Here is a 144179-nt window from a genome sequence, read left to right as displayed (position 1 = left end):
GCTTTCCCGGATGCTGGCCGCTGACTGCCTCGGTGGAGTGTCCGCTGTGGGGGATGGGACTGTACCGCTTCCTTCCCCTTCTGAGAACCCGTGCTCGGCCCAAGGGTCCGTGTGGGCTTGGCTGGTGGGATTCCACCTAATGGCCTTCCCTAACCTCCCTGCTTGCCAATTAATGGCTTCACTGAGGCGCCACGCCTTCTGTAGCCGCAGGGTAGGCCACGCGAATCAGTTGGCCTGGCTCTCCGGGCCCTGCTGCAGGCTGCTGGGATCCCTGGCACTCTATCACTTTGATTTTTTCTGCTTGCCCCTCCCCCAGCGCTGGCTAGCCAGGTTTCCTTTTGGCTGCTACTGGGAGGAGGGGTTGGAGGTCAGGTGTCTCTGGTTTCCCCCTAGACTGTATGGAGGTTCAGCTTGATACTCCCTCTCCCGGCAAGCCTAGGAGAGATTTTATGCGAATTCCCGCTGTCTGGGGGGTGAGCTGAATGACACCGACCTGTTTTGATGTCGCACTCTGAAGGAGAGTGGCGGTGTATCCTTCAGCTTTCCCGGATGCTGGCCGCTGACTGCCTCGGCGGGGTGTCCGCTGTGGGGGATGGGACTGTACCGCTTCCTTCCCCTTCTGAGAACCCGTGCTCGGCCCAAGGGTCCATGTGGGCTTGGCTGGTGGGATTCCACCTAATGGCCTTCCCTAACCTCCCTGCTTGCCAATTAATGGCTTCACTGAGGCGCCACGCCTTCTGTAGCCGCAGGGCAGGCCACGCGAATCAGTTGGCCTGGATCTCCGGGGCCCTGCTGCAGGCTGCTGGGATCCCTGGCACTCTATCACTTTGATTTTTTCTGCTTGCCCCTCCCCCAGCGCTGGCTAGCCAGGTTTCCTTTGGCTGCTACTGGGAGGAGGGGTTGGAGGTCAGGTGTCTCTGGTTTCCCCCTGGCCTGTATGGAGGCTCAGCTTGATACTCCCTCTCCCGGCAAGCCTAGGAGAGATTTTATGCGAATTCCCGCTGTCTGGGGGGTGAGCTGAATGACACGGACCTGTTTTGATGTCGCACTCTGAAGGAGAGTGGCGGTGTATCCTTCAGCTTTCCCGGATGCTGGCCGCTGACTGCCTCGGCGGGGTGTCCGCTGTGGGGGATGGGACTGTACCGCTTCCTTCCCCTTCTGAGAACCCGTGCTCGGCCCAAGGGTCCGTGTGGGCTTGGCTGGTGGGATTCCACCTAATGGCCTTCCCTAACCTCCCTGCTTGCCAATTAATGGCTTCACTGAGGCGCCACGCCTTCTGTAGCCGCAGGGCAGGCCACGCGAATCAGTTGGCCTGGCTCTCCGGGCCCTGCTGCAGGCTGCTGGGATCCCTGGCACTCTATCACTTTGATTTTTTCTGCTTGCCCCTCCCCCAGCGCTGGCTAGCCAGGTTTCCTTTTGGCTGCTACTGGGAGGAGGGGTTGGAGGTCAGGTGTCTCTGGTTTCCCCCTAGACTGTATGGAGGTTCAGCTTGATACTCCCTCTCCCGGCAAGCCTAGGAGAGATTTTATGCGAATTCCCGCTGTCTGGGGGGTGAGCTGAATGACACCGACCTGTTTTGATGTCGCACTCTGAAGGAGAGTGGCGGTGTATCCTTCAGCTTTCCCGGATGCTGGCCGCTGACTGCCTCGGCGGGGTGTCCGCTGTGGGGGATGGGACTGTACCGCTTCCTTCCCCTTCTGAGAACCCGTGCTCGGCCCAAGGGTCCGTGTGGGCTTGGCTGGTGGGATTCCACCTAATGGCCTTCCCTAACCTCCCTGCTTGCCAATTAATGGCTTCACTGAGGCGCCACGCCTTCTGTAGCCGCAGGGCAGGCCACGCGAATCAGTTGGCCTGGATCTCCGGGGCCCTGCTGCAGGCTGCTGGGATCCCTGGCACTCTATCACTTTGATTTTTTCTGCTTGCCCCTCCCCCAGCGCTGGCTAGCCAGGTTTCCTTTTGGCTGCTACTGGGAGGAGGGGTTGGAGGTCAGGTGTCTCTGGTTTCCCCCTGGCCTGTATGGAGGCTCAGCTTGATACTCCCTCTCCCGGCAAGCCTAGGAGAGATTTTATGCGAATTCCCGCTGTCTGGGGGGTGAGCTGAATGACACCGACCTGTTTTGATGTCGCACTCTGAAGGAGAGTGGCGGTGTATCCTTCAGCTTTCCCGGATGCTGGCCGCTGACTGCCTCGGCGGGGTGTCCGCTGTGGGGGATGGGACTGTACCGCTTCCTTCCCCTTCTGAGAACCCGTGCTCGGCCCAAGGGTCCGTGTGGGCTTGGCTGGTGGGATTCCACCTAATGGCCTTCCCTAACCTCCCTGCTTGCCAATTAATGGCTTCACTGAGGCGCCACGCCTTCTGTAGCCGCAGGGCAGGCCACGCGAATCAGTTGGCCTGGCTCTCCGGGCCCTGCTGCAGGCTGCTGGGATCCCTGGCACTCTATCACTTTGATTTTTTCTGCTTGCCCCTCCCCCAGCGCTGGCTAGCCAGGTTTCCTTTTGGCTGCTACTGGGAGGAGGGGTTGGAGGTCAGGTGTCTCTGGTTTCCCCCTAGACTGTATGGAGGTTCAGCTTGATACTCCCTCTCCCGGCAAGCCTAGGAGAGATTTTATGCGAATTCCCTCTGTCTGGGGGGTGAGCTGAATGACACCGACCTGTTTTGATGTCGCACTCTGAAGGAGAGTGGCGGTGTATCCTTCAGCTTTCCCGGATGCTGGCCGCTGACTGCCTCGGCGGGGTGTCCGCTGTGGGGGATGGGACTGTACCGCTTCCTTCCCCTTCTGAGAACCCGTGCTCGGCCCAAGGGTCCGTGTGGGCTTGGCTGGTGGGATTCCACCTAATGGCCTTCCCTAACCTCCCTGCTTGCCAATTAATGGCTTCACTGAGGCGCCACGCCTTCTGTAGCCGCAGGGCAGGCCACGCGAATCAGTTGGCCTGGATCTCCGGGGCCCTGCTGCAGGCTGCTGGGATCCCTGGCACTCTATCACTTTGATTTTTTCTGCTTGCCCCTCCCCCAGCGCTGGCTAGCCAGGTTTCCTTTTGGCTGCTACTGGGAGGAGGGGTTGGAGGTCAGGTGTCTCTGGTTTCCCCCTGGCCTGTATGGAGGCTCAGCTTGATACTCCCTCTCCCGGCAAGCCTAGGAGAGATTTTATGCGAATTCCCGCTGTCTGGGGGGTGAGCTGAATGACACCGACCTGTTTTGATGTCGCACTCTGAAGGAGAGTGGCGGTGTATCCTTCAGCTTTCCCGGATGCTGGCCGCTGACTGCCTCGGCGGGGTGTCCGCTGTGGGGGATGAAAGCAATTTTAATTGTCAAATTATCCTGATATTTTAATATGTCCAGATCTTGAATTGTAACAGGCATAATATTTCTGATTTATCTTACTTAGGAAAGGGAATTCTTGAAGAATTATGTCCAGCGAATAGTTGATGTTCGACCTACATTAGTTCTGGTTGAGAAAACTGTGTCTCGGATTGCCCAGGACATGTTATTGGAACATGGCATTACTTTGGTCATTAACGTAAAGTCAGTGAGTTCTTATTTTTTAATTTTTATGTCACTTAAATCCATAGCTTTTCACTTTATATTTGTGCATGGTAGGTCTACAGTTATCTTTATTTCTTTGCTGCACCATAGAAGACATGGTAGGTATTTCATTATTAAGACTGAAGAATCTCAGATTAGAAGAAAATCTGCTTGATTATATGACACTTACTAAAAGTTTAATTAGCAAGTATTTGTTGGTCCTTTATTTTGTTTGGGGGAATTGTACAGCAGTAAAAATGTTCTCTCCTTTGAGAAGATTACCCTCTGCAGAATAGAGGCCAATTCTAGGGAGTTTTTCTTTCTTCTCCTCCACAGTAGCTTGTGATAATGCATGATACTCAAATGCATTTTGATAATATTATTAGTATGGGTATTGTATTTTAGTGGGCATGTTTTAATTACTTAGCAACCCAGTGTAGACTTAACTCTGACTATTGTTTATAATGTTCATTTGCTTTGAATTCTAGAATAAAAAACTGATTTTAATTATTAAAATTAAGGAAATTCACTATGAGGTTCACATCCCCATTACTTTTCCAGGTTAAATTCACTAAGGTTTTTATTTTTTTCTAATTTTGTAATACAATGTTTTTCTCTTGTAGCAAGTTTTAGAATGAATCAGTTGGATGACCCAGGGTGATTTAGTGATGTCAATGGACCAGCTACTCACAAAACCACACTTGGGCACTTGTCACAAATTTTATATGCAGATATTTCAGTTGCCTAATGGTGAGTGATCTTTGGCATAGATTCACTTGAGATTGGGGATTTCAGATAATGACCTCCTTAGTACTGCAGCATTTAGTTAGTAGGAAATATCAAGCAGCAGTGGTTAAGTGAGTGTAGGCAACTGTAGTCTTATTCTTGGAAGGGTGTTTTTTGTTTTTAAGACATTAAGGTAGTGAATTAATTCTGTTGGGACTTCTGGATTATCACCTAAACCTTCTTAACTTTTTGTTTGTTTATTTGTAGAACAAACCAAAACACTGATGTTTTTTGAAGGCTGCCCGCAGCACTTAGGCTGTACAATCAAGCTCAGAGGAGGCTCTGATTATGAGCTGGCTCCAGTCAAGGAGATCCTAATTTTTATGATCTGTGTAGCCTATCATTCTCAACTAGAAATCTCCTTCCTCATGGATGAATTTGCTATGCCTCCCACATTAATGCAAAGTCCTTCATTCCATTCTCTGATTGAGGGACAGGAGGAAGATGGGGCTGTGCAGGAGCAGTATAGCAGAACCTCCCTTCCCCGGGATCCTGACTACCCTCCTGAGTTTCTGCCCTCTGATGATAACACTTTGCTGGAATCCAGGATTATGTTTGAGAAGGGTGAGCAGGAAAATAAAAGTATTCCACAGACTGTTGCCTCTTTGAAGCATCAAGAGTATGCCACCTCTGCTTGCCCAGCTGGTGTCCCCTGTGCTCTTTTCCATTTGGTACCAGAATCATTGTTGCCACTTCATGTGGATGAATAGGATGCTGTCAGCAATCAACAGCCAGAGATTTTGCAGCAAATAGAGGAGCAAGATCCCAAAAGCCAGATGAGAACCTTTAGAGACCCTCTACAGGATGACACTGGATTATATGTTACTGAGGAAGTTACCCCCTCTGAAGATAAACGAAAGACTTATTCTTTGGCCTTTAAACAGGAGTTAAAAGATATGATCCTTTGTATCTCCCCAGTAATCACATTCCGGGAACCTTTCCTTTTAACTGAGAAGGGCATGAGATGCTCTACTCGAGATTATTTTCCAGAGCAGATTTACTGGTCTCCTCTTCTCAATAAAGAATTCAAAGAAATGGAGAGCAGGATGAAGAAACAGCTGCTCAGGGATCTCTCTGGGTTTCAGGGCATAAATGGAAGTATTCAGGCCAAGTCGATTCAAGTCTTGCTCTCACATGAGCTAGTGAGCACTAGGATTGCTGAGCATCTGGGTGATAGCCAGAGCTTGGGTAGAATGCTGGCTGATTATCGAGCCAGAGGAGGAAGAATTCAGTCAAAACATTCAGACCCTTTTGCTCACTCAAAGGATGCTTCTGGTACTGCCAGTGGCAAATCAGGAAGCAAAACTGAGAGTGATGAAGAGAGAGGGCTGATTCCAGGTGATGCATTGTGGTCCACAAAGGTAAGCCACGGCACTGGCTTTACACTTTGCATTGTTATCTAGCTATGAAAGTGATCTTTTTCTTTTGTTTTCTATAAAGAAAGATTTGTTTATGGGCACATTACTAATAATGGTAGTAATTAATGAAGAAATCTACTTTAAGATGAGAAAATGCAATTGCTTAATAAAAAAGACATTCAGATTCATTCCTTATCAAGGAAATGCTAAATAGTAATGGTGTTAAACAATTTTTTATTTGTGAGACTGGCAAAAAGATTCACAATTAATGAGGATATGGAAAAAACAACTTGCATAAATTTCTATACACTTCTGTAAATTTCTTGAAAGTGATAGGGAGGTATCTTAATATATGGGTACATTTATATGCCTTTGACCCAGTCTTCCTCCTTTTTATAATCTATTGCTGAAGAACCAATTAAATCTGTTTGTATAAGGATGCTTGCATTTGCTAAGAATATATGTACTAGGATATTTATTGAAGCAATGTGTTTAGTTGTTTGTAGTGAAAACAATGATTTGGATTGCATTTAATGACATGGATAGAATCAATGATACATTTTTGGTTTTTTTTGGTGTGTGTGTTTGTGGTAATGGTGACTGTACCTAGAAATGTTCTATCACCAAGCTAATCCTCAGCCCCCCACCTTTAATTTTTTTTTGCAACATAATCTAGCTAAATTGTTAAGACTGATTTTGAATTTGACAATTTTCCTGACTCAGCTTCTTGAGTTGCCAAGACTATAGGCAGACACTATGACATCTGGCTTTGTGATATATTGTTGTGTGTTAACAAGGAAGTTGTATTTTAATATATGTAGCCCCATTTTATAATTTTTATAAAACAAAATCATCTGTGTGTTCATACTTATGAGGGTATTTGTGTGTGTGGATGTTTTAGAGAGCTAGCAAAGAGGATGGACATATGTTTTTAAACTACAAACCACTGAGCTTGGGAGGTGGGGTGGAAGGCTTCTCCTCAGATGCACAGAGGCTTCGTGTATTTTAAGAACTTCTTTTTGGATTTCTGTAGCATAAATTTGAATTTCAACAGATAGCAGTTGCTACCTCATAGAGATCAAAAACAGGCATAAAATATAGGTGAGGAAATACCTTAGAATTTAAAATTCTGGGCATCTCTGATTAATGTTATATTCAGTTATCAGATCAGACTTTCATATGGACATTTTAGTTTCATTTTTCTCCCCAAATAATACAGTTTTGAAAGAGTATTTAAGAAAACAAACTATTTAGTATTTTTTTTATATTTTAATTTAGACTTTTTAGATTGTCTTTCTTCAAATATCAACTTTTCTTCTTCCTTAAATATAGTTTCTTGTAGTATTAAATTCTCAGCAGAACTACTGCAGTGATGACAGGAGACTTTACCAATAGAGTGGAATATATTGTATGTTAGAAGCAGGTAGAATTAGATGTATTCTGACTTCCAGTGGCTCATGTGTTCCTTCTCCTTCAGGTGGACTGTCTGAATCCTGCTAACCATCAAAGACTGTGTGTGCTTTTCAGCAGCTCATCTGCCCAGTCCAGCAATGCTCCCAGTGCCTGTGTCAGTCCTTGGTAGGATTCTTCTCCCTGTAAACTATTGCACTTAAGAACAGAATTCTAACAACTGACAAAAATGTAGACATTCATACTTGTTTTTAGGTATATGGCACATTGCTGGTCATAGCTAAATTGACAAAACTCTGAAATTTGTAAATATGTAATTTGTTTATTGGAAGAAATAAATGAGAATAACCTGAGAGTGAAAAAAAAATGTGAGGGATAGAAGAGAAATTTGTACTTACAGAAAGAAAGTTGACACACACAAGTTGAATTTTGATGATAACTGTTAGGCAAATTTTTCTTCAGATACCATTTTTATAAAAGCAATCAGCCTTTTGCTATATTGTTTTTATTTTTGGTGCTGGGGATTGAACCCAAGGGCTTTGCACATATTAAACATGTGCTCTACCATTGAGCATACCCACAGCCCAGTCTTTTGCCTTATTAATGGGTTTTATTCTAAAACTTAATTCTCTGTTGAAAATATAAAACGCATTTTATAATGTTATAAATTATTGTTTCAAACCACAGGCACATGATCCTCACATAGACTATATAGTTTTACATGACATAGCTTACCTTTAGTTTAACATGTACCTTGTAGCTCAGTGGTAGAGTGTGTGTTTATATTTGTGAGTCTCTGGGTTCCATCCCCAGTACCACACACAAAACAAGACAAAGTACTATAAGAATGTAATTATACTTTCTGCAGTATTGTTTCCATGACAAAACACTTACTTCCAGAAGTGATATTCTGGAAGTGGTATAGCAGTGGTATAGGTCCAGTAGGCAGATGGGGGTTGGGGAAGCCCACAGAGATTTTCTCTGGGAGAAAAGGGACTCCTTAGGTCAAAATTTGAATAAGAAGTGGGTTTTTAAAGGCATATAACCTAACTCTTGTTTGTGAGCATTTGTAGATTAGATAAAAAGTTAGCAGTTGGATGCTTAGTAAGAAGAGCTGCTGTTCTCCATGTTCAGTAAAGGTGTGGACTAGAGAGCAGACGACAGAGTCCTCTTTTTATGTTTAGGAGGCATAAGGTTTTGTAAAGGAAACTTTTACCTCTTTCTAACTCAGATCAGTTTTACTTAATTAATATTATAGTTTATGCATCCTCATTAAATAATTTCATAAGGTACTAATGGACTGGGAGTGGAAAAGATGGTATGGTGTTGCTAGTCCAAACTTGTTTTACAAGATGATGTAAAACCTGTTCTATAATGACAAATATTACCTCCTTTAATACTTCATCATAAGCCAATTTTATAATCAGAATGTGTGGTCTCATGAAGTGTATTTGCTGTGTGGTCCTTATGTTTCTAAGAAGTGATCTCTTCTTTTAGGATTGTAACAATGGAATTTTATGGGAAGAATGATCTTACATTAGGAATATTTTTAGAGAGATACTGTTTCAGGTAAGAGCTAATTTCCTTGTGTTCCATTATGGCTTTTTGAAGACCAGAATTTCAACCTAAAACATAAGTATGAGTTTGATGTCAAGTGTTATATGGTCCTCACTTTAACACCACATTAAACCATGCCATGCAAAGAAGTAATCTACTTCATATTCAAATTGGGATGTCTTATATGGCACTTTTCTCATATATTTATCAATCTAATAACCTTGCCACCCCTAGGGATTTTTCAAATGTCTTGTCCAATAGTGATTCAAATGACAGGCAAGGGAAGTGTTAGAGGCAGCTAGCTAGACCTCATTTTAAATCTTAGTGCTATCATTCCTCACTTGACAAAAGGCAAGTAATTTAATCTCTATCATTCCCCCTTTAAAGGGAATACCAGTCCCCCAAAATGTCTAGGTTTTAATGGATAAAATGAATCATCTTGAAATTGTTAGACAAATAGAAATGACTTAACACACAGTAGTTGATGACAGGGGTTCAGCTGCAGCTCAGAGCAGCAGGAGTGCTGTACACTTTGCTCACTGGTCATCAATACTCTAGCAAGAATGCTGCTCTTTATTGACAGTGGTTCTGAGTAACCAGTATTCATTATTCTTGGCTTCTATGTTTTATGCTTAATATGAGAAGGGCTCTTTTGTTTGTCAAAGGCCTTCTTATCAGTGCCCTAGCATGTTCTGCGATACTCCTATGGTGCATCACATTCGGTGCTTTGTCCATGGGCAAGGTTGTGTGTGGATAATCCTTAAGGAGTTGGATTCTCCAGTAACTGGATATCAACATACAATTCTCACGTATTCCTGGTTCAGAATCTGCAAACAGGTAAATATACCTTGGTACTATAATATATGACATTTATTTCTTTATTTGTATAGTTTTTTGGGGAGGTAGTAATCTATAATATTTTGAAACTGGTTGTAATTGGGCTCTTATTTTATCTTCCTTTGCTATATGTTCAAAATAATGTTCATTTTTTTGACAATTTCACTACTGAAATATATCAGTCATTAAGTAAAATTCAGGTGCTTTGTTCAGTAAATATATTGAGACCGTATCTTGACAGTTATTAATTATTTTATTTATTCATTCAGCAATCACTCATTTTGCACCATCTGTGTGTCAGGAGGTACTGTGCTAGGTCCTAGGAATGAAAAAAGAATACAGATTTTTCATCTAGGGGATAAGACAGATTTGTAAAGTTAATTATTGCAGTATATCAGGATGTTTGCACAATAAATCTGAGCTTATATCAGTATTTCTCTCTGAAGAGGTATGAATGAGACAGTGTTGAAAGTGAACCCTACTGATTTTCATGTACAATCTTGAAAAAGATATGAGTTTTATTTCTTTCATGTGCCTTTCTTTACTTTTCTAACTCTGGGGCAAATAGTTGACAGCATGATCATGTTTTTCATACATAATTTTTTTATCCAAATTACGGTGAGTATATATCCAGTTTAACTTCATTGTTACCATGGCTTTTTTTTTTAGTTTATTTTTGGAAGGAATATATGACAATTAGAAAATAATAGTATGACTTACAATAATATCTGCTGTCAAATCTAGTTCCTCCTGCATTAGCAAATATACCAGCCTAAAATCATTCTACCATTTATCAGTCTTACTTTCATATTTATCTTATAGGCCTTTAGTTCTCATTAGATAGTTGGTAATATTTTTTGTGAACTCTGTAGATTGATAATTGCATTAAAGGAATAACTTGAATTTGAACTTTATATCTTGCATACTTCAGTATATGCACTTTATTTTAAAGACAAAACTTTCTGCTTTGGGGATTCTGATAGAAAAGAGTTTTGTTATACAAAAATGAAGAACTTCTAGTGTAAGAAAAGTTACAACTTAAAAAAACCAAACATAAATATACTTAATATTAAATATATTAAATTTCTAGAAACCATGGTTATAGAAACAATAGGCAAAGAGCATAACATAGCAACTTAATACAAATGGACAGTAAATGTGCAAATAAATTTCACATTAGTAATCAAAGCAATGAAATCAAGTAGAAATTAAATAAAATGACTTTTTTTTTTAAGAAATGGCATTTCAAATATAATTCCTAGGATTGGTAAGAAAGTAGAGATTGATATTCTGAAATACTGTTGGTACTGGAGGTTTTATAAACTAGTACACCTGTTTTGGAAGACAGTGTGTCAAAAAGTATGAAAGCCCATAAGAATGTTCATGCCCTTTGATATTTTATTAATTTATTTCAAGGATGTAACTATGAATGTTTTTTTATGTATGTACAAGGATGTTTAACACAGCATCATCCAAATAAGGTGGAAATTATAATGTCTTACATGCACATAAGTAGGGATTGGGTTTAATATTCTAATGTAATAGGATAATCCTACAGCCATTTAAAAAGTTGTAAAGATTATCTTATGATAAAAATATTCATGATTTCTTGCTCAGTAAAGAATAAAAACTTATAAAATTGTAGGAAAAAAGTTTGTACAAGTAACATTTACTGTGTAAATATATATTCATATATAGAAAGTAAACACACAGGTGTATTGTTGTTGGTGATGTGATTATCAGTGATATTTCTCTCCCTCACAACCCTCAGCTCCATTCACCTATAAACTTTTTTCTCCCTGTTTTCTGCATTCAGAATATATTGTTTGTATTAGAAAAAACATTTTAAAAAAATGAAGTTCTCATTATTATTAGATAACTTAAATTATTTTTGTCGAATTCCAGGTAACACCAGTTGTTGCTCTTTCCAATGAATCCTGGTCTATGTCATTTGCAAAGTACCTTGAACTTAGATTTTATGGGCACCAGTACTCACGTAGAGCCAGTGCTGAGCCTTGTGGTCACTCTATTCATCATGATTATCACCAGTATTTTTCTTATAACCAGATGGTGGCATCTTTCAGGTAAGGAATCAAAGGGATCTTGTACATTGTCATATTTCCTGAAGGTTTTGCAACATTTCTACTGTTACTGGATTGAATTAAATTGTATGTGTCATCTCCCACCTCCACCCTTGCAAAAGCACAGAATCAGACACTGCTAAGAGCTATCAGTGTTAACTTAATCTACCTAAAAAATGTATTATTATCCTTACTTATAGACTTTATAGACCTTACAAGTGAGGATAATAATATTGTATATTCATTATAGAGCTAACAAGTTTTGGGGTCTTGATTTGAACCCTGGTTGACCTATCGGTTTCACTTTTTAAAAAAAAAAAAACTTTTTTGTAGTTATAGATGGACAGAATGCCTTTGTTTTATTTGTTTATGTGGTGCTAAGAATTGAACCCAGTGCCTCATCTATGCTAGGCAAGCGCTCTGCCACTGAGCTACAGCCCCAGCCCCTCGGTTTTACTCTTTGTTTTGGCATTCAAGAAACTCTGTCAGAATTTTTGCTAATGTATTAACTACCATAAAGATAATCAAATACTTGTAATAAAGCTAAAATTTCAAGTTTAATAAGTAAATAATCACCACTGTGGTATTAAATAATTTGAGGAAGGGTTCAGGCTCTGGCTTCAGAATATATCCAGGATCTGAACACTTTTCACTTCCCTCAACATTTAGTAGTCTCAGACAGTTTCCTTTTGGCCTTGTCCCACAGCCTGTGCTCAGTATGATCTTATTAAAGGAAAAATCAACCAAGGTCATTTCTCTGCTCTAGATGCTGCACAGAGTCCCCATTTCACCCTGAGTGAAGACCAGAGTCCATTTACTGGCCTATAAGTCCTTACAGGCTCTGTCTGTTTGCCTAGGGCCTATCACTGTCCCCTCACACACGTGCTAGCCCCTTGGCTCAGCCTCACCTGTGTCAGGTAGGTTCCTGCCTGGGAGCCCTGTGCTGGTTCTTCTTTCTCTAAGCTCTTCATTCACAGGTATCTGCCTGCTGTTTACTTACTTTGCATAAGTGTCTGTTCCAGTTTTCCCTACTCTGATCCCCTCTCATGACTAGTATTCCCCTGCTTCTCTTTCTTGTTTTGTATTTCTCTGACACTTAGCACTTGATGTATGTGTTTTAAATATTTATTTGTTTTTTTTTAAGAGAGAATTTTTAAAAATATTTATTTATTTTTTTTAGTTTTCGGTGGACACAACATCTTTATTTTATATTTATGTGGTGCTGAGGATTGAACCCAGCGCCTCTTGCATGCCAGGCAAGCACGCTACCACTTGAGCCACATCCCCAGCCCCAATTTATTTGTTTTATTTTAAATATTTACTTGTTTTTCCTGAATCATGAGGAAATATCTTCAGTATCTAAAATAGCATCTGGGACATTTTAGACTCTGAGGGAACATTTGCTAATTAGAACTTATTTCTTTTCTTAAGCAAGAGCTTTAAACGTGAAAGTACTGTGTAGGTGGGGCATAGAATTGACTAGGCAGTACCTCAGGCGGAAAGGAAATATTCTCATGAAGATTCCTCAGGAGTGGAAAGGTAAAGAATATCTATACATATACCTATTATAGGAAGGAGTCTCTTCCTTACTCATAGAGAAGGTTTATATCAAAATCAGTTTTGTTTTTATAACAAATGAGGATAACTTCAAAAGGATACTGATGGCATCACAGTGTAGTGATGAAACAAAACAAAATCTAAAATTGGGGAAAATATTTATGATTGAAATTTGTCTTCAATAACTTTGATTTTTAAAAAATACAATTTTATAGAAACTTTATTTTTCTTTATGCCTTCTTAGGATTTAATTGACCATCTGGATATATCTCTGCTCAAGGTATTAAAATAGTTTTCATTTTTCTGCTGTTACTTGTATTTCTTCTCTCAGTTATTCTCCCATTCGGCTCCTTGAAGTATGTGTTCCACTCCCTAAAATATTCATTAAGTGCCAGGCCCCATTAAAGGTGTCCCTTCTTCAAGACCTTAAGGACTTCTTTCAGAAGTAAGTTTCAGTTTCTTTGGTGATCCTCTTTTTTTAAAAAAGTCTGTGATGTACAGGTATCAAGTATCAAGTATCAAGATTTGTTCATTTAACCGTCTTTGAAAATGTCGATAACTTTTTTGAATTGTATGTTATATGTGCTTTATGGAAAAAACAGTAGACAATACAGAAAAGCATTTTTTAAAAAGTTGAACTCTGACAATGCAAACAACTGTTAAAATTTTGAAGTATATCCTTCAGGTCTTTTTTGGTGTGCACAATTATATGATTTTTAATTACATAGGACTTTTTTCAGTTATGGTTTTGTGTCTAGTGTCTGCTTTTTTCCCTGTTTATGTGGAGTGGAAAATTTGATCTCACCTTCTTTAAAGTATGTAATGTTCTCTGGTTTTAGAGTTTCACAGGTATATCTAGCTGTTGACGAAAGACTTGCATCTTTGAAAACTGATACATTTAGCAAAACAAGAGAGGATAAAATGGAAGATATCTTTGCACAAAAAGAGGTAGTTCATTTCTTTAATAGAAAATCAAAAAGTCAATTGTCTACTTACTAGAAATTGTTTTTTGTGGGGAAGGGTTATCTATATAGTGCCTATTTACTGAAATTTTATCTTGTTACCTCCTAGATGGAAGAAGGTGAGTTCAAGAACTGGATTGAAAAGATGCAAGTAAGGCTCATGTCTTCCTCTTTAGACACTCCTCAGCAACTGCAGTCAGTCTTTGAGTCACTTATTGCCAAGAAACAAGTCTTTGTGAAGTTCTACAAGTTTGGAATAACAGGTATATGATTTTGCAATTTAATTAATATTATTGCCAAATTGGCTGTGCCGTGACATTTGATAAATTTAAATAATTTATTAATTATAGACATTTCATCATATTTTTTAGTTATAAAGAAACTTCACCTACCCCCTACTTTCCCTTTTTTTTAAATCCTTTAAAATGTATGGTCTAACCTTTAGATTGTGAAGATATAAAAACCAAAGAAGGGAACAACCTTCAATATTGTTTCAAATGTGTATGCTGCTGAATGGAATTTGACAGAATTAGTGTGCAATGAGTAATAATTGGAATAATTAGTGTGCAATGAGTAATAATTGATATGAGAGTATTTTAGTTAGCTTTTTTGCTGCTGTGAACAATTAGAGAAGGAAAAATTTATTTGTGGCTCATGGTTTCAGAGGTTCTTAGCCATGGATGGCTGACTCTATTGCTCTGGGATGGAGGTAGAACATCATGGCAAAAGAGTATGACAGAGGGAAACACCTCAGGAAGTAGATCCAGAAAGCAGAGACAGAGACTTCTCTCACCAAGTACAAAATATATATCCCAAAGGCATACCGTCAGTGATCCACCTCCTCCAGCCACACCCTACCTGTCTATATGCCACCCAATTAATCCCTTCAGGAAATTAATGCTCTTATTAGGTTAAGGCTCTTATAATTCAATCATTTTCCTGAACTTTCTTGCATTGTTTAATACATGAGCTTTTGGGAGATAACCCATATATAAACCATAACAGGGGTGAGAATTCCAAATATATTACTGTATTTATCTTATGTCATTATTTAAATATTTATTTTTAGAAATATTTTTCTTTATACTAATTTGCTATTCTTTTATAATTGTAGTCATATCAACAAGAGCTCTTGATTTGTTGGTTAGATATGATAAGAATTTTGTCCTAGATAGGTAGAACTTTAAAGTCTGTTGTAATCCAAATAGGAAACAATTGTGATTTCAGAGTGTAAAAAGAAAATTTATAAATATTCAAAGTGCTAAAGAACAAACCATATTCTTTGACTGCAGGTTGCAGGACCTTTTTTCAGCAGGAAAAAGGTAGAAAGAGACCTTCAGTTCCTCCAAGTCCTGGAAGACTGAGACAAGGAGAAGAAAGCAAGGTAGGAAAATAAACGTTTGTCTTTGGTCCTTCACTATAATTGATTCCATTCATAACACTTAGAAGTGGTAGTTTAATACATAATTGATTAATATCTAATAGATTTTCCATCTTGAAGTTGTGAGGTTTCAAGGAGATATAGGACTTGGAATACTTTTGTGTACTAGCCTGAAATAAATGATCTGTTCTGTTTCATTTATTTGAAATATTTATCATAAATCTGTTCTCCACTGGAGTCACTGAGATACTCTCATGGTGATAGCAAGTGCTACAAAGGAAGAGATGTGGGTACTCAAGAGTGTGTAATATAGTCCTCGTTTGTTTTACTATGAGTATTTATCTCTGTGCTTAAAATGAGAAGTTCTTAAGGTGTCTGAACTGGGTAAGTTCTACATCTTAATTTAACTGAATTAGTTTTATTTTGCTGGGGAACAAATTGCCATAGATTAGTGTCTATAAATATAAATCTATAATTTCATAGTTTCTGTGGGCCAGAGATCTGGCAAGCATGGCTAGGTTCTCTGGATAGAATTTCACATAACTGAAATGAAGATTTTGGCCAGTGCTTCTGTCTTACTTGAGGCTCAGGGTCTTCTTCCAAGCTCATTCAGATTACTGGCAGAGTTCATTTTCTGGTGGTGATAAGAAGCAGATTATGCTAAGTGAAGTTTAGCCAATCCCTAAAAAACATAGGCTGAATGTCTTCTCTGATATAAGGTGGGTGACTCAAAATGGGGTAGGGAGGAAGAGCATGAGAAGATTACCACTAAATAGGGAAGAGAGGTGGGAGAGAAAAGGAGGGAGAAGGGGAATTGCACGGAAGATGGAAGGACACCCTCATCATTACAGAATACATGTATAATGATGTGAGAAAAAAAAGAAGTGTGTCACATCAGATTGGGTAGAGAGAAGTAATGGGAGGGGAGGGGAGGGGAAGGGAAGGGGGGTTAGGAAGCACAGCAGAATAAAATAGACATTATTATTGCTATATGTATATGTGTGACTGTATGACCAATGTGATTCTGTAACCTGTACACTCAGAAAAATGAGAAATTATACCCCATCTGATTCAAATATATGATATGTCAAGATCATTGTACTGTCATGTGTAACTAATTAAACAAATAAAAAAAAGATTATGTCTGGCTGTGGAAATTCCCCATTAAAAAAAAAAAAAGAATGAGCTTCCCTTCTGTTGGTGGCTATTGATTTGGAGGCCATTCCTAACTCCTCCAGGCTATCTGCATTCATTGACCTGTTCAAAGCCTGCAACAATAGTCAAATCCCTCTTGTGTTTCAGATCACTTACTTCCTCTGTCTCTTATTTATAGACTCGGTTTTGGTTTTAATGACTCATGAGATTACATCAGGCCCACCTGGAATTTGAGGTTTGAGGTCAACTGACTTGGGACTTTAATTACAGCTGCAAAATTCCTTCATAGCAGTAACTAAGACAGTGTTTGAGTAGTTGGAAGAAGGTATATACACACCAGGGGCTGGTGACCATCTTAGAATTCTCATCATGCTGCCCAAATTTCACATGAGTTGGTACCAGTATTTTTCAGGTCCTCATGCTTTGATATCACAACAGCTTTGAGTGAGTGTCTTCTTTTTATGTAGTGTTTTGTATTTGTAAAGGAATATTTTCATGCACTGATGGATCCAGGAAACTTTTGCTTTTTAGTAATATATAATGATTTTTCCTTTTGTCTCTTAAACAAATGTGTAGGAATCCTGTTCCCTTACAGTTTAGGTGAGAGTAAGAAAAAGATTATTAACGATCATTTAAATTTTAGTATTTTCCAACTAGTTCAGGGCTATTAATAAGCACAAACCCCTGGTGACCTTTCCATTTGCCCACTGAACGCACTGCAAAGGTAATGGTGTAAGAGGTTGATACAGAATTGAAAAGATACCATCATTCAACAGAAAGTTATCTTTTTGAAAGATTAAAGATTGATTTGAAATTCTGTTGCACTGCCTTTATATTTAATTATTTGATAAATAGTTCTCAAGTGCTTATGATGTGCTGGGAACTTTTCTAGGTTATAGTGGATGCAATTAGGAATAAAGGTCATATAGTTACTGTCCTCATGAAATATTTTTCTAGTAAGTAAGAGACTGATAGTACACATGTGAACCTATAATTATAAAAAGGCTCTGAAGGAAGAAATAACCGGAGATAGTTTTGCTGAAAGAGTAGGTAGTGGTGGTGGGTTATTTTATGTAGGGTGCCCAAGGAGGTCTCTCTGATGTGATGATATTTAATCAGTGAACTTAGAAATGACTTTATTGAAATCATGTGGCACTGATAGTCATTCTAAATATATTTTATCCACAGATAATTAGGACTTGAGAAGGTTCAATGGATAATAAAAGTTTACCAGCTTAATGATAATCTTACGTATTTCTAGATGCCATAATGCCAAGAAGTAAGCTTCTGTTTAGAACAATATTCTCAAAGTGTGGTTCAAGGACTGTTGAGGGTTTATGACCTTTTCAGGGCTTCTGTAAGTTTCTCTTTATTAACCACATATCTGTATGGAGCCAGAACTTTAATCATAACAGTGTATTCATCAGATTAAATGCAGAAGCCAAATAGGAATCTAGCTAGCTAGACACTAAAGATAATTGAAAAATGCAAAACAGTGCCACTTTTTCACCAATTGTTTTTAATTTTGGAAAATAAGTATTTTTTATTTACTCAATGTTTTTATACTTGTGCTAATATTATAATGGACTTATTACTATATTATTATTTTAGGGTACTGAAGATTGAATCCAGGCGTGCTTAACCACTGAGCCACATCCTCCAGCCCTTTTACTTTTTTATTTTGAGACAGGGTCTTACTAAGTTGCTTACGGCCTCTCTAAGTTGCTGAGGCTGGCCTTGAATTTGCAATCCTCCTGTCTCAACCTTCTGAGCCGCTGGGATTATAGGCCTGTGCCACCAAGCCCATCTTTGGCTTATTATTTTTAAATGAATAAATGAATACTATAAAATGTTCTCAGGTTTAGTTTCTAATAAAAAGTAGATTGATTAATTTCTAATTAAAAGCTACATTAAATTATAAAGGTGGTTCTTTGTTATTTTTAGTATAACAGGTCTTGACATGAAAAAGTTCAAGATTCATTTGGTTAGACAGTTTTAAAAATGTGATTTTAGTATTCCCTTAAGAATACAGTATTTATTTCTTTACAGATAAATGCAATGGATGCATCTCCACGGAATATTTCTCCAGGACTTCAAAATGGGGAGAAAGGTTGGTCCTTGAGTCTAGTGACCACTTGCCATTGGAAAGTTTGCATAAGTTGTTGTTTTATAACTGAATGAATTGTTTTTAACTGCCAATTTTAGCATTTTTTCTCCAATACAATTACTCAGAAACTTTTAACCCCCTACTTATAGATCATTTGTAACTCTATCATCTTAAGCTTATCATATAATATATTGTAAGAAGATAAGTTAGGAGAGAGAAACACATGAAATATAGAGAGGACTGCTATTGAAGGAAGAAGGAATAGAGAACAGGAAGTTGAATTTCTATTTTGCTCATTCCTGAATCCTTAGGTTTCACTAAAAAAATCTTCTAACATTTAATTTATATTTTTAATGTCACTAAAATATTTCCTAGGCTTAAAATATCTTTTCTAGTATCTTATTAGATAATTTGGTGTTATTGTAGAAACCTTGTGGGAGAATTTACATAGACTATTTTTGTTGGGCAAGAGCTCAACTCAATTTTTTTGGTATTTTTCTATAATAATTATGATCTAGTATCTTTTCTCCCCCAGAATGAGCATCTGATTTTTTCCCATAGTGTCCTAAGACATTGTGTTATAGTGGAAAGAGTATTGTGTTAAATAGGAGTCAGATTTGATTGATATAGTCCCCTGAGATTTGATTGTGGTCAAGTCATATATGGAATTTTGTTTCCATTTCTGTGACATGAGCTACCTGACATTGATAATTTTTAAAAAGCTAAAATTCTGTGTTTTAGCAATTAAAAATATGAATTGGCATTTAAAAACATTAATGTTAAGTTGAAATAGACTTAATATTTTTAAATGACTCTTAGGATTGTATTTTTTTTTTAGAGGATCGTTTCTTGACAACACTGTCCAGCCAAAGTTCTACCAGTTCTACCCATCTCCAGTTGCCTACTTCACCTGAAGTCATGACTGAGCAGTCAGTGGGAGGCCCACCTGAACTAGATACAGCCAGTGGTTCTGAAGGTACAGTTTAAGTCACTTTTTCTATATTTCATTGACTCTAAGGCTGTTAGTTGTCTCTTTGGCTTATATAGGTCTCTGAGAAAGAAAAAAAATCACTGCTAATTCTTTGACATAATGCTTTCTTAACTCTTAGAATATTTATTTTATACTTACCAAAAGTGCTTTTTAAGATAGAGCTTTTCATTCTATCACTTCTTTATTTAGTTGCACTACTTGACATGTAAGTATTACAATAACAAAATGTGATTCAGCTTTATCTACCTTCTGGCGCTCTTACTTCTGTAAGTTCCATGAAGTATAGGGTTGCTGCTTTGAAAAAAGAAAAAGAAATAAGAGAAATCACTTCCATTTCTTCCAAAAAAAATATTTACTTCCTAACAGTAAATTAGTGCCTTGTCCTTTCTTTCCTTGCTTTCGGTTTAAGTAATAAATTGCTCAATATAAAATTTGGAATTACTTTACAATTGCTACTAATCTCAGGTATAATAGCCACAGTGCTCATTACTTAGTTGGACCTGAACTTCATCACATGAATAGTTGTAATGAAGTTCATGCATATTTTGGCAGTTATACCCTTATGGCTACTCACTGTCTCCTGCAGCAGAAACCATTGATGGTAGAATAATCTGTTTCAGAGGTGCTAAAATGTAAAGAAGAAAACCTGTCTCTAGAGTCAATGATATATGTTTCACTGTGCTTTCTCTTTCATTCCATAAGAGTCATTTTTCCTAGATTAGAAATTTTGAATCACATCTGATAATTATGATATTGATATGTCTGCCAGTATTCCCCAAGGGGAAATAAAGTTGACACTTTAATTTTTTTATTCTTCCTGAATGTTAGTGTACAAGTGGAATATTTTTTTATTCTAGATGTGTTTGATGGATATTTGCTGGGATCCACAGACAGCCAGGTGAAAGAGAAGTCAACCATGAAAGCCATCTTTGCAAATTTGCTTCCAGGAAATAGCTATAATCCTATTCCATTTCCTTTGTGAGTATTATACAAACTTTGTGTTTTTTTTCCACTCCAAACTCTACCATGTCTGTTTTTTCACCATTATTAATTTCTTAATTATGTAAAATGCTTTGTTTTCCTTAATGTCGTAACCTTGCCCATTAGGGGCTGAGTAAATAGCACCTAAATAAAATGAATGAATGTGCCTTAACAGTACCTAGAAGAGTTAGAGTGGAAGTCAGGGGAGCAAAATTTACATTGAGAGGGAGTAGCCATTGAGTTTTCATGTAATAACAGTAGAGTGGCTGGGTTATTCTTGTTGGACTAGTAGTATGTCTTCTTCACAGTTTCTAGAAGACTTTTCTCTCAAGCTTATACTGGAACAAAGTATTTTAGACTTCTCTGGTTCTTTGGAAATTCTTTTTGAGATTAATATGGCCAAAATTTTGGTGCTATAGAAAGTTTTCTGGAGTCAATATTCTATAGTCCTGTGATTTGAAACCTAATTCTGACAATTTTCCGGTTGCCTTCAAATTTTTTTCTTGATTGTTGTTTGTTTCCTTTTGATTCAAGTTGTCATAATTTGCATACATTTTTGCTTAATTAATTATAATTCTGTAGTATTTAGGTAAAATTGTCCTGAAATTTACTTACAGAGTGTTAATGGATTTTGTATTTGATTTTCTGCTAATTTTATTTTTATTTATTTAATGCATTTTAAAAATTTAAACAGTGATCCAGATAAACACTACTTAATGTATGAACATGAATGGGTGCCCATTGCAGTCTGTGAGAAAGAACCCAGCTCCATCATTGCTTTTGCTCTCAGGTATTGTTCTTGGGACTTTTTCCCCAATGGTTATATCTGTGTATTTTATGTATGTCTATAATTCTTTTTTGGGAGATTGTTCACATAAAGCATAACAAAATGATTAATAAAAATACTTTTTGTTTCAGCATGGTGGTCTGTTCTCTTTGTACCTGAGAACCTTCTCTTTATTCAAATAATGGGGTATAGCATGAGTCTTAAGCAAGTTCCTAATAACTGAACTGACTAGAGAGTTTATTTACTGCCCCTTGAATCCGTAACTGTTTAATTTGTACCCCTGTATCCCTTACTTTGATTTACTTATTAACATAATACGTGGGACATATTTTCCTAATAACAGGTGAATATCTTGTTTTTGTATTCTGTTCTCATTTCCTTTCGGCTTCCTATACACACTAGGTAAATTTTCCTACCTTGAGAATGCTATTTCTATTCCTTAAGTCGTAGGTATATTTGACTTTCTGACATGTGTCTTAAAGAAGTGACCCACTGGGCTGAGGTCCTGGCTCAGAGGTAGAGTACTCGCCTACCACCTGTGAGGAACTGAGTTCGATCCTCAGCACCACATAAAAATAAAGCAAAGATATTGTCTCTACCTATAACTAAAAAATAAATATTAAAAAAGAAGCAACCCACTTTAAAAATATTGATATGTCTAAAAAACCTCAGCTTTTTGATCATAAAAATATCTTGACAGTGGTTCAACCGTTTAAATAGAATCCAAGGTGTTGAATCAAATTTTTTTTTTCTATTGTAAGGCGTTAAATTTTTCCTTTTGGATATTTGTTACAAGGTGTATATTTATTCTCAAATATTTGGCGTTGTAACTACAGGGGTAAACAAACTATTTTTTTTTTTGTACCAGGGATTGAACCCAGGAGTCCTTAACTGTTGTGCTACTCCCCAGGCCTTTCTTTTTTATTTAGATACAGGGCCTTGCTAAGTTGCTTAAGTTGTATTCAGAAGTATATTTTTTCAAATGAAAACAACACTGAAAGCTTTATATTTAAAAGTACCACAGGTTTTATGTGTACTTGATGTCCATGTGTCATTGAAATAGTAGATCCAAGGCTGTTTGTAAAACAGAATGACTGTACTTTTTATATAGGAATAGCCCTAACTTAATGATGTTGATTTTAATGAAATTCAGTGGGAGTGGCTTTTTTGCCCTTCATTTTTACTATGCTACTGAAATACTCTCCCCCTACCCAATTCAGAGAACCAACTGTTCTAAAAAACAGGAAGTGAAAAGAGGACATACAATCTGTGGAATCTGTGGGGGATTATTTCCAGAAACACTCCCCTCACCCCACAGATACTAAAATCTGGAGATATAAATCTCCTCTATGTAAAATGGCAGTGCATTTGCATATCCTCTATATACATCATCCTGCATCACCTGTAGCTTACTTATAATACAGTGGAAATGCTGCATAAATAGTTGTTTAGGGAATAATGACAAGAAAAAAATCTGTACATATTCAACCCAATTTTCTAAAATGTATTTTTGATCTGTGGTTGGTTGAGTCTGTTAAATATGAACCCTGCAGGTACAGAGGGCCTATTGTGCTGCTGTTTCTGGTGGTTCTTTCCCTGGTTTGGGGTAGTTTTCTCACTTATGTGATCAGTATTCTGCTAGACACTTGAGTTGAGCCCTTAGCAAATCTTTGGGGTTCTCTTTCTCTTCAATTCTTACCAGGCTGGTACTCTCTCATATGAATTTGAGCTGCCTTGATTTCCCCAAATCTCAGTCCTGTCTTAGCCCAGGAAGTGGAACAAGTTTTTCTTAATTGCTCCCCTCTGTGCTTCACCTAGAACCTTCCCAGGTGTAATCTGGGACAAACAGGGCTCACCTTATTTCCCATCTCTAAAGGATTATTGTCCTTTATAGGATGATATATAACTGCTTTTATTAATTTTGTTTGGTTTTCTTGGCTTTTTTTGGAGGGAGGTTAAACCTCCTGAGCTTTGTCTTGCTCAGAAGTAGAGGCCTTCTTGGTAATAGAATTTTAGAAAGATTGGGTAAATGTTGTATTGAATATTTGATGTATTTGATACATTTTATCTGTTGGAGAGATAATTCTTTATTTGTAACTATTTTAAAAAATCATTTAAAAATCCAGTCTCCTCTAATTGAAGTCCTTATTTTATGCAACAAATCAGAATTGACAATAACAAGAGAGGGATAATTTAGTCAATATACAAAAAAATATGCCTGAGGTACCATCAGATAGTCAGTACTGTGGACATGAATGCATGTCATTGCCTCAACAGAGCAAGCTCCTGGGAGTGGAGAACCTGGAATTGCTGCCAGCCTTGCATTTCAGCTTCATGTCTGGGAAGTGCTGCTGAACTTCAGAGTTTTTAAGAATGTCCAGTATAATTAGTTGGAGTTTAGCTTATTGGCAGCAGGGCTTTATCAGTACATCTAGATTTTTCCACATAGAATTTGATGAACATTTCTGCTGCAAACATGCTACTTTATCTGTGAAAAACTTCCTGGCAGTTTTAGCCTCACAGGATCAGGCTGTCATCACACCTTCAGGAACATCACTTACACATAGCACTCCTGAGAAGGTGTGCATAGGCAGAGTCTGCCTGGTATTCTAAGTGATTCTTCTAAGCAACATTTGTTTGCCTGGCCACACCACTGCTCTTTAGGGGCCCTGGTTTATCTTTACTGTGCTCATTTCTAAATGCTCATAGGTGGAAATATCAAGCATTAGCCTAATTTCAGAAGATTGCTCTTTTCTTCTGTCTTTTGGAAGTGAATGCAAGTGTGACACTGAACAAACTGGATGAGACATCTTTGGGAAATCCTAGTTCTTTGGCTATGATGGGAGTTGATACTCGTTGTCTTTATGATTATTTCAGGCATGGGAGCTTCTGGTGACACATTCTGCCTGCCATAGGAGTAGTAATTTTACCTTCTACTTGTCATTAATGTGTGTGCTCTTCATAATGCTATTTCAGCAACACTTTTGTTCTATACTGTCAGTGAAGACACCCTGGTGGATAGAAATTCCTTTAGAATAAATCCATCCATGGCTGTTTTGCTTCATATCATTTTAATACTAAGTTCTGCCTCCTGCCCTTGCTTTCAGATTTTGCAATTTTTTTTCTAATTGCTGTGTGTATGTGTGTGTGTGTGTGTACAGGAATATGTGATTCACTGGAAAAATTATCAGCATAGCTGGATAATTCTAAAATACTTTCTTTGTTCTGCTTCTAACCAAATTTACTTAACTAGGAAAACCTACATTGTATATAATGGAAGCTATTTTATGTTGATTCATGTAGTAATATAAAAAAGTTGATGATTTTGAGATATTCATGCTTAAATTATCTCATAGATTAGATTTACAAGCTTTAATTTTGGTAATTATATTTGCTACAACATTCACTGATTTTAAATATTGTAAACAAGAATTGACAGTTCCTACCATTGTTCCATATAAATATATGCAAATGTATGAGTGAAGAATGTTTTTGTTTTCAGGGCAGCAATAAAATAGGTGAAATTTTTAATGTGTCCTCAGATTACTCAGAATACCAAGTAATACAAATAGTTTATTCATATTTGCATATATTTTAAATCACTGTGTGAACTGGATGTGTTTATTTTCACTTCATTTGTATAACTGGTAATTGCATCTTGAAGGAGGAAGAGTTCCTTCTGTCCAGGGTTCACAACTCCCCTCTTCAGCTTTTGATTCCTTACTCTCCTGTTTTATTGCCTCTTTTCCCAAAAGTGGCCCTTATTCTTCCCATGCTTTTCATTTCTATGTCACTTTTCATTACAGAACTTTGAGAAGGCTCATGCCACATTTACTGCTACCTTGTACCAACCCCCCCAACCCCCTACTCATTGCCTTCTACCCACTACTGATTTCTCCTTTGAAGATTATTTTTTATTTAACCCACTTGTGAAATCTAATTGAAAAGACTTTTTTTTTAAGCAACTAAATCCAGGCAGTGCTTGCACTCATTCAGTCTACAAACTCTTGGCTAGGTACTAGTGCTGCAGAAATGAAAGATGCCACTACTTGCCTTAAGGAGCTTGCAGAACAGTTGTGACAATAGGTGTAAAATAATCATGAGTGAGATAAAGACTGATAAAAATCTGTTTCTTGTTTTTGTTTTGTTTTGGATGGCAGTAAACATTTTTCAGAGAGTGTTGGTTCAGTTTTCAACATGACAAATTTGTTGACTTGAAGAAAGTTATCTGTAAATGAATTTAGAGATTTGTTTTCACATTTTAAATTTCAGACGATAATGTTATTCAAATCTTTGATTTTTTAAAATAGATGTAAACTTTACACAGCTACTTTAAAAGTGATATACCCCCTATTTCTCCTCCCGCCCCAAACTTCAAGGAGAAGAAGAAAATATATTTAACTTGAATACCTAATTTCAAGCATCTCTCACAGAACCTGATGTAAACTAAGGTAGAAGGATAATGCAAAACCCTTGTGAAGACAACCTACCTTAATCTTGCTGAAAACCTGCTGTGAGCAGCTCAAAACTATTTTATGAAGGCCAGGATCAACAAATACTTATTTTTTTGTTTTTCACAGTTGTAGTTGAACTGGCCAGTTGACTAGGCCACAGACCTTTAGGACTATCCATGGCAGTTTTCCTGTTAGAATAAAGAGACCATAAGCAATTTCTTTGTATAACTTAGACATTTTTTTGTCATGTTTCCTGATTACAATGACCATTACTGGTTGATCCAACCCTTTCCTAAGCCCAAAGCAACTCTGCACACTGATATGCTGGAGACCAGCAGCCTGTGAGGCCATCCAGTTTGAGTTCTCTGTCCAATGAAAAGACTTTAAATTGGATGGTGCCTATGAATCCAATAAAATTCACTTTCATGGACTTTTTAATTTCCAGAGTGTAGTAGAAGCAGTGTATATAAGCTGAGATGGTGGAGACAGAATTCGAGAGGGTTGAAAGTATAGTGGGCTCAGTAGAGAATAAGACAGCTTTTAAAGGATGACTCGCTGCCCTGGCCCAGGCACTTCTGTATGTTGCCCAGGTACCCTTCTCTTATGAATGGCACTGAACTTTCTAGTTCTTGACACAGCCCGATAGGTCCAGGGTTTCCTGTCTTCCTACATACAAACAATAAATGCCTGTCATATAATGAGGCACGGCTGCTCCTTACTGCCTGTACAAATCTGCACTATATTTAGGCACCAATAATTCTAAAAGGAGTGAATGATTCCCTGCCATTCCACACATCAGTGAACAGCAGGTCAGTTTGCCAGGCCATCAACAATTAGCCTTATGTTAGTTCACCATTTTTCAGTAGCTAATGGCCGAGTTTGCCAAGATAATATAGTGTTAAATAGTATTGGCTGAGATCCTAGGCTTTTTAAATATGTAAACCAGTACTTTAAAAAATATTACAAAGAAAACCAACCAGGTAAGCTTGAGAAGGAATTTTATTATCCACATTAGTTTAGAATAGTTCTAATATAAATTAAAGTGCCTACTGTTTTATATTAATGTGTTTTACACATATAAATAAAATCTGGGCTAGCAAATATGTGATTTTTATCCATATGCTTTGTTTGAAGATTATTTTTGTAAAACGTTTTCTTTGCTGAGATTAAAATTTCATGTTACCATGTGAATCAATCAGTAGTTCATTTATAAAATGTAAATTAATTTTTAAGAGTGCTAACATAGTTTAGCTGTTATTTTTTTATTTGCTCTACAACCCACACAGGCAATTAAGTAATAAGTATGAAAAAAAAAAGTCCTTGTCTGAATCATCTATTAAAATCTAGTTTCCACTCAATAGTAATATCATTTTATTTCTTGTTCTCATAATAGTGAGCCTTGATCATACTCCTATCTATGTCCTCTCTTCTCTGCAGTACTTCAGTCCCTGCCTCTCAATATGTGCTCCCTTGTACCCTCTTGAGTGGAAAAGGCCTCTTTCAAATAGCTCAGATAAGACTGATGTTTGCCCTCAGCAGTACCCACTGCACTCAATCCATATGTTGAAATCTTAACCCCAAATGTGATGGTGTTGGGAAAAAGGGCCTTTGGAAGGTCATGAAGGTCAAGCTCTTGTGAATGGGATTAATGCCATCATAAAAGGGACCCCAGAGAGCTCTCTTATCCTCTTTGGCCATGCAAAGATACTATGAGAAGACAGCTATCTGTGAAGTAGGAAGCAAAGCCCTCAACAGACACCAAATCTGCTAGAATCTTGATCATGGGCTTCCCAGCCTCCAGAACTGTGAGGAATAACATTTTTGTTAAGTCATGCAGTCCATGGCTGCCTGAATGGACACTAGTGGGAAGGGAGACAGTTCTTCCAAGGAGCCTTCATTTGCTTGAGGTGTGGAGCTGCCTTTCAAGGTGGTTGAGAGGATTACAGAATGTGTGCATGCACTGGCCAGTGCTGAGGGCCATTACCAAGTAGGTATTGACGCATCGTAATCCTTGCCAGTGTACCCCATGTTAAATGGACTTGCCTTGGAAATTTGCTGCGACCTTGCTTGTGTGTTTGAGAAAGATGACCCTGCTCAAGGTGATCAAGGGTGGATCCAGGTTTGAGGAAGTATCCTGCAGGTTTGAGGAAGTATCCCGGTCCTTGGGCTTAGGGTGTTCCCGGTTTAAGGCGTTTCCCGGTTTAAGAATATGGGTTTTAGGGAAGTTGAGGTTGAAGATTATTGCTGCTGGGATTAGGGTGTTCCTGTTGCTTGTTCCCGTTGAGTTCTCGTGAGATTCAAATGGGATTTTGGAAAAAGCCTCGTGGAGTAGGTGAAGTGTGCGGCAGAACGAGACTGCCCCTGAACGTGTGTGGAGGCTGGTGTGAGATCCGGAATAAAGAATTGCTGTTTGAACCTACAGAGCTGTGTGGTGGCTCGTGATTCTGTGCCAAGCCGAGTCATTGGCACTTGGCTTTGGCATTTGGTGGCCCGTACGCGGAACATCTGAAATTTGGAGGTGAGTAAATTGCTCGCCCCTGAGGGAAGGCGAGAGAATGGGTGACCATTTCCAAAAACAATGTGTTCTTGTTTTGATTTATTTCGTTTTTGTTTCAAGTTGCCTGTCCCTAGAAATTTCTCAGGCAAACTGGGAAAAATGGTTCGCTCAAGGTTTGAAGTTTGTTAGCCCCGAGAAAGAGAAAATTGATACAGCGAATTTTTATTCAGTTTTTGTTTCATTCAGTTGCGGTTTTTTCTTATGTTATCTTATTGGGTTGCGTTATCTTTATAGAAGATTAGAAATTAGTAAAAAAGAAACCGAAAAGTTGTTAAGTAAATTGTTAGAGGTTCAGACCATGGAGAAAGACATTTTAGATCAAGGAAAAGAGAAGGTCTCTCGAGCTAGTCAGAGAGAGGAAGAAAATTTAAAGGAAAAGGGGTTATTAGGAAAAAGGCCACAACAAAAGGCTGTTACTAACTCCGTTTTATTACCAGAGGGTGTAATTCAACCATCAGCCCCGCCGATGGAGACAGCTGAATGGCCCTCAAACCCCATCGTAGTTGATAGATGGGATCCTGAGACAGGACCTCAAAGATTAGCATGTCCTGTATTTGAACAGGTAGGAGGGCAACGAATTCACCGTGCTTTAGAATTTAAAACAGTGAAGCAGTTAAAGGAGGCTGTAACAACCTATGGTCCTCAAGCCCCTTTCACAGTAAGCATGGTGGAGTCCATTACTAACTTGGACATGACGCCAGCAGATTGGGCTAGCATGTGTAAATCTGTGCTAAATGGAGGACAATATCTGTTATGGAAGGTTGCCAATGAGGAATTTTGCAGGGAGACAGCTAGACGAAATGCAGCAGCCGGTTACCCTCAAAGAAATCTAGAGATGCTGCTAGGAAAAGGAGATTATGAGGGTCAGCGGCAACAAATGGAATATGATCCTGCTGTATATGCACAGATTGCTGCAGACGCAGTTAGGGCATGGAAGACTTTACAAGGACATGGAGATTTACAAGGTCAGCTATCTAAGGTATTACAGAGACCTAATGAACCTTACGCTGACTTTGTAGATAGGCTTATTCAAACGGCCGCCAAAATTTTTGGTGACACAGAACAAGCAATGCCATTAATAAAACAATTGGCTTATGACCAAGCAAATCGTTGCTGCAGAGAGGTTATTAGACCATGGAGGCATGAAGATTTAAACACATATATTAAATTATGTAGAGATGTTAATGAACAAGGGCAAGTCATGGCAGCTGCAGTAAAACAGGCTTTAGATGCCAGGCCAGAAACATGCTATAATTGTGAACAAACAGGACATTTTAAAAGGAGTTGCCCCATAAGAGGAGGTTTTAACAAAACTAGAAATCAAAGGAATAGAATACCGGGTATTTGCCCACGATGCCGTAGAGGGAGACATTGGGCTAATGAATGCCGTTCTCAAACCACCATAGAAGGTACTCCCTTATCAAAAAACGGAGAAGGATCAGGTATTTACCCAAGATATCGTGGAGAAAGGCATCAGGCTTCATTGCCAAAAAACGGACAGGGGGGCCCAATGCTCCGGGGCCCACAACCACAAATATACGGGGCAGTGGAGGAACCCAGCAACCCCATAAGGGTGGTGCCCAGGACACATTGTCCATTAAATCCCTCATCAGACAAACCCGAGGGAGCGCAGGGTTGGACATCTGCGCCTCTGCCAGAGCAGTATTAACTCCAGAGATGGGAGTTCAAATCATTCCTACAGGAATAAAAGGACCTCTTCCCCAAGGAACAGTAGGCTTATTATTGGGACGTAGTTCATCTACATTAAAAGGACTTATGATAAGTCCTGGGGTAATTGATCCCGATTATGTAGGTGAAATAAAAATTATAGCTAGTTCTCCAGGAGGTATATCAGTAATTTCACCTGGAGATAGAATAACACAGTTGTTAATAATACCCAGCCTACATAATAAGTTCTCTAGTCTTAATGTAGAAAGAGGTTCCAGGGGATTAGGCTCCACAGGTGTAGATTGGGCTATGTTGTCTTTAAATTTAGATTCTCGCCCAATGCTAAAACTAAATATTCAGGGTCGTGAGTTTAATGGCCTGCTGGACACAGGTGCTGACCTTAGCATCATATCTCTTCAAGAATGGCCAAAACATTGGCCATTACAACAAGCCACTCAAACGCTTCGAGGCCTAGGAGTGGCGACTAATCCCCATAGAAGTGCTATGGTATTAGATTGGAAGGATCCTGAAGGATGTGAAGGAACTATACAGCCATATGTTTTGGATCACCTTCCTATTAATTTATGGGGACGAGATGTCCTAGATCAACTAGGTTTGATGTTAACAAATAACATCAATCCTAATGCGCCCACTACTAGGGCTAGACAAGGTATCAGGAAAGAAAAAAGATTAGGAAAACAAGAGCAAGGTATAGCAGCACCAATTCAAATAGATCAAGGAACAGACAGACATGGGTTGGATTTTCAGAAAGGGCCACTGAGACAATTAAAATTACTTGGAAATCAGAAAGACCAGTGTGGGTTCCTCAGTGGCCCCTGACTAAAGAAAAGATACAAGTAGCCCATGATCTGGTCAAACAACAATTAGCGGAAGGACATTTACAACCTTCTGTATCTCCCCATAATACTCCCATTTTTGTCATCAAAAAGAAATCGGGTAAATGGAGATTATTACAAGATTTAAGAGCAATTAATAATGAGATGGTTATTATGGGACCTGCTCAATCAGGGATTCCTCAATTGTCTGCTTTACCAAAAACGTGGCATGTTTTAGCTATAGACATTAAAGATTGCTTTTTTTCGATTCCAATTCATCCCGAGGATAGTCCACGTTTTGCATTTACTATCCCTACATTAAATCATGAAGGTCCTGATGAGAGATATGAATGGAAAGTACTCCCTCAAGGAATGGCTAACAGTCCGACTATGTGTCAAATATATGTTAATAAAGCAATCCAGCCACTTAGAAATCAAAATCCTGAACTAAAAATATTTCACTATATGGATGATGTATTATTAGCACATAAAGATAAAAACACATTGCTGGAATGTTATGCCACACTTACAAACTTGTTAAAAAATTATAATCTAGAGATAGGAATAGATAAGGTACAATTAAATTTTCCAATTAATTATTTAGGAGTTCTATTATCCTCAACCATGGTCCGTCCACCTAAAATTCAAATACGAGTAGATCAACTCAAATCACTTAATGACTTTCAAAAGTTGTTGGGAGATATAAATTGGATAAGGCCTTATCTAGGCATACCAACAGGAGAGTTGGGACCTTTATTTGATATTCTAAAAGGTCCATCAGATCCAAATTCACCCCGAATGCTAACTCCTAAAGCTAGAAAGGCATTAAAAATTATTGAAACATATATGGAAAATATGCATTTAGATAGAATTGATATAAGTTTGCCTTTATTATTTATCGTACTACCAACAAAAAATATTCCTACAGGAGTATTTTGGCAGGAAGGTCCATTATTGTGGATACATTTATCTTACTCTCCTAACACTATTCTTACTAGGTATCCTGAGGCTGTAGGACAATTAATACTCAAAGGAATAAAAGCAGCAAAGGGAGTGTTTGGAATTTCTCCCAATAAAATTATTACTCCATATACTATGGAGCAAATTGATGAGTTAGCTAATGAGTTAAATACATGGGCAATAATCATGTGTAAATCAAATGTTTCATTTGATAATCATTTACCATCTAATCCTTTGTTGTCTTTTTGGTCTAAGCATCCTGTAGTTTTTCCTAAAATGACAAGAAAAACACCTATCGTGAATGCTCCAAATATATTCACTGATGGGTCTAATAATGGTACAGCTGCAGTAGTTACCCCTGATCAAACTTTTACATTTTCAGTTCCCAAACAATCAGCTCAAAAGGTAGAGCTTAATGCAGTTTTACAAGCTTTCCTGATGTTCAAAGATTCTGTATTTAATTTATTTTCTGATAGTCAGTATATAGTTAACGCTATTATATCCCTTGAAGATGCTGGTAGGATTTCCCCTTCCTCTACTGTTTTCTCTTTGTTTTCCACTATACAAAGTCTAATCTGGGATAGAAAAGATCCATTCTTTATAGGACATATCAGGGCACATACAGGATTGCCTGGAGCCCTTAGTTTGGGCAATGATTTAGCAGATAAAACTACACATGATATACATATTTTTTCTACTGTAGAAGAAGCTACAAATTTTCATAAAAGGTTTCATGTTAATGCTAATACTTTACAAAAGCGTTTTAAAATAACTAAGGAACAAGCCAGGCATATAATAAAACAATGTCAAAATTGTGTGACCTTTTTACCACAAGTTAATCTTGGAGTCAATCCTAGAGGACTGATACCTAACCATATTTGGCAGATGGACGTCACACACTTGCCAGAATTTGGAAAATTAAAATATTTACATGTTACAGTTGATACTTCTTCCGGATTTTTGATGGGCTCCCTTCATGCTGGAGAAAAAACTAAAGATGTTATAGCTCATTGCTTACAAAATTTTGCCACTGTGGGTGTTCCTAAACAGTTAAAAACTGATAATGGTCCTGGTTACACTTCTAACTCTTTTAAACAATTTTGCTCATCCTTTGGTATTACTCATATAACAGGAATCCCATACAACCCACAGGGACAAGGCATAGTTGAAAGAGCTCATCAAACTATTAAAACGTACTTATTAAAGCAAAAAGAGGGAATTGGAAAGGGGTATATATCCCCCAAAGATAAACTTAAAATAACCCTTTTTACTCTAAACTTTCTAAATTTGGATTCATCAGGACTTAGTGCTGCGGAAAGACATATGTATCCGAAAAATGTACATAAGCCTAAGGTACTTTGGAAAGATATTCTAACAGGACAATGGAAAGGTCCCGACCCAGTTATTGTCTGGAGTCGGGGTTCCGTTTGTGTGTTCCCACAGGGAGAACAGCAGCCGATTTGGATTCCAGAGAGGTTAACCAAAACAATTTCTACAGAAAAAGAAGATGATTTGACTGAAATCCATAACAGCTGATATCCAGAGCTCCAGTTTGGCTATTCTTACATCTGCGACAGTGATTAACCACGGTGCTTTTTTTCAATATCTATTTTATTATTGCATTTTTCCCACATCATAAAGTTCTATTTTATTTTTTGAGCTCATACAAACCTAGGTTAATGTTTTTCTGATCAGTTTTGTTTTTTGACTGTGTTTTATTTTTTGACTGTGGAGTTTTTAAACATTGCAATGGAGATTTCACTTAGGTATAGCTACAAGGCCTTTACTTATTATTGTCTTATGTGTTGTATGTTATGTGTGTACTGTTTTGTGTTGCATGTCAGTATGTGTGTATGTCCATATTTTTATTTGAGGAGCGCTCATGAAAAAATGGATCCGAATTTTTTTTTTTTTATTCACGTGATTTAAGTGGTTTAATCTAAATTAGGTAAACAGCTGTTAATGATTGTTTTCAAAGGTGGTTAACAGATCTGTTTGCTTGCTATTGTTTTTAAAAGTGATTAACAGATCTGTTTGTTTACTTTCACTTTTCCTTTTCATTATATTTAATAATTCTGTTCAGGATAATGTCTCTTTAACATCATTGCCAGAATTCCCATCTCCATCCCAGTGCCTGTGAAGACTAAGAAAACCAAACTACAGCTTCTATGATCACAGTAAACTGTATAAACTGATGCATCAATGAATATAACTCAACAAGTAATGCTCAATCAAGGACTTGATTTACTTTGGGAGGAAATGGACATATTGATAGACTCTTCCACTTTGAACTGCCTGCAGAACTTGCCTGGACTATATATCAGTTGCATGCATTGTGAACTATCGTCTGGTGCAGCGAATTGTGGTACTGCTGGCATATTTTTGCTGATGGTGTCACCAGTGATGCAATTTCCTTGCCAGCGCACCCCATGTTAATTGTGGTAACACTGGCATCTTTGCTGATGGTGTCACCAGTGACGCAATTTTTCCAAAGGAGCCGTCAATTGGCTTGGTGTCTTGGCATTTCTGTGTCTTCCTCCCTTCTACTAGTGATGGTCTAAAATTTGGGGGCCAACAGAGGTGAGGCAAGAACCTCACCCCCCCACTGGTGCTTAGGCCTATCCACAAGCATGGCTGAATGCTGGACCGGTAGTCAGTGACGGGTTGATCTGGTTGCAGTGGATTCAACCTAAGACAGGAAGTTGACGCCCAAAGGTCAGCTCTCCCATGACGGGTAAGAACCACATGTTGAATTGGACAACCTACCAGGCACGGTCCTAAGCCACATTGCTTGTTGTTTAATTAATCAGAAGGGGGGAGATGCTGAGGGCCATTACCAAGTAGGTATTGACGCATCGTAATCCTTGCCAGTGTACCCCATGTTAAATGGACTTGCCTTGGAAATTTGCTGCGACCTTGCTTGTGTGTTTGAGAAAGATGACCCTGCTCAAGGTGATCAAGGGTGGATCCAGGTTTGAGGAAGTATCCTGCAGGTTTGAGGAAGTATCCCGGTCCTTGGGCTTAGGGTGTTCCCGGTTTAAGGCGTTTCCCGGTTTAAGAATATGGGTTTTAGGGAAGTTGAGGTTGAAGATTATTGCTGCTGGGATTAGGGTGTTCCTGTTGCTTGTTCCCGTTGAGTTCTCGTGAGATTCAAATGGGATTTTGGAAAAAGCCTCGTGGAGTAGGTGAAGTGTGCGGCAGAACGAGACTGCCCCTGAACGTGTGTGGAGGCTGGTGTGAGATCCGGAATAAAGAATTGCTGTTTGAACCTACAGAGCTGTGTGGTGGCTCGTGATTCTGTGCCAAGCCGAGTCATTGGCACTTGGCTTCGGCAGGCCAGGACAGTGCCTGGTGTCAGTACGTGGTGTATCTGGGGAGGTAGTTGGAGGCCAGAGTTAACTAGGGAAACACGTTCTATACATATCATAGGATTTCTTGGGCAACATCCAAATTCCCATTCTACAGTTTTACCACCCTTATTACCAAGTCGTTCACTTCACCATGTTTGAACCCAGTCTGGGTGCTAAGCTTTCTATTTACATGGCAAGAAAAATGTATATTAATAAATTACAGAGATAATGTTCTTTGTTGAAATGTCTTTATTTTGGTACAAAAAGGAAAAGTTGGGTTAAATGTACACTTATACAATTGGTGGCCAGAATCTTATAGTTATTTAGCTAATAATTCATAAAGGAAGACTTCTGGAGTAAGTGAATTAGTTAGTAACTAATTCAGCCATTGTTCTTCATAGGTAAACTTTAGTAATAGTTGCCTTCTGCTCATTGAAAAGATATTTGCTATGCTGAAAGTTGTCAAAGCAGCAAAGCAATGATGTTTAACACATTAGGAGTTTAATAATGGAAAACGGACCTTAAGTTCTACATAAAGAGACCTTTGATAAGGAGTATTCTACACAAAATATTCTAGACCCAGTTTCTAGCATTGAAAAAATTCATCCCAAACCAGTTTCCCATTGGCATTTCCTGATACCATCCATGTGATTTGTATGAACATGTACAAGTTATTGACCACAGAATTCTGTAATATCTTATAGGACAGTAGTGAGGGTTCAGTGAACAGTGTGCATCAAGTTTCCCTGGCACAGAATAACTTTCCAGTCAATGTTATTTTCCTTAGCAAGTTCCTGTATATCATGAGAATTGATGTTAAATGTATGAAGAAGCCTCAGGGAGATACACAGCAGAGGAAACAACTGAAAACAAACTTTAAACTCACAAGATGCTTATATGTGAATTATGATAGTGCCTGACATAAATGATGATATTTATAAATTAGTCATCACTTTTTCTTCTTATCTTGAGCTTTATAAAAATCCTGTCTACAAGTTATACACATCAGGACTTGATCATCTTCATGATTGAAAAATACTTTGTATTTTATTGGAAATAAATAGTAGATTTTTTTGTATATGATTCAGTGTTTTGAGTTGCTATTGCATTGTTACTGCCCTTGCAACTTAAAAGACTTTTCCTAAATGTCCCTGGCCTTTTCCCCTGATTCTCTTAATGTCTTTGGAGATAAAAGTGAGTTACTGTGCTGGTAGATGCAGCCACTGGTCAAATTTCACAAGTGTGGAACTGGTCTAATTAAAAAAAAAAAAAAAAAAAAAAAAAAAAAAAAACTCCACATGCAGGTAGGTCTCTCTGCTTTCTTCACCCAGGGCTTGTGAAGTGTGCCTGTTCCAGATAATTCTATTTCCCTTGTACAGAAGGACCCAAACCCTCTATTCATCAGGCAGGGGATTGTTATATGGTGGTCTTAAGTCACCTATCAACTCTGTATCAGTAGTAAAGGTGACAATGGTCTCCATCTGCTAAACCCATGTGTACATGTTTTGATTGTGAGGAATAGAAAGCTGCTCCTTTTCTTCTTGAACCCCAGCACTTCTCAAGAAAATCAAGGTTAAAAAAATTTTGAGGGGCTGAGGTTGTGGCTCAGCGGTAGAGCCCTTGCCCAGAATGTGTGAGGCCCTGGGTTTGATCCTCAGCACCATATAAAAATAAATAAAATTAAAGTATAAAAAACATTGAGAAAATGATTTGGGTTCACTTAGTAAACCAGAATCTTTGGACAAAGTCCTGTACACTTTGCAATATAGCACATGATCTTTCTCATTTCCTTTTCGCATGTTATTTATTTTAAAACTGTTATATGTTGGGCCACCACTTATCTGCTCTGTGATATGGGGAAAGTTGTTTAGCCCCTCAGAACCTAATCTGTTAATACTGTTCATCTCACTGGGTTATTGTGAGAATTAATAAAAAATATATGAAGTGCCTATTTCAGTGTCTGAATTATTTCCGTTTATCGCCCAAATATATTAAATCCAGTAACTCCACAGCATTTTTTATTTCCTATTTTTAACATTTTCTTGAATTTGGCATAATTGATAGTAATAAAATACATGATTTATTTCATTAATTTTTATAATACAAAATAAATATTCTACATATTCTAAATATTCTTAAATTTTGAATAACTCACACTCATGAATTAACACGTGGAAGAGCAGTGTGGGAATGGAGGGCTTCATCATTGTTGGAGGTAGAATTCTGCATTGACTCCCAGTGGCCTAAGCCCTTTCACATGGCCTTGTACATCCCAGTGTCCTCCCCATTGAGTCACTTGCCCTAATCAGTTGACTTTGAGGTACTAAGAAGGGAGATTATCCTGGGTGGAACTAATTGAATCTGGACAAGAACACAGGGACTTGAGTCCTACAACCAGAATGTCACATGCATGGAATCTTCCCTGCACAGTGTGTCAGTTGATTGTCAGATCTAGGGCAGGAGCTTGAGTGTGAGCGGATGTGAAATGAAGGTGTACCCAGCATCTGTTCAGCTGCTAATGCATAACAAGGCAGATATTTAGGGGAGTGGCACACATAGCCAAGTAGGAACAGTATGTAACCTTTTGAGTCTAATTTCTTCCAGTGATCATAGTGGGTTTTTTGTTGTTGTTGGTACCAGGGATTGGACCCAGGGGTGCTTAACCATTGAACCACATCCCCAGACCTTTTTGTGGGGTGAATCAATGCTGCAGGTTGAGCTTTATGAACCAGGGCACACACAGCATTATGATTATTTTGAGACAGGGTCTTGCTGAGTTGCTTGGGGTCTCTTTGAATTTATCATCTTCCTGCCTCAGCCTCCCAAGTTTCTAGGATTATAGGCATGCACCATGGCGCCCAACTGATCATAGTGCTTTTGAGGTTCATCCACATTGTTATTTGTGTCAGTAGTTTGTTTTTATTGCTAAGTAGTATTACATTGAAGGGATATTCTTGTATTACTGTATGGACATTTTTGTGTTTATCCATACAGTAGTGGACATTTGGGCATTACCAGTTTAGCTGTTCTGGATAATTTTTTTTTTTTGTAAAACATTCAATTAACATTTTTGTGTAGAAATAGATTTTCCTTTCTCTTGGGTAAATATACAGGAGTGGAATTGTTTTCCAAAATGGTTCTATCATACTCTGTCTTTAAATAGTACTGTAATACTCTATGGCTACAAAATAAGAGAATCTCATAATAGCTTCCCAGTCTGTCAGTGTAGGAATTGCCTACATAATACATGGAAGGTATGGATGGTGCAGGTACATATTGATGTGGTTAGAGAGTTTTGCCTCAACTTCCCCATCCCACCTCATTCCAGTCTCAGCTCTCCTACCTCTTGAAAGTAGGCTGTGAATTCTTCTGCTGGGCCCTTTTCTTATACAGTGATGGAGCTATTCCAGGGAAGCTCTGCTATCACTCCATACTTATGGATATTTGGATGATAATACCCGTTACCCCAGATGCCAGCTCGATTGGGGTTTATTAGCCCCACATTGACTAGCACACTGCATTATTCTCCAAGGTTCACTTCATGCTGCTAATGTGCCCTGGTTTTAATGTATCTTTATCTTTGTTACCACTATCTTTGTTTTTCTGGACACTTTCTTCTCCACCTCCCTGGACACTGAGAATCATGAATTGAATATCACCCTTACGTGCCAGAATTGGTTAGACCAAGATTTGGCAAAACATAAAGCAAAACAACAAAACCCCTGAACTGAGAAAGAGTCATTTTTCTAGAAATGATTTCTATTGCAGAACTGGAAAGCCTCCAAAGACCATACTTCCAGATATCTGAGCTTTGGGTTGGGGGGACTTCAGAGAAAGTCTAATGAAAAGAGAATTTAGCAAATATAATTGTAAAGCCGACACTGAGAGGGAAACCTGAGGACTCTGAATCCTTCATCAACCAGTTCCGGGGTGAGAAGAAATGTACCTTCCTACACTGCTTTCCTATACGTAATAAATTTTAAATACAAAACTTCCCTCTGCTTGTCTGTCCCTCACAGTGTGCCTTTTTGCTTGGGGAATAAACGTGTCTCATTTCCTCAATATAGACCATTCATTTCCTTTATAAGCTGTATCGTTGGCATTGGTTTTTGTCATCGCACACTGAAAGCTCCTACATTTTAAGTAATGGATTTTAAAATCTTATTTACTATGCTTTATGACATCTTCTGGCAGACAGAGCACCGAGAGGCAAGATGAACATTCAAGTCTAGACCGAAATGTGTCCTTGAGTCAAAATCACTTCTTGACCATTTTCCACTTTTCAGTTGGGGGTAACAACTGCTCTATTTACAGCAGCACAGCATTGTAAGGGCATGAAGGAGATAATAGATATATTGAGCATGTTTTCACAAAAGCGCCATCAAACTGCAAGCCTTCATTCTTACTGGTGCTCTCTGGCAGCTGGAAGCTGTCCATTTCCAGAAATTTCATTGCTCCTCCTGTGACCCAAGAGAGGTGGAAGTCTTGCTCATGAAAATACCAAACCTATGGCTTGTTCTGTGACTTCAAATAAAATAACAATTGATATCTTATTTAGATGGGCTCCAGTTTGTGTAGACAGAGCAATAAATAGTTTATTCATCCTGAATCCTTCCTCTGGGAATTTTCTTTTGAACTGCAGCCTAACATCTCATTTCAAAGTGGGCAAGGAAAACATCAGCTCCTGAATGACGCTTCATTTTTAATGCACCGCTTAAAAACACCGCACCTGGTGCAAAAGAAACACATCTGTTCGTGCAACTGTCCAAGCTGTGTCATATTCAGCACATTCAGAAACAGCTTCACACACGTAGGATCCACATGATCCTGCCTGGTGGTGCCAGGGTTTGAGAACCACAGCCGCCAATGCCCTTTATACATTTGACTTTTGATGCTGAAAATCCTATATGAAAGTAAAGAAAGAGTAGATTTTTATATCCCTATTTCCAAATCAGCTATTGCTGTTTAAGACTGATAAACCTCACTTGTAAAGCCAGGTCCAGCAGATAGAACACAGTCAAGGCAGCAGCAAATGTATAGATATTCTTTTCTGCCAGCCACATCACACAGGAGATGTGCTAAAGCCCTTCTGATGGTTCAGTTCAATTTTAAAGGCTCTGTTTTCTCAGCCCCGTTAGAAGACAGAGATGAGAAAATGCCATTTGATCCAGAAACTAGGGCTATGGTTACATTTTTGATCAAGAATAGAGAGTGAGGAGGGTCTCTGGGGTGGGGTTCAAGAGCACATAGAAGTCTTTCTAAGAACTGAAAGTTCTGTAGCTGTCCACAGTAAAACCGCAGGTGAGGCAGGACATCAGGCCTTCTCCTGCCTGTGGCTACTGATGATGGCATTCTGCAGGCCACCACTAGATTTTTCCTTCTCACCAGGATTCCCAGAACAGCGTTTACAGGGCCTCCAACAATGTCTTTAATTACACACCATCGTTCGTCCCATTGATCTTTACATTGTCCCCAAAATATAGTCTACAGGGAGATTTAGATTTCTCACTACCTCTAGTCATAGAGTTCCCCTGTAGTTTTTAATTTGCTCATTTATTTATTCAGTAGATATTCATTGAGGGCAATGTTCCATGTTTATCCGTAGGGGTGGGACAGATGATGATTATGTGGAGTTGAAACTGAAAAGCTGAGTGCATGCAGGAGTCGGGCTCCCATACACACCCTGGGGCTCTGCATTGCACTGGGCTGTCCACTTCCCCTCTTAGTGCCAGGCCTGATGTGGGTGTGAAAGACCCGCTCACGGCACAGCCTGCTTTTAGTCTGTCTCTGATATGCTCAATTCTGCATACTGTGATTTCAGAGACTTCAGGTTGAAGGTATGTACCACAGTGGAATTTCCTGGTTAAAAATTAGGGAAATATGAACAGTCATAAGATTGGGAAGGGACACGGGGCTCATGTAGTTGAAAGAGCTGGGTGCATTCATAATTGTGGCTGAAAGATCTGACAAGAACCATTTTAGATGAGGAAAAGTCTATTTACTTATCTTTAAAATTTATTTATTCTAATGAGTTATATATGACAACAGAATGCATTTTAATTCATAGTACGTGGAGCACAATTTTTCATGTCTCTGGTTGTACAAAGTAGAGTCACAATATTTGTGTCTTCATACATGTACTTAGGGTAATGATGTCCCTCTCATTCCACTGTCTTTCCTACCCCCATGCCCCCCTCCCTTCCCTTCCCTCCCCTTTGCCCTATCCAAAGTTCCTCCATTCCTCGAATTCTCTCTCTCCCCCCCCCCCCCCGCATCCCAATTTTGGATAAGCATTCACATATCAGATAAAACATTCGGACTTTGGTTTTGTGGATAGGCTTACTTAACTTAGCATAATATTCTCCAACTCCATCCACTCACCTGCAAATGCCATGATTTTATTTCCTTTTAATGCTGAATAATATTCCATTGTGTATACATACCACACTTTTTTTTATCCATTCATCTATTGAAGGGCATCTAGGTTGGATCCACAATTTAGCTATTGTGAATTGTGCTGCTATAAATATTGATGTGTCTCCATTTCTATAGTAGGCTGTTTTTAAGTCATTTGAGTATAAACCAAGGAGTGGAATAGCTGGGTCCCACTATCTCACTAATGGTGGTTCCATTCCAAGTTTTCCGAGGAATCTCCATACTGCTTTTCCTATTGGTTGCAACAATTTGCAGTCCCACCAGCAATGTTTGAGTGTGCCTTTTCCCCCACATCCTCACCAATACTTATTGTTGTTTGTATTCTTAATAGCTGCCATTCTGACTGGAGTGAGATGAAATCTTAGAGTAGTTGAGATTTGCATTTCTCTAATTGCTACAGATGTTGAACATTTTTTCATATATTTGTTGATTCATTGTATATCATCTTCTGAGAAGTGTCTGTCTAGTTCTCTGACCAATTTATTGATTGGGTTTTTTGGTTTTCTGGTGTTAAGATTTTTCAGTTATTTATACATCCTAGAGATTAGTGCTCTATCTGATGTGTGTATGATAAAAATTTGCTCCCATTATGTAGGCTCTCTGGTCACCTCACTGATTGTTTCTTTGCTGAGAAGAAACATTTTAGTTTGAATCCATCCCTTTTATTGATTCTTGATTTTATTTCTTGTGCTATAGGAGTCTTATTAAGGAAGTCAGGGCCTAATCCAACATGATGAAGATTTGGGCCAACTTTTTCTTCTATTAGACACAGGATCCCTGGTTTAATTCCTAGGTCCTTGATCCACTTTGAGTTTAGTTTTGTGCATGGTGAGAGATAGGGGCTTAGTTTCATTTTATTGCACATGGATTTCCAGTTTTCCCAGCACCATTTGTTGAAGTGGCTATCTTTTCTCCATGTTTTTGGTGCCCTTGTTTAGTATAAGATAACTGAATTTATGTGAGTTTGTCTCTGTGTTCTCTATTCTGTACCATTGGTCTACAAGTCTATTTTGATGTCAATATCATGCCATTTTTATTACTATTACTCTGTGGTATAGTTTAAGGTCTGACATAGTGATGCCACCTGCTACACTCTTCTTGCTAAGGATTGCTGGAAAAGTTTATTTTGACTCATGATTTCAGAGGTCTCAAATAACTCCATTGCTCTGGGCTTCAGATTAGACAGAAAATTATGGTGAAAGGGTGTAGTGGAGGAAACCAGCTCAGTGCATAACAACAAAAAAGCAGAGAGTGACTAAGCTCAGTTCACCAGGGACAATATATAAATCCCAAAGTCATGCCCCCAGTGACCCAGCTCTTCCAGGTGTATCTTGGAAATTCTTACAGTTACCACCCAGGTAACCCTCTTAGGTGGATTAATTAATTGATTATGTTAAGGCTCTCATGACCCATTCATTTCACCTCCAGACTTTCTCGCTTGGTCTCACACTGATTTTTCCCTCAAAAACATCACTGGGGTCCAGAATTTGATCATTAGAATTTCTTATCTAAAAACCTCATTTATTATTGCTGCAGGAGGCATTTGGTCTTTGTGATAAAAGCTTGTGCCAACCAAACCCGTAGGGACTGATACATAAACAGGATCTTTGCTAATCCCAGTAAGAAATAGAACTTCCTAGTTGACAAGAAAATCTGAACTACATTGGCCAGATCCTTGTATAAAGTCATGTGGGACATAAATTAAAATCTTTTGCTGAGCGTGACCTGAGACCCAATGTAATTAGTTACAAAATGGTTCTCTGTAGTGCCTACCTGCTGAAGTTTGTCATATGAGTTCCTTTACTATGGTAGATCTGCCCAGAATGTGCCGTTCAGGTAAGCTCATCTGCAGTCTTCATCACACTCCAAGGAGGTTCTGGGTAACTTTTGCTAGATCTGGCCTTTTGGACTTTTTGGTCTCCATCACTGTATTTTCACAAGGACCACTTCCTTATATTGACATCTCATGTAATTTAATAATCTCCCTTTGCTTTGTGATAAGGTATTAGTCCATCATAATTACTGTATCTTGATTTAATTAGGAAAAGTGTCAGAAATTTCAGTCTATGTGTTGATTGCAAGAAGTGTTTAAAAAGCTACTTGCTAGAATTTTCCTATAGTTTCCAACTTGCAGAACATTTTGTATCTCCTTAGAGCCAGCATGGCAGGCAGAAAACACTTTCTGTTGGTGTGAACTATGGCCAAGACGTCTTGCCTTCTTGGAATTTTGAACATCATATTACTAAAATTCAATTGAAAATTTTCTCCTTTTATGTTAAAACTAGTGCAAAATAAATTTAGAAAGCATCAGATGTGGCCTTATTTTATAAAGATTAGAACTTATATAAGTTTGCAAATACTGATAGTAACTTTCCTTTACCCTTGATTCAAATTCACCAATTGTTCATTGTTTGTGCCACAGAAAACTCCATCCACCACACTCTCTCTACAGGGTAAGTTGGAGACAGTGTGTCCTTTCCCTAGATCCTCCAGTGCATAGTTCCTAATAACAAAGACATTTACAGAGTCTTGGGGCAAGCAAAGATTAAAATCAGGAAATTGACTATTAATATCATGTTATTAGGCAATCAACAGTCTATTTAGTTTAATTGCCTTAATAATGCTATCTTTAAGCTTTTCTCTGTTTCAGGATATTTCCAGCATCACACCTTAGTTCTAATTGTTGGTTCTATTTAGACTTTATGCTCAATGTCTTTCTATGTTATTTCTGACTTGGCCTTTTTGAAAAGTACAAACTAGTTACTTTATAGATTGTTCCTCAGTTTGACTTTTTCCCATTTTTCTGCATAAATAGATTCAAGTTATGTATTAATTGTGCATTTTCTCCTTTTTTTTATTGCATGATTTTGGAATGCCCATGAAGTTGTCTGTGGGCTAAGGTTAGGCATCAGTGTTTGCACTGATATGTGATATTTTGCTTCTATCACTTACATTTCTTACAAAGTTCTGGTCATGTGCTTCTCCTTATTATGCAACAGTAGGTCATATTTGTAACGACTGTGTTACAAAGTTGTATAACAGTCACATGGAACCTGGGAAGGAATTTGACCACCACCTGTGAGCTGTGTAATCTTTGGAAAGTAGTTTAAGATTTCTGAATTTCAGTTTCCTCTGTAAAAGGAGGGAAATGATATTATCCCTAAGTTTCAGTAAGACAATATACTTTTTCTCTGGAACTAGCATAATATATATATATATATAAGAACTAGCATAATATCTATTCCCCTTTTTCATTCCTTTAGCTGTTTTTTTAAAATAGGAAGCATTTATCATGCTCTGTTTACACAGTAGCCATAGGGGCAGGGAGAGGGCAGTATTTTCTTAAATGGAAAGAGAGCAAATATTCACCAGCAAAGAGGAGTCATGTGGGTACCAGGGAGAAAAGGACTCTGGGGACAAGGAGCAAGGACAGAGGGCCGGGTGTGGCAGCATTCTTGACACAGAGAGAAAGATACAGAGACATCGTCTGGAGCATTGAGTGGGTCGGATGAGAAGGGGAGAGCACAGAGCAGGAGATGGGGACCAGCATCTGAGTTGGAGTTTATTCTAAGGAAAATGAAGGCATCGTAGGGTTGGAGACAAAGGAATGATTTGCTATTAATTATATTTTAAGTGAATCCCTGTTGTGGGTTAAGTTGTGTCCCCCTAAAACAATTGTTCAAATCCTAATTCTGTGGGGCTGGGGATATAGCTCAGTTGGTAGAGTACTTGCCTCACATGCACAAGGCCCTGGGTTCAATCCCTAGCACCACCAAAAACAAACAAACAAATCCTACTTCTGTGGATATGGCTTTGTTTGGAAATAGTTTTGAAGATATAATCAACTCAAGATGAGGTCATACTAAAATAGGGTGGACCCTAGTTCAACAAGGAGAGGGGGATTTGGACACATTGCACAAAACCACGTGAGGAAGGAGGCAGGGATTAGAGTGACCTGTCTTCAGGCCAAGGAGCACCATGGATGGCCAACCACCAGCAGAAGCAGGAAGAGGCAAGAAAGGGCTCTTCTGTGGAGCCTTCAGAGGGACTGTGTCCTTGCCTACACTTTGATTTCAGGCTTGTGGACTCTAGAACTGTTTGAGAATGTATTTCTGTGAAGCACCCTTTCTGTAGTAGTTTGTTAAGGCAGCCCTAGTGGACCATTGCAGTCACTTCAGGTGGCATGTGACAAGTGTGGATGATACGTGTGAGAGCAGGAGGCTATTATAGATATGAGAAAAGAGACAGTGGTGACAAGGATTAGAGACAGATATGTACGATGTGGTCATGTTTTGCAAGTAGAAGCAACTCTCTCTGATATTGGATTGGGCGGCCCCAATCAGAGATGTATTCCAGAGTGAAAGGGATTATATTAATAAATACACTGGACAACAGATGTTAGCTGAGGTTTCCTTCCATGCACCAATAAGATAAATGTAAAGATGAAGGATAGGCGGAGCCAGTGATGTACCCAAGATTTTGGCCTGAACTGTTGGATTTATAGAGTTAACAGTTACAAGATGAGGAAGTCCACAGAAGGTTTGGATGGGGGAAAAATTATATTGAGTGAAAAAAAATCATAAACTCAGTGTGGAGTCTGTAAAGTTTGAGGTCTCTATTAGACATGCAGGTAGAGATCTCAGTAGGCAGTTAAGTAAAGGAGCCAGTGTTAAAATGGAACAGTTGGGTGTAGACACATATATCCGGGTTGTCACTTAATGATATTTAACAGGACAAGATTGTATGAGATCTTGAAACCTGGAGAATGAAAGACAGAGAAGGCAATGAGTCCTTCCATGTCAGTGCAGTGTCTGCCAGATTGCCAAGTATTGGGAGATACCCATACTTACATTTGTTGATTGTTTGAAAATTATATTATTTGTACTGATTGAATCGTACCTTAGAAGTAGGGAGACATTCTTTCTATCTGCCATGTTCATGTTAGGGAACTGAGAATTGGTTCTAGTTTTCTGTTAATTGTGAGTGCCAAAGCCCCTCAGTCCTGTAGCTTTTGCTTCCACAGTTCTTGAGTGAGACCTAGAGTTCTGACTTCATGAAAATCGAGGCAAGAAATTCTGAGGCAAGCATCCAGGGGCCACATTTTTGGAGATACTTCTTTGACAAGTCTCTCTAGATAAGCTCCCCCGTAGAGCATTCCCATCAGCATGCTTCACATATTCAAGGTTTCAGACCCTGCTGCTACCATAGCAGATGTAGACATGTTCTGAACAACCACAAGATGGCAAATATGGAGGAAATGTGGCCAGTATTTCTGAATTGGTAAATTTGTCCTGAATAGAAAAGTCGTGGGATGAATGAACCAGAGTTGTGTGGTGGAGGATAAAGAGGGTGAGGCTCTGTACCCTGGCCATGCTCAGTCTGGGACCTGCTTCCACTCCAGGTGGCTCACTTGACGGACAGCTTGAGGCCCCCCAGATCCCACATCCCCACTTCTGATTTCCCTTTCACATCTGCATGTGGAACCTGGTTAAATATCTCACTCTGTTTTACCTAGACCTCTAGTAATTTCAGATTGATGACTAATCAGAAAAGCAGCATGGCACCCCCCAAGCTCGGCCATCCTGTAATTGGCTCTTTTTCCATTATTATAAAATCCCAGTGAAAATATGTTTAAAAATGCACTACAGTAGCAGAAGAGTATCTACAACTTCAATTACTTTAACATGTTCTTAATACTCCCAATTAGCTAATTAGAGTCTGTGCTTGATTAGAGGATGTTAGAGGTTAAATTCCTTTTAAACTCTGCAGAGGTACCAGAGAAAGTGGGAGCATTTCTGATTAGATTTTAGAATCCTGGCCTCCTTCTTACAATAATAATTGTATAACTGGCATGTTTTAAAAGAATGGAATTTTTAAAAGAGGATAAAAGCGGAAAAAAATAAAAATGCATTCCTTTTCACTAAAAGATTGCAAAATTTTTTTTAAAAAAGGAGTATATAAATAGGACTGGGTGTGAAGCTCAATGTAGAGTGTGTTTAGTATGCATGAGGCCAAGAGTCCAATCCCCAGCAAACAAAGAAATTAAGAAAGAAAACATTTAGAGAATTTTTTTCTTTAAAAACATCTAAAATATTTTATTTTGATAACATTTAAATACGTTTTATCCAAAATTGTGTTAGCAGCCATATTTAATGCTTTTCTGGAGATTCTTGATTCCTCTGAGAAGAAGAGGGGACAGTACCACAGCTGTGTCCTCTAAGGAGGTCTCAGGACTGAAAACCCTATAGAAAGGAAATGTACCCTGGATTGAATTGATTTGGTCTTAATTACACATGAAGTGATAAGCTTTATCTCCCTCACTGACTCGTTCATTCACCATTATCCAAATGAGCATCTACTTTGCACAGGGTACTAGTAAAAAGACAGAAAAAAACTGGATACAGTTCTTTCCCTCATAAGATCCTGTTACACTTACTTTCTTTTTTGCAAATTAATTTGTTTATTCTAACTTGTTATATATGACAACAGAATGCATTTTAATTCATAGTACACATATAGAGCACAATTTTTCATGACTCTGGTTGTACAAAGTAGAGTCGCACCATTCTGGCCTTCACACATGAAGTTAGGGTAATGATGTCCCTCTCATTCCACCACCTTTCCTACCCCCATGCCCCCTCCCTTCCCTTCCGTATCTAAAGTTCGTCCATTCCTCCCATACTCCCTCCCCCATCCCAATTTTGGAGAAGCATCCACATATCAGAGAAAATATTCAGCCTTTGGTTTTTTGGGATTGGCTTACTTCACTTCGCATAATTTCTCCAACTCCATCCACCCACCTGCAAATGCCATGATTTTATTTCCTTTTTATGCTGAGTAATATTCCATTGTGTACATATACCACTTTCTTTTTCCATTCATCTAGGTTGGTTCCACAATTTAGCTATTGTGAATTGTGCTGCTATAAACATTGACATGGCTGCATTACTGTAGTATGCTGTTTTTAAATCCTTTAAGCATAAACCTAGGAGTGGGGTCAAATGGTGGTTCCATTCCAAGTTTTCAAAGGAATCTCCAAACTGCTTTCCATATTGGTTGCACCAATTTGCAGTACCACCAGCAATGTATGAGTGTGCCTTTCTCCCAACATCCTCACAAATACTTATTGTTGTTTGTATTCTTAATAGCTGCCAATCTGACTGGAGTGAGAAGAAATCTTAGAGTAGTTGTGATTTGCATTTCTCTAATTGCTACAGATGTTGAACATTTTTTCACATATTTGTTGATTGATTGTATATCATCTTCTGAGAAGTGTCTCTCTAATTCCTTGTCTCATTTATTCATTTGGTCATTTGGTTTTATTTGATGTTAAGATTTTTGAGTTCTTTATATATCCTAAAGATTAGTTCTCTATCTGATGTGTGCATGGTAAAAATTTGCTCGCATTCTGTAGGCTCTCTATTCACCTCACTGATTGTTTCTTTTGCTAGGAAGAAGCTTTTTAGTTTGAATCCATCCATTTTATTGATTCTTGATTTTATTTCTTGTGCTATAGGAGTCTTATTAAGGAAGTTGGGCCTAATCAAACATGATGAAGATATGGGCCTACTTTTTCTTCTGTTGAGCACAGGATCTCTGGTTTCATTCCTAGGTCCTTCATCCACTTTGAGTTTAGTTTTGTGCATGGTGAGAGAGAGGGGTTTAGTTTCATTTTGTTGCGTATAGATTTCCCAGCACCATTTGTCTAGTATGAGATAACTATATTTATGTGGGTTTGTCTCTGTGTCCTCTATTCTGTACCATTGGTCTACAAGTCAATTTTTGTGCCAATACCATGCTGTTTTTTTTTTGTTGTTGTTGTTGTTGTTGTTACTATTGCTCTGTAGTCTGCTATAGTGATGTCACCTGCTTCAGTCTTCTTGCTAAGGATTGCTTTAGCTATTCTGGGTCTCTTTTTTTCAGATGAATTTCATCAATGCTTTTTCTATTTCTATGAGGAATAATATTGGGATTTTGATTGGAATTGCATTAAATATGCATATTACTTTTGGTAGTATGGTCATTTTGACAATATTAAATCTTCTAATCCAAGAACAAGGGAGATCTTTCCATATTCTAAAGTCTTCCTTTTTTCTTTCTTTAGTGTTCTATAATTTTCATTGTAGAGGTCTTTCACCTGTTTCGTTAAGTTGATTTCCAAGTTGTTTTTTTTTTTTTTGTGTGTGTGTGTGTGTGTGTTTCACACTATTGTAAATGGGGTTGTTTTCCTACCTTATCTTTTAGAGGACTTGCCACTGATGTACAGAAATGACTTTATGGATGTTGATTTTATATCCTGCTAATTTGCTGAATTGATTTATGAGTTCTAGAAGTTTTCTGGTGGATCATTTTGGATCTTCTAGGTATAGAATCATATTATTGGCAAATACTGATAATTTTAGTTCTTCTTTTCCTATCCATATTCCTTTAATTTCCTTCATCTTCCTAATTGCTCTGGCTAGAGTTTCAAGAACTATGTTAAATAGTAGTGGTGAAAGAGGGCATCCCTTTCTTATTCCAGTTTTTAAAGGGAAAGCTTTCAATTTTTCTCCATTTAGAATTATGTTAGCCTGGGGCTTAGCATAGTTAGCTTTTCTTGTTGAGTTATTTTCCTATTATCACTAGTTTTTCTAGTGTTTTGAACATGAAGGGGTATTGTATTTTGTCAAATTTTTTTATGCATCTTTTGAGATGATCATATGATTCTGATCATTAAGTCTATTGATATGATGAATTACATTTTTTGATTTCCATATGTTGAACCAACCTTGCATCCCTGGGATGAACTTCACTTAATCATGGTGAACTATATTTTTGCTATGTTTTTGTATTTGATTTGACAGAGTTTTACTGGGAATTTTCGCATCTATGTTCATTAGAGATATTGGTCTGAAGTTTTCTTTCTTTGATGTGTCTGGTTTTGGAATCAGGGTGATATTGGCCTCATAGAATGAGTTTGGAAGTGTTCCTTCTTTTTCTATTTTATAAAATAATTTGAGGAGTATTGGTATTAGTTCTTCTTTGAAGGTCTTGTAGAATTCAGCTGTGTATCTTTGTGGTCCTGAGCTTTTCTTGGTTGGTAAGTTTCTGATGGTGACTTCTATTTCATTGCTTGAAATTGATCTGTTTAACTTGTGTATATCATCCTGACTCAGTTTGAGCAAATTATGTGACACTAGAAATTTGCCTATGCCTTTGGTATTTTCTATTTCATTGGAGTACAAATTTTCAAAATAATTTCTAATTATCTTTTGTATTTCTGTAATGTCTGTTGTAATATTTCCTTTTTCATCATGGATGTTAGTAATTTGTTTTCTCTCTCCTTCTCTTCTTTAGCATGGTTAAGGATTTGTCCATTTTTTTTACTTATTCAAAAAAATAACTTTTTCTTTTGCTCAGTTTTTTTTCAACTGTTTGTCTTGTTTCAATTTCATTGATTTCAGTTCTAATTTTAATTAATTCCTCTCTTCTACTGCTTTTGATGTGATTTCTTCTTTTTCTAGAGCTTTGAGATGTTACATTAGGTCATTTGTTTGTTGACTTTTTCTTCTTTTAAGGAATGAACTCCATGCAATGATCTTTCATCTTAGTACTACTTTCATAGTGTCCCAGAGATTTCAATATGTTGTATCAGTGTTCTCATTTATCTCTAATAATTTTTCAATGTCATCTTTGATGTCTTTTGCAACCCATTTTTCATTCAATAGTATATTGTTTAGTCTCCAGGTGTTGGAGCAGCTTTTATATTTTATTTTATCAATGAATTCTAATTTTATTCCATTATGATTTGATAGAATGCAGGGTACTATCTCTACTTTTTTATATTGACTTACCATTGCTTTGTAGCATAATATATGGTATATTTTAGAGAAGGATCCATATGCTGCTGAGAAGAAAGTGTATTCACTCTGGGGTTGAGGTTATGGCTCAATGGTAGAGCATTTGCCTAGCATGTGTGAGGCACTGGGTTTGATTCTCAGCACCACATATAAATTAATAAATAAATAAAGGTCCATCAACAACTAAATTTTTTTTAAAAAAAGTGTATTCACTCATTGATGGATGCAATATTCTATATATGTCTGTTAAGTCTATATTATTAATTGTATTATTGAATTCTATACATCTTTTGTTTAGCTTTTGTTTGGAAGATCTCTCCAGTTTGAAAGAGGTGTGTTAAAGTCACCCAGAATTATTGTGTTGTGGTCTATTGGACTCTTGAATTTGAGAAGGGTTTGTTTGGTGAATGTAGGTGCTCCATTGTTTGGGCCATATATATTTATAATTGTTATGTCTTTTTGATTAATGATTCCCTTGAACAGTATGAAATATCCTTCTTTATCCATTTTAACTAACTTTGGCTTCAAGTCTACTTTATTTTATATGAGGATGGAAACCACTGCTTGTTTCCATAGTCCATGTGAGTGGTATGTTTTTTCCCCACATTTTACCTCCATCTTTTCCTATGAAATGAGTCTGTTAAAGGCAGCATATTGTTGTATTGTTTGGTCTTTGTTTTTTTTAATCCAGTCTGCCAGTCTGTCTTTTAATTGGTGACTTTAGGCCATTAACATTAAGGGTTATTATTGAGATATAATTGACATAATTTGTATTCCCGGGCATATTTGTTTATTTTTGGATTTTAACTTGACTTGGTTTCTCCTTTGATTAGTAGTTCCTTAGTATAATACCACCTTTTGCTGATTTTCACCATTGTTTTTCATTTCCTTTGCCAAGGATTTTCTATAGTGCATGCTTTTCTAGTTGTAGATTCTTTTTTTTTTTTTTCCTCATGGAAGGTTTCTATTTTGCCATCAAATCTAAAGCTTAATTTTGCCGGATATAAGATTCTTGGTTTGCATCCATTTTCTTTCAGAGCTTGGTATATGTTGTTCCAGGATCTTCTAGTTTTCAGGGTCTGGGTTGAAAAATCCAAATCAGTATCTTTCCAGCTTCCCTTCTCATCCAATAGATGGGGTGTCTGTTACTTATTGGTAAACTCTAACCTCAGGGTGGTGAAAGTTATTGGGGTGAGAAAGTTATTCCTTCTTATAACATTTATAAAAAGTTATTGATGGATGATGATTGGTCTTGGGGGCATGGTTTCTAGAGGTGGGGTATAGCACTTGCCCTTCAGATGGGAGACTCACCCCAAGGATTTCCTTTGGGGCCCACTCATGTGATGTGGGCCTGGCCTTATCTCCTTATATGGCTTGTAGACTCCACAATTCCTAGTCTATAATTTAGTCTCTAAACTGGATCTCCCTCCCTCCCTGCCTTTCTACTTCCCAATCAGGAACCTGTCTCTCCTGAGGTCTTATGGGCTGTGCTCTGGGGGCGTGCACCTGTCATGGAGAGCTGTTCTATATTGAGCCATTCAGGACCCAGTTTTGAGACCAAGTTTTGCAAGCTATGGACTGGCTGCATAGTCACAGGCACTGTGCCAAGTTAGCAGCTATTGGGAGGTGGGGGAAGTTGGGGACTTTTGGTACCTTGATACTGCTTCTAAGCCGCAGATGGCCACATAGGAGTCCCAAGATAGAGGAGGCTGCTTTCAGCAATGGGGTGTCTGAGAGTTGGGTGAGGCCAGGCAGTGGCGTTGAGTGGCATGTTCAGAGATGCAGCTGTGGTATGCAGTATTGTGGCTGGAGGCTGTCGCTGGACCCAGTGCAGTGTGCCCAGGTGCAGGCTACCGCATTGTAGGGGACAGTGGCAGTGGTTGCAGTGCCCCAATATGGAGGCCATGGGAGGAGCCCCACGTTGGTAGGTGCGGATCCACATAGGAGTGGTGGCTAGCTCTCCTGTGCATGCACTGCAGTCAGATGTCCTGCGCAGGTGGGTGGTCAGGAGTTCTGCATGGGTGCTAATACCAGTGGTCCTACTCAGGCACCTGGAGGACCTGTGTGGTCAAGTCGCTGGGTGTTCTGAGCTCTACAGTTACTTTCTTAAGATCAGCATGTTGCAGTAACTTCAGAAAGTCAAGGGGATGAAGGTGCAGGTTAGGTTTGTTGGGGACAATCAACACCTGTGATAACAGATCTTCCTAGACTTTTTAATTTCCTTCAAAACATTTATAAAAAGTTATGGATGGATGATTGACAGATGGATGTAGAGATACTATCATCATGACTTTCAGCAGCAAAAGATAATTTACCTAAGTTTTCATTTTGAAATGCTTAAAGAAGATGTAAACAAATGGTATAGAGAGTTCTCCATGCCCTTAATCCTGCTTCCCCAAATGATAATATCTTAAAATAACAAAAATTCAATATCACAAGTTAAAGTTAACACTGGCATTTTCATACTAACTCAAGTTCAGGATCTTTCTTAATTTCACTCATTTACAAACACTTTGTGTGTGCTTCTGTGATAATTCAACACTTGTATAGACTCATGTAAGCAACACCATAATCAAGAGGTGTTGATTGTCAATGCTCTGTCACCAAAAGGAAGTCCCTCCCATTGTCCTTTTATATTCAACTCCCTCCCCCAGCTCTGTCCCTCAGGAGACTCTGATGTGCTCTCCTCATTATAATGTTGCTGTGAAAGAGTGTAGCAGAATTGGAATTATACAGTATGCAAACACTTGGCACAGGCTTACTTCTTTTGAGATGCATCCAGTTTGTTGCATGTGTTAGTAGATTCTTTTGCCCTTTATTATTGCTGAATAATAGTTAATTGCATATATGTACCAGATTTATTCTTTCATTCACCTAATGAAAGCCATTTGTGGCATTTGCAGGTTGAAGTTAATATAAATAAGGTTTCTATGAACATTTATGTACAGGTTTATGGGTGAACATAAATTTTCATAGGATAAATACCCACAAGTGCTATTTTTGAATTATATCATAAGTCTCTGCTTTAATTTTACAGGAAACTGGAGACTTTTCCTCCAGAGCAGTCATACCAATTGTATTCCCACCAGCATTATAGGAGAGATATTGAATTTCTGAATCAGCCTTCAAATTTATCAGTAATTTAATTTTATTCACAAGAGCAGGCAGATTTATAATTTTTGTACATTTATTTTTGATGGTGGAGATTAAATCCAAGAACTCTTGCATGTTAGGCAAGCTCTCCATCACTGAGCTACACCCTAAATCTTTTTATTTGAATTTTGAGACAAGGTATTGCTAAGTTGCCCAGGCTGGCCTTGAACTTACCATCCACCTGCTTCAGCTTCCCCAGTAGTGGGGATTAAAGTTGGATGCCACCAGATCGGGTGTGTAACAACCTTTCATTGTGATTTTGCTTTGAGTATGTAATACCTAACCATGAGAAACATTAATGTTCTTATTTGCCACCCTTACATCATCCTGGTGAAGTTTCTGTTCATGTATGTTGCTCGTTCTCTCAATGGATTATTTCTTATCGTTTCATTTAGAATGTTCTTCATATATTCTTGATATAAGTCATGTGTCAGATATGTGACTTTCAAATATTTTTTCCCAGTCTCTGGCTTTTCTTTTTGTCCTTTCAACAAGATGATTGCATTGAATAAATTTTAAATTTTGGTGGTGTCCAATTCCTTAATTTTCCGTCTTATGAAACACAACATTGGTGTCTTGTCTGAGAGCTCTTTGCCTAGTCCTCCTTCATGGAAATGTTCTCCCATTTTCCTCTAAAAGTTTGATGACTGGAGGAATGAATAAAATGAAACAAAAAAGGCACTATTAATACACTAAAGAAATGAATAAACTATATTATGTGCACCCACACATACACATACACACACACACACACAAATAATCCCCACAAAGTCACCTACATATTACTCCTCAAGCTTTCTGCAGAGAGGAACACACTTCGAGGAGAGCTTATCTATCAGACTTCCCAGGGGAGCACATGTGGGCTGAAAATTGTCTAATATGTTAAATTGTATGAGGACTTAAAATGCATCTCTCACATTGACAGCAATGATACCCTGCATTTAGTGAACTCTTTGAGACATGGAAGTTCAATGGTATTTGTTGAATAAACAACCCTGTGACTGAGGAACAGATAATTAACATCATAAAAATCGGTGATGTCTTTCTGTTTGCAAGGTTTATATCCTTGCAGATGCTAAGGTAGTTGGTTACTTGAACTATAGGGAGGGCATTTTTCAAATTGAGACTTCATCTTCAATGAAACAGAATGAAATGTCAGTGTTCTTGAGCTGCTATTTTTTAAGTACCCTTAAATTGGTCAATATGCATATTTTGGGGTGACATAGTCTCAGATCCTTTAAAATGAATCACCCAGTACATGTATATAAATATTGTAATGTATTTCATATATAGTATAGAATAATATATAATGTGTATAACACAATAAATGTGTGTATATGTATACACACACATACACACACACACTTAAAATGAACAATTTCAGGGGAGTTTAGAGATAGTTCTCAGTTTCAGTTTTTAGGGGAAGTCTAGAAATCTCTTGCACATTTTATGCCATGTTAGTTATGAAAAACTCAGCGGAAAAACTAGACGGGAGTGGGCATGTTCTGATGCATTCCGTCAAGTGAGGAGTGAACAATAACATGGAACATTCTGGAAATGAAAGTTCTATCTTAGTTGGGAAGGATTCATGACTCAACAATTACAGACAGAGTCATCACAGGCACAAAGTTATCCAAGATGTAGCATGCAAAATGGAAATTTCAAGTAGAGGTCACACAAATGACCACCTCTCTCGGATAGCAGCAGTCTTGTTTTCATACCACACAGTTCCTAAGCTCCTGGCTTGGCATGGTTGCCCTGTAGGAAGAGTCCACTTGCCTGCCTGGGCCAAATGATCTGCATTGACCAAAGAAAGGCTCACAGATCCAAATGACAGTATGCAAGTTACAGAGGATTTGTCTTTTCCTAATTCTGCTCACTGTTCTCTAGCTCCTTGGCTATTGTGGATAGAGCTACTACTGTAAGGAACACAGAATAGATTTAAAATTCAAATTCACTCAAAACCTACTGATCTGTGGGTCACAACTCACAAATAACTGAAGGAAAAATAAATATGTGTTACTGAATAACACTGAGACCTGAGGTTGTTTGTTACCTGCCATTATCTTACTACCACCTAACAAATACAATGCCACATTATATAAATGCTCTTATTTTAAATTTGATTATTTTACATTTTAAATTACATGTGTTTTGAAATTTATTTGGATTACAAAGTTATACACCAGTTGGAAACAAAGTCTTCACATTTGCACATATTGGAAAACAAAATTATTTCTATTATGGGGAGTCTAATACACTTTTAGTTTTTTATTTTATTTTAAATACCACATATATTAGATAGATTTGATAAATACTGAACTACATAAAGAGAAAGATGATGACAGGGGAGGAAATATCCCTGACAAAATGAACAGCTGCTTCAGGGCAGCATCTGAGAATCACATTGAAAAGTGACTCTGAGCTCTCAGTGGGAATGGGGAAGCCCACGGGCAGGGCAGGGTGTGGACAGTAGCAGGCATATCAGGCCACACTGGAGGACCACAAGAAGTTTCCTCATCTGACTCATGGTCTGTTTCCTAGGCACCATGGAGTGGCAGCTAGATGTGATGTCTTGTTTTGCTTTAAAAATATTTTGGGCCTAACATTTTACAGTTTAAAAATATAAACTATCTTCTTATATAAGAGAAGCATCTTATTTCCTGTGGTTTGATTTAAGGTTGGCTTGACAATGTCTATTCATTTTTGAAAACTAAATAATTTAAATTCCTTTTATTGGTTTCGAAGTTCCTCCATAAACTTCTACATTTTTCAATTTTGGAAACTCTCAAGTTTAAAAGACTGATGCAAGCATTATTAGGGATTTTCCTTTAAAATTAAGAAAACATTAATTTAGGAAAAGACAGGCTTTTCTTTCCATAAATCAAACCCTGGCCATCAAACAGTCTTTGAGATACATTTTTTACAGAAAATCTCTGTTTATGCAGCATGTGGATGCAATGGGCGTATGATACTTATTTCCTATTTTATTTTATTTATCTATTATAAATATAAATTTATCTATTATAAATATAAATATAAATTTATATTTATATTATAAATATAAATATAAATTTATATTTATATTATAAATATAAATATAAATTTATCTATTATAAATATAAATTGTGGTTGCTGGACCATTCAGCAACCACAACAGATTTGCATGGAAGGTACAACTTTCATGACATGCCCTTTTGCTAGCATGGCAATAAATTAACAGCTCTGGAAGCAGAAGAAAGTGACAATACAGACCTGGTGGGGCTAGTGGCCTTTCTTCTTGGATCTGAGCGTCCAGTGGCTCTCAAGTTCCAGGTCATCTCTCTTGCCCTGACCCCTTTCCTTTCTCTGTGCGTGTTCTACTGTCTTCAGTCCCGGACTTCAATTTTCCCCCTCTTCTTGGGATTTCTGTCCCTGTCTTGCTTCCTAGGCTGTTCTCTGCCTTCCACATTACTTAATGACACATGGTAGCATTTGAGTAGCCCCTCTGGGACTTTGCTGGCTATCTTTACCAATGTGATCATCCCTCCTCTGGTGGCCCTGAGCTGTAGCCTACCTTGATATCCAGATGCAGACACCCCAACAGCTCAAGTGTAGCATCTGGGCTAATGAAAGCCCACACCAGTACTGAACTGGGGGTTAGAGGATGTTGTTTTGGGCCAATGTGTTCACAGCTTTTATTCCTGGACCTTCCTGTTGCTTATGTGCAAACAGTGTTTCTTCTCCTTGAGATCCTAAGCACTCTCCAGTGCCATTTAGAAGAGGTAGAAGGAAAGAGTGATAGAGACAATTTTTGCAATATTAAAATCCCCAGTGTAGACAGAACCAAAATTATATAAATAGGTCAAAGGCAGTGATAGGCAGTGAGGCTTCTCAGCTAGAAAGGTCATGTCCAAATTAAAGAGAACCACAGGAGTGTGGAGGAGGGTGGAAACTCTGATCATCGCTCCCCTTTAAGTGACCAGGCTTTCATGAGAGTCTCCTCTACTCCTGAGAATGGATGCTTCTTCCCTGGCTGCTGGACTGCTCTGCCTGATCTGGCTGTTTCTGCAGAATAAAAGACCTGGATGCCCCTGTGAATGGGAGGTGCCTTCTCTTCAGGGAGGTCACCATGCCACCAGTTGGCTGGTAGCAAAGAGAGTCAGGTCCTCAGGGTAGAAAGTGGAGCTTGAAGGCACAACCCTATATTTTGTGGTTTTATTCTCCTAGGCCCAGACTTTGCAAATTCCTAAGTGTTAGCCAGAAATGGCCCTAGGTTGGAGTTATGAAGGGAGATGGAATTTAGAGAAACTGCTCTGTAGAACAGATAACTCTTGCCATTGTTGGATAGGATGACTCCATCTAGTTCTGAAATTTAGCCGGTATTTGTGACTCCAAGTTTGGACCAGAATAATGCTGCCATGGAGCCCATGTGGATATGCTGTCCACAAAGAGAAGAAGAAGCCCTTCAGACACAGGTGTTGGGGCAATACAGAGAGGGCCCAGCTACCTGTCTCTGCAAGGTCATCGTCTTTCCTTGTCCAGTCAACACATCATTGGGCAACACTTAACGGAGGGGCCTTTCCTCATCAGGCCATTCATTCCTTCCTGGCTTGCTAAATAAGTGACATGTGCTAGACATTAAGGCTCTGACCAGTCAGCACTGACCATCATTTTGTGTCAGGCACCAGAGGGGACAAGCCTGCTTTCCTGTCCTCCAGGTTCATTTGTTCAGCAGGTTCCATTCACAGCCATGGGTGGAAGCCAACATCACACAAAGTGGAGCTTCATATAAAAAGTTAAAATGATATGGAAATTTATGATTTTGAGGGTCCAGAGGTACTAAGGAAAGGGAGAAATCTAGTTAGACCTTAAAGATGAATACCCATGTGAGATGTAGGCAACAGGGAGTATTTTAGGAAGGAGACAAAGATAAGACTATTTATGGGAACAAAAGGTCAGAGACAACTAGAGATAAGCATGTGGTCTAACTTGGCTAGAAAGAGAATTAGATACATGAAAAAAGTAAGATTGAGATGAATGGGGCAGGGTAGGGGCGGTGGAATGACAGGACAAAGACATCCTAGTGACAGAAACCTTAATGCAGCCTGATGACATGAAGGTCAGGCTAGAGGTCATCATGGTGCCCTTAATGAGGTTGCTGCTGGCTTCCTGCCGGCTGAAAAGGACAAGTGTAAATAATCATTGTAGATGCAGAGTGAACCCTGAGAAAGCATTACCGGGGAAGATCATTTCTGAAATTGAGACTATTAAGTGAAAGGAAGATAATCCCCACTTTCCTGGAAGTGGCAAGAAAATAGGTACAATTGGACTAAGATCGGGATATTTATTTCCATACTTACATTTCATGTTAACAGTTCTTAAAATGCAATGTGTAAAGAAATGAATAGAATCTGATTGAAATCGAAAATAGGGCATGGGAAGAATGCAGAGGGAAGAATGGATTTTGTTGTAAATAATGTAATTTCAAGGAACCTATTTATGCATCTTCCATGAGCTCCCTCATCTCTGTTTCCCACACCAACATTAGGGTATCTTTTTGATAAAAATAATAATAATAATAATAATACAAACTAAGGAGGGTAATTGAGTTAATTTCAAAGGGAAGTGCTTCATGCCGTGAAGATAGGCAGTCTGCACCACCTACCTATTATTAGGATGATTACAATAATAACTGTAAAGAACTGTAGGATCCAGGATTGCAGTCTTGCCTGAAAGAGAGGAGGCAGGAGAAAGCCAGCTAGTAATGTTCCTACAGCTTCACAGGTAGGAATGCAGATGCAGGCAGGGCTGCCTTTTCTAATAACTGCAATTCAGTTCTTGAATCTGTAGACAGAAATAATCATCAGATGATAATTAGGGGAAAGTGCTGGAAGGAACCCGGATACCCACTCTTTGTGAAAGTTTTAGCTTTGAGATGGGACTAGGGGCTTTCTTTTGTCCTCACCTGGAAGAGGAGAGCAGGCAGGGTTCTTATTCAAAATGTGGGCTGTTGACCATTCCTCCTATAGGATTTAATGTTTGTGTTTAGGAACTGTTCTATAAAAAACTGAGGAGGGACAAAAGAGTGGATCCTGGACCTCATGTTATGGAGAGGAGGCAGAGAGAAGAGCAGGAGGGATAATGAGTGTGACAGGGGCCCCTTAGCTTGTGTGTTTTTAAGATGCTGTGGTGACTCACTCCAGGGCTGGAAAAATAAAATGAACAGAGAGCTTTTCCTGGACGCAGATTTGTTTTCTGAATGCTGCTCTGGTCTGGGGCAAGGATGCCTGGCTAATACTGACTCCCTTTTTTCTTTATGGAGAAAAAAAATAAAGCAAATATTTAAGGAATGGTAAGAAACATTATGAAAATCAGTATGGAGATTCCTCAAAACAGAGAAAGTAGAACCACGAGGTGATCTAGCAATTCCACTAACGAGTCTATATTCAAAAGAGATGAATTCATTAATGCCAAAAAAGATCATTCCCCTGTTTACTGCGACACTATTCTCAATATCCAGAGTATGGAATCAACATGTATGACTTCCAGTGGATGAGAGGATAAAGAACAATGATGCATTTTTCACAATGGAATCCTATCTGAATGAAGTCTTAGCCAGCTGTGATGGTGCACACCTGTAATCCCAGTGGCTCAGGTGGCTGAGGCAGGAGAAGCACAAATTGGAGGCCAGCCTCAGCAACTTCACCAGAGTCTGTCTCAAAAAAAAAATAAATAAAAGTCTGGGGATGCAGGTCAGTGGTTAAGCACCCCTGTATATTCTGGTATGGGGTAAAAAAAAATGAAGTCTTATAACAACATGGATAGAGGTCCTTATGTTAAGTGAAACAGTCAGGCACAGAAAGACAAATACTCAGTGTTTTCACTTGTTTTGGGAAAACAATGAAGTCCACCTTGTAGAAAAATGGAATAAAATAGATAGGGAAGGGAGGCAGGGGGACAGAAAGAAATTCAATAAGGAGCCCAAATACATAGTGAGAGTATAACAACCACCTCTGGCCTTCTTGAGCAGGGTAGGGTACCCACTGGACAGAACACCAGGGTTATGCTTCAAAATGCACAGCACCAAATTCCCAGCACATGAAAACGACTGATGGTTGAAGAGAAGGAAGTGCTTATTACCCTGATTTGATTATTAGACATTCTATACAGGTATTGGATCACCATAGCATAACAACCCAATTGACTGGCACCTAGGGAACCCTGTGAAAAATGTCACAGATCTCAGAGAAGCCAGTGTGGCCACTAAGTGATGTGTGAGTGTCACCAGGGGAGGGGAGATCCAGAGGACTTCCTATAAGCCTCACACAGTGGATCACATAGTGTCATCCAGGCCCCGAACTAACCAGAAGACCATGACGTCCCTGAGTCTGAGTGTGTGGAATAAGCTTACAGCTGTTTTAAAGCAGGTCCCCTCTGCCCATCTGCCAATGGGAAACAAGGATCCGACACACCAGTTCCTAAGACACTTAGATGCTTATTCTTTGTGCCAATTGCTTCATTCACCAGGAAATGAGGGGGGACCCGAACTGGTGGAAAGTGCAAGGAGCACAGCCAGGCCTAATGTCCAGCACTGACTGGCACTCGGGTACCAGCCCTTGAAACTGTCCTGCAGCTCTGCACACAGCAGCAACAGACACATGAGGGTATGATCATGTGCAGCCCACTGGACATGCCTTCAAAGGGAAATGGATTCTCTTCCTGTGCCTGGAATATGAACACCAGGATGTGTCATGTTGGATTACATACATGAAGGGAAAGCGCCACAATCAACAGAGCAAGGACATAAAAGGACCCTGGATCCCTGACAGGAGAGCAACTCCTGCACGACTACCTGTGGGAGAAGTAGTGTCTTGTTTAAGCCACTGTTATTTTGGATATCTGGTGTGCAGCTAAACAGACCCTAATCTTGTCCTGCATGACTCTACCTTATGAAGTTCTTTTAGATAGTCAAGAAATCATGAACTAATAGAGGCGGAGAGGACCCTAGAATCATGCTTCTTGTCAAATGGACACAGGAGAAGCCTCACCTGTGAGATGGTGTAGGGTCTGTCTTGCTGTCTGCACATTCAGCTGTGTCTTGCTTAGGTGATTTCTGCCAACTCCATCTGCACAAGTCACTCATCTTCTTTGTCAATCCTCTCCTCCACAGCTGGCACTGTGACCCTCTCCCACAAGTTATCCCCCAAGGCACATTGAAGAATATCCTGGAAATGTTGACCAACAAAAGAGTAACACTGTAGCACATGAGTATGCAGGAGAACTTGGGAATGCAAGATTTACCTTTGATTCTTTCCTCCTATTCTATTCTGAATCCTCTTTCCCTCCCTCTCCCACCCCTCTCTCCAATTCCCTGGTTCTTGTTCAAGGTGCCATCATCTCTGACATGGAAAACTCAGTGGTCTGTCCTCTCTCCTTCTCTCTTTCTCTCTCTGTTGCCTTTTCACACAACACTGTGAGAATAATCTTAGCCCAATTTGAAGCCGAGCATTCATCTTTCCTGTGTAAAGCCTCCATTGGTTTTTCCTTGCACTGTTACACAGTCGAGGCCCCTTGCCATGGGTGTGCGCCCCGTCTGTATGATCTGGCTCCTGCTGGGCTCTCCACTTTACCCCATGCAGCTCACTCTTTAGAGCCTTCTCTCCAAGTGCTTTGCTCTTCCTTGAAATGTACAAGTTCCTAACTGTCTTTCAAGCTTTGAATCTGCTGGGATTTCCTCTGACCTTAAATCTTTTCCCTGGGGGTGTCACATGGCTGCCTCCTCCCCTCTCCAACCTCAGCTCTTCCAGAAAAAAACCACATACTGCTCATACTAAGGGGCATCCCAGATCCAGTCCTGGACACACCCTGGTTTATTTTCTTTCCAGCAATGACAATAATAATTTCTGTTTGTTCTCTACGTTTTCTGGGCAAGATGTGGGTCTTTGGCTGCAAAGCTATCCTCAACCTGTTCCTATCTGTATCCACAGATTCTAGACAAAGCTCCCTGCAGCAGAGTGGCTGCTCAGAAAATATGTGTTGAATTTTAAAATGAACGAATGATTTGAAACTGTAATGGATAGATGGGTGCTCCAGGTCCTGAGCCCCCAAGGCTCTGTCTCCTGTATCCCTTGTTAGTAAATCAATGATAAGAAAAACAATAGGCAGTAAAACCATCCTAACAACAATTGAACCAAAGAATCAAGAAATGAACAATGGAAAGCATTCTAGCCAATACCACTGGAAATAACTTAGCACATAAAACATCAGCAAATTCAATACAGTGGGTCAATGACTCTGATTTTCTCCAATTAATTGCTGTGCTCTTCCTGTTCCAGCCTGTGTTGCCTGGACTGAGGGCTGTCCAGCTCTGTCGGCCACGACTCGCTTTCCTCGGGGGCCCATTCAATTGTCTCTTCCACCCAGAGCAGTGCCCTCCCCAGGATTCAGCCACCTCGGCCACCTCACCATTCCCGTGGAAATATCAGACAGACGCAGAACAGAATTGCAGCCATCTGTCTGGGCTGTGGGAAGAACAGCTGGATTCTCACACAGGGCCCCCACCATTTCCAAGACGTGTCTGAGTTTCCTCTCTGGAAGCCAGCGCAATCGCAGGCACACAATAGAAGCAGCACCGATAAAGTCTATTCTTGTCAGCCTCGCCAATAGCCTCATTATTTGGTGACTGTAAACATGGCTTGAAGTCCCTGCTCCTGCCAGGCTGAAGTCTTCGAATGCTGAGGCGGAGTGGTTGAAAATCCAAGATTACGGTGGAAGGGGATGAGGGTTATTTATAGCTCTTCTTCATCCAGTAAAAGCCCCCGGCCAGAAACAGCTCTCTGTTTGAAGGAAAGTGAATTTCTTCCACAGCTGAAAATAAATGTGTTTCGAGGGGAACACCAGGCAGAGTTCTGGGAGAGAGAGAATGCCTTGCAGGTCTGGGGGAGACAGGGGTGCATACCTGCATCTGTTCTTCAGACCAGGGAGGTCCCTCTCTGATAACAGTCAAGGCTGGGGCTCTAAGATGGAGCTGCTTCTCTCACTGTGAGAGGGGATTCTTTATGTCATTGTGGAAACAAACCTCTCCAGGTTTAGTCCCTTTCTAATTGGTAATTGTATCATTTTGAACATCTGGGTCCTGTTTATTTCTGACACCTTAAAAAAGTGGAGAATGCATCCTTGAGATTGGAAGACCAACATATACAAGGACATGAGGACCTTAGCTGGGTGGACGGAAGTCTCCTTATCTTGGATTTTCTTCCTCACCAAACTGATCTTGAGTTACAGCTTCAGGTAAGAAGAATAAATTGAAATGAATGTCCTTACTTCTCTATTTTTCTCTCTTTGCAAACATTCAGTACATGTACATTATCTGCAGATATTCAGTGGCATGGTCCTGGCCTTCAGCTGCCTCATATTTCCACTGGGGAAAAGCAAGGAATCACGATGCAATGTGATGCATCCTAGAGAATAAGCAATATGTAGGGGTGGGAAGCCCAGCCCTTGAAGTGCTGTGCTGTGCTCTTAGCTTTGGAGAGGACATGACAAATGTGGAAACCACAGAAAGTAGGTCAACTGAGCTTCCCAAGCCTCAGTTGGGGATGGAGAGATTGAGCCAGTGGTTTTGCTCATTGCAAAAATGGTAGATAGGAACATGGAAATATTTTTGGAGATGATTAATTGTGAGGATGGACATGTGGGCAAATTGTCCCAAGAGTATAAAGATGTTTACAAATCTTATTCCCCAAGAATGTAATGCACATATGCAAACTCATTTTTTTTTAGTTGTAGATATGCAAACTCAATTTTTGAACGAAGTTAAAGGCTCTACAGTGGCTGCAGGGAAACAGACTGAAGAGAAACTATTAGGCTGAATTGCCTTTGCTTTCTTGCATCTTTCAAGCAACATTTCCCAGAGTAAAACCTTGGAATTAACCATTAGAAACACCTGGGATGTTTGCTTAACATGTGGATTCCTAGTGTCTTCAGCTCAGGTCTACCCCCAAATCTGCATTTTAACAGACACACCTGTGTGATTCTGAGCAGTAAAGTCTTTCACAGCTCCTAGGAAGGTCTGTTGCCCACCCTTTGAACCTAGGGACACTTCCTGTTTATTTGGACTTAATGTGATCCCTGTGATTTAAATGAGGGGTGTTGTGTATCTGCATCCACAGAGAGGCCTAAAGGTTAGAAGACTGATTCTCACTCTTTCTTCCTGCAAGTTCCACACATGGAAATTCAGCTCTTGATAGCCATAGCATTTCTGCCACCTGCTTCCTGTGGATTTGTCTTACCTGACCCAAATGACTGCCGGTCTCCCAGGCCTTTGGGCACTAACATCCTGTCTCGTATTTCTCAGGTGTCTGGGGACATGCAATGTGCTTGATAAGTATTTGTTTGTTGTGTAAGGGACCAGCAGAACGTCGGAGGAAGAGACCACAAGAGACCTGCTTCATGCAATAAGCATAAGGGGATTTTTATTGAGGATCCTAATTCAGCGCACTGAGGCTCTAGGCCCACTCAGGAAGATAGAGTAGCCCAGAGCCCGGGGCAGGGGTTGAACAGTGCTTAAGTACACTTTTTGGGGAGGGCAGGGACTTTATACACATCATAGTCTCCTTTAACAAATCACCATACACCTCGGGAAAATCAAACAATAATTCTTAGACTTGATTAGTACATTCATTGACGGGAACAGGCTGGGCAGGGGTGTTTGGTCACTTCTAAGCGGGGTACACATTCAAACTGATTGGTTTTGGGGCCTGGATGCCTACTTGCTGGGCTACACAGGGTCCTAAGTTATTAAACAACCAGATGGACAGTAGGGCATTGTCTTAACTGCCTCAGGAATTTAACCCAGGCTTTGCAGTTTAGAAGCAGGTTTAAAATGCCTGGTCCTTTACATTTTAACTCAGGCTTTGCAGCTTAGAAACTTTACCCTTTCAGTTGGTTATGGAATCATTTTTTTTTTCCTTTTAACACAACTGCTTAAGCTACCTGTCATTCCATCAAGATCAAAATGCTTTTTGTCTTTTTTGCATTTTGAGTTAGGTTGATCTTGTACACTCCTGTGACTACATCATCTGGTTCATTTTATTAAGAAATGCTTTGTTAGCTTTATCCTCAGCTTCCGTGCTTCCCTCCCCTGCCTCCCCATGGTTCTTCCACAGAAAGCCCTTTGTGTTGAGCAAACAGCCTCTAATCTGCACATCTCTTTCCAAGCTCTAAGAGGGCTGCCAGGTGAGCCTTCCAACAATGGCCTGGAACAGCTGTTAGCATGGTCCAGAGCATCGGGCAGGGACTGTGTATGCAGTCCTCTTGTCTGATGGGCACTGGGTCCAGCATACTCAGGGAGGAACCACAAGTACAAATGTTTTTGCTGCTGGCTAGAAGTCCTAATGCAGCTGCCTGCTGATGGATGATAACTTGCATAATGACATCAAGCATTCAGATGCTTCCAGGCATGAGTGAGACCCTGCGAGCTCCCGGTGTGATCCCTTGCTGGTTGGCCAAATCCTTATCTTCTAGCATGAAGGCCACAAAGACAGCAAGAGCCAGAAAGTATTTGATCCAAAGATGCTCATTACAACCCCAAGAATTTTAACACAGGGAAGTGGCCAGGGAGTCACTCGAGGCTTTCCATTTGCAAATTAACCAAGAAAACCATACACTGAGGCTCAAGGGCAGCTGAGGCACTCATACATTGTATAGCAGAATTGGATATGTTGATATTTCATGTTTTATGGCTAAAAATGGAGTCAGATATAGATGTAGTGGAATTGACTTCTAGAAAACATTTATTAAAGAGAGTATCTGTTCTAGTGAGGCCAGATTCTAAGCAATCCATCACTGATGTGCACTATCTTCCTATCAAATTTGACTCACAGGTGTTAAAAAGAAAAGAAATGCATGTGATCTTTGAAATTAGAAGCACCTCTCTGTGAACGTCTAGTGCGTTCAGGTCCCTGGGTAAGGGTCGCGAAATCACCGGGACACAGGGGATGCAGAGCCAAGGCAGCAATTGCAACTGCATGCTGAAATTTATTTGTATGTTCCTTTTATATTCTTCTTCTAACAAAGCAAGCAATTCTTCAGTAACATTTCATCTACATTGCACAAATATCATGTCTCAGCGGGTACACAGAGCTAAATTCAGATTGTTCCTGTTCATTTGATAAGTACCCTCCCAAAGTTCTTTGTAGACATTATCTAATCCCTGAATGTACTGTTCCCAGGTCCAGTATGCAGGAAGCTTCTTCCTCTAGGCCAAACCATGCAGAAGCTTGTGTCTTGTGATAAGGGGAAGAGGACTTTTCCTCCTCCTAGCGAGGCATGCCTTCAGCTGACCTAAATCACAGCCACAGCTTCTTGCAAAGTGTCAGGCTGAGGGAGCTAAACTCTGCACACTTAAACCCCAACACCTGTCAAAGTGATTAAACATAGTAACATCAAATGGAGGATTAGTGATAAACAATCTTTTGCATCAGTCTGATGGATGAAAAAAATCAAATCACTTCCATCAATTTTGATGCCATTGACATCATCAGAACATGTGGAACTTCTGATGTGATCCATTTCAATGGTGAGTCACTGCCTTGGCTGTTGGCTACCTCACTGGGATCCATCCTCTGTAGAGCAACAAGATTTCCAAAAGAAATCTTGTAATTCTCTTCATTGTCTTTGGTTGCTATAGGGATAAATCTTCAAACTGTTATAAAATAGTCCATCATCAATTCCCACTTCTCCCCAAATGCAGATAAAAGATAAATGTACTCCCCCCCCAAAAAAAAAGAGGCCCATAAGAACACTCGCTCTTTGTCTCCCACATTGGACTGCCTTTTGGCTTGGTGGACTATTATACCTGACATTGAGATTTGTAGAATGTTCATCATGAAAAAAATGTTACCTGGAACTCTTAAAAAAATGGTTGTAGAAATTTGAGAAACTGGTAAAGATTATTAAAGCCCAGCAGCAGATTAGAGGCTATGAGAAATCTTATAATAATAAAAGAACACATTTTGCTTATGCTTATTTAACCAGCCATTTTGCAGGCATAGCTAAACTCAGAATAAAGTTTTTGGAAGCACATCTTGGTCTATGTGCTTCACAAATCAACAATCTGGAGCATTCCAAATCTCTCTGAATTCAGATCCTTTATGATTTTTCTCTGGATACCTACAGAAGGGGCTTCCTCTGTGTGTTTTTTTTTTTTCTTATGGCGTACACCCACATCCCTTCATACAAGGATGTAGGGCTAACTCTCATTGTAACTTTCTTGAGCAAGTTACTTATCATGTACAAATAAGTTGAGATTCCTGAGTGATTTACAGATTATATTGAGCAAATGGGGAAGACTTCACAGCTCAAATAATTGGCAAATCCAGAGGTAGATGACACACTCAGTGGTTCTCAATGGAGGTATTTTGTCCCTCACCAACATTTGACAATGTTTGAGACTTTGTGTTGTCAAAACCAGAATCTACTGAGCAGAGACCAGCCTGGGCCACCCCTCACAACAGGGACATAAGAAGCCCAAAAGGTCAGCTGTACTGTCACTGAGAAATTTGGGTAATGACTGGGTCCAAACACTAGAAGTCATTAGAAACTCTTTGGTATTCATCTCTCATTTATGTTGTCAAGCTTATCTCTGCTGCACAGGAGAAAACATGGCTACTGTCTATGCCAGGTTCACTTTCCAGTTCTGTGACCTAAGAGGAGATGTCTTCCTCATAAGCTTCAGTTGAGAAAAAAATGCAAGAGAATTCATTTAATTGGCCCAAGTTTGATCATCTGTTAGAGAACTACTCCTCAAGGCTGTTACAATGACCAACAGGGGCTATGCACTTGTCCTTAGGAAGGTGCTGCATCTGCTGAGCTGAAACTTTGCTCACTGGGTTACCAATAAAGTGAAAGGTGCTGAGCAGAATGGAAACAAAGATTAAAAATGGCCAGTGTTAACTACATTTCTTATTCTAGAGTAGGCTCAGTTTTATATTAGATAATTTTCAGTGAAGGCATATTTTATATAAAGAATGATATAGCAGGTACTGGGGAGCCTGTCACCCAAGTTGGTCACCTGCTTAGTTAAAGCTCTCCTGAATTTTATCAAGGTGTGTCTAATGCAATGTATCTCCCAGTTTCTGTCTTCCTGAGAATCCAACATAGTCTTTCTGCGATTATTAGAGTTGGCATATGTAGCTTTAGTTCCACCAATCTTCAACTCTTTCTAAAAAGAAGCACAAATATTATATAAGTGACTGACTGGTATCTTTTATATATCAGTCAGTCACTTATATAATAAGTCATTTTATTTTTTTTTCTAGTTTTCATAAACCTGACAACAAATTTGAGGTATTTATATTGTCTTTTCCATTTTCTTTTTCCCCTTTTTTTCTTTCACATTTTAAAAATGAACCTTTAGGCATATAAACCATTTTCCAAGTTTATATACCTAATACCAAGCAATATACCAAGTGCAAATATTCAAGAATAAGCTCAATTTTGGCAGATAGATGTATACTGTTTCAATGGTTATGTAGTGCACTATGTGTTTTTATTTTTCTAGGAAATAGAATACTAAACTTAAAGTAGATGAGTATTAGAGATTTCCATTGCATGTATTGAATTTTTGAAGTTGGAAACATCGATAAAATTGTAGTACTGCATATTTCGTATGAGAACTCCATCAGAGCAATTTACTGCACAAAGTGAATTGGAAAACAGAGATTACTTGATGATTTCATCCTATGAAATATTCAAATTGACTGACTATATGTAACTTTACAAAGCCAAAGACCATTACTAAGTGGGAATATTTTACCATTAAAAAACAGTATTTTATTTGACACAAAGGAATATGATATAGGCACTTCTCCCAGTCTCAATAGAGATCATTACTCAAATTTGATAGTAACTTCCTGTGTTCATAAAAACCACCTTTTAACAACTTACATACTTCTAAGTTGTATAAGATGAAATGCTACAAAATCAAAATAGCACATTAAAGAAAAATCTGGTTGTCAAAAAAGAAATAAAAATTAAGCCATTTCTTAAAGGTATAATTTTTGGGAGATAGTAATAAAATTGTATTTTGGGTTGTGTGGTTCTCATCTCTTTCCTCATGCTTTCCCCACAGAATAAATTTTTAGGATGAACTTTGGCGTAGAGGTCCACCCAATCACATGCCAAGTTGTTCTCATCTAACGTCCTACCTAGGAAGTATTTTGCAGTTAGGTGGCTCCCTGTGAGATCCACTCCATATCTTCCATAAATTACCCTTTCTCTTGTGCACTAAGTCAAACACACAAACAGACAAAAACTACTTTCAAAGTATATATGTGTCCTTGCCACACCATAAATGACTAATTCAGAAACTATTAAAATACAACAGTTCTCAAATCCCACTCTTCAAACATGGAAATATGTGGATTAATTCTATGAAATATTAGCATGACTTTTAGTCATTTATTTTATAGCATGTAAATATAACCTTAATCTTATTTACTTATTCATGTATCCATGCCCTAAAAGGCTATGAACTTTTTGAGATTTGTACTTCTTTTTCTTGTGGGTATTTTATGAGTTATTATTATTATTATTATTATTATTATTACTTATTTTCTGATCAGCACAGTATAATACTGGATTTTTCGGATTTCCAATAAAATTAATTCCCCTTTGTCTTGCTTGGTTTGGTAGTATAAAATGTTATTTAAAATGACAATATTATCCATCATATATTTTCTACAAGTTTTTTATAGATACAAATATTTAGTCATACAACAAAGTTTCATTTAGCTTAAGCTACCAAATACTAATTCTTAGCGTGTGACAAACAGTATATAAGAGAGTTAGTAATGTTTGCATCAAATGGGCAAGAATGAATGTCCTCAGAGTTAGAGAAGTAAAGAGGGATGATTAATGAAGAATGAGAATAATCTGAACTTGTTATCTGGCTTAGAACAGAGACACATTCATTGTCTAGAAGAATAAAAAAAATCAAAGAAATAGTACAAGGTAATTCCTCAGAGTCAAAGATGAAATTCTATAGATTAAAAAATACTAGCTTATAAAACGAATATATATATACACATACTCAATTCATTAAAAAGTATTATAAATATATTATTTTGGGGCTGGGGATGTGGCTCAAGCGGTAGCGCGCTCGCCTGACATGCGTGCGGCCCGGGTTCGATCCTCAGCACCGTATACAAACAAAGATTTTGTGTCCGCCAAACACTAAAAAAAAAATAAATAAATATTTAAAAAAATAAAATAAAATAAATAATAAAAATAATAAAAAAATAGATATTTTAGTACACAGTGGACTGACTATAAAAGCTTCCTTGAAGAAAACATTAAAACCCCAAATAAACCAAAAACTGTTTCTTTGATTTTTAGTTTAGAGTTATTCTTTAAGACAGAACATAAACCTTTACACCTATGATTTGCAAATAATTTTTTGCTATATGTGCATAGTCTTTTTTTTAAGATTGGGTAATTTTTATCAATCATTTTTTAATTAATTAATTAATTTGTTCTAGTTTGTTATTCATGACAGCAGAATGCATTTCAATTCATAGTACATATATGGAGCACAATTTTTCATTTCTCTGTTTGTACACAAAGTCGAGTCACACCATTCATGTGTTCATACATGTACCTAGGGTAATGATGTCCATCTCATTTCACCTATTCCCATGTGCCCTCCCTTCCCCCTCCTCCCCTTTGCCCTATCCAAAGTTCCTCCATTCTTTTCTTGTTTCCCCCAAACCTCATCATGGATCAGCATCCTCTTATTACAGAAAACATTCGGCCTTTGGATTTGGGGGATTGGCTTACTTCCCTTAGCATGATATTCTCCAACTTTATCCATTTATCTGTGCCATGATTTTATTCTCTTTTAATGCTTTGTAATATTCCATTGTGTATATATACCACAGTTTCTTTATCCATTGTAAAATGAAAGTAATCCCCTATCTCTTACCATGCACAAAACTCAACTCAAAGTGAATCCAGAACCTAGGAATTAAACCAGAGACCCTGCACCTAATGGAAGAAAAAGTAAGTCCAAATCTTTATCATGTCAGAGTAGGTCCCAGTTTCCTTAACAAGACTCCTATAGGGCAAGAAATAAAAACAAGAATAAAGAAGAGGGATGGATTCAAACTGGAAAGCTTCTTTTCAGCAAAAGAAACAATCAGTGAGGTGAAGATCCTATTGAATGGGAGCAAATTTTTACCGCATGCACATCAGATAGAGGGCTAATCTCCAGGAGGTATAAAGAACTCAAAAAACTTAACATCAAAAAACAGATAACCCAATCAATAAATGGGATAAGGAACTGAATAAATACTCCTCAGAAGATGATATAGAATTGATCAATAAATATATGAAAAAATGCTCATCATCTCTACCAATTAGAGAAATGCAAATCAAGACTACTCTAAGATTTCATCTCACTCCAGTCAGAATGACAGTTATTAAGAATATAAGCAACGATAAGTGTTAGCAAGGATGTGGGGGAAAAGGCACACTCCTACATTGCTAGTGGGCCTTCAAATTGCTACAACCCATCTGGAAAGCAGTATGGAGATTCCTTGGAAAACTTGGAATGGAACCACCAGCAATCCCACTCCTTAATCTATACACAAAGGACTTAAAAACTGCATACTGCAGTGACACAGCCACATCAATGTTTAGAGCAGCACAATTCACAATAGCTAAACTGTGGAACTAAACTAGATGAACTTCAATAAATGAATATGCATGGTCTTTTCATGTTTTTTTTTAATATTATCTTCTGTTGAACAGAAGTTCTTTAAGTAAATCCAAGTCATCACTTTTTTTCCTTTTCTGGTCATGCCTTTGGTGCTATAACTAAGAAAGCTAACTCCAATTTACAAATATTGTCACCTTATTCTTAGACATTTTGTAATTTTAATTTTTATATTTAGGTATAATCTACTTTGAAGTAACTGTTTATAGAAGCAAATTTATTGTTTTGAAACAGATATCTAATAGTTCCAAAATTATTTTCTGAAGATTGTCCTTTCTCCATTGAATGGACATGGTTATTTTGTGAATTAATGCATGCTCATATATATGTGAGTCTATTTTTGAACTCCATTTGGGTTAATTGATTTATTTACCTGTGTCAACTGTCTTTATTACTCTTATCTTTATGAGAATCTTAAAGTTCACAACACCAACCCTTTTATTCTGAGACAGGGTCTCACCAAGTTCTTAGGGCCTCGCCAAGGCTGTCTTTGAACTTGTGATCCTCCTTGCCTCCGCCTCCTGAGTCATGGGTATTACATGTGTCTGTCACTATGCCTGGCAGGCTACTAGAATTTTGATTGTTACTTTGCAGAATCTATGAGTATTGATATCTTAAATATACTTAGACTTCTAGTTCTTTTTTTTTAAAGGAGAGAGAGAGAGAGAGAGAGAGAGAGAGAGAGAGAGAGAGAGAGAATTTTTAAATATTTATTTTTTAGTTTTTGGTGGACACAACATTTTTATTTTATTTTTATGTGGTGCTGAGGATCAAACCCAGCGCCCTACGCATGCCAGGTGAGCTCGCTACCGCTTGAGCCACATCCCCAGCTCAAGACTTCTAGTTCTTAATCTTCATTTATCTCCTCATTTGTATAACTCTAATGATTTTCAGGAATGTTTTATAAATTCAGTGAACAGGTTTTGATCAATTTTTTTTTCAGATCCATCCCTAAGCAGTTCACATCTTAGATACTATTTGAAATTGCATATTTATAAAATTTTTGATTGATAAATGTTTGATTCTCATATATTAAGTCTAATAAGTTTTTAATATTAATCTCATCTATGCAGACTGCTTAAGTCATTTGTTAATTTGGGTAATATTTTTGATATTCAGTAGAATTTTCTACATAGACAATCATATTATTTTTACAAAGTTTTAAATTTTTATGTCAAAACTGAATAACTTTTATTTTTCTTGTTTAATTGCATTTACTAAAATCTTCAGTAAAATGATGAATAGAAAATGTGAGAATAAGAATCATCTTCCTGTACCTTATTATAAGTTAAAATCATCTAATCTTTATCGTTAAGTAACACATTTGCTACAAGTTGTTCATAGATTTCTTTGGCTGCGTTGATAATGTTCTTGTTCTAGATTGCTGAGAATGTTTAGTCATAGTGAATGTTGTATTTATGCCCCACTTTGAGTTTTCTGAGTCTGTGGAGATGATCATGTTGTTTTAATCTATTAAAATGATACATTATCTTTATTGCTGTTAAAATGTTAAATTAACCTGGAACTACTGAAATAAATTATAATTGGCCTTCCATGTCACCATTTATATATTGTTGCTTTCCATTTCCTAAAAATTTTGGCATTTATATTCACAATGATATTTTGTATGCAGTTTTTATGAATTTTTTTCCAGTTTCATATGAAAATATCCTTGGTTTTATATAATGAGTTGAAGAGTATTTTCTTCTCTTTAATACTTTTAGAGAGTTTGTGTACAATTTGTTTTCTGAAGTATTTGGTAGGATTCATCAGTGAAGCCACATGGGTCTAAAGTTTTTTATTGGAAGTTAAAAAAAATAATACTGCAACATTAATTATTTTAATCAACATAAAGCTATTGGAGTTTCTTAATTTTTTTCTTTAGTGAACTTTTCTTTTTATGCCTTTGATCTTATTTATTTCTTCTGTTTAATTAGTATTATCATTGTGAAATATTTCAAGTATTTTAGTGCTAATATTTTGAAATAAAAATGATTTTTATTTGTTGATCTTATCTTAAATCCTGTTGATCTTATATCCTTTGTCCTGTGACATTGTGGATAACACAGAATTTGAATACAGAATCATGGTATCTGCTAATGAGGATAGTTATATTTTTTTCCTTTCCCATCTAGATGACTTTATTTATTTATTTATTTATTTATTTACTTACTTACTTACTTATTTACTTATTTTTTAGCTTTATTGCCCTGATTGTTCTATTGCCCTGATTAAATCTCCAGTACAATGTTGAAAATAAATGGCAACAGGTATCATCCTTGTCTTGTTCTGGATCTTAGGAAGAAAATAATTCAATTTCTTACCCTGAATTATAATGCTAGCTATAAGTTTCCCACAGCTTTCACTTATCAAGTAAAATAATTTCCCTTCCTATCCTAGTTTGTTTAGAATTTTATTTGTGACTCTGTTTTGGATGTTTTTCAAATGATTTTTTCTGTGTTTCTTGAAGTGATAATATGGTCCATTGTTCTTTATTCTCTTTAATATAATATATTACATTAATTAATTTGGGGACCAGCCTTACATTTGAAAGATAAATAACACCTTTTCAGAAATATATTTCTATATTTCTGGACTTATTTTGCTATTACTTTGGTAAGGACTTATAAATCTAAGTTAATGTGTGATAATTGTCTGCATATTTTTATGATTTCATTTTCTAACAAGTTGAGACTTGGTCTTTCTTGTTTTCTGACAGAGTTTGTGGAAGCTTGATATTACCTTTTACTTTAAAATGTTTTGAATTCAGCTTTGAGGACAAGTAGGCTCAGTCTTCATAGGAGAGATTTTATTTATTTATTTATTTATTTGAGAGAGAGAGAGAGTGAGAGAGAGAGAAAGAATCTTTTAATATTTATTAATTTATTTTTTATTTCTCGGTGGACACATCATCTTTGTTTGTATGTGGTGCTGAGGATCTAACCCGGGCCACATGCATGCCAGGCGAGCGTACTACCACTGGAGCCACATCTCCAGCTCATTGGAAGGATTTTAAATACTTAATTTTAAAATTTGTTGTTGACAAATAGATTTTTTCCTGACTTTTTATTTCTTTTTGAGTTAGTTTTGAGTCATTTTTAGTTTTGTTTTTCTAGGGATTTATCTATTTGCCAAAGTTATTTTATTTGCTAAAAATTTTCATGGTATTTCTTTATAGTGTTTTACTTTCTCCTTATTAGTAATGATACTTCTTTTTTTATTCCCAATTTTGTAATTTTGAATCATTATCATTTTTTTACTATTAATTCCATGATTTTTTCAATTTTTTTGACCTTAAGAGAGGACAATTTTTAGTCTTGTTGTTATTTTCTCTTGGTTGCCTTTTTAGTTTGTCAACTTGTTTCTATTCATTTTTTATTCCATGCTTGGGCTTCTCAAGTTGTACAATTAATTCATGGATTTTTTCTTAAGTTGTACAATTAATTCATGGATTTTTATAAGTCCTATTTTATTTTCTAATATAGGCATTTATAGCCATTTTTCCTCTAAAACATTTGCTGTGCTTAGACAGGTTTTTTGCCTGTTAAAATTTTCATTCATTTTAAAATATCTTTGTATCTCACTTTGTGAGTTTTCTTTGCTCCATGGGTTATTTACACAGACACCCTTTCATTTCTAAATATACAGGAATTTCTCAAATTTCACTCTGGTGTTGATTTCTCATTTAATTTCTTTTTTCCCTTTTTATTATTATTAGTTGTTCAAAACATTACAAATCACTTGATATATCATAATTCATACATTTGATTCAAGCATATCATTTAATTTTTTTGAGTTGAAAAACATTTGTATGTTTTGCAGCCTTTGAAAGTGAGTCTTGGGTTACAGCCTCACCTACATTAATGTGAGATGTGCCTTGTTTGCTCAAAAAGAAAATGACTTGTTTCCAGTGAGGACAAATAGACTGATAATGTCATTCAAATCCTGTATATCTTTGTTGAGTTCTGTCTAGTTGTTCTAATATGTTATGGAGAGTGTCATAATTAAGTCCATATATATTGATGTTCTATCTACTATTATTGTATGATCATAGTATTTTCTTTTTTAGTTCAGTGAAGTTTTGCTTTCTGTGTTTAAGGACTCTATTATTAGGTAAATGTACATGAATTGATCTGTAATTAAAAATTAGCCACGTTTTCCTCCAATAATATTTTTGCCTTAAAGTCTACTTTGTCATTTATACTGCCATTTTTCTTATCTTTGAATTTCAGGGTGCTCTATTTAGGTATAAATTGATTTCTTAATCCAATTTCAGCTTTTTTATTAGAATGACATGGTTAGTTTAGTATAATAGTTCTAATTGTTGGATTTCTATCTGTGTTTTGACTTTCTTTTTTACATCTTGTACTTTTTTTATTTCATTCTTTACTACCTCCTTTTATGATAAAGAGATATTTTTAGTGTATCCTTTTGATTTTTTCTTGATGTTTTTTACATTTTTAAGCTTATTAGTAGTTTGCTGTAGGCATTATGATATGCATCTTCACTTATAATAATCTATTTTAGGGCTGGGGATATAGTTAAGTTGGTAGAGTGCTTGCCTTGCATGCACAAGACCCTGGGTACAATACCCATCACCACACACACACACACACACACACACACACACACACACACACATACACATACAAAATCTACCTTAGATTTACACAAAATTCTGATAAAATATAGACTCAAACATAGATTCTGGTAAAAATATTAAAATGACAAATACAGTCATCTCTGCCCACCTACTTTGTTCTCTTACTGTCATACATATTAATTATATATGCTATAAAACCAATTACACAGTTTTGCAATTTGTTTTATAAAATATAACATACATTCCTTTTATTTTTTTTTTTAATCCAGAAACTTTCCTTTTTTAATGTTCTCACTTTTGTATTTTGTTATTTGGATTCAGCTTACTATATGATGTCATTTTATTTCAGCTCAAATGACTTGCTTAAGGATTTTGAGACAATTATTCAAGGAAAAAGTTCCATCCGTCTTTGTTTACACATAAAAGTTTTTACTTCATTTTTGAAGAATTCTTTTACTGGAAATTAGCTTTTGCCCAGAATCTTGTTTTTCTTTTATCACTGGATACATTCTTCTCTTCATTACTTCTGGCGAGAATCAAGAGAGTCAGATTTTCATAGAATAATTGCTTCCCTGTATGTAATGCATTGTTTTCTTTTTGATGCTGCTGTGCTAATTGAGACCTGGAGAAGATGTGAAAAGAAGGCAAGAAGCCACCAAATGCATTGTACTTTCTTAAACTTGGCTAGATTTTTTAATTAATTGTTGATTCTCAATTAGTTATATATCTTTATTTTCTTCTCCAGTAACCTTAAATGGTTGAAATCGGCAATTTTATTATGTTTTATCATTGCTTTTGGGCAGAAAATTGAGGATGATGTCCTCACAGCTCCATCGTGGAAAATAAACTGATTGATTTTGTTTTAAGAAACAAGGACTTGATACTGCTTATCTCTTTTAGTTCTAAAATTTACGTTAGTATTAATATAGCCATCTGAGCTCTCTAGATCAGTGTTATCAGAATAGCTCTTCTGGTTTCAATTGGTCCTAAACTTTTTTTTGTCTTTTTATTTAATGTGGGATTCTTGCATACATCAGATGGCTTTGTTTTACTTTTGATCCATTCTTACAATAATTGTGGTGTTCAGGACAATTACACACTTACATTTAATGCACTTGTTAATATAGTTAGGTTTAAATCAAACACTCATATTTATTTTTTATTTTTTATTTGTCCCATTTGTTCCCTTTTTATATTTTTTGATATTTTCAGCCTTTTTTATTAACTTAATATACTTTTATTACCCATCTTCTTTTTATTTGTCTTATTATCTATACTGTGATACAATTTGTTTCTTTAGAGTTTATAGTTCTCAGTTAACTTTAAGTTTGCTTTTAGTTGATAATATACCACATCACATATAGTATAATAAACTTAGAATACCATGCTTATTTCTATAACTATTTCTTATTGAAATGTTTTGCTATTTTATTTTTGCTAATTATCTTGAAAATAAATTTTAATTAAAAATATTATATTTAGCCAGGTTCAATTGCACATTCCTGAATCCCAGTGACTCCGTAGGTTCAGCAACTTAATGAGACCCCATATCAAAATAAAAAATAAAAACAGTTGGATATGTTGTTCAGTGGCAAAGATGTCCCGGGTTTAATCCCCAGTAGCAAACAAACATACACACACACACACACACACACACACACACACACACACACGGGGTAGAAGGGAGAGAAAGAGAGAGAGGTATGGGGGATGATTTTGAGTGATCTTTATTCATGCAGACCCAGATTCCCAATTGGTATCCTCCTTTCTGCCTGAAGTACTCCCCTTACATTTCTTGTCTGCTTGTGATATTATTTTAACTTTTTTAGGTATAAAATAAGGTGTTTCCTTCTTCTTCATTTTTAAAAATTAGTTTTGGTCTGTAGAGAATTCTAGATGTACAATATTTTTCTTTAGTTCATTGAAGCTGTTACTCACAGGCCTTTGTGTTTGGATTGTTTTCAACACTGCATTTGCTCACCTTCTCATCTTTTCTACATGAACCATGCTTTTCCCTCACATTGAGCTTCTAAAATATTTTTATCATTGGATTTAAGTTACCTTGTTATGAAGTATATAAGTATAATTTTCTTCATTCTTCTTATAATTAGAGTTTATTCTTCATTTTTGATCTGTGAATTTTTAGCAGCTCTCCAGTTCAGCAAAATATTTGATATTATATTTCAAATGCATTTTTCTGCCCCACCTATTAGAGAATCCAAGTATCATGTATGTTACACCACAAGCCACAAATTACCAATTATCTATTTTTAAAAAAAACATTTTTAAGTTTTGATAGTTTCAATTGCTCTGTCTTTAAAATCATTAACATATTTTCTTCATTAGCTGTTATTTATAAAATCCAATTTTTTTCTGATATTATAATTTTCATCCAAAGTCAGATTTTTTTCTCTTTAACATCTCTTCCAGATTTCTGCTAAACATATTTCTTTTTTTCCTCTAGATTACTGTGTATATGCTATATACTTGTAATAATTTTTATGCCCTTGTCTGCTAATTTTATCATGTGTGTTACTTCTCAGTCTGTTTCATGTGACTGACATTATCTTCCTCAATTCTTATTTTCTGCTTATCATAGTTTTGATCTTTAATGGCCCCCAAAGGCCCATGTAGTAAAACTTGTTCCCCAGAAAGGCACTATTGGGAGGTGGAGAAACTTTTAAGAGGTAGAGCTTAATGAGAGTTCTTTAGGTCTTTGGGAGTTTGCCCTTTAAATGGACTGTGGACTCTACTCCCTTCCTTGATTAATTTTTTTATCTTTGGCCATGAAGTGAGCAGTTTTGCTGTATAACATTCTCCCTGCCACTGCTATCTACCACCACACCACACCAGAGGCCTAAAAGTAACCGGATCCAAAACATAAGCTAAAATCAACCTTTTGTATTTATAAATTGATTATTCCAGGCATTTGTTATAGTGACAGAAAGTTGATGAACACCTTGCTTTACATGAGTGACAGTCTTTGTTTAGATTTCAAGGGTGAGATGTGAGAGTTACTTGGTTGAAAACTGTATTTATTCATTTTTATTTTGTAAGACCAGTGCTATAATCTCTGAGCTGTGAAATTATCTTCTCCAAGATATATCTGCTTTGTACTCTCATATTCATTACAGCTTTGTTCACAATAGTCAAGTTATGAGTCAGTGTAAAGGTACATTGAAAGTTAAAAAGATAAAAAATGTGTGAGAAAAATATATAATTTATAAAATAAACATATAAATTTTCATATAATACATATAAAATATTTAATATGTAAATATAATTTTATGTATATATACATATATAGACACAAACATACAAATTAGAATGCAGTGAGAATACCTACATACACATGCACTAGAGTGTTATTCAGGCATGAAACAAAGGAAATTCTGTTAGACATTATGGTAAGCAAAATAAGCTCATCAGAAACCAATACTGTATTTGTCACTCATGTGTAATCTTAAAACACACACACACACACACTCTCACACACACACACACACACACTTATAAAAACAAAGAATAGAATGGTGATTGCCAAAGTCTGGAGGGTGAGGAAAATGGGGATATGATATTCAAAGTCCAAAATTTTCAGTTATAAAATGAACAATTTCTAGGGACCTCATGAATAGCTGGATGTTGATGGATCTGTTATATATTTTGATTGTGGTAATAGTTATGCAATGTATACCTACATCAAATCATTCTGTGGTGTGCATTGAAAACATGCTATCTTTATCAACTAAATATTTTTAAAATAAAAATAAAAACATGTAAAATATTTCTCTAAAAATCCTTGAATGTTTTGGAATTTGATTAACCTATTTGAAAATATTTGGCCATTTTTGCTCTTGCTTTTATGTTTTGACAAATATTACTAAAACACATGTAGTCAAGGATTAATTTTTGCAACCATTGAGGAAAATATCTTCTCTCTATTCAGTGAACTTAGATTTTAGTTTCCTCAAATGAATGCAATCATTAGTTCTCAGCTGAATTCTCATAGGGGACCCTCTGCTGTTCTCCAGAGTTCTCACTGAGCAGTTCTTTTTCACTCCTGCACTCAGCCCTTTGAATTCTAACCACCTTGACCTTCATGGACTCTAGAATCTATTTTGTTAATGCAGAAAGATTTCTGGACTCCACCTGGTGCCCCCTATCTCTACATCATTGTCAGGAAACTCTTAGCAATGGCAGTTCTTATTTCTCTAGTTTCCCTTATCCTTTATTGCCCAGAGTCCAGTATCTTTAGAACAACTTTTCTATATATTTTATGTAGTGTCTTAGTTGTTTGAAGTAACTCTTTCTCCATCTTGGCTCTGTGCATGTTTCATCTACTGGTCTGTATACTTAATGTTTGTTAAGCAAGATAAATAATAATGATAAATTTTAATGCTTTCTAGTTTGCATAACTTACTTAGACACATTGTTTTATTTGATTGCACAAAATACATAAAGTGCCAATTTTATTATGAAATGGAAATTCTTTTCAAAATTCTCTGTAATTCTTAATCCTGCATTAAACCCTAATAATCATCATCTTGTAAAGTGTAAATAGGGTAAAGTCTGTTGGTCTCTCTAAACTTTAATTGTCTTACCCATTGATAGAGAACATTAGAATTAAGTTGTATAAAGTGATTTGTCTAAAGGCTGGTCTATATTAAAACTCAGTAAATTGTAATTATTATTATTAGTAAAAACAACAGGTGAGAATATAAAAGTTTAATTGTCAACAAATTTAATGCAGCAGCAAGCCTTGGCTTATCCTCCCTCAACCCATCTCCTGGTTTAAGAGAGGGGAGAGAGAGTTGACAAATAAAACATCTTAATCCTATTTAAAATAGCTATTTGCCTTTGATTGTATAGTTCTGAATGTGCTTATTATATTTTCTATGCATAGCATACTATAAGATTAAATTTAGAATAGTCAGATTAAATTTACTACTTTTCTTACATTTGAATTATGTTGATAATTTTTGTCAAAATATCATTTTGTATCATCTAGCCTAGATATTAGATAATAAGACTTTAAGAATCCTATAGATGTTTCTATAGTGGTCAAATCTGTGACACTGAAGTTTTGGTACCAGATGTGTCCATGGACATTCTTTCAGTGATAACTATACATGATGTTTTTGCTATTGACTTCAACTTCTTTACTAGCTGAATGCTGAAGTTGAAGTGTGAACTTGATATAGAAGATGTGAGTCTTAAGTCACTGAGTACTGAGTATTGATGATGGCATCTTACTCATTTGAAAATGTTCACACCTAAGATAATTCTGAAGAAGTGTAATATATAAACATGCTGTCCTCCAAAAGATATTATACTTTAAATGTTTTTAAAGGTTTCCAATGCTTAGTTAATGAATTTTTATGCTTTTTCCTAAAAAGGAAGAAAAGTTTAAAATTATTGTTTATCCACAGACAGCATTGCAGCATTACAAGAATATAAATGTCCTTACTCTCAGAGATAACACACCTCTAAGGGACAAAGCTTTCCACGTATGGCTCAGGCACCTTCCCTCAGAATCCTTTTTCCAAAATTTTGATTTGGGATTCAACTTTAAGTGTTATAAGAGGTAACACATTTCATAAAATCCCGTTAAGTAAATTATAATTACAGTCCAGATTCCAATTAGGAAAATTCAGCATTGCTAAGCTGAGGAATGAAGCTTGAAGATACAATTAATATGAGCTTATATTAAAGGATTTGATGGAATTAATAAACTCTATAACAATAGTTTATTACTTAATCATGAACACAGGTAACAAGTTCTTGCTTTCAGTAACTAGAAAGTCAGCCTACCTTCTGTTTATTGCTTTTGAATAGTTTTCTTTCATCAAATGAAACCCTGTAACCAGTGTAAATATGAGGGGCTTGGATAGTTTTCATGAAAAAATAAAGAAAAAAAAAGCACTTGGGATCTTAGAAAATAAAGTTTAACCCTCAAATATGAAAAATGCAAATATTTGCAAATATTTATTCTGAAATATACAATATAAAAGAAACAATATTGGAAAAGGCAAGAGAAAGTACTTTTCTTCCAGATGACTAAGAAATATGTCCAATGATATGAAGAGAACAAGAAATAATTTCTGACTTTGGTTAGAAAAGCAAGCATGATAACATTGGCTGCTTCAGGGATTGGGCTATTCCTTATCAATACAGGGATAAAATTGATAAACTGAAGTGGTATTAGTGGTTTCACTCAGTGATCTCATTTAACTAGAATTTATCCAAGCAATTTCTTGATGTAAATTTACTCAAACATGCTGTCTATATAAAAGCCGCATCATTTTCAGTATTTCTGGCATTAATCAAACTCTATATTGTTTCACCCTAAAAACTGCCCTTTCTGAAGATCATATAAGTATAATTTTATTAATTTGGACTATATATTTATCTTGAGTCTCTCTCTCTGTCTCTCTCTTCATGTCTCTTTCTCTGTCTCTCTCTCTGTATGTGTGTGTGTATATACACACACACACATATACCCACATATACATATGGACATACACACACATATATCTATATGTGTGTGTGAATATATATATATATATATATATATATATATATATATATATATATATATCCAGTATTAGGAATTGAAACTGTGTCTTTGAACATGCTAGGCAAACATTCCATCCACAGCCCCCTGGACAATATATTTTGTGTATTTTGAAATTAAATATGATTTTTTTGATCCCATCTTTCTGACATCATTCTGACATCATTTAATTTGTATCACCTCCTCATAGGCCCAAATACACATACTCCAAATATTTGTATTTCACAAGTCACATTGAATGTTAGGACTTCAACATACAGATTTGGGGCCAGGGGAGAAGGGCAACATAAAGTCCTTAACAGAAGCTGAAATATTCATGCCCCAGTTCTCATCAATCATCAGATGAGTACTTCTTCTGGAACTGGTTTCCCTGGCATTTTGGTCCAGTGCATGGATAAAATAAAGACTTTAATAATCAGAGGAAGTCTCACATAAGGAAATGCAGTCTGGCAACTGCAAGTGTGTGGAGTACAGACTGAAGCGGTTAAAATGTGGGAATATGAATGGAACTTTTTATTTAAAGAGGTTAAGCAACTGCTTAACCTCTTTAAATAAAATCTGCAGAATAACCTACAATAATTTACCTATGAACTTAGTCATGTGTTCGTGTGACAATGATCAGTTATTTATTTACTTTTTTTTTTTTGGCTGGGGAGGAGTACCAGGAAATGAACTCAGGGGCACTCAACCACTGAGATACACAGCTCTATTTTGTATTTTATTTAGAGGCACGGTCTCACTGAGTTGCTTAGCACCTTACTTTTGCTGAGGTGGGCTTTGGACTTGTTATCCTCCTGCCTCAGGCTCCTGAGCCACTGGATCAGATTTTACTTAATTATTGTATATTTAAGTTATTTCTTTTTCATGGTTTTAAATTTTATTTTTAATAAATTTATTGGGAATCTTTTAGGGTATATAACATGATGTGATAAAATGCACATGTAACAAAATGACTAGTATACTGGAATATATTTTATTTCATAACTTTATGCTTTTGTAATCATTGGTACTTTCTTACTATTGTGTCAAAATAAGATAATCACAGTTCTTAGAATATAAAATGAGTTTCATATTTAGATTTCCTTATGAGAATATAGGGAGTTATTGTCATTTACTTATATTTTTAAGAGAGAGATAATTTTTTAATATTTATTTTTTAGTTTTCAGCAGACACAACATCTTTATTTGTATGTGGTGCTGAGGATCAAACGGGGGCCACACGCATGCCAGGGGAGCACGCTACCGATTGAGCCACATCCCCAGCCCATTTACTTATATTCTAAAAGCATACCTGATTTTAATTGCATGTTTATTACATTGTGTATTGAATTCACTGACATTTTAAAGTCAGAACTACTGTTTACATTCTGCACCTTGCCACCTTGCTCCTGGATAATATAATCTTTTATAGTTATCATTTGAACATTTTTCTTCTTAAAATTTATAGAAACAAATGTTAAGCTAGCAATATAAATTCATTTGCTCTTCTTTCTGATACTATTTGTGTGTGTGTGTGTGTGTGTGTGTGTGTATATATATATGTAGTATTTTACAAAAATTATGCTTTTACATGTATAGTCTCAACATAAATATAAAAGACAATAGTCATTTGCAAATGATGTATTTCAACAATTTTTAAAGATAAAAAGCAGATGGAGAAAGAGTGAAGGATATGGTGGGAAACTGGAAACAAATGTTTGCCTTGCACACAGGGCAATGACAGCAACAAGGAAATCACTTTTAATGCAGGATCTGAGTTCAGTATTTACAGGCAGCTTACAGGAAACACATTTGGATAGAAATTCTGGGTAAATTGAAAGGTATGTTTGTTAAAATAATGCAAAGAAATGAACTAAATGGAGATAAAGCTCACAGAAAAATGGATGTGCTCCCTGGAGCTGCATATCCCTTATTCACATAGACAAAGTAATGTAAGCAGATTATTGACATGCCCTCTCCAAATCAAATTACAGACATAGCAGGGAAAACAAGCTTTGTTAGCATTCTGTAACAGAATACAAGTGTTATCAAACCAAAAAAAGACCTCCATTTAAAGGTAGGCATTGGGAAGAAAGGTCCCTGGAAGGGAAGTGATGATGATAAGTGCGTTTCACAGAGGGGAACTACACTAATCTGTATCAACAAAGTTAGGAACAAATGTATTAGGAGTGTAATAAAAAATCCATTATTTAGTGTATTTTCACAATCTCTCATGAATGACTCCCAAATCCTAAGAGCTATAAAAAGGAGATTTCTTACCCCACCCCCAATGCATTGCCTATAAAATTTACGTAATCTTAATTCACTTGCTGACAAAATCTGACCTAAATAATATGAAGTTATTATTTCCTTTTGTTTATCACACTTGCTATGGATATTTATGCTTTCTGTTTCAGAAATATTTGTTGATTTTAATTATAGAGCCTGCTCCAAATCTACAGAAGATGTTACATATTCTATAGTATATAGTGTCTTTATAGTAATGTTTTCATAGTATCTAAATCATTCTGAATTTCAAAATACCTTTAACTTCAAATGGGTTTGTAACAAGAAAGATGGATAAATATAAGTGAATATGTACTTGTATGGAAAAATAAACGCCGAATTTAAGTGGAACTTAACATTTGCAAGGAAAGGATAGAGAACGTGATACAAGTGTTACATTGGAGATTTATTAAATTGGGCTATGTTCACATTTATTTATTATATTAATTTATATTCCTTCTCTCAAATAGTTCCAAATGATAGAAATTACCCCCAAAAAACTTAAGAATAGTGATGTAACCATACCCAGAGTACATGGAGGTGATGTGGTAGTTTAAATGCTTTAAATATTTTTGGTCATATCAGAAGACAATAGACAATTGACTTTATTTTCATAAATTAAGAAATTATACACACATATTATTTTGAGGTGTGGATAATGAAATATACCAAAAGTAAGCTGGATGTCATTGCTTTTAAGAATTAATAGTGGACTTGGAAGAGTAGAGTTACTTTTAAACATTACTGTGATAATAAATTTAAAATGTAGTTTTAAAAACAATGAACATTGATGTCTTTCAGATACATAGATGAATAACATCAATTTTTATTATTTTTGAGAAAGCTTCTATTCTTTGTAGTAAACTGGGATTTATTAGGTTGTCATGATTTAAGGAAAATGAATACTATAAGAATAGGTGAAAGTGACAAATGTGACATTGCTGGGTACTGTGTAATTCATTATAGACATGCATGTGTCTGTGTCTGATGTTAATAATATGTTTTTAGTTTCTCTACAGCTACATAGAATATAGTGCATTTGCAAATAAATACAAATTCCTCCCATTTAAAAATACAAACTCCTTCTACATAGAAATACATTAATATTTTCTCTGAAACTTAGGTAATCCAAATTATTGCTAAATACTACTAATATATACATAAATTTTACCCTAAAGCCTTTTGGTTATAGATACCTCTGTACAAGTTTTGTTTGTTTGTTTGTTTGTTTGGTCATTGTTGTCATTTTCCTTGATCATCAAAAAAATCAAGTTTCTTCCAAATCATCATTTCTAGGGTTTGCTGACATCTAATAAAATTCTTAGCATTTATCATAATTTGAACTTAATATTTCATGAGACATGTGTATTACAATTTCAGGAATTATATAAGTAAATTTAGGCATCCTGCTCTTCTGCATTCTCCCCCTGGATACAGTCTGGAATCCTTCTTGATGACTTTATGTCTAGCATGTCAGTCTTCATGGAATAACAATTTATCTTCCGATTCTTATTATTTAAAACTCTGAGGCCCAGTTCAGCTGCAATTTTGACCATTATACCTCCTTTGATCACACTAACATATTTGGAGATGTTTTTGCAATTTGGAGCAAAGAGAAGAGAATTTGAGTTGGCCTCTGAGATCCATGCCCAAGAGCACTTGAAATTATGTAAGTGATGTAAGCATTAGAGGACAATTGTGAGGTGGATAACATATACTGGCTATTGAAGAATGGTAGGAACCACCCTGTAGCAATGACTCTGTGCAGGAGTTAACAGTATTTCACTTTTCTTATTTCTAGGGGAAAAAAAAGCAGAATATGCCTCACTATGGAAATAACCACAACCTATCTCCAGGGTCAGGTGATAGACCCCCAAACAGTAAACCTTTTAGTTTTAGAATTTCAGCTATGATATGACAGAAGGTGAAATTCAGTCTACTGAAACTAATGGTCATAGGTCTCAGAAAGAAAAACATGAAGTTCACTTGAATTCTGATCCTGAGCATATGCTTGGCCCTTTCTAATTCTTTTCCCCTCTAGAGAGTTTGTTCTCAAAGCTCTTTATGAGTAAAAAAGGTTTGAAAAGGTTGTATGTTTACATATATACCCAAAGGACCTAAAAACAGCATACTACAGGGACACAGCCACATCAATGTTTATAGCAGCACAATTCAGAATAGCTAAACTATGGAGCCAACCTAGATGTCCTTCAGTGGATGAATGGATAAAAAAATGTGGCATTTGTACACAATGGAATATTACTAAGCACTAAAAAAGAATAAGATCATGGCATTTGCAAGGAAATGGATGGCATTAGAGCAGAGTATGCTAAGTGAAGTTAGCCAATCCCCAAAAAACAAATGCTGAATGTCTTCTCTGATATAAGGGGGGTGACTCAGGATGTGATAAGGAGGAAGACCGTGGGAGGAAAATTACCTCTAGATAGGGAGGAGGGGTGGGAGGGAAGGGGAGAGAGAGGTGGAAGGAGAACCTCATCATAGTACAAAGTTCATGTATGAAGATGTGAATTTGGTGTCAGCATGTCTTGTATAGGAAGATATGATAAATTGTGGTATAGAGGTGTATTAAGAATTGTAATGCAAATAATAAGAAGAATAATAGAGCTTATGTAAAAATATAAAAAAATTTAAAATGAAAAAAAAATAAATAGCAGTTTGGATTTTCTAGAACTATGGGATCCTAGTTATCACATTTGATATTAGTTGTGAATATCATTTTAATTCAGCTTTCAGTCCCCTTTGATTATTTATCTCTTAAACCCTTCTATTCAATATTTTAATTACAGATGATTAATATAACTTAGTTATATTAACTAAGTTTAGGAAAACTAATGCTTTATTTTCATGGTTAAGAAACAAGAAGACTACATGTAAACAGATTCCTTGGTCTAGTTTATTTTTGCAAATGGTTTAGGTTTAATTCTGCGAACACAAAAATATGCCAAATCTTAATGTTAGATTTAACATTCATATAGATACATCAATAGATGAGAGATCCATCTATTGATAGATGAAGGAAGAAAGCAAAAGAAAAGAAGGAAGGAAAGAAGATACTAATAAGCATTGTCCAATAATAATTTTCATGGTTCTTTTTAAAAAAATTTTGGTACCCAGTTGTTCCTATAATTCAGGGTTCTTTTAGTTGTTTTCAACTAATTTATTTCTCATTTTCTCTATTTGCCAGATCATCAAGGGAAATACTATCCAGCCCCTATTTTCTCTTGGTTATTTAACAAAGCCATTATCTTTGTGGTTCTGCCTTTTGAACAGGTCCCTATCTCTTTCTAATATAGCTGATCTAGATCATTTCCTTTTTCAAAATTCCAAAATCTTTTTGCATGCACATTTTATTTTGAAGCAAGGACACTTGAAATAATTATTTTAAGGCAAGGTGTTATATAAAGTGAACAATAACTACATATCTTCAACTATCTAAAATTCATACCTACCTGTATAACTCTAAATAATTACCAAAATGAAGTGCAGATTAGACTATCATGTAGCATCTGATGGCTGCCCTTATGCTGCAAAGTGTGTTTTCAGAAATAATTTCCTGCCACATTCCTGACTGTATTTGCAGCCTGAGTTGATACCTTCCCTGCTGTTCTCTGATCTGCCCCTGGGTTACTAACAGCCCCAACAGACAGACTGGCTCTTGCCACCTGCTGCTCAGACACAGATTAACTCACTACCAGCCATATGGGCTAGCAACTTCACAAATTCCTCTCCTTTTGCTTTTGGCTCTTTGGAAAGTTAATGGACAGTTTTCTGGTGGAGAAAAAAAAACAACCTTGTGGTGTGTGGACTGGGCCGTAATCACCTGCACCCCACACAACTGACACTTCTGTCTGCCTTTCAGCAGCTATTTGTGTAAAGGGAATGAATTACTGCATTTATTTGGTACTACTCCTGTGTTGTGAGCCACTGTTATTTGCCTTGACTAGAAAGTCAAACAATTCAATACCTAATTCATATTTATATAACTTATAATTATTAGATATATCTATTGTTAAAAGATGTCTCAGAATGTTGCTACATGTATATATATCTATATATATGTATATATATAGATATATATATATACAGAATATTTATACACACATAAATGTGTATGTATTTATATACAAGTAAGTTCAAACACCTATGCTCATTCCAAAAGGCAGTAAAAGCAATGATTTAAGATTTAAGGAACATTTTGATGAAATAACCCATTCAATAATTAGGAAAATAAATGGGCAAAAGAACAAAACAGACACTTTTCAAAACAAGCACAATTGACCAACAACTCTATGAAAAACAAATGTTCAAAATCTTCAGCCATCAGAAAAGATGCAAATCAAAACTACATTAAGATGCTAAATTGCTATCATGGAGTGTACGAATAGCCATAATGGCTGGCAAGAATGTGGGGGTTCTAGTGGGGTGAAGCATCTCTTACACATTGTTGTTGGGAATGTAAATTTGTTCAAGCAGTATGGAAATCAGTAGGGAGGTTCCTCAGAAACCAATATAATCTAGCTATAGCACGCCTGTCTTTGTCCAAAAGAATTAGAGTCAGCATACTTCATACATACATGTATACCCATGTTTATCACAGCAAAATTCTTAATGTCCAAGTTATGAAACCATCAACCAATTAATGGATAAAGAAAATGTGGTATATATACACAATGAGGTTTTATTCAGCCAAAATGAAGAACAAAATTATGTTATTTGTTGGAAAATGAGTGAAAGTGGAGCACATCATGTTAAGCAAAATAAGCCAGACTCAGAAAGACATATGTCATATATTTTCAGTCATATATGGAAGCCTAGATGAAAAAAAAGAAAAAAAAGATGTCATGAAAGTAGAAGGGAGGCCAGTAGAGAATAAGCCAGTAGAGTATAGGAATCAGAGGAGGGAGGAAAGTGGAGAGAAGAGAAAGGGAGGTGTTTGGGAAAATATAGATTAATTATGTTATATGCCATAATGAAACACAGAACTCTATAATTAATTTGCATAAATATAAAGTTCTGATGGACATGATCCTCCACCTAAAAGAAAAAAAAGAGAGAAAAAAACTGTGGTGAGATGGGAAGACCACAGACTGCAAGCTTTCCATTCTGGGTTCATGGTGACTTTAGACCAGTACTTTCTCATGCCTTGATTCCCTCTGAAACAGTGTGTGGAAACATGCTGTGAACTGTACCGGAATAGTATAATAAAACTCCACTGTTTAATCATAAATACTATGGTTAGATGACTGGATTTTTGGAAATTGAAAGCAGAGGTTCACAAAGTTCTTTATTTGAAATCTCTAAAAATATTAACAATCATTTTTTTCATTCTCAAGTGATCAGAGTATGATTATGCTGTTGAAAGATTCAAGTACTTAGCATTATTTCAATCTTCAACTCATCTCAATTCCTGTCCCTAAAAAATAGTATTTCATTGATTCTTATGGATAGAACAATTGAAATCAAATCACTGGCTTTAGAATTGATAAACAGTTGTAAAATGTTTTACTTATTTTCCTTAGCTACAGACATACCTTTTTAATCTTTTAATTTACATAAACTACAAAATATGGTAATTCATACTTAGTCATTTTTGTGGTTTATGTTAAGATTGGAAATGGGGCAAATAATTAAATGATGTCTCATATTAAATATCTCATTTCATTTTGATATAAATTCCCCTGGAGGAATTTTAAAAATGAATAAATATTCTGTACTATTATAAAATTAACCTTACAGCATAAATACTTTTATATGCGAATATGATATATAAAGTTGCTTTTTAATTTTTTTTAAGTTTTTTTAATTTGAATCTGCTGTTTTATTAAGATTTTGTGTAACATTAATGTTAATTTATTATTATTTTACATTGGGAAAAGTATTGTAATATCAAAATAATACAATTATATTAATTTTATAATATATGTAGTTTTACCTGTAGTACATTGTGTTTAGCAGCTTTTAGTCACTGTGACCAAAATATCTGATAAGTATAATTTAGAGAAGAAAAAGTTTATTCTGGGCTCATGGTTTCAGAAGTCTCAGTCCTTGGTTGGTTGCTTCCATTGCTCTTGGGCTGAGGTCAGACAGAACATCATGGTGGAATATCTCAGCAGAGGAAAGCTCCCGGAAGCAAATATCAAGCAACCAGAGACAAAATAACCCTCACTGTCATGCTCCCAATGACATAATCCTTCAGTCATGCACTACCTAACTACAGTTACTACCCAGTACAGTATTCCTTTCAAATTGTTAAATCACCAAAGTAATTAATCCACCTATTAAGTTATGGCCCTCATAATCTAATCATTTCACCTCTGAACACTCCTACATTGTCTCATGAGTTCTTCAGGGGGCATTTTATATCCAATCCATAGCATATTATGATGTGTGATATTCATTGAATTACATGTGCTGGCATGTAAAGCATTGTATGTGTGTCTTTAAAAATATATCTTTGTGTAGATATAGAGTAGTTTAAAAACCTGATATGTAATCAAGATAAATTTTAAATAAATGAAAATTTATTCTGGTTTTCTTCATAGTCTTTATTTTAAAAGTTTCTAATTTAGAAAGGATGAGGTATACATTTTAATTGATTTTGTATACTCTTATCTGTCAGAACATGGCATTATTAATTATAATATAAACCTCTAATTGTTGAATGATTGAATGGGAGCAACAAAAAATTAAGGATACTTTTGGGTTGCTTTCCTATTATATATTGAAAAATTGTTATACTGGCCTGAAACATTAGAACACATGAATAACTTGAGTAACTCAGTGAGAAGACAAGTGAACTGTAGATGCTTAGGAAGTCTAGATCACATATGATATTGTGGACAGTGGCCTAGCTAAACTTTATATGCTATTTCTATCAGATTCATAACAAGAAGTTTTGATTGTACTTTGAAATGGTTTGTTGACTATATATATAGCATTTTCAAAATAATTATTTTCAAAAATAATCTACAGCTTTTGTTCTGGAGAAGATTTCAATATACACACTTGCCTCTGCTCTTACCCAATATACACAACCACAAACTATGAGAACAACATAAGGAGCAACCAAAGAAAAACCCTGAAAGGAGGTAAGAGAAAGGCAAATTGGTTTGTCGCTCAGAACTGGCAGAGCCCCTTAACTGTAAGAAGACTCATGATTCCCACCCTCAACAGAAGCTGACCCAGGAGTAGACCAGGTTGCTTTCTTCCTTCCCTTGTTGGTACAGGAGCTTACTTAGAATACTAGGTAGCCTGGCACCACAGAAAGGGAGGTCAATTACAAACCCCTGTAACAATAGAAGCCAGAGGAAACACTCTTCATATCAGCCTGAGACACCAAACCACTGGGCAGCAACAGCAAAAGAAATGTGTCACACTGAGCAGCCCAACATAAGAAGATAGGAAGATTTTTTTTAAAACCTCTATGTAACTGATAGTCTTCTCATCAGCCAAAACTAGAAAAACATTTTGTTTCTGAGGGTTTGAGTCATGCCGTTGCCAGAGATGCTAGGCCAGGGAAGAGGAGTGCTGGCCAGGATGCTCACTGACAATACTCTGTTCTCTTATCGTGACAGTTAGGAGAATCCCACCACAATAAATTTCTGGCCACAGAAGCAACTTCATCCTAGGATCAATGACTTCCTTTACCTGATAAAAAATACTTTGTAGTACTTGCCGTCAGAAACCTCTTTTTCCCTTTCAAAACATTGGCAGTGGAAGAGACCCATGGAAGCCCCAGCAGTAACAGAAGGAAGATTAGACAAGAATATACCACACAAGCTCTAAAAATTGAACTGTCAGAGAAAAAAAACAACTCACAGAAGAATGCCAGGACCTGAGTGCTAAAGCTAAGAAGAGTGTTCATCTACTAGAACAAGAGATTTTAGAAGATCCAGAGTCTGCTAGTAGTAAAATATATTCAAAATTATCTAGTTATACCAAGAACAAAGAAGATCACAGCATTAGTGAGAAAAGACAATCAGCTGGCACCATGACAAGGGGTTTTAATTAATGGCCAGAAAATTTACTTAAACAATCAATAATACACTTTCATGGAGCAAATGAAAAAAAAATAAATTAAAAACTTCAACCAAGAATTAGCAGTCATACAAAAGAAACAAATGGAAAATGTTAACCTGAAAAGTACAATAACAACATTATTAAACTGACTTGTAAGGCTCAATCATATATTGAAGATAACAGAAGATAAGGATGGTTAACTTGATGGATTAAAAAAAATGCTCAATTTAAACAAAAGAGAAAAATGAACTAGAAAACAAATTAAATAAACTAACTACTTTCTGGTACTATGGACAATATTCCAAAATTCAGTATTTGTGTTATCAGAGTCCCAGAAGGAGAGGGAATGTAGAGTGTGTGTGGAAGAGTATTCAGAGACATAATGAAAAATAACTTACAAAACTTGGCAAAATGATACAAATATATAGATACAAGAAACTGAATAAATTCTAAACAAAATAATTCCAGAGAACTTAATGCTGAAAAAAAATTTAAACTTATAAAAAATAAAGACAAAGAAAAAGATAATGACAGCAACCAGAAGTGAGATTCACACAATTTACCTAAGGAGGCCCAGTGTTTTCCTTGATAACTTCCTTCCTTTGTTGATTCAGGAGCTTACTTACAGTACCAGGTAGCATGGCTCCAAAGCAAGGGAAGTCAATTGGAAATCCCAGTAACAACAGAAGTCATCTATGTATGTTGAAAGTCACATTTATATGTTGTAATTCCCAGAGCAACACTGACAGAAATGATACAAAAAGACTGTCTTGTCCACAGCCCAGTGTGCCAGGGCCCTCTGATGGGCTCTGGGAAAGTCAAGAAAGTGCCCACATGAGACATATATGACTAGTAAGGGAAAGCTTAGGAGAGATCAGTGACTGCTCTCAGAAAGTTCAGTTCTTGGAAGGCTGAACAAATAGAACCTCTGTACCTCAAGGTGTTTCACCAAGGTAGATACTCTTCTTCCTCTTGATGCTTTGTCTAATGGTGGCTGGCTGAATGAGTGTAGAATGATATAAATCCTTTCCACAGTGCCTCCAGTTCACACCATCACACAACTCCCCAGAAGATAGATTCACATATTAGGAGGCAGAATCAGTGACATATCACCATTAGCTTACTTGTATTACCAGAATCTCAAGGAGCAACCATCACTATACACATTCAAGAAAGTAACTTTCTACAGGTAACACTAACTTACCCTAACTCTGTGTTCACAGAGAAGGCCATGCCTTCAAGATAATAGGTATCTGGACTTTCCTGCCCAGATTTGCTCTCATACTTCCCTTAACTTGGTGAGGTTTCTTGGGAGTAGAAAAGGAACATTCAAAGATACAATTTTTTTTGCTGTCCACTTTTCTTTAGGATTGATACAGAAATACTCTATCGCAAATCCATATGGAACTGGACAATTTGATTATGTGTCTCATAAAAGGCGGAGAAAGCAAAACAGAGGAACAAATCCAGAGGACACACACACACAAAAAAAAAAAAAATCGCAGTGTAAGATTTAAGTTTAATTTATTATTAATTATACTAAATGTGAACAGTGTAAATTCACCAATGAAAAGACAAGTTGGCAGCAGGGTCAATGAAACAAATAATGAAACAAATACACACCCAATTAAATTTTATTTAAAAGAAATTCATTCTCAGTTCAACCACATATGTAGACTTAAAGTGAAAGGATGTAAAAGATGAACCAGAGAAACATTATCTTTTTTTTTAAAAAAAAGGAGGAATAACTGAATTAATAAGAGACAAAGTATATTTCTAAAATTTATCAGAAATAAAAATGGCAATTCAATAAGAGAAAAGCAATATACCAGAAATACATAACAGTCCTAATTATGTATCAAACTAGAGAATGTCAAAATACAGGAAGTGCAAACCAACAAAATTATAATGAGAAATTAACATTTCCACAATTATAGCACTGACTTCACCATATGCCTCTGTCAATTACTATAATAAAGATAAATGAAAATCAGATAATAGGAAAATAGAGAAAATTAATTAAACAAATACTTAACACATCAAAAAACAAAGTCAACAAAATTAGTAAATCTCTGGTAAGAATGACAGAAATAAAAAGAAGAAAAAAGAATCACTAATATCAAGATAAAATTGAGGCTATTGCTACAGACCTGAAACCAGTGGAGGGGTAATAAGTCATCATTCTGAACAAGTTTATGCTCATAAATTCAATAATTTAGGTAAAATTGACCAATTATTTTAAAACCATGAACTATCAAATCCCATTAAACCATTAAAAAGTAAAATTTGCAATTAAAAATTTCCTGAAGAAGAAATCCTCAGCCCCAAATGGATTCACCAGAGAAATTCAGCAAACATTTGAAAAACAATTTCATATAGTCTTTCTCAATATTTCTCTAATACCAGCAGCAGACAAACATAGTTTTAAAAAAGAGAAATGCTGATATTGCTCATGAACTTAGACATGAAAATTACCAATAATTATTAGCAAACAGTATAAAACATTTTTAAAAGAGCTGTATACCATGGCAAAATAGTACTTATTCTCAGGTATGCAATGTTGGATCAGTGTTAGAAAATCAATCAATGCCATTCATCACATCGACAGGCCAAAGAGAAAGAAAAAATAATTTACACTTCAACTAACACTGAAGATCCTTGTAGTTAAGGAAATGTTCAGTATCCTGAGTATGTTTGGTGCAACATAAAACTATACAGATTATCAAGCTATATACAACATCCCCCCACACACACACACACTAGTGAGTACAAATAAAATAGGTGGTTTGAGTAACAGCAACATGGTGTATAAGTATCAATATTGTGATTACAATATTATATTATTATTTTGTACAGTCATACAATAAGGGAAATGAAGTAAAGAGCACACAGGCTCTCTCTGCATTATTCTTACAATTGCATGTATATCAAAAATTATCTACATCATATTTTTGGTGAAAAATTCTCACAGTCAAACATTACTTTCTTATGTTAATATTAGTTGAGTGATAATATCGCAGTCCAAGACTAAACATAGTAATTGAAAACTTTAGGATCAGATTGTTTCAGTCATTCGGCATTGTATACATACTTTAAAAAATCATGTTTGTACACCATAAAACTATACAATTTTTATTTGTTAACAAAGTAATTTGAAACAAAAACAATTTTAATATTTGTGAAATAACTTCAGTGGTTAGGGTGAGGTCTTATAGGCATCAAAAAAAAAAAACAAAATTTTATGAACACTGTAAAGGAAGTTCACTCAGGGTGTTATGTTTTTACTTTCCTCTTCTACTTGCAAGCTTACTAGGATTATAATAGTAATAAAACTATTATGTTGAACTTTTTTACTGAGGGTACTGAGATAGGCAGTGCATCAATTAATACTTACACATAACACATGCATTTGTAAATCGACTTTAAAATTTCAAAACCAAAACTGTTTGAATGAATATGGGAGTACACGATGTTCATGACAGGCTTAAAAAACAAAGCTTGAAAATAGGACTGGACACTCCATTATTTACTCTCAATTTATGATTTCTTCTATTGTCTGTTTAATTAAGGGAAGCAGGTCTTGTGTGTTTTGTGTTTCTTTCACTGATGTTTTTGTACCATTTGTTTCTTGTCTTGGAAGAAAAAAAAATTGTTCACCTGGATCAACTTCACAGTGGCTATAAGCAAGCACCGTTTGCCTTTTGGTATAGAAGCATTATATTTATAAAATGGTAATTCTACTATTTATTGAAGACTTACTATGTAGTATCTGCAGCATTAAGTACTTCACTTACATTACTTCAGCTAACCCTCAAAATAACCTTGAAAATAAGCAATGATCACATTCAAGAAATGAGGAATTCAAACTTTGGGAGAGTAAAAATGCAGTCGCAGAATCTGGATTTGAACTCAAGTCAGTTTGAATCACAAACATGTACTCACAAGTATTATGAATAACTAGATAATGAATGGAGGCATATTGGTTGAATGCACACAAAAAAAGTTATGTTGTAGTAAAATTAAATATGTGTAACAAAATATATTAGCTTTTTTTAAAAATATATATATATTTTTTAGTTTTCAGTGGACCTTTATTTAATTTATTTATATGTGGTGCTGAGAATCGAACCCAGTGCCTCACGCATGCTAGGCACCTAGGCACTCTACCACTGAGCCACAACCCCAGCCCAAAAATATATTAGCTTTTTAAAATTGAAGCATAACATATATATAAAGTAGACAAATCTTAAGTGTTTAATTTTAAGAACTAAGAATTTGGGCTTGGGATGTGGCTGAAGCGGTAGTGCACTTGCCTGGCATGCTTGAGGCTTGGGTTCGATCCTCAGCCCCACATACAAACAAAGATGTTGTGTCCACTGAAAACTGAAAAATAAAAAATATTAACAACATTCTCTCTTCTCTCTCTCTCTCTCTCTCTCTCTCTCTCTCTCTCACACACACACACACACACACACACACACGCACACTCTGTAAAAAAAAAGAACTAAGAATTTAATGCACAGACAAGGAAGATGAATTGATAGTTACTGACAAACAGTTGGGACAATCTGTGAACCAAGATTGCCTGGATTTTAATGACTTCAAAGAAAGAATAGAAAAGGGCAAATTATGCCTGGATTTCTTTTGGTGAATCAGAAGAAAATTTTAGGATTATCTTCTTTGACAAAAATCCAATGCATTTGGACATTGGAAAAAACGGAAGAGGCAATAGTGTCTTAAGCATTCTTTAATTTGAATGCTCAAATAACCAAAAAAAGCTTCAATAATCAAAATATTCTAGAAATATTCAAACTCTCAGAAAGTGTAATCAATTTAATAAAAACATGGCTATTGGAAAACTACCTCTTAAACTTTACCTCTTAAATTTGAACCATCGGGGTCCCAAATTTGATTTTTCACTTGGTTCTTTTAATCTTGGAATGTATCTTGTCTCAGAACTAGAATAAGTTTCAGGTTAGTCCTCAAGACTTGAGGTTTTACCTAAGTTATCCCTGAGTAAACAAATCCCAACTACAACTTACACCTTTGTTTTAGGGGACACTCAGTCTGCTGTGCTTCTCCAGAAGACAGGAACACATTTTTCAATAATATTTGTGCTTCTTATAAGAATTTTACCCACTCCACCTGTACCTATGGCTTTTGAGAGCTCAGAAAGGGGCCAAGGGAAAGAGCTCATTAACTCATGGAATAAGACATATGCCCAAGTCCAGCAAAGGAAAAAGATATGTGTATCACAATAATCGCCCATAAGGGGTATACATCTGCCAGGCTTCCCCAAGTTGGAAATGCCTGAGCTTTACATTCAAAGTAAAACACTGAAAGGTTAAAACCTTCTAAAAATATGAATAACCTCAGATTATTTATGTAATGTAAACAATTAATGAAAGAAAGAGTTTCTAAGAATTATAACCAAGATCCCAAACTCTGATTCTTTATGCCAAAAATCACTTTCATACTTGTCATGGCAGCCTGATCTATATCTAGACCTATGTAGGAGAGACTACAGTTTAACTCAAGAATTTCATTACTTTACATATCAATACTACATTATCTTAGTGTAAACTTTGTGTTTCTTATATTCTTTCATGAATTACATACATATATAAGACAAATATTGACATTCTTATTTTGTTCAAGAACTTGAGAAGATTCAGGATGTTTTAACTAGACAAAATGATAACAAATTTTTTAAAAAGATGTAATTCTTGTTAATAAAAAATTAAATGGGTACCCTTTGAAATGAACATCAAGTAAGCATTTTTCAGTTAAAATCTTATTATCTTTTCTTTGAGGAGGTACAAATAATGCAGGGATAGTTTCTATATTGTTTTCTTTCTAGCTGAGTACTTCACTAGTGGACCTATACATTAATTGGATTAAGTGAAGTTATGCTAGAGTAATCAATACTTTCCAATTGTGGTGGCTTTTTATAGGTTTATATTTTGGTCATTTTATGTACCCCCTATGGACCATGTGCAGATCTGTTTTCTGTCATTTCTTCCCTGATAAAAATCCTATGGGAAAGCCTCTGTGTAGAATATTGCTGGTAGATGGCAGAGAAGAGTGGCCCCATGTGTCTTGCTCAAGCCAAGACATTACATGTGTCATTTCCTTTCATAACTCATAGACCGTATCAGTCTCATGACCACTCAACCATAAGATAAAGGAGAAAGTACAATCATCTATATGAAAACAGGGAGCCTTTCCTTGACCTCCTACATCCTGAGGCTTTTCCCACCAGGGCTTGAGACACTAAAAGGGAATTCTATTTTTCACTTTCTATGAAAGAAAAACAAATCCCTAGCTGTGTTGAAGACACCAATTTGTCCTTAATACCTTTTAAAGACTAATAGTGTTCTTTAAGGAAGTCGTACTATGTTTGTAAATTAGATATTGAGGGTTTGGGGGGAAAACCCTAAGAAATTTTGATTCAGAATATTTAAAAGTGATATTTCCATATAAAAATTTCTAAGTTGTCGAGAGAAGGCTCAAAAACACACAAAAAATGAGGGCTGAGGATGTAGCTCAAGTGATAGTGTACTTGCATGGGGCACTGGGTTCGATCCTCAGCACTACATAAAAAAAATGAAATAAAGATATTGTGTCCACCTAAAATTAAGAAATAATTATTTAAAAAGAACACAAAAAATGAACAAAGTACTTAAGTATTTAGAAAATAAATCACATTTATGAATTAATTAATATATATTTTCTCAAAAGTGCCATAAAATAGCATGAAAATATAATAGCCTGAAGAAACCCAAAATGATAATAATAATAGTAATATTAAATGGGCTGGGGTTGTAACTCAGTGGTAGAGCACTTGCCTAACAAGTGTGAGGCATTGGGCTTGATCCTTAGCACCACATAAAAATAAATAAATAAAAGGTATTGTAGCCATCTACAACTAAGAAAAAGAAAAATAGTAGCAATAACAATGATAAAACTGAATAAAGTAGTCAGAGGAACTGGAGACCTCTAAGTGTTAGGGTACAAAACTCACACAATGCAGTGGTCAATTATTTTTCCCTTTTCTGTGCATACTTTTAATATGGGTTATTTTTTCAGGATTTTTTGTATTCTTGAGAGCTGCTTTAAATCCTTCCTAAGACAATTCTTAATGAGGAGGTGGTGCTGACTTCCAGAAACCAAAGTATCTAGACAATGCATTCAGGCAAAGTCTTCTCAGGGACTTGCCTTTTGCAGAGTCTGTGGGGCACCTTCACAATGGTGAGATGGTGATGTTCTTTGTGCCAGTTGTCACAAATTCCCTTGGTCTCACATCAGCAGAGTTGGTTCAAGGGTCATAAGCTACCTGCTCCAAATGCCAGAGTGAGTGGCACATGGGCCAGCTCTTGGCTCCTCAGCCCAGGGCTTTTTCTAGCACATCTGTCCAAGCTCACGTTCAGTCCCACCCTCACTTATTTCTCTAGGAACCTTCTTTGCGCCTCACCCAGGAAGTGGGGGAATGAGAAGACTGTTGGAAATGGGAGTTCTCAGGGGATCATATTCTGAGAAGCTTTAAGGAACTGGGACCAATAGATACAAATTACATGGAGGCAGGTTCCTGCTCAGCCAAACACTATGATTCATCTAAAAATGCAATGAGCATTGTGTTCCTAGGATAATCCAAGTCCAGAGTTAACAACCATCTGTCAGAATTGACAGTAGAAGGTTCTGTGCAAGGGTGGTCTCAAGGATCTGAAAAGTTGCATACTGTTCTCTAGTCTTTATAGGGGGATATTCTTTCTTTCTTTCTTTGAGCAGAAACATGGGCTTGCTCAGTCTAAGCTCAGTTCCCATGGCCACTTAACCAGCATTTTAAAACCCAAGGCTAACTTCTCCTAATTGAGACGATATTCAGAGAAAAGAAGCTGGAGAGGTGAGAAAAGGGACTGGCAGTTAATATGCAGCATGATGGTTAACTGAAAACATATTAGACCAGAGCTATGTGAAGCATTGATAGCTCCTAATAAGCAGGACTGTACACCTAGAAGATGAGATGGGCCACTGGCAGAAAGGGGGCTGCAGGGCAGGTGCCTGGGCAGGAAGGCCACCTCAGGTTCTGCCCTCTGTTTCCTGGCCATCCTGTGCATCCACCCTGGTTAACCTGAAGGTGGTATAGGAATAGGAGTTTGTAGAGTAAGGTCAAGTACCTGATATCCAACTGCCCCCAACCAAATCAAGAACTATCACAGCAGGCAGTCTCTCCATTTTCCCCACTGAAGATTGTTACCTCCTCTCTGAAGTGGATGCTCAAAAGTATTTCTTGAATGAATGGATGAATGAATGGCCATACCTGGTCTTAATTCTAGAACCCAGAGTTCCATGGGAGTTTTTTTCTTTTTTTTTTAAAGAGAGAGTGAGAGAGGAGAGAGAGAGAGAGAATTTTTAATATTTATTTTTTAGTTCTCGGCTGACACAACATCTTTGTTGGTATGTGGTGCTGAGGATCGAACCCGGGCCGCACGCATGCCAGGCGAGCACGCTACCGCTTGAGCCACATCCCCAGCCCCTGAGTTTTTTTCTTTTGCTTGACATATTTCTGATTTGGGATTGGGTTGTGCTGACAGGGCAGCAAAACGGCAAAGATTCATCAACAACACTTTTTCTTAGGGGCATTTGTTTCATCTGATCTTTGTCCCCATAGGAGTGATCACCTGTGCAATAAGGGTTGCATGGGCTGCATAGGACAAGCTGGAGGTCATTGCCACTCACCCTGCCAGAGACCACTACTTCTTTGTGGATGAGTTTGACAACCTGTACAAATCCAACCCCAGGATCATCCAGAACATTTGTACAGAGTTCAATGCAAAGCAGTGGAACTGAATTCAGAGCAGCAAAGCATATCAAATGCTGCCTTACTGACTGGCTCTTTGGACCATCCCTGTGCTTTCTGGGGAACCCACAGGGTGGGTGAGTCTTGGGGAGGACTTGGGCAAACAAGATGCATTTCTGTTCTTTGCTATTGCAGTTCTCATATGTCAAAATTTGGCACTGGAATTATGATCATCGACTTATAGATTGAATCAAAATGATAAGTCATTTTTAGGGTGCTGAGGATTTACATTTTGACAGTTGTTTTCAAAATCCATGTTCAGAAGAGAGTGCAGCACTTATAATAGGCTTAAATGGAGCTTTTGTGAGAATTTTTTATTTTTATTTCTCATTAAACTCTGTAACCCTCAACAAGTTTCATTTTGTCATGACAGTGTAGGAGTTGCTTAATTAAATGTTTAAAAGGATCACGTGCACTCTTTCTCACTGTGTCACGTGTCATGAGGTGGGAGTTCTGTGATGTGGGCCACTCTCCACTCTTTCAGCCCAAGATAACAACATACCCACTGGTACGGAGAACGTGGTAGGGTCCCTGTTGTTCCTATTGTCTGAATCACTGAATGCCTGCATCACGGTGTTTTTGGAACACTGGCCCTTAAGGAACAGGTAGATCTTGCTTGAAAGTGGTGCTACCCAAATCCTGATTCTCAGGTTCCATCTTAATACCAGTGAAATCTGAGTCTCTAGGAAGAACTGGAATCCAAAACAAGTATTGGCATGTTTTAAGAGCTCCCCAGTGATGCTTAGAGGTTGCTAGGATTGAGAACCACTGCACTACCTCAGAGGGATCAGTGTTACAGTCATTTCCTACAAGTTTCCATGCCTCTTGTCCTAAGGGATCCATCTAGTTTAGCATTTGTCCTGGATTTTTCAATGATAGCTAGGTTTCTTATTTATTTAATTAATTATTTATTTGTACCAGGGATTAAACCCAGGGGCACTCAACCATTGAGCAATATCCCCAGCCCTATTTTGTATTTTATTTACAGACAGAGTCACTGAATTGCTTAGTGCCTCAATTTTGCTGAGGCTGGCTTTGAACTCAAGATCCTCCTGCCTCAGCCTCTGGAGCTGCTGGTTATTATAGGCATGCACCACCACAGAAGGCTGAGAGCTAGATGTTATTATTGATGTTTTTGCATTACAATAAGCTGGGAGAAATCTGGTTCAACTTTCCTTTTTACTTCCATGTTCTGCTAAGAACATATCTGTCAAGATGTGAGATACATGTATAATGGGGAGACATTCAAAAGAATCCTAAAAAGGGCTCACTCAGTGTCTGGGTATATGTGATGTCTAAAACTCCACTAGACTTGATTTTTCTCAGGAATTAGGGCCTTTGGGAAAAAAAAACCTTTTTTTGTTGTTTGTTTGTTTGTTTTTTGCTAAGGTTCAATGTTTGCTTGGGCTTTGGAGACTGAACCCAGGGATCTTTTACCAATAAGTCACATCCCTAGCCCTTTTTATTTTTAAATCACTTAGTTTCCAAAGTTTAAATCACTTAGCTTAAATCACTTAGTTGCCAAAGCTGTCCTGGAACTTGGTGATCCTCCTTCCTCAGCCTCCCAAGTCACTGGGATTACAGGTAGGTGTGTGCCACCATGCCTACAAGTGTCAAAGTTTTGCAATAAGGCTCTGCTAAAACTTTCTGGCCAAAATGACAAGGTCCAGATATTTCTTGTTTTCTTGGGCTTTTTAATTCTTTTGAACAGCACCTTCATGAGATAACTTTCCCGGCAGCCACCTCAAGGGCCTGTGTAGGTTTAAAGAAAACTTCTTGTGTCCAAGGATGTTTTAGCCTCAAGGAAAGAACAAAGAACAATGTTTTCTAGTCAAAATACTAAAAGAAGAGCTCCCCTTAGATTACAGTATATAAATATAGTAAACAGGAAATACAACTGAAAGCATGATATCAATTGCTTTGGGAAAAGGTATTTATTCAACCAATGCCTTTGAGGAATTCATAGCCTGGCAGGAAACCACATGAAGAATTAAAGTCATATCATTGTCATGGGCTTACACACCAAATGCATGACTGGCAACTGCAATTGACCTCATAAGAAATAAAATTGTAGTTTTGAAGTAAGTATTTGTCACAGGTTGGGCACTGTTCTAAGGGTTCACACATGCTAACTCACCCCTATGATTTGCTGAGAAACTCTTCTTATTCACATTAATCTAGGCTGCTAGTTGGGTTTTCTCTAGCACATAAACATTGCCTTTAGCCCTCTGTCTTAAAGATAGTTACATCACATGGTGACATCAAAATTCACCTTCAAAATTACCTAGAGGACTAATTAAAACACAGATTGGGCTCCACCCTCAGAGTTTCTGATTTAGTAGATCTGGAGGGGGCAGGAGAATCTGCATTTTTAGCAAGTACCTATGTGATGTTCTAATCTGAGACCACATTTGAAGAGCCACTGACTTACATCATCTGTGATACAGGTAGAAGGCCAAAATACAGCAAGTAGGCCACTCAAAAGCAAGGACCCAGAACCACAACTCTTTACTCTATGAAAGTATGGATTCTTACATAAGCCCACAAGCTGACAGACAAGTATATATACTGGCATTTTGAATCTCTTCCAAATTTCTTATTAATGGCTGTGTTTTTAGGAATCTCCTGATAAGTAAATAAAAACTACCAACATATTTTAGTTCAATCAAATGTTTGAGAATACCTATTACCCACTACAGCCCAAAGTGTTATAAAGAAGAATTTAAGAAAGACAAAATCAAGTTCCTACTCATAACACATTCCAATCTAGTTAGGGTACATGACCAGTCCACAAGAAAAGCTAAGATAAGATAGTTCAGTCTTCTAATAAATGATAATTCAAATGATACACTCAAATATTCATATTCATTCAACTCACAATATTAATCGAGCACCTACTCTGTACTAGGCACAGTTACTGGATTAAAAGACTAACAATAGAAATAAAACAGTATTCACAGTCTAGTAGATGTAACATGTCATATACACCATGAGTACAAATAACATATGATATATATACTTACAATAGAAACAGTTACAGGCAAAAACAGTGAATATAAAAACAAACACAAATAAAATACAATGGGACATCTATTTAATTTTGGAGACAAATATAGAATTGTTGCTCTTTTCAAAAATTTTTGACCTGGTATTTATTCTGTAACTAGCATAAAAAAATTCCTGTACTATTTACATTTATTTGTCTATCATTCCTTTTCAAAAAAGATTAGGAAGTTTTTAGATGACATATTACCTCTGAAATGATATAGGAAAGAGTGGTGCATTCTTTCACAAAGCCATCTCCAAATGTCTGATAACAAATACTGGTTTTTCCATACAGAAAACCCTCAACTACTCAAACCACTAAATTAATTATATCCACATCATTGCCTTATTTCAGTATATAAGTAACCACCCAGCAGTAGGTTTCTACAATCTCATAAAGGTTCACTTGGGTTCCCAACCAATCAGTTACCACGGCACATTTTACCCTCTTAAATATTAAATCTTTACAAATGTTCCTGAGTTTGCTCAAGGGGCTAGAAAGTTCACTGAAAAAAACATGAAACCAGATGCATATGATATGCATATCTACACACACACAGATACAGGCACACAAAGAAGTATGAGAAAAGAAGATATCAATCAAGGGAAGTATTCTACAAACATATTCAGTATATCAGACTATGACACTCATGGTTACCCATGCAGAAGATACTTTGTGAAGGCAATGGAGAGGCTAAGGCCTAATTCAAAGACTAAAAATGCTTGAGTTTAGCCTAATGTTTTTAATTTACATCTCAAAGTTCAAAGAATATTACTAAAAAGTGTTATTTTTTTGGTATAGTTCGAGAAGGGGAATAGCTGGGTCAAAAGGTGGTTCCATTCTCAGCTTTCCAAGGAATCTCCATACTGCCCTCCAAATTGACTGCACCAATTTGCAATCCCACCAGCAATGTACAAGTGTACCTAAGAGCATACTACAGGGACACAGCTATATCAATGTTCATAGTGGCACAATTCACAATAGATAGATTGTGGAACCAACCTTGATGCCCTTCAACAGATGAATGGATAAAAAAATGTGGCATTTATACACAATGGAATATTACTCAGCACTAAAAAATAACAAAATCATGGCATTTGCTGGAAAATGGATGGCATTAGAGCAGATTATGCTAAACAAAGTTAGACAATCCCTAAAAAACAAATGCTGAATGTCTTCTCTGATTTAAGGGAGGTGACTCAAAACAGTGTAGGGAGGAAGAGCATGAGAAGAAGATTACCATGAAACAAGGAAAAGAGGTAAAGAGGTGGGAGGGAATAGGAGGGAGAAGGGGAATTTCACAGAAGATGGAAGGTTACACAAAATACATATACGAAGATGTGAGGGGGAAGGGAAGAAAAAAGAGAGAAATAAGTGTCATAGTAGAATGGATAGAGAGAGGTGATGGGAGGGGAGGAGCAGGGAGGGGGTGGATAGGAAGGGCAGCAAAATACAACTGATACTAGGATTGCTGCATGTATACACATGGATGTATAACCAATGTGCTCCTGCAGTTTGTACACGTGGAAAAATGAGAATCCATACCCTATTTGAATCAAATGTATGATATGTCGAGATCATTGTATTGTCTTGAGCAACTAATAAAAAATGTTACTTTTTAAAACCTTGAGTTTCTTTTGTTAAATGTTTTTTTAGTTGTAGTTAGACACATTATCTTTATTTTATTTATTTATCTTTATGTGGTGCTGAGGACCAAACCCAGTGCTTGCACATGCTAGGCAAGCACTCTACCAGTGGGCCACAACCCCAGCCCACAAAGTTTCTTCGTAAAGAATGTCTTCCTCATCACCACCAAAGAAAGCCAAACTGTTAATAACAATATTGGAAGAAGGGAAAGTGTAAAGACTAAGAAAATTATAGCTCTTAACCTGAAAAGGAACAGATTATCAAATTTGGTAATAACTTGTAGCTATGAATGTGAACAAGTCCACCAAATGTTTGAGATTAAAAAAAAAAACAATCATTGAACTGATTCACCAAATACTCCAACCTGATCAAAAATAATTCATAAAGTAAAATAAAACATTCACTAAAGTTGAAAAGAATGTTAACATGTAGAATAGTGGTATATACAAGAAACATAAGACTCAATAGAAATACATTCAGGGCAAGTAAAGATTTGTACAAAAATCTTACAATGTTAAAATCTGAGGATTTGAAATGGTCTCAGAAAGCATGCCATGCAAATGGCAAATCTTCTATACTGTATGATGTTTATGGCTCCAAAGGGGTTCTAAACACATTTTAAACCAATAAAATTCTTTTGATATGTACATTCATCCTTAAAGTAGCATTTTTCAGGGGGCCTACTTTTCTATATTTAAAGCATTCATTCTCTATGTATAAAGTGTAAACCTATAAATCTCAGGTGGCATATAAATTCCAGCCTGTTGAGAGCCACAGCCCAGTCAGAATGACTCCTGGCATTTGCCAGAGGGAATGGTTGAAAGGTGATGCCAGCGAACCATTGAGATGATGATTTGAGTTAAGCTGTATATAATTGCTGAGATGCTGGATTGATTGAATTGCATATTTGACCTTTACTGTCGGGCAATGGGGCAGCTCTTGCTGCCTCGGGTGCCTGCTACTTTGGAGTTCCTGTGAGTTCTTGGTGGGGGGGGGAGATTGGACAGAGCCCGGTGGAGGGAGCGTGTTCCCGTGTGGTGTGTGCAGTGCCAGTGAGAGTTGGGAAATAAAGAGTGGCTGTTAGAATCTACAAGGCTTTGTGATGGCTCGGTTATTTGTGCCCAGCCAGACTTCAGCACCAGCCTCTTCCAAGCAGAATAAGGATATCCACAATCTGTCCCAGACTGCTCTTCCTAGCTTCACCTTTCATAATCCCTGCTCACACACTCTGGGTTTCAACTGAAGCAATGAATCTTCAGATAGAACTGAACTTTTCCAGGTCTATGCCTTGCTGTTTGCCTTTCCCTTTTCCTGCTAACCTCCCCCAAACACTTTTTCTTTTCATATTCTACCAATATTCAAATTTGAGCCCACTTAGCTCATAGAAATCTCTCTGAAACTCAAGCACATTTATTATCATTTAAAAACAAAACAAATCTCTACATGTAAATATTATTTTATGGAACTTTTAGTGTTTAGTCAAAACGGAAGAAAATAAGCACTTCAAAGTATTTACCATGTATTAGGCACTCTGTTAAACACTTTATATAATTAATATCATTAAGCCAGGATTATTATGTAATTATTTTCTTGCTTTCATTTAATTTTTCAAGTGTTTATGGTTCATCTCATCTCCAACCAGATTATAAATTCCCTATGGGCATAAATCTTCATTTATACTGTAAGAGTAAAAGAAATTGAAATTGAAGTTAAAGTGTAAAAGACCAGATATTATAAACTTTCTAAGCTGCAAAGCCTGAGTTAAAATGTAAAGGACCAGGTATTGTTAAGTTCCTATGCTACACTACAAAACCTGGAATTCTTGTAGCTGTTAAGACAATTCCCGGGACTGCCCAGTAGATATTCCCCCTGACCACTTAGTAGATAAATAACCTTGACCCTGTGCAATTTGGCACGTAGGCATACAGGGCCCAAACCAATAAATTTGAATGTACCCCCCTTCTTAGGACTGACCTATCACTCCTGCCCGATTTGTTCCCACCAATGAATGTACTAATCATGTTTGAGAATTGTTATTTGATTTTCCCGTGCCTCATGATGATTGCTCTGATGTATGCAAAGTTATTAAATGTATAATTAGCCTTCTGATTCTGATCACAGGCTTTTTTCTTTCTTTTTGTAATACATTACCTATCACATTTTTAAGCAAATTTTGTAAAAGAATGTCTTAACATTCAGGAAGATCCTGAGTTCAAAGCTAGCCTCAGCAACAGTGAGGCACTAAGCAACTCAGTGAGACCCTGTCTCTAAATAAAAATTCAAAATAAGGCTAGGGATGTGGCTCAGTGGCCCAGTGGCCCTGGGTTCAATCCCTGGTATTCACCATACCTGCCCCCCACCCCAAAAAAGAATGTCTTAAAATTCTCCTTCTGAAATAATCTATGTTGTTGTATGCAAGGCTTAGAATATGAATTATGATGGCAGAATTTTCCAGGCCAACATACTAAAATTCTCAGATCAAGACAGTTGGACTGGGCTGGGGTTTTATCTATGTGGTAGAGTGCTTGCCTAGCATGTATGAGGCACTGATTTTGAAAATCAGCCCCACATTAAAAAAAAAGACATTAGGACTCAGAAAAAGTTGGAGAAGATAAAAATAAAAAAAAAAACAAATTAGTGTGTGTGTGTGTATGTGTGTGTGTGTGTGTGTGTGTGTGTGTGTGAGAGAGAGAGAGAGAGAGAGAGAGAGAGAGAGAGAGAGAGAGAAACTTACAGACTGACCAGAGAGAGAGAGAGAGAAATGGTTATGAAATATTCATTCTTGACAGTAACAAGAGGAATAAAATCAGCATTCTTTAAAACAATCTCATTACCAATAAATAGTTCTCAAAGAAAAGTAAGAATAAAAAAAAAATGGAAATAACAGGTCAACGAAAAGCAAAGAGGCTGTGATCATGTATCTGAATGCCATGAGCAAGGCTATGAGTATTTCACCAAACCTGAAGTTATTTTGAATTGTGAAGATTAATTTTTCTCTCAAAAGAACATATCTAGTATAATCAAAAGTTTAAGAAATTAAGGACAGCTGATTGTAAGAATCTCGGAATTGGGCTGGGGATGTGGCTCAAGCAATAACATGCTCACCTGGCATGCACGGGACACTGGGTTTGATATTCAGTATCACATAAAAATAAATTGAAGAGGTTGTGTCCACCGAAAAACTGAAAAAGAAATATTAAAAAATTCACTCTCTCTTTCTCTCTCTCTCTTTAATAAAAAAAAGAATCTGGGAATCATTTGCAACTGAGCTGCTCTCTTAGCCCCAAGAAACCTTTTGAGAGGCAATGCAGGTATAGCCAGTTCATCCTAGTTTAAATCCTTGCCATGAACTGAATGGATAAGAAACCTTGAGCTCACCTGTTATTTGCTATTTGTATTTATTTTCATAAAGTGGCCTATAATCTTTTTCCCAGTGCTGTCAAACTTAAAAGTTATTAAAACTACTACATTGATACTGTTTTTAATATTTTAGAACATACAATTACTTGATTTTTTAATTATTGTCCATCCTGTCACTGTTTTATGGATTCTGATTGAAACTTTTTATGATTTTTCATGTAATCATCCTTTATCTCTTATCTTTTCATAAAGTACTTCTGATAGGTTTGAAGAGAAGATTTCAGGGAATAAACCCACAACCTTAACATGCTAGGCAAGTGCTCTACTACTGAGCCACATACCCAGGTCTCTCACTTTCTTATCAATTTCACTAAACTAGATAAACGTCTGCCAACTCAAATATAATTCCAGATATCTTTGCCTATCTATTAGATGTAAACAGTATTTGTTTTTGCAAGAAACATTTGAATAAAGCTTTAATTTCCTAAAATAAAACCAATACTATAAATTTTATTATTTTAAGTATGTGAGTTTACTTTTTAAAAATACAAATAACACATTCTACTGTAATTTTTTTCCAAAGCCACTTTTGCCATTTTCTCAGACCAAATACCTAACATAAATCATACTGAAAATATATTAACAAGAGGCAATGATAACATCTATCTTCTGCACTTTCACATAGCACTTTCATATACCTATATTATGATTATGAATCTTCACAATAGTGATACAAATTAGAAATCAAATTCAAAAAAAGTCAACTCAACATCTAGTCACTTTAAAGCTTATTTTGCCATTTAATAATGGTAAATTCTTTAACCTTGTTACACATTTCATTTCCTTATTAGTAAAAATGAAATAATGCTCCCAAACTCACAATGTTACTGCAAAGATTAAACTAATTACTATAATGTATACAAAAGGATCTAGTACAGTTTGTTTGTTATTCAAAACATCTGTTTATATTCTACCTATGAGTTTGGGTCATAATCCTGAAAACACAATCTGGAATGACATAATCCTAAATGCTGAGATCCCGAAAGACCAAAACTCCAAAAATATAATTCTGGAAAAAAAAAAAAACAGTTTAAAATTTTCTTAAAAGGGCAATTACATTTTCATAATGGGATTCAAGAAACACAAAACATATCAGATTACTTTATTTTACAAATTATAATAGCCAATAATATATATTTTTTGCAAGCACACTCAAATATACTACCAACAACTGCACAGATAATGAGTTATGAGCATACAAACTACTCAAATAGGTTAACAAGCTAAACGTACAAATGCATATCGCTATAACTGGTAATTCTGTGTACCCAGTGTTAGAACAATGGTTCTATGAAATACAAAGATGAATAATCTAAGTTTCTTGATGAACTCAATCAAGACCCACAAGGGGTCACGACCTAAACAATGGAGATACTAAAGATAGATTTAATCTTTCATAAACATAGATGTACAAAAAAGAACACCTCTTCACTTACTGAGGAATTTTTTACATTTTTACATATTCCACGCTCCCATACAGTCAATGTTGTGAAAATGCACTTGCACAGTTAAATCTGCAAATAATGCATACAACAAATCAGAACTCAAAAAATTCTTTACACAATTTATACCCCCATTATTAGAAAGGATACTAATGAAATACCCACCATAGTAAATTATTTTAAAATGCATTTAATTTTTTTAAAAAAAAACTAAAAGGAAAATCTGACATATCAAAAAACATATCACAAGAATAGAAATCGGCAACTGCAAGAAGAGTCTATAAGACCTCACAATCTTTAGTTATATTTTGAAGCCTTACATCATAATATATAGCTTCTTTTTTCTTTTAGGGCACATGGTGTTCCTCTAAAAATCCATTCATGCTCATTTTCTAACTAGTACTGCTCTGTTTAAAAATTCTTCTACAATTCATTTATACATGAAAGGAAGTCCATATTAAATTGTCCCATCCAGTGTGCTATGCTTCTGGATCTTCTGATTCTAGTCCACTAGAGAATCTCTCACCAATCTACACTGGAAATACTCTCACAGACACACCCAAAATAATGTTTTACTGGGTTTCCAACATTCATTCCATATATCATTATGCAGCTATCTCAAAAATAACTGTAAAAGCACCAACCCCTTTCCTACTTAGCATCAAATTTGTACTCTTATCATATAATACCCCCCTACCCCCGTGTATCCACAATGGGAACTGTGGTTCTGGGAATTTCAACTTTCAGTATTTCAAAATTCAGAAACGTAACCTTTGGGGATTGCCATTTGGAGGACTTTAGATGTTCAGAACTGGTATCACTTAACTTAAGGGAGGAGACCTAAAGATAAACCAAACTCCATTAACATACTAATAAAAATGCTTATAACAGTATGTTTGAACTATTGAATAGGAAAATAATAATTTAACAAAAGGGGAATGTATTAATTTTTAGAAATAGAATGTATACTTAGAATACTCAGGAAATTAGAAAAATTTAAATACAATAATTTAGCAAAATAGCAGGACATAAAACCACTTCATAAAACCAGCACCATTCCTCTTTTCTACAGTTTAGATGGTCACCTTCCAAGAATAACAATGAAAGCAACATAAGGTAGCTCAATAGTGACCATATTTCTCTATGCTAAATGCAATCTGTTAAGTACCTCACTAACCGAACCTTGGAAAACTCAAGTTCAGGTATGACAGCCACGTATTTTGAGGCCTAAATTGTATAACAACCTATTTTTCAAAGCAGTGATGTAGAATACAAGGGTGAGAGTCTTCATGGAGAATATAAATATGGACACAAATTACAAAAATTTTCCATATGTATTTAATACAATTCAATCAAAGGAGATACAATTAAACTGGAAGACATGAGGTTTTGGGTTACTGCACAGGTATATATTATCACAAGAATAGTTCATCAGGATTTTCCATATTCCTTTGGCCCAATCCAAAACCAAATTTTTATCAGTGCATATTAATTATACAAAATAAAAAGTTTCATTGTGGTATATTCACACATGTATATTCATATATTCTCACCCACTGTCCCTTCAATCCTTCCCCCCCCCATGATGCCCTTTTTCTTAATAGTCTCCCTTCTACTTAATCTTTTTTCCCTCTAGATCACACATGTGATATTTGTCTGAGTCTAGCTTATTTTTTATACCATGTTTTTCTCCAGTTCTATCCATTTGCCTACAGATCACGATTTCATTTTTCTCTATAGTTGAATAATACTCCACGGTATATATAGTCTCCATTTTATTTATTCATTCACCCATTAACAGGCACCTTGGCTAATAGCACATAACAGTTAATGTGATATGTGCTGCAATAAACATAGGCATGCAGGTATCCTTCATGTATACACCCAGGAGTAGTACAGTTAGATCATATGATATTTCTATTTTTAGGTTTTGAGGAAACTCCCCACTGATTACCACAGTGGCTGTACTAGTTTACACTCCCATCAAACAATCATTAAATTTTTTTTAGAAACAAACCCACAACATCAAGAGAGAATATTAAAAAAGACAAATATTAAAAAAGACAAAAGACTTGATAACTACCTATTTTTAGAAGGTAGAAAAGAGATTCAGAAAAAGTCATTAAACTGGGCTTGGAAGCTCAGTTTACCAGAAAGGCTAAAATAGAGTTGCAAGTTTAAGCGTTGTGAGACATGTCTCAAAATATTTATGTGGTATTGAGAACCGAACCCAGTGCCTCACACACTCTAGGCAAGTGTGCTACCAATTGAGCCCCATCCCCAGCCCCAGAAAAAATTTTAAAAAGTCACTAACTCAGCAGCTCAGAAATCCAAGGGAGTTCCTAAAAGAAGAAAGTTAATGTGATATGTGCTGCAATAAACATAGGTATGCAGGTATCCTTCATGTATACACCCAGGAATAGTACAGTTAGATCATATGATATTTCTATTTTTAGGTTTTGAGGAAACTCCCCACTGATTACCACAGTGGCTGTACTAGTTTACACTCCCATCAACAGTGTACAAGGGTTCCTCTTCTCACAGGTCCGTACCAGCATTTATTTTTTGTTTGTTTTTGTGTTTGTCCTGGGGATTGAACAAAGGGGCACTTTACCATTGAGCTACATCCCCTATCCTTTTTATTTATTTTGAGACAAGGACTCAGTAAGTTGCTGAGGCTGGCCTCAAATCTGTGATCCTTCTGCCTCAGCCTCTCAAGTCACTGAGATTACAGGCAAATGCCACAGTGTCCAGCTATTTTTTAATATTCTTGATGCTAGCCATTCTGACTGGGGTAAGATGGAATCTTTTTTTTTTTTAGTTGTAGATAGACACAATATATTTATTTATTTGTTTATTTTTATGTATTTTTTAAAAGTCCTTTGGGATAACTCACAGAACTTGATAGATTTATGACAAAACTGTTACAAAAATATGAAATCCAAAGAATCCTAAGAAGTAGGAAGTAAAAAATAAAAGGAAAATTAACAGTGATGAAAGCAAACACATATTAGATTTTAAAACATGCCAGAACAGCCCCTTCCCAAAAACTTACCAAAAACAAACATTAATTAAAAAAACCCACAACATGAAGAGAGAATATTAAAAAAGACAAATGTCAAGTGATAAATACCTATTTTTGGAAGGTAGAAAACAGATTCAGAAAAAGTAATTAAACTGGGCTTAGAGGCTCAGTTTATCAGAAAGGCTAAAATAGAGTTGCACATTTAAGCGTTGTGAGACATGTCTCAAAATATTTATGTGGTATTGAGAACCGAACGCAGTGCCTCACACACTCTAGGCAAGTGTGCTACCAATTGAGCCCCATCCCCAGCCCCAGAAAAAATTTTAAAATGTCACTAACTCAGCAGCTCAGAAATCCAAGGGGCTTCCTAAAAGAAGCTAGTATATTTTCTCCAAAGTGCCTTAAAATCTTAGAAGTTAGAAATATAAAATGCATAGATGAATCATGTATTTACAAGATTTAAAACTTTTATATGAAAGTACGCAAAGTAGTCTGATCTCCAAGGAACCTGCCTGTCTACTTATTGCAATTAAAGGACTATGAATTCTTCCTCTACAAGACATCAGACTTTGGTCTCTGAAGAAACTGAAAGGAACAAGCTCCAACTTAACAGAGTCAGGTATAGTATAGGACAAGAATGAGGCACCTCACCAAGAAATAAATAAATAAAAGATTTTTGAGGGCGAGGCCTATCACCTACTATCCACATAGGTTCCAATAATACCTATTATCTAAACTCCTTCTCCCAAGGAAAGGAATTAGAAAATAATTTTTCTGGAAAAGTGAATAAATCCAAAGAGGGTGCACTTAAATGATATCAAGGGCTCTCCCCACAGAAAAGGTGATTCACCTCAATCACACTGTCCAAGAGTGAAGGCTTCAACATCCTTTAGGGAAGAGTCCATGGCAACACACCAAAACTACAACTAGAGAGCTTTGGGTAACATTCTTAGTGTCATGCTTTTAAAAAACTGTTCACTTACTGAACTCCTTAGACACCTGAGAAAAAGTTCCATCCCATAAAAGAGACAAAAACAAAGATGATAAAACCCACAACAGAAAATACAGACACAGAACAAAACTTCAAAAGATCTCTGATATCCTTAAAGGAAAAATAGCTAACATGACTGAGTGCTTTCTATGTACCAGGGACTTTTCTAAGTGATGCACTGGTATTATTGCTCTTAATTTTCATACAGCTCTTACAAAAAGTCTATTGTTATCTTCATTGCTGAAATTAGAGATAATATCACATACACAAAGCAAAAGGATGTTAAGAAATGTTTAAAGATCAAAACACTGAAATTGAAATGATGACAAGCAAAACAGGAGGAAAAAACAAATCAAGATAAAATGAAGGATTCTCCTGAAAAATAGAACAAAAGCCAAAGAAAATGGAAAACAGATGACAAATATTAAAATAAATAAATTTTAAGGCTCATATCCAATTATAATCATTCCAGAAGGGGAGACCAGGGAAAATCAAAGAGGAGAATATTAAAGAAATAATGTTTAAAAGAATTCATAGAACTGAAGGACAGCCAGGATGGCAATTATCAAGAATACAAGTAATAACAAATATTGGCAGGGATATGGGGAGAAAGGTATACTAATATATTGCTGGTGGGACTGCAATATTATTAATTCCAGAAAACTTGGAATAGAACCACCATTTGACCCAGTAATCCCACTCCTTGGCATATACCCAAAGAACTTAAAACCATCATGCTATAGTGATGGTTATAGCAGCTCAATTCACAATAGCTATGCTCTGGAACTTACCTAAGTGCCTTTAACAGTTGAATGGATAAAGAAATTGTGGTATAAATATGCAATTACTCAACCATAAAGAAGTATAAAATTATGGCATTTGTCGGTAGGTGGATGGAACTGAAGACTATCATGCTAAGTGAAATGAGCCAATCCCTAAAAACCAAAGACTGAATATTCTCTGCTCTGGGGGTGCTAACACACAATAGGGGTGGGGGAAACAACAGAAGCTCACTGGATTAGGCAAAGGGGAATGAAAGGAAGGGAGGGGAATAGAATAAAATGAATTGGACATACTCTATACAACCATAAGAATGGAAAGTTATATTTCATATATGTATACTAAGTCAAAATACATTTTATTGTCATATATAACTAAAAAGAAAATATTTTTTTTTAAAAAAAGTACTGAAAGAAACCAATATACCACTATATAACACAATAAGTGAAAAATTTTAAATATATATTATCGTGAAACGTAAGATCAGAGATAAAAAGCTTTTAAAAGAGGAAAAATAAGACAAATATAAAGTCAAGAATCAGAATAATACTGAAACTGCCAAAAAAATATCAAGCAATGTATTCAGGTTATATTCAACCTGAAATTCCATCAACTAATCATTTTCATATAGATTTCCAAATCTTATGTCCCCAAATATCTTTTCTCAAGAGACTAACAATATTACTAAAATGAAGGGATGGGGCTGGTTCAGAGGCAGAGCACTTGCCTTGCACACGGGAGTCACTGGCTTAGATTGTCAGCACCACAGAAAAAATAAACAAAATAAAGATATTTTGTCCATGTATAACAAAAAAAAATTTAAATTAAGGGATAATCCCCAAAAGAAAACATGGGATGCAGGAAACAGGAGTTCTAAGAACGGAGAAGGGCAAAAGGAAGTTCTAAGACAATGGCTGGGCAGATACATATCTATGAGTTTATATCTATGAGGGTTCTATATATGAGGTCCCAGGAGATGAGCCCGAAGCCCAGAGCTCGGGAGGAGCTAAACCAGGACTGGAGTCTGAGTGTGCTGGGTCCTGAGGGCCGCAGCCCTGGGCTCCGGAAGGCAGCCCAGGCTCTGGGCCTAAGTAGGACGGTGTCAGGCTGGGGCAGGGCAGGGCCGAGCGGGGAAGCGCGGGGCCAGGCTGCCAGGAGGGAGAGCGGTGTGTGCGCGTGTCTTTTTTGGGCGAGCGTGTGCCTGCGCCTGCGCTCTCTCTCTCTCTCTCTCTCTCTCTCTCTCTCTCTCTCTCTCTCTCTCTCTGCTGTTCTGCTTCCTCAGCAAGCCTCTCCCTCCCCCTCCACTGGGGTTTTCTTTCTTCTTGTCCTTATTCCTCATTGTCATCTTCATTTTTTAATGAGACTTAATTAGCGTCGAGTTCCTCCTCTGGCTCCCTCCCTGCCCCTGCCCTCCCCCTCCCTCCATCCCTCCCTCCTGCCCTCCCCCCTGCCCTCCCCCCTGCCCTCCCTTCTCTTCGTCCCTCCTCTCCCTCCTCCCCAAGGTCCAGGCCAAGCTATCTGACCAATGCACTTGAGAACAAAGCATCAGGCTAACTGGGGCCTGCACAGGAAGCCGGAGCTGAGCTGAGATGATGGGTCTGCAATAGCGAAGCAGGATGATGCTTCCTCAGCCTGGGGCCGAGCGGGTGCAGGCTCAGGCAGGTGGGAAGACAGGTGGGCACCGGACGTGGCTTGTCCAGGGTGGTGAGGGCCAGGCTTCAGTGAGGGCCAGGCTCCGGCACCCAAGTCAGTCCTCTTCTATTCTTCTCTGGAGCCTCTCACCTTGCCTTTCAGTACTCAGTGAGGACAATCTGAGGGTCAGCCCGGATCACACACACCACGACAGGAACCCACAGGTTAAGGGCAAAGCTGAGGCCAGAATCCCAGAAGTCAGGCTCCCTGGCGTCCCTTCTCCTGGCTTGGCCATGCTGGGTCCAGGCCGAGTTGGTGGGAGGAATGGCATGGTAGACATACAGAACAGGGCCTGGGATCCCTAGAGGGTCAGGCAGAGCCCTCCAGGGTGACCAGGGAAGGGGCAGCTGGGACTGTTCTGGCATGTTGAGCAAGACAGAACATGGGCACGATGTCCATCAGAGGAATGGGTCAGAGTCCCTTGGATATCCTCTGCCTTGGTTTCCTGGAGGTTATCCAGAGCTCAACACCAGACTTAGGGGGAAGGGGAACAGGCAGGAGGAGGACCTAGGATGGGCAGGAATCCCCCTCCACAGCCAGTCCTCCCAGCCTACCTCCCTGCCCCCACCGACAAGCCCTCACCCTGATGCCAATCATGGCCTGGGGCCTGGCTGAGAGAATATCCGTGAACCTTTACTCCTTGACCCAGTTGTCAAGTTGACTGTCCTTCTGAGACCCAGGTGTGAGCATGTGTCAACTTGGCTTCTCTCGTCCACCCAATCTGTTGCCTGCTCCTCAAGAGCCATGCTCAGAGGCTCTTAGTTTTGTAGGGGTGTCAGAGAAACTGAGAGAAACCATGTCTGTGTGGTGATCCTTGGAGTCCAAGAAGTCATGGGAGCTGATGATATGTCAGGGCTTGGCATCAGGGAAGGCCTCCCAGAGGAGGTGATATTTGAACTAGGCGTGAATGATAAGTTGGGTGTAGATGACAGAGGATAGAAACGGGTTCCCTTCAGCCCTGGGAAAGCTGGAATGCGTTTTGCTGTTCTAGTGATTCTTTACAACTTTGGGATCCTGGGCCCAGAAGGAGGCACTTGCCAGACCAGGTACATGGGCGAGGCTACACTTGAACACAGACCCCGGTTCTCTACCACCTTGGGCATTGACGGGACCTAAGACAGGGCCATCAGCCCTTTTTCACCTGACTTCCCTATCCCTTTATCCATCATGAGCCTTGAACACCCGATGTAACCTAAAGTTCCACACTGCACAGACCTCCCAAGTCTTCCTTGGTTTTTGTTTTTGTTTGTACTAGAGCTTGAACCCAGGGGCACTTAAACCCTGAGCCACACCCCAGGGCCCTTTTTGTATTTTATTGAGAGACAGAGTTTCACTGAGTTGCTTAGGGCCTTGCTAAATGTTGAGGTTAGTTTTGAACTCATAATCCTCCTGCCTCAGCCTCTGGAGCTGATAATACCATAGGCGTGCCTCACCGTGCCCGGCCCCAGGTCTTCCTTTGTGAACCTTATCTCTGCCCACTGCTCCAATCTGTTCCCAACCCTGGACCTCACTCTCTAACTACAGGAATTCCAGACATGGAAGGCCCTTTCCATGTTCACATTTGCTTCAAATGCAGCTTGAAGATCACCTTCCTTTGGTGACTTTTCACCTCCTGAGCTGTTCCAGGACTTACTATAACCTTCTTGGAAGTTTCTTTTTGTAGGGACTCCAAGTGGGATCCAGTCCCATTTTTCTGAGCATGCCTCCCTAGGCTCATCCAAGGCCACTGTGGAGAGCATCCAGGTTGTAAACTGCACAAGGTTCCTGGCCAAGGATGAGTGGGGGCCAGAATCCCACCTGCCCTCTGCTTACCAACCCTGTGGGGCCCTGGCTCCTCTTCCCACTCCCATCCCTACCACAAGGCCCTGGAGGAGGAAGGGGACTGGAGATGATGAACTCTGTGATCCTGTCCCAGCTGAGAGCCTGGGTTTGTGAGCTGCGACACAGATCTGGTGAGTGGAGCCAGCTCCGGACAGAGGCTGTTCTGGGTATGTGAAGGGACTGTGTGTGAGGATTAGTGAGAGGAAATGAAAATTGGGGATGGCCCTCAGGGGAATTGATTACAGATGATGTCAGAGGAAAGGTGGTCTCCTGGAGAACAAGGGACCCGGATGGCTGCAGAATGGTGTGGTGGGAGTGGGGCAGGAGGTGTGGGAAGGAGGGGCTCTCTCTACTGTCCCAAGCAGGGAGGCAAAGCAGCTTCCTTTAGGCCCCATTCATACCACCTGGCTCTTTGCCCCTAACAGCCTCCTAGCTCTCCTGGCACCTGGGGACCTAGGGAGGTGTATTCCTGTGGAGGCCCTCAGGTAGGGAAGGCTGGGAGGAGGGCAACCTCAGGATGGCTCTCACCTTCTGGCAGCACACTTCGCAGCTTGCACAGGGCTGGCTTCTCCCCGCAGAGTCACACTTTAAAGTGATATTGAGAGTTCCCAAGAGATGGCTGTGTCTTTCTCGCTTCCCCCTGCCTTGGGATGGAGACAGGTGGCTCCTGTGATGTCCTCCTCCCACCGGTTTCTTCTCTGTCTTCCAGCCCAGCCCTACCCACCCTGGGGCCTTGAGCCAACAAGTCCACATTGATTCAGGGGCTTCTCTGGAGTAGAGATAGAGGCTGAGCCTGGCTCCTTCTGCTTCGGTTGGGTTCTACTCATTGAGTGGTTTTGGGGGAAGAAAAAAAGCAGTAGTGACCATGGGCCTCCACCTCCAAATGGTAACTTCGACCTTGGGCTGGAAACATTCCTGGGTTCCATTCTCTCCAGACTGGTAGATTGGAAATTAGGTGGATTGCTACTCCCATCATCTTGGGAGCCAACAGAGAAATGTCACCCCAGCCTCTCCTCACCTAGCTCTGATGTTACTTCCCCATCCATTTGGCTTCCAGCTCTTCAGTTCAGGAGACTGCAGAGTGCACTTGGCTGGCTGCCTCTGTGGTGAGTCCCACATTATGGGAGTCCTTCTTGATGTCTGACATGAAGCCTTCTTGCTACAACCAGCTCATTTTTTTTCTCCTCATTCTGTCCACAGAAGTGTCAGAGGGAGTCTTCTCGTTTAAGATCATGCTGTGAATGGAATTGAGAAGACTGGGAAGCATAAGCTGGACTAGGAAGCCTAAAGAAACTCAAGAGTCAGACTGGGGTATAGAACTTGCCTAGCATGTGTGATGCAGTGAGTTCGATCTTCAGGACCACGTAACAATAAATAAAATAAAGGGATCGTGTCCATCTACAACTAAAAATAAAAGTTTAAAAAAAATGAAGAGCAGAGTCTGCTAGAGTGGGAGCCTCTCCTTAGCTTAGTGACTTTGAACAATGCTATGCCTATGGTCCTCGCTCGGCATTGGCTCCCGTTTCAGCATGCTGTCCCTCAACAGTCTCTCCTGCTACCATTCATCCTGTCTCTTAGTCAATTATTCAGCCAAGGGCTGTGTGCTCCTCCCAATGCTTGGCACTACTGGGGGTAGGGGGCACTGTCAAGGAGGGGACCATGCAGCCAGGCTGTACCCTTCAGGGGCTCCCAGCCTCGCGGTCCTTGCTGGCCTCACCTCTCCCTCCACCCAGGCTGGGGTGGGGGTGAGAGGTCTTCCAGTGCAGCTGAATTGGGTCATTAAAATCACTCCTCTACTTCTGATCTATGACCTCCCAGGTCTGTTTGTGTCCTATGTTTCCGTGATCCCAGCTGGGGGTAAGCAGTTAACCCTTGTGATGCTTGGCTGGTGGTGTGGGCTGTAGAGTGGGAAGGGGTGGGGTGGAAGAGGCCTGAGGAAGGCCACTCAGCACACACCAGCACACACTGTCCCCTTTGTCCCGTCCCTCCACTTCTGCATCAGGCCCTGCCAGGGTGCTGTCCTGGGAACTCAAGTGCCAGAGGAAGGAAGGACAGGACTCTCAGTTGTTGTGGGTCCAGGCCAGCTCTGGCCATGTGTGGGCTGGACCAGGCCTTTGGATCAGGCTTTGAAGAACAGAGATAGGAGGAGGTGGGGGCTTTGGAAGTGAAAGAGAGAGCAAGATCCCTGGCCAGTAAACGGGCCATCCAGGGGCCTGGCATCTTGGACCATGTGTCACCACCCATGCAGTGCGGGTGCCAGGTGGCTTCCTCCTGGTGGAACATTCCACCAGCTCTCCAAGGGCATGACGTTAGACAAGGTTTGGACTCTGCTCAGGATGCTGGTGGAGCTATCCGTGTGCCGATGGTCAGAGGTGAGGTGGGCCCCAGAGATGGCTATAAACAGGCACCTGGGCCACTTAGAACCTTCTGAGTGTCTCCTTTGGCTCCCATCATGCCTACATCAAGAACAAATGATTAGCCATCACTGAAAATTCAGGAGTTTTCTACATAAAATTCCAGATTTATAACTTCGAAAAAAATCTCTGACAATCTAGTAATCCTGGGCTCACACTCACAAGGCCATAGGCAGCTGGAGTGGAGTGGCGGTGTCCCCTGAGCCAGGGCACATACTCTCGGCTTCTCCATGGCCTTCACCTGCCTGAGTTTGCTCTGCCTGGGGTGAATGGGGAGATCAACCCCCACAGAGAAAGGAGCGCCCTCACTGGATATTACCCCAGGGTGAGGGACAACATTCCCCCTTCACCTTCCTCCCCAGAGCTTGGCCAGAGGCTCCAAGGCCCCTCTGCCACCACCATCCCCCTCTTCTCTGGAGGCCTGTTAGAGTCTGTAAACAAGTCTGGATGGCACCTGGCAAAATGCCAGAGGGAGTGGTTTGTGAAGTAATGCCAGCAAGCCATTAAGTGTGGAGATTTCTTATTGGTTGACTGCTGTATCTAGTTTATGTTAATTAGATAAGCTATGTGGAATGTATAAATACCCCTCCTGTCCTACAATAAATGGCTTCCACTCCTGCTGTATCAATCTACACAAGTTGTTCGTCACCCCCCGCCCCACCACTTAGTTTGCTGCAGCCCGACTGCGGCAGAGGCCTGGCAGCCTCTGTGGCCAGGCTTGGTCTGGCTGCCCTCCTGCCCCAGCCCAGGCCCAGGCCCCCTTTGGGTGGGAGCAGAGGCGCTGTGGGGCCTCCACAGCCTGGCCTCAGCACCCACAGCTTGGAACATGAATGTCATGAAGTGCAGGGGCCACCGCCGCCAGGCCTGGGGTGCCTGACCACTGAGCTGGGGCTTCCTTCTGCAAACAGCCCTGACTGGCCCAAGCTGGGCGGCCCTGTGTCTGTGAGCCCAAGGGGGCACTGCAGCCACCCATCCTGGCCACCCAGGCCTCTCTTGCTGCCTCTGACTTCCTGGGCCCCTTCTTTCCTGTGATTACCCCAGTCCTGTTTCTCTGTCTTCCTTCTGCTGCTCCTCCTCTCTCTCTCAGCCAGGCTTGCTTTCTGCCTCTTTCTATCTTGGTTTGGTTGTTCTCTCTGGCATGGGCCCTTGCTCTTCTTCAGGGTCCTGCCTGCTTGCTCGGTCTGTCTGCTGCAGCGCCATCTTGCTGACCCACAGGGGTGCCTGCCCGGCGTCTGTCTCTTGCTCTCCATCTCTAAGCTGCACCGTTTCTCCCCAGCTCTGCTGTCCCTCAGCTCTCCTACACTGTGGGTCTCTTAGGCGCCAGTATCTCCCTCACTCCAGCTCTCTGGGCCTCCCTCAGTCTGTGTTTTTGAGGCCACCACAAGGAGGGCTTCTGGGAGGTTGGCTGTGCTGGATCAGCATGGCCCCAGCATCAGGATAGGAGGAATCCTGCTAACAGAGCTTTTCTCTGGGGCTGAGGAGGGGCAGTGAGAACCAGCGGCCAGGGGCCCCAAGGAGAGGGCAGTGTCCTTTCCATGCCTGTGTCCCTTGCCCCAGCCAGCTCAGGGCATGACCCCAGCTGAAGAAAAGGAACAGCCTCCAAGGGGCTGCTCCCTCCTATTGCTTCCTCACCACTGATGCCCCCCCAAAATAGACACAATGCACACACTGCCACCAGCACCCCCAGTCCAGCAACAACGGGATGGAATTCAGGGGTGTGCTGCTCCTGGCCTTGCCTGCCTTGGCCTCGATGGCAGGGGCTCTGGGGAAAGGAAACCACCCAGGGGCCCCTGAAGCAGACCATGGGCTACGAAGAACTCATGGCAGCTGACCCTCCTCTCCCAGATGACACCCTGCTCCTCACAACTCTTCTACATTTAAAGGCTCTGCTCCTGAGGAGGAAAAGTGTGTGACTTCCCCTCTCACCTATCTCTGAGGCCTGATCCTACTGTGGGTCAGCAGGTGCCTCAGCCAAACTGAAATCCTTCCTGCTGAGGTTCAGGTGAACAGGGTGTGTGTGCGTGTGTGTGTGTGTGAGATGGGGGTGAGTCCATGTGCCTAGACAGAGTGGAAAAGCAGTGGTCAATGTGTGCCTGTGTGCCAGGGACACAGGGAACTCAGAGGAAAGACGATGGGTCCTGTGGCAGAGGGACAGAAGGGACAAGGCCTAGAATGGCAAGAACACCTGTGGACACAGATGCAGAGAGAAGAAGAGGATGGAGAAGAAGGTTCCAAATGATATAAGGCCAGGAAGTTTCCCTGAAGAAGAATCAGGAAGATTTGTAGGGGGGAGTCTTCTACACCCCAAAACACTGTAGGAGTTATGTGGGGTGGGAGAGAGTCTTCAGAGACACACAGTGGAACCTACTGTTTGCATGACGAGTGTGTCCCAGTTTGCCAGAGACTGTCCAGATTGGAGAACTGAAACCCCTCAGGCCCCAGTGACCTAGGACAAGTGAGTGGCCCAACTCCCTGCCCCCCCCCTGCCCAACAGGCCTTATGCACCCGCAGACAGCTCGTGTCCACCTCCAACAGCCCTGGGCCAAGGATCACAGTAGGCAGGCCCCATTTGACAGAAGAGACCATGTGAAGACCTGGCTCTAATGTCATGTGGAGAGTGGCCAGTGTGAAGTCAAGGTCTGTTGTCTGTCTGCCTTGGACTTTTTAATCCTAGTCGCTGAGACCTTCAGGGACAGACTTAGGAACCTCACTCCTCCTCCCACACATCCCCACCTCAGCAGTCTCCAAGTCCTGCCATGAGGCACTGTCATCTGGAGCCACTGCCCAAGTTCCCCTGGGCTGGGGCTGGGAATGGGAGTGGGCTGGGAGAAGGGGGGCCTGGGTCCCCTTAAGCCTGAGGCTTGCAAGGACTTCACTGGGGATGGCCACCTGTTGATTTTTTGGCTTCTCCCCCAGCTGGAGGCAGGACCCGCTGCTGGGGAGGGGGTGAGTGTAGGAGGCGGAAACTGGAGGGAGTGCTGAGGGGGGTGTCTCCAGAGTCTGGCTGGGTTCCTGGGCTCCAGGTGGTAGGTCTGGGGAGGGCTGGCCAACCTCTGAGAGCAGGCTGGGTGCTGGCCCCTGGAGTCCCACGCTGTTGGTCAGTGCCTCTGGTGTGCTGGGGGGTAAGGAAGCAGTGACAGAGCAAACAAGCAGAGCCTGTGAGGACAGGAAGCAATCACAGAGCACCTGGCCTAGGCTGCTGTGGGGGGCAGGCTGAGGCCAACCTAGGCCACCAGCTAGGGGTGGCCTGGAACAAGGCCAGCAGAGCACAGGGAGTAGGCTCTAAGCTGTTGAGATTCTGGGGAGGCCATAGCAATTGTCTTCTGCCAGGGGATGAATCCCTTCCACTTAGAAGCAACTCCAAGTAAGGAACTACCTTGGTGAACTTGGGATACTGGTTTCCTGTCAGGAGGTCTTGGTCCTAGGTCTAGCCATGGCATTCATGAGCTTTGGGGAGTATCTGTTCTGCACTCTGAGTCTTAGTTTGGCCAACTGTATAATGAGGTGATTGGAATAAACAATCCTGAACAGTTCTTCCAGATATCATAGTCCATAATACCATAACGTTGCTGAGAGCTAAGGACTTTTTTTGGCAATGGAAGATTTCTTGAGTGTCAGTTGGATGTATTCTCTGGCTTCATTAGCAGCATCAAGAGAAGGAATTATTTATCTATGTATTTACTTATTTATCTATTTATTACTTATTTATCTATTTATTTACTTATGTATCTATTGGCTGTGGAGGCTTAATCCAGGGATGCTCCACCACTAAGCTACATCCTCATCCCTTTTTATTTTCTTATTTTGAGATAGGGTCTCACTGCAGGGCCTTGATAAATTGATGAGACTGGCCTCAAACTTGTGATCTTCCTGTCTCAGCCTCCTGAGATGCTGGGATTATAGGCATGTGACTCTACCTGCCTATAGGTTTAAGACACAGGCTCTCTCCTTAAAGAATAATGTTATCTTAAAAAATACTATATATTAGGCAAGGCACAGTGGTGCATACCTGAAAACCAAGCTACTCAGTAGACTGAGGCAGAAGGATAACAAGTTCAAGACTGGCCTGGGCAAGGCAGTGAGACTGTGGTGGTACAGTGCTTGTCTACCATGTATAAGTCCCTTGGTTCCATCCACAGAATGAAAAAAAAGTCGATAGCTACACAGTAAATATTTACATGGGTAGAAGTTTCACTGAAGTGGTCTCATTGAGGAATTTTCTCCCAAATCCTGTAAAATGGGTATAATTATTATTGCTATTCTAGAGACAAAAAAAAACTGCCGCTAAGGGGTGTTGAGTGACTTGCCTAGGTGTGCTGGTTGAGGAAGAATAAACCACAATTGTACCTACTTCAACCAGACTCCAAAGGCAGCACTGTGAATCATGACTCCAAATGGCTTCTCTGGCCAATGAGGAGCCAGTAAACGTCCACATTCGCTATGGTGGACTTTCCCACTCAATAGCTTTGTTCAGCTTTACAATAGGCCTGTGCACCTGCCAAGATGATCCCCACTTTCCAGATGCGGACACTGAGGAGCAGCAAGTGAAAAGCACAGCTGTGCATCGGGGTAGTGCTATATTCCCTCCACCCCACCTTGCCTACGTGGCTCATAGAAAGCCAGCAGCACTCCTAAAGTACCTGGGAAGTGCTTTGTCTTGCCACCTACCCCCTAGGCTACAGGTGGCCCAGAGCATTTCATGCTTCACTCTGGACTGAGGGTCCACAGTCTCCCCTTTTCTTCCTACCCCAGGGGTTTATTGAGCACCTACTATATTCCAGGCATTGTGGTGGTGTTCTGTGAGTTATTCTCTTAAGTTCCACAGTCACTCTGGGATGTCATTCAGAACTTCATTTTGTGGATGAGAGACCTGAGGCGCAGGAGCTTCTGTGGATCCCCTAAGTCTTCTGGCCTCCTTCTCTCCCAGGCCCTAGGGCAGGAGCTAAAGGGCCCTTGGGGCCTGTTCTTATAGCTCTGTCCCCTTCAGAGGACTCATTCCAGGAAGTGGCCTGCCACAGTCAGATCTTCCTTTCAGCTCCTGGAAGTGAGTCCAGGGTGAGCGGTCTCACAGTGACCTATGTCCCCGTCTCTATCACATGCAGCTCCCTTTCCCCACTTTCCTGGAGCTGGGCTCAGGTCTCGGGTGGAGGGCCCTTTGGGACACTGATCTTCAACTGCTCATGGGCTACCAGGGCCTCATCTCATAGGTACTGTTCTGAGCTCTTTGACCCAAATTCCCTGATTTCCTATTCTGTATAATGCAGCAAAGCAGATGCTGTTATTATCATCATGCCCATTTTGCAGATGAGGAAGTTGAGAGGTAGCCAGGTTTTCTGGATTGCCAGAAGCCACACAGCCAGCAAGTGGTAGAAGCAGAATTCACACATGTGAGGGAGCCTGCTGTGCACAGTCCCTGTTCCTAGTGCAGTCACATTTGTGCTAATAATAGGGAAAGATCCCTAAGTGCCATCCTCAAGGAGTGTGCCCTTGACTGGAAGCAAGAGGAAGTAATCGAGGGGCTTCACCTAGGAGGGACATGATCTACTTTGCTTGTGACATCAATCCATCTGGCTACAGGTAGCAGGGGCCTTGGAGGGACCAATGAGAAGCAGGAACGCTGGAGGGAAGACAGGGGCTGCTGCAGTCTCTGGGAGGAAGCCTGGTTCAAGGCAGTGACAATGGCGGTGGACATACACGGCAGAGATGAAGACACTGTGGCCATGAAGGCCAGGCCCCTGGTGTTCCTCCCATTTCCCTAGAGGAAAGGAGCATCCACCCTCAAGAACAGGGACCCTCTGCTCAATTATGTGCCTAGAGGGACATGCTTTTCCAGGTGGCACTAGGCACCTTGTGGGCCAGCTTGGGGCTTTGACTGGACAGCTGACTGAGACAGAGGACAGTCACCTAGGAGGGCAGAGGGAAGGGAGGATCCCAAAGTGGACCTCCTCCCTCCTGCAAGGCACCAGGGATGTGACAATGTCCCCATGTGACAATAGGGGACATGCAACAGACCTAAAGGTGTGGGGAAAGAGAGGTCTAGAAGGTTGGACAAGACACTCTCCCCAGTGGCTATGGCTGGGTATTGGTAGAGGGGATGCAGAGAAGTGGATTTTGGCCTTATACCCTGAGGCGTTCTGTGGATGTCCTTACAAAGAATGTAAAATAGAAACGTTTTGAAAAGGAATGAACCCCTCTCTTTGGTGGGGAGTGTGGATCTCAGTTAAGATCTCAGACAGCACTTGGCAAATTGAGGGGCTGGGATAATGGATGAGTGACATTTCCAACCCCTCTCGTGAAAAAGGCCAAGGCCATGTCCTCAGGCTAACTAACCCCCAGCTCAGCACCCTAACTGACCTGAACCCTGGGAGGTGACCAAACTCAGCTTCCCTGGGCTCCTCAATTCACCCTCATCCCTTCAGCCTCCTGGAGCCAAGCAGAGTGTGTACAAAAGGAATCTCGAGGTGTAGGCCTTTGCTGAGGCTCTGAGAATCAGTAACAAGTTGAATGGTATAATAAGATAATTAAAGCTATCCCATATGTATGTGATACTAGGGCAGAGGAAGAGTTTTGACCAGGAAATCACATGGGGCACCTTGACCTCTGAGCCCCAGACTCATTGAAGAAATTTAGGCCAGTTGCTCCCTGTGCCTGCCTCAGTTTCCCCATCTATACAATAAGGAGGCCGGATGACATGGTCTCTTTAGGCTGTGCCAGCACTAACGCTACAGGAGTCTCTGATTAAAATTGTCCCCTGTATATTAATCTTTTTGTCAAGTTTTAATTACTGGCTGATGGAGTCAGAGCAGGCACCAGCTGCCCCTCCCCTGCCTCCCAGCAGGGGACACCCACAGGATGCTTGACCTGATTATCACCGCTATGTGGCCTTTATCCCCATACACCCACCTTTCCACCTCAGACCTCTCCTCAAAGCTCAATGATTTTTTCTACTATGCTATACCACCTAGGGTTTGAGGGACTGTGTGTGTGTGTGTGTGTGTGTGTGTGTGTGTGTGTGCGTGTGTGCACTTGGTTTATGGAAAAGGGTCTAACCTTCATCTCAATTCAAGCTACTAACTAGTTCTATGATCTTTTTTTGTAACTTAACCTCCCTGAGCTTTGTTTTCCTCTCCCATCAAATGGAAAGAGCATTTGGCCTCAAGTAAATAAAATAAAATAAAAGGCTTACATAATACGCTCATTAACTATCCCACAGAAGAAGTCCTCCATAAGGGTGTTTCAATAGTGGGTTTATTCAGAATCCAGGAGGCCAGTTCCCTCCATCCTTCTGTTCTTGACTTCTGTGCTCAAGCCTGTCTCCTCATAGTCATAAGGTGGCTAATCCGCTCCCAGGATGGCACTCTCATTCAATAAGACCCCAAGACAGGAAGAAGTCATGGCTTTGGGGCTGGGGATGTGGCTCAAGCGGTAGCGCGCTCGCTTGGCATGCGTGCGGCCCGGGTTCAATCCTCAGCACCACATACAAACAAAGATGTTGTGTCCACCGAGAACTAAAAAATAAATATTAAAAATTCTCTCTCTCTCTCTCTCTCTCTCTCTCTCTCTCTCTCACTCTCTCTTTTAAAAAAAAAAAGAAGTCATGGCTTTGCTTTGGGTCACTTTTTCAGAACAAAGTGACCTTGCCCAGTACATTTCAGCAGCTTTCTGTTAATGCCTCTCACTGTACAGAATTGTCACATGCCAAACTGAAGCCAACCACATGGCAAAGAAGTTACAATTATCGAGGCTGACTGAGGTCAGTACTCTCAACCCTGGCTACCCATTAGAATTTCCTGGTGTGCTTTAAAAAAATACCAGTGCTCAGACTGCTCTCCTGGACCAATTTAATCTCTGGAAGTAAGGCCCAATTACTACTATTTTTAAAAACCTTTGCAAGTGAGTCAAATATGCTGAGACTAACCAAGATCAAGCCCCCATAGTGCAGCACCTCACATGCTGGCCGCTCAGAAGTGGATGAACAGACTGGGATCTGAAAGGGAAGAGGAAGTGGTGATGGATGGTTAGCTAGTCAATATCCACACAGCCCCTGATCCCATGTTATCACCAGAAGTAGGGTTGAAATTCATGGAAATATGTATCCTCCAGAGGTATTTCTTCCCAGGACTTGCCCTGCCTTTGGACTGGAAGACTCTGGCTACCTTAAGCAGTTATTTCTAAATCTGTCCACATGTCAGATTCTCCTGATGTGCTTGTTAAAAGTAATGATCCCTGGGCTAGGGTGTGGTTTAGTGGTAGAGCACTTGCCTGGCATGCGTGAGGCTCAGGATTCCATCCCCAGAACTCCCAGTGAAACAACAAAAATATTAGTCTTTCTGGGCCTACCTATCATAGAGCCCAAACACACACACACACACACACACACACACACACACACACACACACATGCTAATTGTTCAAGTGGGTCTTAGGCAGCCTGTCCATAGTGATGTTTTGAACTCACTGCTTCAAAGAAGTCCCTCATGGCCTTGAAATGGGCCTGGAACTCCAACATCGGGTCTGCTTTCCTAAGTCACCATTTCTATTACCAACTCCCCTGCCCCCAATTAACTCGCCACATTCTTGGTTTTTAAGGAAAGATAGTTGGAAAGATGCTGTGCCTCTCTTGCCTTTAGTTCTTTTTCTTAAAACGAGGGTAATAATGGTTGCCTCATTTGTAATTGCAAAGGGCCCATGAAACAGCGGAAAGTAGTTTGTCACCAGAACATGCAAAGGGCAGGTGAGAAAATACCTGTGTACTGGGAGACTGGAGGTCCATACTCCAGTTTTGTCCCCAGGTCACCTGGGGTCAAACCTGTCTGTTCTCCCAACCCCTAATCACCTATGGAAATTTTACTGACTCATGAAGGGCTTGGTATGTGGGTGGAGTCTTCTGTTTTGTGGCATTCTTAGTGACAAGAAGCCCCTCTTCTGCAGAAATCTCTTGGCACTTTAGCAAGTCGCCTTGCCCTGATGGGTAGGACATAAGTCATCTTGGTTTCACAAGCAAGGACAGAGGGAAAAGGTTGGACTGGGGAGTTCTTCTCAGGGGAGAAAGGCTGGGGTGGTGGTGGGGTCCAGGATGAGGGCTATAATGTATATATACATTATTTTTGCCTTCATGGTTTTCTTGGTTGGAGGCTGGCTTGGGGCATCAAGGGTTGAAGACCCGAAGATGAAGGACTATCTGCAGACTAGCAGAAAGGTCTCAATTCATAAGGTTGGTGAGACAGCCATGAAAGAACTAGAATTTTTTTTTTTTTTGTAGCAGAGATTGTACCCAGGGGTTTTTAACCACTGAACCACATCCCCAACCCTTATTTGTTTTTTTTTTATTATTATTTTTAAATTTTGAGACACAGTCTCGCTAAGTTGATGAAGTTGCCCTTGAACTTTAGATCCTCCTGCCTCAGCCTCCTGAGCCACTGCCCCTGGCTTAATGAAGCAGTTTGAATGTCAAGGTGAGGAAGACTGGGCAATCTTTTGGATATTTATGGCACAGTTTCACTTGCTCACTTAACATGTTCTAATGGCTCCCAGCATTCTTAGGATGCAGGCTAAATTCCCTCCAATAGCCAGTAAGACCTAGGTGCTCAGGTGCCTAGCGATTTCTACATGCTCATCTCCTACCAGGTAAGACCCTATCCCCCAATTTATAGCTTTGCCTCTCTATATCCAGAGCATGATGTGATCAAGTTTCTCAATTGCTGAACGTTCTCTTTTACTTCTGGCCTTTGTACATACTCTCAGCTCTGTGAGGACTTCACTGATCCACATACAGGATTTGATTAATGGCTTCCTTCCTTCCCTTCCTCTTTCCTTTTTGGTAATGGGAATTGAACTCAGGGATATGCTACCATTAAGCTACATCCCAAGGCCTTTGTATTTTGTATTTTAAGACAATTAGAGTCTCACTAAGTTGCTGAGGTTGGTCTCAAACTTGCAATCCTCCTGATTCAGCCTCCTGAGTCACTAAGATTACATACATGAACCATTGTGCCTGGCCCGATACTCCTCTTCTGGGTTCCCTCAGCCACTGGGATTACACCCATCTCAACTTCTTGTCAACTGATCAGTGATTATCTGCTTACTTATTGGATGAGACTATAAACTGAAGTGTGTGCAGGGATTGTGACTTGCTCACAGCTGTCCCCCATCTCCTCAAGCAGTACCTGGTACCACCTGTTCATATATGTTGAAGGGACAAAGTTAGGTGAGGAATATCAAATATGATGCCCAGCTGATGGGTAGTGACATTATTCCTAGGGTTCAAGGATGAATTGTGTTTTAGGAGTGTGGCTGTGGGGGAGGGGAAAGAAGAGCTTTGCTTTAGAACCAGTTGAGCTGGAGGTGTTTGAGGGTCACCCTGGAGGACACGTGCAGCAGGCTGTCCACTCTGTGGGCCAGGAGCTCAAAAGGAGCAGTTTGGACTGGAATGGTCTGCCGAAAGGTAGGAGCTAAAACTGTGGGAATGAATTTGAAACTTGATGTTTTTGATTCCTAAGTCAACATCCAGCCAAGAACCAGTGTATTTTGAAACACTGGTGGCCAAGGACATGACAGGAAGAAATGGAGAGAGGCAGTGGGAGGTGGTGCCTTCACCCTGTGGGGTTCAGGGGGATCCCTCCTCTGGAACTGCCCCAGCTGTCACACATCTCTGCGGGGAGAGAGGGCCTGGCTGGAGAGTTGGCTTGGGAAGGAAGGTTGGACAGAGTAGAGGTCCTGCTGGCCTCTCTCTGTAGTCCCCACCCCTCCAGGTACTCCCAGTTCTCCCTGGGTCCTTCCCCTGGCTGCAGCCCATGGAACCTGGTTGGCGGTGTGTTCCCCCATCTCCACGGGCTCATGACACCCCTTTCCCTCCTGTCTCTTCCCTGCCCTAGGCCAGCCTCGGTAACTCAATGTGCCTTATCTCTCCTCAGCCGGGCCAGGAACCATGCCAAGCGCTGTGCTTCCTGGCCTGGGGGTGACTCAGGCTTCCCTCCCCAGATCCCCCGCCCTCAGCCCCGGAGTTATGCCATATGCTGAGTAACAGAGGAACTGAGGGCAATGCAGACTCATGAGCCGGAGGGCCACGGAGGAAGGCCCAGGCCCCGACTCCTGATGCCAGCCAGGTGGCATCCAGTGAGGGGGACAAGGAGCAGGGTCAGAGCTAGAGGTACTGCGGAGAAACTGTCAAGACTGGGGACTGCTCGGAGGCCTGGCAGGCTAACATCAGCACAACATGACCATGCCTCACAAACCAAGGAGTCCATAAGTACGTACTATGTTGCAAGGTCAAGCTCATTTTGCAGCAGGCCAAGTCTTCTCATGTTCAGACTCCGAGTTCTCCACTGCAGATGAAGGAGACATTTGAGATCCATGGGCTAACATCAAGTCCTGGTGCCACCTCTCCCTTGCTGGACAACTTGGAGCAAGGAAGTCACTTTGCTTGTGGAAACCTCAGTTTGCTCATCTGTACAATGGGGACAAGAATAATCCCTTCCTCCAAGGGTTGTTGGGAAGATGAGATGAAGAAGCACATGGGGATTCTTTGTGAACAGTCAGGGGCTGTCATAGGAGGGTGTTATATTTATCTACATAGCTTGGATGGAGAAGAAACAGGTGGCTTTTTGCTTCTCTGTCATCTGAGGGCCCATTCCCCAGTTTCTTCCACTTGATACAGTGGGATTTCTTGAGGCCTTGGCCCATGGAGGTTCAGGACTCAGAATGCTGGGTTCCTATGTGGCTAGAGGATTTTCTGCAAGTAGCTGGACTCTTTGGAGCCCCAGAGAGGTGTACAAGGAGGGGCAGAGAAAGGGCAATCTTTCTCCTCCACTTCCACCCCCAACTGCTCTCCCTCCTTGTGGCTGACATGATCAAAGCAGAGGTTCACACAAAGGTGAGGCCCAAAGGCCCAGCAAGGCCCTTCCCAGATGTGGCATGGGGAGGGGGTTGAAGAACAAATGTGGTCACGTGGAGGGCTGGTGCGTGTGTGATGGAGAACAGGGCTGGGTGGGCAGGTGCTGGAGTGAGTTCCTTGGTTGCTGATGGTTTGCTCTTTTCTCTCAGTTGCTGGGAGGCCTTGGTCTTCCCATCCCCCCCCCCGTGCTCCCTGCAGAGCTGTGCCCAAGGCCCCCACTCAGGCCCAGTAGGAAAGAACAGCAGGCCACCTACCTGGCTGGCCACAGAGTGCATTAGCAGGCCACCCACCTGTGCAGCTGGCAACACTCCGCCTCCCGAGTGCCCCCTTGCCTCTCAGGGGCATGTGCACCCATGGGGCCCCTCAATTCCTGGGCCGACAATTGGAGAAGTCTTCTGCTTCCCCTGATGGTACAAGTGTCTGATGTGTCCCACAGCCTGGGTTTTGCCCGCCCCTTGTGTGCATAAAAAGAGGCCTGTGCTAGGGGGCAGGGGTGTCGTCCTCCTGGCCCAGGACAGGGACTCCTGTGTGGCAGGAGGGCTGTGCCCTGGCCTGGGCTGGCTGGAGAAGAAGGGCTCAGCTCTGCAGCTCTAAGGCCTCCTGCAAGGTAAGATGGGAACAGAAACAGTCGCTTTGTTTTAGAGAAGAGGAAGAAAGATGCTGTCTCTCCTGGGTTCACTCCAGTATCCCAGGAGCTTGTCTGCCAACTCGACCAGGAAATGTGCCTTCCAAACCATGCCCAGGCCAGCCCACCCTATGCCCCACTTCCCATCCTTGGTGGAGATTTTGGGGGAGATGCCTCTGACGATTGTTTCCAGAGATGGCTCACTCGGGTCAGGCCTAGGACAGGCTAGGGTCCTCAGCCCCCACACCCTATAGAGAGGCACAGGCTGTCCCAGAGAAACAGTCCTTCCAGCCTTTGTTCTTGGCTGGGCAGGAAGTCACAAGGACACCAGGGCTGGGTTAAAGGAAAGCATTGGGTAGACAGTTTCCCTTTTGATTTCCCTTGGGAAGGGTTTTCAATGAGAGGAGACTGAGGTAAGGAGCAGATACTTGGCTCAGGATCATGGCAGAGTTAGAATGGCACCATAACATAGAAGGGGCCCTAGAGTTGATTTAGTTACCCTCTTGAATTTTAGGGAATGGGTTTGTCTTGATGAGGGTTGTGTCCTCAAAAATGAGATCCATGCCTGGCACAAAGTAAGTGTTCAAAATATTCATTGGGTGTATGACTCTCTCTGCGTTCCAAACTGATTTTCCACTCACATCACCAAAAGCTGACAATTCTCCTGGTGCTCTGGACTGGGAGTTCTGTTATATCCCTCCCTCCCTCCCTCTGCCCTTCCTTCCTTCCTTCTTCCCCTCCTTCCCTCCCTCTTTTCTTTTTTCTTTTCTGTTTCTTGCTCTTTCTTTCTTTCAGCACTGGGGATTGAGCCCAGGGGTGCTCTTCCACTGAGCCACATCCCCAGCACTCTTTATTTTTTATTTTGAGACAGGGCCTCAAAAAAAGTGGCTGAGGCTGTTCTCCAACTTGCAATCCTGTAAGCTTACCCATCATCCATGGCTGGTGACTGCTGCAGTCTGGCTGGGCATAATAACTGAGCTGCCACAAAGCCTTATAGATTCAAACAGCAACTCTTTATTCCCCAACTCTCACTGGCACTGCACACACCACACAGGAACACACTCCCTACACTTGGCTCTGTCCAATCTCCCTGAAGGGGGAGGGTGGCGGGGACAGGGATGGGGACTCACAGGAACTCCATGGGCCAAGGCCTCAAGAAATCCCACTGTATCAAGTGGAAGAAACTGGGGAATGGGCCCTCAGATGACAGAGAAGCAAAAAGCCATCTGTTTGCGCCTGAGGCAGCAAGAGCCACCCTATTGCCCACAGTAAAGGTCAAATATAAATACAATCAATCCAGCATCACAGCAATTATATACAGCTTAACTCAAATCATCATCTCAATTGTTTGCTGGTGTCACCTTTCAAACATTCCCTCTGGCAAATGCCAGGAGTCATTCTGACTGGGCTGTGGCTCTCAACAACTGACAAGGGATTCTCCCATGCTTGGAGTCCTTGGGCTTTGAGTTCTTCCCAAATTAGTACTTAGGAGGAACTGGCTTAGCTCCCTAGGCAAGGACGGCCCACTCCAAGCCCAGGAACAGCTCCTCCCTCTCTGGGCCAAAGGCTCTCCCCAGCCAGCAGGCACAGAACAGTTTTGTTGCCCCATTTAGGCCTTTCAACAGCCTGGTCTGCTTTCCTCTACTTGGGCCCAGGGCCTTGCTTGGCTGGACTGCATTGGACAACTCCCTGGTGATTGATGTTTCTGTTCCCCCCTCAGGACTCTGTGGTCTGCTTATTGGCCTTGCCCTTGTCCTTGTAATGGACTGGTCTGAAGCCATTTCCATTTCCTTTGGTGTGTTCTCCTGTCCCATAGCAACTATGACATGATTATGTTGTTCTCCCTTATCCTTAATCCTCTCAAACTACCTAGTTATCTTTAATTTCCTGTCCATTTCCCATACCAGGGAGTTAAGTGGAGCTCAGTCAGGCCCGCAGTGATGGAGTAGCATGGGAAAGCTCAGAGATGCTCACCCTGGGTCCCTGGACCCAGAGAGGTAGCTTGGGCCCCGGAGCCTGTGGAGGCTGGCAGGATATACCACCCCCAGGCTGGACCTTCTCTGCTCCAAACCAGAAATCATGAGCAGACAGCAGCGCTGGGTTTCTGGGGCCTTCCTCCCACTTGGGCAGTCTAGGTTCTTTTGAACTGATAGGATCAATAACCTCCAAAGTTTCCACCTCCTGTAGCCACCTATATCAAATAATGCACTCTCAGATACCTGTCCCAGTGTCCCTAAGTCTTATGGACCCAGCAGTGTTAGCCCATGACAAATTCTACCTAGACTGTGCTGTGTGTGTGTGTGTGTGTGTGTGTGTGTGCATGCATGCATATATGTGCAGTCTTTCACACGTCCCCATGACCACAGACTTCCTTTGGCATAGAGTCTGGCATATGCTAGACACTCAGGATGTGGCATTTTCTGCCTCTCTTTGGTGACCATCATGCCTAAGGTTCAGCAGAACTAGTCAGATCAGCACACAGTAGACATTTATTAAATGACTAGATTGACAAAGTGTGTTCTTCCTAAAAGTGTCCTCTGTGCATTTCTACATGTGCACGTGTGTGCGTGTGTGTGAAATGGCCGCACCTTGGGCATGGAGTGTGTGTAGAGTATGTGTTATATGTGGGCAACAGTGTGCATGACATGCTGTTCTGTTTGTCCCCAGGGTTTGGGTGCAGGCAGGAAAGCACAGTCATTCAGAATCTGGGGCGCATACTCAGAAGTCAGAGTGACCCAGACGTGAGTCCCCGCTCTGCACTTTCTCATGGTATCACCTTGGTCCATCAATCTATGGAAGTCCTAGCTTCGCTTCCTGTCAAAATGGGAAACACATTTCAAATACCAAACTCACAGGGATGTAGGGAGCTTAAATGCTCCAGTGTAGATCAAACTCCTACTATGTGAACGACACACACTGAGTGCCCTATAGGAGACAGTGGCTGATGGTGAGGATGATCATTAGGATGTGGAGCAGCTTGCCTGTCAGGGGCACAAGGCGGTGCCCAAGTGGAAATGCAAGCGTGTGCATGTGCTTGCTGTTGTGGAAAGTTGTATGATGACGAGTCTAGAAGGCTTGGGTAGCCCCTGGAGATGCCCCTTGGGAAGGGAAACTCAATAAGCAGGGGCACAGGTTGCTCCAGATACAGGGTGATCTGGGAGCTGCTGAGGCTTGGCAAGAAGTGTCTGATGACCTTTTCTTTTGAATACTGTGACTTAATCCCAGAGACTCTTCACCACTGAGCTACGCCCCCAGTACATTTTAGTTTTAAGACAGGGTCTCACTGAGTGGCTGAAGCTGTCCCCAAACTTGCCATCTTTCTGCCTCAGCCTTTCTGAGGTGGTGGGATTCCAAGTGTGACTGCGTCCAGCAGCATCTGGTGACTCACTGACCGTCTTCCCCCTGAGCAGCAGAAGGAATGGGGTGGAGTGGGCAGAGGACTGTTGAGCTGGAGACTCAAGAAGCAGCCTCCAGAACGGCATCCTGAGTTTCCCCCGAGGACCTCCATGGATCTTCCCCGAGCACGTCAAACCTTGGCTTATCCCGGAGAGGGAAGTAGAGCCAGAGAGGGCTGGCAGGCAGGCTGCAGCACAGGCTGGTGAAGGTAGAGAGTTTGCAGGGCTGCAAAATGCTGAAGAGCAATAAGGAGCAGCAGGGAGCAGGAGATGGGGAGGAGATGGAAGGGAAGAGGAAGGCCCCCTCCCCCTCCCCCTGCACCTGCTGCTGTCCCCTATAGGCTTCCCTTATAGCCCCCCAAGGCCACGGGGCCAATCTTAAGGGCCACCTCCAATGCCTGGGCTGCAGCTGAGAACATGGAAGGGAACCAGAACTGCAGGGTGACTGAGGGGTGCCAGAATATGTGGGAGACACGATTCTTAATCCAGAAAAGAATCTGAGAGCCAGACACCCTAGCTCTAGCCCCAGTTCTCCTCCAGGACATCGTCCCACTGCCGGGCCCCCTCCGGAGGCTTCCGTGTCTCAGGGCAGCATCATCTAGCCTGACTAGGGGCCCTCATCACTTCTGAGGCTCTGCTGAGGGTCATCTGGATGGGAGGCCACTGCCCTCACTGTTTGCAGTCCTGTCCCACTTCCATGCACTCTCCAGGATAGACCTGCACTACGGCAAGGGATGCCTTCTTTGGCCATAGTTGATGTGGACATCAGAGGCCTCCATACCCCCCCCCCAGTTTGGGTATTGATCCTCACTGTCTTTATTTTCTGTCTTAGAACCTATCAATTTTCTCTAGGCCTTTGAATGCAGGGGCCAAAATGATCTATCTCATTAATGATAAAAAATAGTGATGATTTTTGTCATTCTCAGGAATGACGGTGATTACCACCAGTAAACATGGTGAAAATATCAATGGTGGTGATGAAAGTGTCAGTAACAATGGCATTGATGGTGGCGGTGGTGATGAAGGTCATGGTGAGGATCACAATAGAGTCAGTGATGGAGATGATGAGAGTGGTGGTGAGTGTGCTGGTGGTAATGGTGTTAATAGACTTGGTAATGTTGACAGAGGTAGTGATGATGGTGGAGGTGATGGTGGAGGTGATGGTGGTGGTGATTTGGTGGAGATGATGTTGGTGGAGGTGATGAAGGTAGAAGGGATGATGGTGCTGGAGGTGATGAAGGTAGAATGGATGATGGTGCTGGAGGTGATGACAGTGATGTTAGAGGTAGAAATGGCAGCAAGGGAAAAGAGGAGGGTGAAAACGATGATTGAGATAGTGACAACTGTGGTGATGACAGACATGGGGATAAGAGTGCAGATGTGGTGATGGTGTCAATGAAGGTGGTGTGATGGTGGCTGTAGTGCTTGTTGTCATAGCAGTGCTGATGATGCTGACTGACGCCGATGTCTGGGACATTGAGCGCAGTGTATGAAACAGTGTCAGGATAGTGGAACTGGAGGTGAGAATGGCAACGCTAATGGTTGTGATAGCAATACAAATGGCGTTGAGGAGAGAGATGGTAGTGGCAGTGGTGATGACAAGCAGAGCAATTACAGAGGGCAATGATGGTGATGCTCTGATAACCAAGGATCTAAGAAGTCCACTTCCTACACCTCTTATCATCCCTCTTCCTCTTCCTCCAGTAATTTTTGTCATACCCTCCATCTTACTTTGACTTTACTTTCCATGTTTCACAATCTCTGTGGAATTAGAAAATGGAGCCAATAAATAAAGATACTGTGCAGCTGTTGGTTTTCAAAAGAGAAGCTGGGTTCCCCTGATCTCATTTGTTATCAGAGGTGACTGAATTTAGGAAGTGGTGTCCCCCATTTACACTAAAGTGAAACGGAGAAGAATTGGCCTCAGAGACTCAAGTTGGGAGTTATGAAGAGCGTCATGATGGTGGGGCAGGCCACACTGGAAGGTGATGTCAGGAGGGCTATGGAATGTCTTGCCTTTGAGATGGATCAGAACAAGAGAAGGCCCCCACTGGTGCCAAGGAAGGATCATGAATGGCTTTCAGAGTCTGAATATTTACCTTGCCAGGTGGGGACAGGAAGTAGATTTGTCTACTAAAAGCTTGGGATGTGGGCTGGGGTGGTGGCTCAGTGGTAGAGTGCTTGCCTTGCACACGTGAGGCCCTGGGTTCGATTCTCAGCACCACATAAAAAATAAATATTCTGTCCATCTACAACTAAAAAAATATTTTAAAAAACTTGGTATCCATCTCCAAGGATACCAGGAAGGAGATGAGAAGAGGAGGTCAGGGAAGCCACAGGCAACATAGCCTCGTGGTTTGGAGAAATGCTGGAGTTCTTGTACAGATTTCTTGTGGTTCTGAGTGGGAGGCAACCTGGGATATGGGCCTCTGTGGCGCTGCCTCTGGCCCTGCATCTGCCAAGAGGCCGCCCTCCAGGGACATTGCTTCCATCCCCCTGGCAGGCTGCCCTCAGAAGGAAGGGAAGAGGAAGGAAAGAGGGAGGGGACCCTGCTGACAATTGGGAGGAATCTGATTTCTCCCACAAACTCTCAGAGCTCTTGCCTCCCCTGCAGTTCCCCTTTCTAGGCCCTCACCTCAGTTCTGAAGGCCACTCACTAGAAGCTTTGCAGGGACAAACTTTCTGTACCAAGTTGAAGGGTACCTACACAGCTGGTCACATGGCCAGTGTAGGGGACACAGAATCGTGCCTCAAAACATGGGTTTTATATAAACAGGGCCAAGTCCTAATTCCAATACTTACTCGCTGTATGACTTTAGGCATAGAAATGTCACTCTCTGAACCTCAGTTTCTCTTTAAAATGAGAGACTGTCTTACTGAGTTTATCAGGATTAAATGAGATAATATACACAAGGTACCTAACACACTACATGGCCCTGGTAGACAGATGTTCGAGAAGCATTTGTCTTTGTTCCCATATTCCTATCCCTTTCAGAAGAGAGCAGATATGCCTGAATCCCTACCAGGTACCTTCCCAGGAGGGGATGCTTCCCACCTCACTATGACACTCTTCCCGCTGAGTCTGGAAAAGTCACATTCTAAGATTAAGGGGCCCAGGCATCCTTGTAACCCAGATGCTGGATTTGGAAGTGGTGGGTGGACTTGCTGGTGGTGTGACCTTGGTAATTGCTTTGCTTCTCTGGGCCTCCATTTCCTCATCTGAACATAAGGTTAATGCTCCCTGCTCTGCCAGCCTCCCAGGGTTATTGTTGGACTTGAATGAGATCATGCTTTGGGAACTGGAAAATGCTGGATATCTGTGGGTGAGAGGGAGAGAGAGAGAGAGAGGGAGGAAGGTGAGGCTTAGTCCTTGGAGACTGTGTCAACACCCAACTCTGGGGATTTCCCCTTGGAGATAACATTGTCAAAGTATTTGGTGGTTCAGGGGTGGCTGGGGACATAGATTTAAAGCTCAGTTCTGAGACCATCTGTGTTCTGCTTGTGAGCAGTGGGACAGGAGGGTTCATTTATGTCCCTCGGCCTGTGTCACATGTATGTATGTCAATTATGGGGTTTGAGTCAACTGCCTGGAGACATCTTGAACCAGGTGATGACCCAAATGGCCAAAGGCCTCCCTCCTTCTTGTTCTCCCACCTTTTGGTCCTACTGAGACCTGAACTTGATTTGACCAGGCTGATCCTTCCCCACCCATCACAGGGCACTGTGGATCCCGTCCTTCTGGATGACCCAGAGTCAGATGAGGGTTTTGTCTGAGTTGGGAGTTTGGAAGAGCTGCATATCTTTCTGGCACCCTCTGCCTGCAGGATGCACACAGGCCCTGCATCTGAGGCCTGGCTGCTGTCACCATTAGTCTCCTTCCTCACACCTGTCCTCACTGATGGTCCACTCTTCCTTCACACGGTCATGGCCAAGTGCTTCACACCGTGAGTTCTTATCAGTGGATCTTCTTTTTCCTGACTAATGTCTCATTCTTCACTGCAGTGTCTGGGCAACAAGGGTGCCCTGTGCCTACAATGTGCCCCCTTTGTAGGAGAGCACTGTGGCGGGGACATGTTCCATAGCTGCAGTGTGATGGGAGTGTACTTGGAGACTTGGGTGTCCCAGTGCTGGTGTGTGGTGGGGATGTGCTGGTGTCACCACTTCG

This window comes from Urocitellus parryii, chromosome 7 (genome assembly GCF_045843805.1).
Source record: "Urocitellus parryii isolate mUroPar1 chromosome 7, mUroPar1.hap1, whole genome shotgun sequence".
NCBI classification, from domain to species: Eukaryota; Metazoa; Chordata; class Mammalia; order Rodentia; family Sciuridae; genus Urocitellus; species Urocitellus parryii.
Note: the sequence above shows the minus strand (reverse complement) of the source record.